Genomic DNA, 133141 nt, shown 5'->3' with positions numbered 1-133141 from the left:
AAGTGAAGCTGCGGTAGCGTGGAAAGCAGAATCTGGATGACAACATCAAATTGTTCATCAAGAGGGTTCTCCTCAAATTATGGAATGTCAAGCTGTAACTCTTGCTTTTCAGTTATTTTCTATTCGGTCTTTAAATGTTATTACTGATTCTGCATATGTTGTTAATTTATTACAGCAACTCTATCAGGTGGTGTTGCATTGTCCATCTCCAGGTCTTATTTTTCAAGTTTTGTTCGAGCTCTAGAGAACTCTTTTGCAGAGGCCTGTTCCTTATTTTGTGCTACATGTTTGTAGTCATACCTCTTTCCGAGGTTTCTTCACAGAGGGTAATGCCCGGGCAGATGCTTTTGTTTTTGCTGTCACTTTGAGACTCGTTCCTAACATTCACCAGCAAGCTGTCTTGTCTCATTAGTTTTTTGTTATTATCAAGGTGCAGAAGCTTTCAGACGTCAATTCGGCTTGACTCATTCTATTGCTCGCTTAATTGTTGCCTCCTGTCCAGACTGTCATGATGCCTATACTCTTGTCCAGATTGTCGTAATGCCTATACTCCTGTCCAGACTGTCATGATGCCTGTACTCTTGTCCAGATTGTCGTAATGCCTATACTCCTGTCCAGATTGTCATGATGCCTATACTCTTGTCCAGAGTGTCATAATGCCTATACTCTGTCTATTTTGGTACTAACCCTTAAGGCCTTAAGGCCTTACAGATGTGGCAATCGGATGACACTCATGTCAATAAATTTGGTAATTTAAAGCATGTCCATGTGTCCACTGACATGTTTTCCCATGTGGTGGTTGCTAATGCACATACTAGACAAAAAAGCCATGGTGTCATTCAACACTTCGGTTGTGCTTTTCCTACATCTGGAGCACCCGCTCAAGTGCGGATGAACAATAAGCTGTCCTATGTCTGTAAATCTGTCCAAATTTTCTTTGCTTTGTAGAGGGTCACTCATGTTACAGCTATTTCACATTCTTCTACAGGACACGTTATTGTGAAAAGAGTGTATGGTGCCCTGAAGCATTTGCTTCAAAACAGAGAGGGGGAATGAGGGGATAACCCCCTCAGTCTCTAGGCTAGACAAAGCTCTGTATGTCTCAAACCTTTTGACCTTCTTTGGCGATTGTCTTTATTTACCTTCTTTTAGAGTTTCAGGAAAAATGTGCTGTGCTTGACAAAAAGCCTCCTCCAAACTGATAATCTTGTGATCCCTGTGAGAGCTGAGGACAGAGCACAGCATGCAGATGCAGAACTTGTCTCTGGTCAATGGTCTGATCCACATGACTTGATAACTTGGGGAAAGGGATATGTTTGTCTCTACAGATAATAGTCCTTGCTGAATACCTGCGCGGTATGTACGTCCTGCTGTTGGTCCTGGAAGTCGTCAGTGCAGTTCCTGACCTGTCAAAGTTCACTCCATGGCATAGTCGGAACATCTGGGTGACTCTAATGAAAGAACTGAATCACACGACCTTTTGTGCATCACTGGCGTATCCAGAGCAGCCATTTCACACCTGTCTTGTTGGTGTTCCTCTGGGTGACATGGAAGCATCTCTCCTGGTGCAGGATGTCATCCGACAGCGTGACTTATTGAAACGGGACTGTCATACCATGCACGGGTGTCGTGATCGTGTTGATAGCTGGGATGATGTGTTGTCTGTTAACACTCCACTCAAAAGTTAGGTATTTTAGAGTCACTGTTTGTAAAAGACTGTGTGTATTTTAATCATCGTGTAGGTTATGACATAGAACGAGCATGTGGTGAGTCTATGGTATGGGATGTGTTCCCTGAACTGTCTTTCTATAGAAATAGTTCCTTCTGGTGTCGGTAAAGTCCGACTTGGATTCTCTACTCCAGCAGTGAATGCACCTTGTCGACTCCCTATGGGAGTGTTTCTTCTGTGTGAAGATAGAATCTAGCCAGGAATCCCTGCACAGCCATTAGGGGGACCTTGTACATCTAAAAAGTTGGTGGTTGTGGTTGTGTTGTTGATGCTGCCTTGTTTAGTGTCGCTCCTGCAAAGGGCCCTGCAGGATACGATACGGGCAGTCTTTGTGGCACAATTACAGACAGGGGGAATTGTGGGGTGAAGTCACAGCCCCACAAATTAAGTTTGAAGGATTTGGAGTGTTGCAGAGTGTGGGCCATTTCCCGTGAGAGCAGTGGAGCTATTAGATAGTTCCCATGGACACAGCCTTGAGCTGTGTGGCTGAGTGCAGGTGCTGCATTCCTGGATCTTGTTGTAAGAATATTTTTGTGTTGTGTATGGGAAAGTAGAGGTGGGAGAACTGAATAAAAAAGCTGCCTGCTGTGCTGAGCAGGCAGACATCTCTTTGTCTCACCATCCTCGTGTGTGTTCTGTGTCTTCTTCCCCCCATTGACCGGGACCCCTTTGACGGATACCCAGCGACAAAAAGGTTACTTTAATATCTAATATGAACCTTGCCAACGCAATTTAAAGCCATTTCCTCTCTTCCTGTCACTATAGCCTTGGCAGAAGAGACCAACCCCCACCCCACTAAAAACCTCCTCTCAGGTCACTGCAGAGAGCAATGAGGTCCCCCCTGAGCCTCCCCTTCTCCAGACTCAACAAGCCCAGTTCCCTCAGCCGTCCCTCAGCAGACATGTTTTCCAGAGCCTTCCACAGCTCCGTTCCCTTCTCTGGACACGCTCCAGCCCCTCAAGGGCCTTTTGGCACTGAGGGGCCACAACTGGACACAGCACTCCAGGTGGGGCCTCCCCAGTGCCCAGCACAGAGGGGCAATCAGTTCTCTGCTCCTGCTGGCCACACTCTTCTCCACAAAGGCCACGATGCCCTTGGCCTTCTTGCCCCCTGGGCACACTCTGCCTCATATCCAGTCTCTGTCAAGCAGCACCCCCAAGTCCCTTCCTGCTGAGCAGCTCTCCAGCCCCTCTGCCCCCAGCCTGGAGCATTCCAGGGGGTTGTTGGGAGCCAAGGGCAGGCCCTGACACTTGACCTTATTGATCCAGCCTGTCCAGATCCCAGAGCTGGAGGCAGCTCTGCAGATGGGGCAGCATTACAACCATGGATGTTCCAGCAAGGACCTGGTGGAACCTCATGGAATTAAGGGCCATTGTGACACTGCAGGGCCTTCTGGAGCCAAAGGAGCCTTGGGACACTATGGAATCTCATGGAATCAAGGGAGCACTGTCACCCTGGGAAAACTCAGGGAATTCAGGGCCCATTGTGACACTGCAGGTCCACATGGAAAAAAAGGAACTCTGAGACGCTGCAGAAACTCATGGAACCAAGGGACCATTGTGACATTGATGGAATCAGGAGGCCATTGGGACAATCCAGGGCCTCATCAAATCAAAGGAATTCTGGGACACTGTCGAGCCTCCTGGAACCAAGGGTTCCTGCTGACATGTGTGTCCTCCTGGAACCAAGGGAGCCCTGAGATATTTCTGAACCTCCCAGAATCCAGGGGCCATTGGGACCCTGCAGAACCTCCTGCATTCAAGTGCTCCTTGTGAAACTGCAGGCTCTCCTGGAACCCAAGGATTCCTGGAACACTGCAGAGCTCACGGAACCAAGGGGCCACTGTCCCACTGCAGCTCCTTCTGAAGCACAAGGGACCCTGGGACAATGGGAAATCTCCGAGAATCCAAAGGGCATTTGGGGACTGCAGGGCTTCATGGACCTAAAGGAACCTTTGGAGACTGGGGAAGCTCATGGAATCCAGGGGCATTGGGACATGTGGGGCCTCCTGGAAGCAAAGGAACCCTGAGAATTTTTATGGGAACAAGTTAAGGCAGGAGCTGCAACTCTCAGTTAATCAGGATGCAAAAGGAGTGTTTTGGCCTTGACTGTGTTTTCCATCCAGAGAGTGCTGTTTGCCGAAGTGGAAACCACTTGGAACGTGGTTGGCATGGTAGCCTGAGTTTTTCTCTGGTGGCTGAACACAGGCAGCACATGAGGGGAGGGGAATGTGTGGGATCAGGGCACTGCTTTGGGGCCATGCTGGGAATTCTGGTGGACTAAAAGACAAAGCCCAGGCGCTGTTTCCAAAGGAACCCCAATGAAAGGGGGACGCCGGAAAGATGGGAGGACAAGTCCCGCAATGGAACTCTGTGTGTGCAGCCTCATTTTCTCCTTCAGTGCCCACAGGAGAGGGGGCAAAAAGTATTGGTTGGGACCCCAAAACTGTTTTGGGGGAAAATTGGAGATTGAGGGGACAATGGGAAAGTGGGAGGAACAGGGAAAAGGGTGGAAAAGGAGGGATAGACTGGCAGGTCCCACAGTCCCATGGGGGTCTTTGGGCACAAGGGGGCTAGGAAATGGGGGGGCAGGCCTTGAGCTTTCAACTTCCTGTGGGGTGCTGGGGGCTGCTGGATCCAATCCAGCCTTGGATCATGCCAACAGTTTCAGTTTAGAGGAATTACAGAGGTGTAACTGAATCACTTTGGTCCCCCAGGTTTTAATGATGGCAAATCAGATTTATTGCTAGAAGTGAATTTATTTAGAGATACAAATGATCAGACAAAAAATCTTCATCAAAATTAGTGCATAATAGAAACACTAAAACTACCAGGAGTACAGGATAAGATAGGACAGTGCTCTACACTAAAGCAATTGTTGAAGCAATTCTACTCAAGCTGGCACAAAAGCAATAATTCTTAATTAGAGATGGATGGAACTCCCCCAGACCAATGCTCATGGGGAGATCTCTGCTCTCAACCTCCAGGAGTGACCTTGGGGGGTCCCCAGCCAAAGCAGGAATCTGCACACACACCCCTCCAAGAAGGGTTCTGTTGGAAGAAGCTGCCCCTGGGAAAGGGGACTGGCCCATTCTGGTCCAAATGAATGGACTGACAGTCACTGTACTCCAGGGGTTGCCTCAACATCAGGGGGTTCATTCGGGGTGGAAGCAGTGGCCGAAGCTCTTCCCGCAGTCAGGGCACTGGTAGGGCTTCCCTTACTGGTGCGTCTGTTGGTGTGAGGTCAAGGTAGAGCTGCGGGTGAAGCTCTTCCCACACTCCCCACACTTGTAGGGCCGTTCCCCAGTGTGGATGCGCTGGTGTTGGTTTAAGGTGGAGCTCTGGCTGAAGCTCTTCCCACACTCCCCACACTTGTAGGGCCGTTCCCCAGTGTGGATGTGCTGGTGCGTGAGGAGGTGGGAGCTACACCTGAAGCTCTTCCCACATTGCCCACACATGTAGGGCCGTTCCCCAGTGTGCATGTGCTGGTGGGTGAGGAGGTTGGAGCTCTTCCTGAAGCTCTTCCCACACTGCCCACACATGTAGGGACGTTCCCCGGTGTGGATGTGCCGGTGGGTGACAAGGTTGAAGTTCCGCTTGAATCCCTTCCCGCAGTCGGTGCAGCGGAAGGGCCTCTCATCCGTGTGTGTCTGCTCATGCCTGAGGAGACATGAGCTGGTATTAAACCTCTTCCCACATTTCAAGCACTTGAAGGGCCGTTCTCCAGTGTGGATGTACCAGTGGATGCGGAGGCTGGAGCTGTCACTGAAGCTCTTCCCACATTCCCTACACATGTAGGGACGTTCACCACTGTGGATGTGCTGGTGTCTGAGCAGGTTGAAGCTGCCCCTGAAGCTCTTCCCACATTCCAAGCACCTGAAGGGCTTCTCCCTGCTGGGAGGTTGCTCAGGGACCACCAGCTCAGAGCTCCCCCTCAAGCTCTGGCCACCTTCCTGGCACAGGCTGGCTCTTTCCTCCTCAGAGCACCCTGGGATGGCTTTGGAGCCCCTCCTGCGGGGGGATCTCCGGCCCTTTTCCTCCCCGCTGCCTTCCTGCGCCGGGGAGCCCTTCAAAACGGCCTCTCCCACCAGGGTCTCACGGGGGGATTTGTCCTCCGGGCTCTCCGTCCTCAGCTCGGGGCCTGGGGCAGGAAGCAAGAAGGACAGGCAGGGGATTTGCCTCCGGCCCACAGGGAAGGCCAAGGACATCCCCCCAACTCCGGCCCCGGCAGGACGGCGGCGCCAGCGGGGTTGTCCTGCAGCCGGGGCCATGCTCGGCTGACAGAGCCAGCACAACACCCGCCCAAAGGGACACTGACTGCCTCCTCACCTGCCTGGGGGGCCCAAGGCATCTTCCTCTTCCTCGCAGCCTCCTCCTCCATCCGCCCAAGCTTTGGGAAGGACAAATCCTGATGGGGGGAAAAACAAGGCCTGAGCGCGTTGGCTTGGGGGTTCCCCCTGCCCAAGTCCATTTCTAGAACTCACCGGGCATCCTGTGTCCATAAAAACCTCCAAAACACCAAGATTCAGCTCAGAAAAACCCAAACCATCGAGATTCAGGCAAAAAACCTTCAGAAATAGGAAGAAGACCCTTAGTCCCTCAAACTGCAAAAAGCTGAAATTCAGCTAAAAATACTCCAAAATATGAAGATTACCCCAAAAAATTCTCCCAGAAGTTCCCCCTCTCTGGTCTCTCCCTTCTAAGGTTTGGAGGGTCTCCCCTGTCTGGGACGCTGGGGGTCCCACTTAGGGATGCTGGGAGTGTTGGAGGTACAAAGGGCTCCTTCTCCTGTGACTCTCGTCTTCAGGATGCTTCATTCACAGACATTCCCCCTCTCCAGGTTCTCCAGTCTGTTGTTCCAGGGATCCCAGGGGTCCCCACTGTCCAGGCTTCTCCTTCTCCGTGTCCCCCATTTCAGGCTCCTGGGGGTCCCGGGGCTCCTCTCTCTCCATGCTCCTCCCTCCAGGCTGCCGGGGGTCCCCCAGCTCTGACATCTCCCCGCTCCGCTCTCCACACTCGGCAGCTCCCGGGCTCCACACCCACCCCCGGCACTCCCGGGGGGCCCCAAACCCGCTGTGTCCCCCCCGCCGGCACCGGGCTGACAATGGAGCCGGCGGGGCCTGACCCAGCAACACCAACCCCCACCGTGGGGGGGGAACCCGCATCCCCCCACCCACCGCTGGGGCTCTGCCCCCAACCCAGCCTGGCACCCCCAAAAAACACCTCCTGCCCACCCCAAAGAAACCCCAGGGGTGGAGCAAGAACAGGAACAGCAGGAGAACAATTGCCACCCATCCCATGGGTGCCCGGGAATGGGAAACTTGTACCAGATATCCTGGGGGGAGCATGGCGGGTTGGGACATACTCAGACTGCCAACACAGATTTCCCTGCAAAGTCTGCAGTGGGTCAAGCTCTGGAGAGGAGATTGTGCCCCATGCATGGGATTGCAGAGGCTCCCTCAGGTCCCCAGCAGGAATCACCAACCAGGAATAGACACAAAAGGCCCCCCCAAAGATTTGGGGGGAGTGTCCTGTAGGGAGGGGACAGTGTCACCCCACCAAGGCAGGGGTGGCAAGTGGGAGGCTGCTCCAGGGGTCTGCAAGAGGCCTCGTGCTCTGCTCGGCCCCAGCACTGGCTGGTACCAACACCCCCGGCTGCCCCCGGCCCTGGGCAGCTCTGCTGCCACAGGCTGTGCCCTCACCGTGGCCCTGCAATGGCCCTGCCTGTCCCTCACCCATGGCCCTGCCCGTGGCCCTGTCCCTTGGCTCTCTCTCTGCCAGCTCAGTGTGGGGCACACGGGCTGGGGGTCCCTCCCAAGCCCCCCGGGCAGCCGGCGTTGGCTGGGGGGATGTGAGGGCTGGGCCTGCTCAGCACAGCCCCGGCCTCGTGCCCAGCGCCTCTTTCCTGACCCACACAAGAGCTTCCCGGCCCCCCCAGGGCTCCCCTGATGCTGCCTCTGCTCCTGGCCCTGCCTTTGCTGCTCCCTTGGCTGGGGCAGCGGCTGCAGGGGGGGGATGGCAGCAGCTTCAGCTCCACGGCACTTCCTGGGGGGAGCTCAGCCCGGGGGGGACGGGCAGGGACCTGATGGGGATGGACAGGGGCCCAGCAGGGACAGACAGGGCCTGCAGGGGAAGGCACAGGGACAACCTGGCCCCCCACACTGCCACGGCTCTCTCTGCTCCTCCTTGCAGGCTCCGTGGCCAGGCACAGTTTGTGTTCCACCATCTCAGCACTTGGAGACGCTCAAATCAGCGCCTGCAGCTCTGCAGCAAAGCCCCAGCTCACCTGGCACACGGGGGATGGACACAGCACCTGCTCGGGGATGGGCACAATTTTTCCTCTTCTCCACCACGGGGCTCTCCTTCCTCAGCAGCACCTCTGCCTTGCACTTATTCTCAGCCTCACCTCAGGGACAGCTCTGGGCTCACCTCCGCGCCACTTCTCAGCCTCACCTCAGGGCCTGGGCTCAAGGACAGGAACCTGCAGGGAGGGGACATCAGGTGCAAGCTGAGGGCTGCCTGCTTGCACTGGCCTCTGGGCTTCTTTCTCCTTCTACAATCAGCCTACAACTCAGCCTGCTTTTCTAACACCACACATTTACAGACTAACCTTGGAGATAGATATGGACAGACATCTCTATCACCCTGGAGATAGAGCCTCAAGCAATGGGAATCAGAGAATGCCACAGGAATGGGAATCAGAGAATCACAGAATCAGCTGGGTTGGAAAAGACCTCTGAGATCATCAAGTCCAACCCTGGATCCAACCCCGCCGTGCTTCCCAGACCATGGCACTGAGGCCACATCCACTCTCACCTTCAACACCTCCAGGGACGCTGACTCCACCCCCTCCCTGCCCAGACCATTCCAAGGCCTGATTACTCTCTCTGCAAAAAATTGCTTCCTAATATCCAACCTAAACCTCCCCTGGCACAGCTCAAGACCCAGCCCTCTTGTCCTACTGCTGCTTCCTGGCAGAACAGCCCCACCCCCACCTGGCTCCAACCTCCTGGCAGGGACTTGCAGACAGTCAGGAGGTCTCCCCTGAGCCTCGTCTTCTCCAGCCTCAACACCCCCAGCTCCCTCAGCCTCTCCTCACACCACTTGTGCTCCACTCCCTTCCCCAGCCTCGCTGCTCTTCTCTGCACCTGCTCCAGCCCCTCCAGGGCCTTCCTCAACTCAGGGGCCCAGAGCTGGACACAGCACTCCAGGGGTGGCCTCACCAGCGCTCACTCCAGCCCAACAGTCACTTCCCTGCTCCTGCTGACACACTCTTCCTCAGCCAGGTCCCTCTGCAGAGCCCTCCTGCCTTCCAGCACATCAATACACCCCCAGCTTGGTGTCACCTGCACATTTGCTGATGAAATGCCTGGTTCTGCAGGAGCTGTAGATGCTCAAGGGGCAGCAGGACCAAGTCAGGGGCCTGGGGGGGCCTGGGGGGCTTTGAGGTTCAGGAGGGTCTTGGGGGAGCTGGGGAGGGGCTTTGGGGCTTGGGGGTACAAACCAAGACAGACCAGTACAGACCAAGACAGACCAGTACCTCCTCACTGCTCCCCAGATCTCTCCTGGAGCTGGGCCACGTTGCCCTGGGACACCTGAGCCCCCCCCAGTGCCCTCCCAGTACAGCCCAGTGCCCCCAGTACAGCCCACTGTGTTCCTCTCCCAGGGTGCCAGGTGATCCCTCTTTGGTGAGGGCTGGAAGGGATTTGAGGGGAAGCTAGGGGAGATTTGAGGGGGTGGTTGGATAGGAATTTGGGGGGGTTTGGGGTGCTTTGGGTGCATTTAGAGGAGTTAAAAGGGGTCTTGGAGGTCAAAGGATCTGTAGGGGGAGGGGATTAAAAGGAAAAGGGGGGTTAGGAGACATTTGGGAGGGGTTAATGATGTCTAGGGGGAAAGAGGAGGGGCTGCACCATGAGCAGGTGAGTCCTGATACCCCCTTGGGGTTCCCAAGACCTTCTTGGTGTCCCTAATTCCCACCTTAACACCCCATGACCGCCCTGGTGTCTCTAATGTCCCCAGGGCCTCCCCATGGCCATAATTCCCCCCAATTCCACTGTCCCCACACCCCTCCTCATTGTCCCCACTGTCCCCAAACCCCATCCCTGATGTCCCCAATCCTCCATCTCCCTCCAGGAGCCCCCCCTGGACCCTCTGACCACAAAAATGCTCCCACCCCCACAGTAACAGAAAGGCCAAGGGCATCTGGGGACACGTTGGGGACAGTTGGGGGGCTTGGGGGGGGCACTGGGAGGGACTGGGGGGTTAATGGGGGATTACCAGGACACACGGGAGGACACTGGCAGGTTACTGGGCCATACTGGGGGTTACTGGGTGCTCACTGGAGGATCACTGAGCCATACTGGGGGGCAGTGGGAGGTCACTGGGACACACTGGCTGGTCACTGAGGGGGTCACTGGGCCATACTGAGGGCCAGTAGGAGGTCATTGGGATATACTGGGGGCACTGGGATCCCCTTAGTCGGTTCTGCTACATCTTCCCCCTGGACTTTTGGGGGCACTCGCAGGACCCCTCCCCTGGGGTCTGGGAGATCCTCTGAACCCCACTGCTGGGCTTTACAGGACCCCCGGGCCCCCCTTTCTTTGGGGCCTCTGCGTGCTGAGTTTTGGGGGTCTCTGGGGGTCGAGGGGAGAATTGGGATCCCCTTTCCTTGGGGTTGGTCCGCTGGGCTGGCAGAGGTGCTGTGGTGGGATGGGAAATGGCATCATAGGAGTTTTATTTGGCCGTGGCCAGACAGGACTGACACGGAGACGCCCCAAAATCTTCTCAAACCCCCTGAAATCCCCTTCAGAAATCCACCCCTGGACCCACCGAAACCTCATCAAAGACACTCAAAATCCCCTCAAAGACATCATCTCCCCCCCCCAGGACCCCCTAAACCCCCTCAGTAACCTGCCAAACCCACCTGGGACCCCCCAAGCCCTTTCAAGGACCTCAAAAACTCCCTCAGAGACCCTCAAAACCGTCTGGGACTCCCGAAATCCCCCTAGAAACCTCCAAAATTGCTTCAAAGACTCTCCCCCCAAAGGCCCCCAGGACCTCCCAATTCCCTCGGAGACTCCAAAACTCCCTCAGGGATTCCCAAACCCCTTCAGGGACCTTCAACCTCCCCCCTAAGTCCCCTCAGGACACCAAACACCTTCAGAGACCCCCTAAAACCTCCTCAGGGACCCCTTAAAGCCCCCAAGGGACCACAAAACCACAGAACAGCAGAAGAGCTTTCTGTAAAGGAAGGGAGCAGAGAATCTGAGAAGGAGGAGACCAAGGAAAAACTGAAGCAAAGCAATAAAATCATCCTGGCCCCTGCAGTTTTTCCTTCACCTTTTTCTCACTTTTCCTTTTTTTAGGGTTCTTTTTTTCGTTGGGTGGTTTTGAATTTTTTTCTCCGAGGGACTTTTTCGGCAATCGAATCGAACATCCGGGTTCTTGGGAGGCCTCCGGGCCCCGAGGCCCCCGAGAGAGTCCTCCGAACCTCCGAACTCTCCGCGCTAAACCCTCCCGAGCCCTCCAGCCTTTCCACCCTCACCCGCGCTCCCCGCAGCCCCCGAGGGGATCCCCAGACCCCGCTCTCCCGCACCCCCCGCCTGCACTCAGAGCTCACCGACCGACCCGCCGCCATCACCGATTCCCGGCAGCCAACGCGGCAGGGGCGGGGGCGGGGCTGCGGGGGCGTGGCCGCGCGCTGATTGGCTGCGGCGGCGTTCTCTGAACGCGGTGCGCGCGCAGCCGGGACTCGGTGATGGCGGCGGGGCCTGCGGTTCGCTCTGAGTGCTGTGAGTCCCCCCGGGGGGGCTCGGGAGGGTTTAGCGGGGGGGTTCGGGGATAACCGAGGAGGTTTTGAGGGGTCCCTGAGGGAGTTGGGTGTCCTGAGGGGACTCAGGGGGTGGTTGAAGGTTCCTGAAGGGGTTTGGGGGTCTCTGAGGGGGTTTTGGTTTCTGAGGAGATTTGGGGGGTGCCAGGTGGGGTTTGGGGCTCTCTGAGGAAGTTTGGGGGTCCTGGCGGGACCTTTTAGGTTGTTTTGGGGTCTCTAGGGGGTTTACGGGGTCTTAGACGGTTTTGAGGGTCTCTGAGGGGGATTAGGGGGTCCCTAAAGGGGACTGGGGGGTCCCAGGTGGGTTTTGCGGGTCACTGAGAAGGTTTGGAGGGTGCTGGGTAGGGATGAGGTCTCTGAGGGCATTTGAGGGGACCTCGAGAAGGTTTTGATGTGTCGAGGGGGGGCTTTCAGGGGTTTTGAGGGCATTTTGGGGGGTCGCCTAAAGCCCAGCAGTGGGTCCAGGGGGTCCCCCAGCCCCAAAGGGGGGGGGTCCTAGGGATGGCCCCCAAAATCCGGGGTGGGAAATGTGCCACATCCGGGTAAGGGGATCCCTAGACCCCAGTATATGCCAGTGACTTTCCAGTGACCCCTTCAGTGACCACCCAGTGTGTCCCAGTGACCTCCCACTGCCCCCCAGGATGGCCCAGTGATCCTGCAGTGAGCACCCAGTAACCCCCAGTATGGCCCAGTAACCTCCCAGTGTCTCCCTGTGTGTTCTGGTAATCCCCCAGTAACTCCCCAGTCCCTCCCAGTGTCCCTCGGTTCCCCCCAGTGTGTCCCAGTATCCCCCAGTAATCACCCAGGGCCCTGCAAAGCCCCTCAACTCTCCCCAATGTTTCCCCAGATGCCCTTGGTCTTTCTGTTAGTGTGTGTGTGGGGTGTTTTTGTGGTCAGAGGGTCCAGGGGGGGCTCCTGGGGTGAGATGGAGGGTTGGGGACATCAGGGTTGGGTTTGGGGACAGTGGGGTGGGGTTTCTGGACAGTGGAATTGGGGGTGCCTAGGGGGGAATTAGGGCTATGGGAAGTCCCTGGGAACATTGGAGACACCAGAGGGGCCTCAGGGTGTCAAGAGAGGAACTGGGGACCCCAAGAGGGTCTTGGGGACACCAGGGGGGGTCTCAAGACTCACCTGCTCTTGGTGCAGCCCCTCCTCTGCCCGCCCAGGCCTCATTAACCTCCCCAAATGTCTCCTAACCTCCATTTACCCTTTAATCCCCTCCCCCCATAGTTACCTCTGACCCCCCAATGTCCCCAAGACCTCTTTTAATTTCCCTAAAGGCACTCAAAACCCCCAAATCCCCATCCAAACCCCCAGATCCCCCCAAATCTTCCCCAGTCCCCCCTCAAATCACTTCCAACCCTCCCCAAAGAGGGATCACCCAGCACCCTGGGACAGGAACACACTGGGCTGTACTGGGGGCACTGGGCTGTACTGGGAGGGCACTGGGGGGGCTCAGGTGTCCCACAACAAGGTGGCCCAGCTCCAGGAGAGATCTGGGAAGCAGTGAGGAGGTACTGGTCTGTCCTGGTCTGTCCTGGTCTTTACCCCCAATCCCCAAAGTCCCTCCCCAGCTCCCCCAAGACACTCCCACACCACAAAGCCCCCCATGCCCCCCTATGCCCCTGACTTGGTCCTGCTGCCTCTTGAGCATCTGCAGCTGCTGCAGAACCAGGCATTTCTTTGCTCCCCACAGGGTCCTTCCCACACCCAGAATGGAATCTGGAGGCAGCAGGATGTGCACAGGGCTCCCATTTCCTACAGTGCAAAGGGGCTGCAGGGAATGATTCCCCTGCTCTTGCAAATCTGCCAAAACCTGCAGGGCACAGAAGTGGGAGCTTCAGGAATTTGCTGGCCTTGGGAGTGGAGCTCACAGGGTATTGAGAGGAACATATCCCTCAAATACAATCTCTCTGCATACACAATATCTGTCTGGACAGGCAGATAAAGCAATAATCAGATATATTCTGTGTCATATATATGGCACATATTCTATAGAATCCATCCTTAGGTGTTGTATGATAGATCTATAAGATATTACAAATAATAAGCAATAACAAGGCAAGTGTCCTCCTTAGGGACACACACTTCAGAAGGGAACTTGCACTTGACCCCCTCCCTCTTCAGCTTCGAGCCACCCGGTGCCACAGAGGGGGACAGAGCTCCTGTGGAACATTCTATTCCACTGACACAGAGCAAGGAATAAACCCAAACTATTGCCTGGGTTTGTCGCCTGGGGGTCTCTGCAGCAGCAAGCACAGCCCCACACTGACTGCTCTGGGCTGTACAGGCATTTGTGCTTCTACCTGTCTCACACACACACAAAAGTCTGGTGTAGTGCTGCCCTCAGGAAACCCCCCACCCTTGGTCCAGCTAAAGCCGTGGAATTTGTCTTTGTTTCCCTTGGGTTCAGGGTCAGGCTGTGCCTGTGTCCAGCCCAGAGGCTCAGAAAAGCATTTCTCCTCTCCCACTGCAATCTGCTGCTGCAGACAGGACCCAGGCACTGGTGGCACTGGGAGTGAACAGCAGAGTGTTTCCAGGGGCTCTCTGAAGGAACACAAGTGTCCAAAGAAACCAGCACAAGTGTCCACAGAAGTCCCAGTCCTTCATCCCTGAATGAGCTCATGCAGCCCAGGAAAAACTGTCTAAGTTTTATTTCCATGGATCGAACTTTTTCCCACTTTAACACCAGTTTAGTTCCAAACTGTTTTTTTCATTTCCTCCTCCCACTTTCCCTGAAGGACACTGACAGGGGCCATGGACACTGACAGGGATCACAGAGTTTGTCCCTTGACCATACAGCTCCTGCTGTTTGGCAGCACAGGAGAGGTTAATTAGAGCCCAGGCTCCAATCCCAGGGCACCCATTGGATCAGCACTTGTGGATACAAACTGACCTTGGGCTCAGGATGCAGCTGCGAGCAGAGATTCCCTGCAAAGTCTACAGTAAGTCAAGTTCTGGAGAGGAGATTGTGTCCCATGGATGGGATTGCAGAGGGTCCCTCAGGTCCCCAACATGAATCATCACTCTCTGCAAGTCCCTGCCAGGAGGTTGGAGCCAGGTGGGGGTGGGGCTGTTCTGCCAGGAAGCAGCAGTAGGACAAGAGGGCTGGTTCTTGAGCTGTGCCAGGGGAGGTTTAGGTTGGATATTAGGAAGGAATTTTTTGCTGAGAGAGTCATCAGGCCTTGGAATGGTCTGGGCAGGGAGGGGGTGGAGTCAGCGTCCCTGGAGGTGTTGAAGGTGAGAGTGGATGTGGCCTCAGTGCCATGATCTGGGAAGCACGGCGGGGTTGGATCAAGGGTTGGACTTGATGATCTCGGAGGTCTTTTCCAACCCAACGGATTCTGTGATTGCCATTCCTATGGCAGCACATGCTTGAGGCTCTATCCCCAGGGTGATAGAGATGTCTGTCCATATCTATCTCCAAGGTTAGTCTGTAAATGTGTGGTGTTAGAAAAGCAGACTCAGTTCTGGGCTGGTTGTCGAAGGAGAAAGAAGCCCAGAGACCAGTGCAAGCAGGCAGCCCTCAGCTTGCACCTGATGTCCCCTCCCTGCAGGTTCCTGTCCTTGAGCCCAGGCCCTGAGGTGAGGCTGAGAAGTGGCGCGGAGGTGAGCCCAGAGCTGTCCCTGAGGTGAGGCTGAGAATAAGTGCAAGGCAGAGGTGCTGCTGAGGAAGGAGAGCCCAGTGGTAAGGAGGAGGCAAAGGTGCCAATCCCGAGCAGGTACTGTGTCCATCCCCTGTGTGCCAGGTGAGCTGGGGCTTTGCTGCAGAGCTGCGGGCGCTGATTTGAGCGTCTCCAAGTGCTGAGATGGTGGGCACCCAGGAACACAAACTGTGCCTGGCCACGGAGCCTGCAAGGAGGAACAGCAAAGAGACAGCCCTGGCAGTGTGTGGGGCCAGGTTGTCCATGTGCCTTCCCCTGCAGGCCCTGTCTGTCCCTGCTGGGCCCCTGTCCATCCCCATCAGGTCCCTGCCCGTCCCCCCCGGGCTGAGCTCCCCCCAGGAAGTGCCGTGGAGCTGAAGCTGCTGCCATCCCCCCCCTGCAGCCGCTGCCCCAGCCAAGGGAGCAGCAAAGGCAGGGCCAGGAGCAGAGGCAGCAGCAGGGGAGCCCTGGGGGGGCCGGGAAGCTCTTGTGTGGGTCAGGAAAGAGGCGCTGGGCACGAGGCCGGGGCTGTGCTGAGCAGGCCCAGCCCTCACATCCCCCCAGCCAACGCCGGCTGCCCGGGGGGCTTGGGAGGGACCCCCAGCCCATGTGCCCCACACTGAGCTGGCAGAGAGAGAGCCAAGGGACAGGGTATTCTATCCTCCATTTTGTTTCAGTCTCTACCTTCTGCCCTTCCTGCCGCTGTTGGGTGAGCGGAGCGGCCACGATGGGAAAGGGGCGAGAGAAGCGAAAAAAGCAGGTGGGACCCCCAAAGGGAGCGTGAGTCACCCAAAGGGTGATGAGTCACCCCCAAAGGGAGCTGGGTGGAGCCGGGGATTGGGGGGCCGATGGGAAAAGGCTGGGAGAGGGGGGCTAATGAGAGGGGGGAGAGCAGGAGCGGGGTTTCCATGGGGGAGCAGCGGTGTCCCTATGCCTTGAGCCCTGGAAAGCGGGGGAGGCTGGAGAGAGGGGGGAGCTGCAAGAGCTCCAAGAGCCTGGAGAGGGGGGAGCTCGGGCCCCCTGTGCCGAGCCAGCGTTCGGGGCCGTGCTGTTGTTCCAAATTGCCCCTGGTCAGGCTGAACCCAGAGCCCGCCCACGTGTCAGGGGGCCCGATCCACTCCCTGCTCTCGTTGCCCTGGGGCAACCTCTGGTGTCCTGTGACCTATGGGGCTGTTTGGTTGTCTTGGGCACAGCCGGCCCTTGTGCAGGGCTGTGCCATTGGTGGCTCTTGGGGGTGGGCAGGAGGTGTTTTTGGGCTTGCTGGGCTGGGTTGGTGGCAGAGCCCCGGCGGTGGGTGGGGGGATGCAGGTCCCCCCCACAGTGGGGGTTGGTGTTGCTGGGTCAGGCCCCGCCGGCTCCATTGTCAGCCCGGTGCTGGCGGGGGGGACACAGCGGGTTTGGGGCCCCCTGGGAGTGCCGGGGGTGGGTGTGGAGCCCGGGAGCTGCCGAGTGTGGAGAGTGGAGCGGGGAGATGTCAGAGCTGGGGGACCCCCGGCAGCCTGGAGGGGGGAGCACGGAGAAGGGGAAACCTGGACAGTGGGGACCCCTGGGATCCCTGGGACAACAGACTGGAAACCCTGGAGAGGGGGAATGTCTGTGAATGCAGCACCCTGAAGGCGAGAGTCAGAGGAGAAGGAACCCTTGGGCCCCCCAGCACTCCCAGCATCCCTAAGTGGGACCCTCAGCATCCCAGACAGGGGAGACCCTCTGAACCCCAGAGGTGAGAGACCAGAGAGGGGGAACTTCTGAGAGAGATTTTTTTAGGGTAACCTTCATATTTTTAAGTCTTTTTTAGCTAAATCTCAACTTTTTGCAGTTTGGTGGGGGTTCATCTTACTGTTTCTTGGGGGTTTTTGCCTGAATGTCAGTGGTTTGGGTTTTTCTGGGCTGAATCTTGGTGTTTTGGAGGTTTTTATGGACACAGGATGCCCAGTGAGTTCTAGAGATGGACTTGGGCAGGAGGAACCCCCAAACCAACGCACTCAGCCCTTGTTTTCCCCCCATCAGGATTTGTCCTTCCCAAAGCTTGGTCGGATGGAGGAGGAGGCTGCGATGAAGAGGAAGATGCCTTGGGCCCCCCAGGCAGGTGAGGAGGAAGTCAGTGTCCCTTTGGGCGGGTGTTGTGCTGGCTCTGTCAGCCGAGCATGGCCCCAGCTGCAGGACAACCCCGCTGGCGCCGCCGTCCTGCCGGGGCCGGAGTTGGGGGGATGTCCTTGGCCTTCCCTGTGGGCCGGAGGCAAATCCCCTGCCTGTCCTTCTTGCTTCCTGCCCCAGGCCCCGAGCTGAGGACGGAGAGCCCGGAGGACAAATCCCCCCGTGAGACCCTGGTGGGAGAGGCCATTTTGAAGGGCTCCCCGGCGCAGGAAGGCAGCGGGGAGGAAAAGGGCCGGAGATCCCCCCGCAGGAGGGGCTCCAAAGCCATCCCAGGGTGCTCTGAGGAGGAAAGAGCCAGCCTGTGCCAGGAAGGTGGCCGGGGCTTGAGGTGGACCTCTGAGGTGGTTGTCCCTGATCAGCCTCTCATCAGGGAGAAGGCCTTCAAGTGCTTGGAATGTGGGAAAAGCTTCAGGAAGAGCACCCACCTCCTCACCCACCAGCACATCCACACTGGGGAACGGCCCTACCCATGTAGGGAATGTGGGAAGAGCTTCAGGAGCAACTCCAACCTGATCCAACACCAGCATATCCACACTGGGGAACAGCCCTACACATGTGGGGAATGCGGGAAGAGCTTCAACCAAAGCTCCAACCTGATCCGACACCAGGCCATCCACACTGGGAAACGGCCCTACACGTGTGGGCAATGTGGGAAGAGCTTCAGTGACAGGTCCAGCCTCCGGATCCACCAGCGCATCCACACCGGGGAACGGCCCTACAAGTGCTTGGAATGTGGGAAGAGGTTTCAGACCAGCTCACATCTCCTCATGCACCAGCGGACGCACACGGATGAGAGGCCCTTCCGCTGCACCGACTGCGGGAAGGGCTTCAAGCAGAAATCCCACCTCGTCACCCACCGGCGCATCCACACAGGGTAAAGGCCCTACACTTGTAGGGAGTGTGGGAAGAGCTTTGCCCAGAGCTCTACTTTGACCTCACACCAACAGACCCACGAGTAAGGGAAGCCCTTCCAGTGCCCCGACTGTGGGAAGAGCTTCGGCCACTGCTTCCACCTCGAATGAAGCCCCTGATGGTGAGGCAACCCCTGGAGTCCAGTGACTGTCAGTCCATCCCTTTCGACCACAAAGGGCCAGTCCCCTTTCACAGAGGCAGCTTCATCCAACAGAAAGAATCCTTTTTGGGGGTGTGTGTGGAGATTCCTGCCTTGGCTGGGGACCCTCCAAGGTCACTGCTGGAGGTTGAGAGCAGAGATCTCCCCCCGAGCATTGGTTTGGGGGAGTTCCATCCATCTCTAATTGAGAATTATTGCTTTTCTGCCAACTTGAGTAGAATTGCTTCAACAATTGCTTTAGTGTAGAGCACTGTCCTGTCTTATCCTGTACTCTGGTAGTTTTAGTGTTTCTATTGTGCAGTAAATAATTCTGATGAAGTCTTTTGTCTGATCATTTGTAACCCTAAATAAATTTCTTTCTATGAATCGATCTGATTTGCCATCATTAAACCTGGAGGACAAAAATGATTCAATCACACCTCTGTAATTCCTCTGAACTGAAAATGTTGTCATTAATTCAAGGCTGAGATTGGATCCAGCAGCCCCCGACACCCCACAGTCAGTTGGGAGCTTGGGGGGCCAGCACCTTTTGCCAACTTGTCTGTGCCCAAAGACCCCCCATGGGACCGTCAGACCCACCAGACCACCACCTCTTTTCTACCCTTCTCCCTGTTTCTCCCATTTTCCCATTGTCCCCTTAATCCTCATTTTCCCCCCTGAACAGTTTTTGGGTCCAAATCACCACTTTTTGCCCTCTCTCCTGTGGGCACTGAAGGAGAAAATGAGGCTGCACACACAGAGTTCCATTCCGGGACTTGTCCCCCCATCTTTCCAGCGTCCCCCTTTCATTGGGGTTCCTTTGGAAACAGCGCCTGGGCTTTGTCTTTTAGTCCACTGGAATTCCCAGCATGGCCCCAAAGCAGTGCCCTGATCCCACACATTCCCCTCCCCTCATGTGCTGGCTGTGTTCAGCCACCAGAGAAAAACACAAGCTGCCATGCAGAGCGTTCCAAGTGGTTTCCACTTTGGCAAACAGCACTCTCTGGATGGAAAACACCAGTCAAGGCCAAAACTCTCCTTGTTGATCCTGATTAACTGAATGCAGCTGCTGCTGCCTTAACTTGTTCCCACAGAAATTCTCAGGGTTCCTTTGCTTCCAGGAGGCCCCACATGTCACAATGGCCCCTTGATTCCATGAACTTCCAGAGTCTCCAAAGGTTCCTTTAGTTCCATGAGGCCCTGCAGTCCCCAAATGCCCTTTGGATTCTCGGGGATTTCCCACTGTCCCAGGGTCCCTTGTGCTTCAGAAGGAGCTGCAGTGGGACAGTGGCCCCTTGGTTCCGTGAGCTCTGCAGTGTTCCAGGAATCCTTGGGTTCCAGGAGAGCCTGCAGTTTCACAAGGAGCACTTGAATGCAGGAGGTTCTGCAGGGTCCCAATGGCCCCTGGATTCTGGGAGGTTCAGAAATATCTCTGGGCTCCCTTGGTTCCAGGAGGACACACATGTCAGCAGGAACCTTTGATGGCAGGAGATTCAACAGTGTCCAAGAATTCCTTTTATTTCATGAGGCTCTGGGTTGTCCCAATGGCCTCCTGATTCCATCAGCCCCCTCAATGTCACAATGGTCCCTTGGTTCCAAGAGTTTCCGCAGCGTCCCAGGGTTCCTTTTACTCCATGGGGAGCTGCAGTGTCACAATGGGCCCTGAATTCCAGGAGTTTTCCCAGGGTGACAGTGCTGCCTTGATTCCATGAGATTGCCCAGTGTCCCAGAGCTCCTTTGGCTCCAGAAGGCCCTGCAGTTTCACAATGGTCCTTGGTTCCAGGAGGTTACTTAATGCTTTATTTGCCTCAGTCTTTAACACCCAAAGCAGTTGTCCTCAGGATCTCCAGCTCCCAGGGCTGGAAGTTGGTGATGGGGAGCTGAGTGAAGCCCCCACAATGCAGGAGGAAACAGTCAGTGACCTGCTCTGCCAGTGAGACCCCCCCAAGTGCCTGGGCCCACATGGGATGCAGCCAAGAGTCCTGAGGGAGCTGGAGAAAGAGCTGGCCAAGCCACTCTCACTCATTCCCCAGCAGTGCTGCACAACTGCACAAGTCCCAGCTGACTGGCAACAAGCAAATGGGATGCCCATGCACAGGAAGGGCCAAAAGGAGCATCTGGGGAACTCCTGGCCTGTCCCATTGACCTGAGGACCAGGGAAGTCCATGCAGCAGATCCTCCTCAGTGCCATCCCATGGCACGGGCAGGACAACCAGGGGATCAGGCCCAGCCAGTGTGGGGTTGGGAAAGGCAGGTCCTGCCTGACCAACCTCATCTCCTTCTCTGACAAAGGACCTTCTCAGCAGCTGAGGGAAAGGCTGGGATGTGTCTCTGTGGAATTCCAGAAAGCCTTTGGCACCATCTCCCCCAGCATCTCCTGCACAAACTGGCTGCTCATGGCTTGCCCGGGGAACTGTTTGCTGGGTGACAAAGTGTCTGATGGCCCAGGGAGTGGTGGGGAATGGAAGGAAATCCAGGTGGGGTCAATCACTAGTGGGGTTCCCAAGGGCTCAGGGTTGGGGCTGCTCCTGTTTAACATCGTTGTGGGTGACCTGGGCCAGGGGATCGAGTGCCCCCTCAGGAAAGTCATGGACAACACCACGTTGGGTGTGAGTGTGGATGTGCTGGAGGGCAGGAAGGCTCTGCAGAGGGATCTGGACAGGCTGGATCAAGAAGGCCAAGTGTCAGGGACTGCCCTTGGCTCCCAACAACCCCCTGGAATGCTCCAGGCTGGGAGCAGAGGGGCTGGAGAGCTGCTCAGCAGGAAGGGACTTGGGGGTGCTACTTGACAGGGGCTGGATATGAGGCAGAGTGTGCCCAGGGGGGCAAGAAGGCCAAGGGCATCGTGGCCTTTGTGGAGAAGAGTGTGGCCAGCAGGAGCAGAGAACTGATTGCCCCTCTGTGCTGGGCACTGAGGAGGTCCCACCTGGAGTGCTGTGTCCAGTTCTGGCCCCTCAGTGCCAAAAGGCCCTTGAGGGGCTGGAGCGTGTCCAGAGAAGGGAACGGAGCTGGGGAAGGCTCTGGAAAACATGTCTGCTGAGGGATGGCTGAGGGAACTGGGCTTGTTGAGTGTGGAGAAGGGGAGGCTCAGGGGGGACCTCATTGCTCTCTGCAATGACCTGAAAGGAGGTTTTTAGTGGAGTTGGGGTTGATCTCTTCTGCCAAGGCTATAATGAAAGACTGTGAGGGAATGGCCTTTAATTGTGTTGAGCAAGGTTCATACTAAATATTAAAGAACCCTTTTTCCACTGAGAGAGTGTTCAGGCATTGGAACAAGTAGCCCAGGGAGGTGGTGCAGTCTCTGGAAGTGCTCAGGTGTGTGGTGGGTTGACTTTGGCTGGACACCAGGTGCCCTCCCAGCCACTCTATCACTCCCCTTCCCAGCAGGACAGGGGAGAGGGTAAGGTGGGAAAAAAAACAACTGGTGGGTTGAGATAAGGCAGTTTATTTAAAGCCAAAGACAGCAGGGTTTGTTTTCTGCCTCCCATGAGCAGCCATGGTCGGCCACTCCCGAGGAGCAGGGCTTGGGTCCGCGGGACGGTTCCTCAGCAGGCAGCCATCAGACAATGAATGCCCCCCTCCTGCTCCCTGCCTCAGCTTTTAGAGCTGAGCTGACCTCCCATGGTCTGCAATGTCCCTTGGGTCAGTTGGGCTCAGCTGGCCTACTTGGGTCCCCTGCCAGGCTCTTGCCCTCAGCTAAGGAAGGAATGTCCCAGTGTTGGTGCTGTGCTCAGCAGTGGCCAAAACACTGGGGTGTTCTCAACCCCCTTCCAGCTGCCAATGCCAAGCCCAGCCCTGGGAGGGCTGCTGTGGGGAACTGAACTGCAGCTCAACCAGACCCAACACACCTGGGCTGCACTTTTGGCCCCTGTCACAGATGGTGCCACATTGGTTTGTCTTCACTCCCAGGAGACCTCTACCAATTCCAGGGCCTTTTCAAAGGGACATTCCAAAGAAGTATTGCTCCTCCCCTGGAGCTTCACTACCACTGCTCTGCCTGTTAAATGGTAGATTGAGTTTCCCTCACCTCTCATATCTTCACACGTGTCCTGACACAAGGACCATCTCTACACTCATCTTCTCACACAGACTGTCCAGACAAAAGCCCTTCCCAGTTTTCTCCTCTCCTCCCTCTTTCTCCATTCACATCCCTCTCGCCTGTGCATGTGATAAGGGAGGGAAAAGCTTGTTTGTCTTCAGGAGTCTGATTATCTCCTTAGCAAGCTCCTGAATTATGTTTCTATCAATCTTTTTGTATCAACCTGTGAAAAACCTCTCTGCTAACACTGTCTCTGATAGAAATGTGACATCATTAGGGGGAGCTTGTACTGAGCATGTGGTTACAGGTGTTTTGATGTTTAGGGAGGTTGTTCATGCTTTACATTTCTTTTCTCATAAATAGGACAACTTTTTCTGGGCCTGTGTGCAAGCAGATCTCTAAGAGGAGCAGGTGGGAGATGGTGCCATGGGGCTGGAACATCCAGCTGCAGAGCTGAGAGGTAAAGTCTAATGCAAGAAGGGTGATGTCAGTCCAAGATGGGCCATGTCAGAACTGGTGAGGCTGGGGGCTGAGGAGAAAGGTTGATAATGCAGGGTCAGTGTGGATCTCCTGAGGAGACACTCAGCATCAAGATCACTTGGAGAACACCTCTATCACCTCTTCTTTGAACTAAAAAATATCCATCATTGAATTAAAACAAAAAAAGTACAAACTTCAAAGACTTGTTTTGAAATTGCCTTGAAGACAATTAAAGGAAAACAAAGAGATCCTGAGGGATTTCTGCATTTTAATGAGCCCACGGTGTGTTTGCAGCCCAGCCCATGATCCTGAGGTACTGAGAGAAGATTGAAGCAGCTGCTGAAGAAGCCAGAAGCCAAACTCCAAGTCCCTTGAAGCATTGCTGGGCCCCACTGAGGGCAGGCACTGACAAAGCCTCCCCAGGGACTCCTTGGAGCAGCTCCTTGGAGGCCAGGAGTGCAGGCAGACAAAGGCTCTGGGCAGGCCCCTGCAATGCTGAGCAAAGCCTGCCTTGGTTTTGTGGAGCACAAAGGCCAAGGCCTGAGCCCCAGGCCCTGGCCCAGCAGATCCTGTCCCTCCCGGCTGGCTCAGGGCTGTTTGGGGGGCACTGGGATGGGAGGGGGAGGAACAACCAAGGCCAAAACTGGGCAACCCCTGCCAGGCTCCTGAGGGAGGGGCGAGGCAGAAACCAAGGGCAGAACCTGCCAGGAAAGTTGGTTGTGGTGGCCTGAGTGGCAGAGGCAGCTGCCAGAGGCAAGGGGACAAAGGCCTGGGTGCCTTTGGGCCTTGCAGCCCTGCCAGAGCCCTTGGCCATCTCTCCTGCAGGCTGTCCTGCCCTGGCCCTGCTGCTGCTCTGGCCTTGCAGGCTGCACACACCCCTCCTGCTTTCCCACCCCCTCCCAGCAGCATTTCTAGACCCTCCCTGATGTCTCTGCACCAGCTCTGGCTGTTCCCTGGAACACAAAGCCATGGGCTGATCACCCTCTTAGTGATGTCTGGCACCATAAGGTTCCCCTTTGAGTAACATTCCTTTTTCCCCACCTTCAATCTGAACCTTCCAAGCTGCACTTTGCAGGTTTCTTTCTCTTTCCAGCACCAAGAAAAGCTCCATCCTGTCAGATCTGCTCTAGACCCTCTCCTGTTCTTCCTCATTCCTCCAGAATGGGGAACCTCACAGACAGACAGACCAGTCCCGATGTGGTGACCCCAGGGCTGAGTCCAGGGGGTGACAACTCCCTTGTCTGGGTGCCCACACTCCCCCTAAGGCAGCCCCATGTGCAGTTGGCCTTAAATCAAGGGGTCATTCTGATTCTTTGTAACATCACGGAATCAAGTGGCACCGTGACACTGCAGGGCCTCATGGAACCAAAGGAATGCAGGGACACTGTGGAATCCCATGGAATCAAGGGATGATTATGAAGTGTGGGGTCTCTTTGGAACAAAAGGAACCCTGAGACATCTCAGAACCTCCTGGAACCAAGGGGCCACTGTGCCTCCCCAGAACTCCATGGAATCAAGCAGAGCCGCTGCCTCCCCCCCGCCGCCGCACGGACCGGAGTCGCCGGCTCTGCCCCGCTTGGACACCTCTGGAGTCAGCGTGTTCTTGGGCAGCACAACTGATCTCAGACCAGAGAGTTTCCCACATTTTACTTTAACCCCTCTCTCCTCTGGTTTAATTTTTGTTCTTTGTTCATTCAGGGGGAAAAGGGGAAAGGGAGGCACGTGTTGATCCCTGTTTGTATCTGTTTACAAAAGGGAGTTGGGGCAGGGGAGAGAGGAGGCAATTTCTCTCTCTGCTGTTGCTTTGGACTGTTCTGTTGGTATTGCTGGTTTTGCTGCTGTATTTCTTGTCAGTAAACTTATTTTTTCACTTATACCTGCTTGTATTTTGTCTCTCTCTATTTGTGGGGAATAAAAGTGGAGTGAGTTCATTTGATTGGAGTTCCTGCCCCAAAATATGTCTTTAAACCAGGAATGGTTGCTCAAGGGCTCCCTGAAATTTGGCATCATCCACAAAGGACTTGAAAATACATTTTGTCCCATTGTACAGAGAGATAATAAAGATGTTCTCTAGTGGTGTTCAAGGGCTGACCACTGAGGGATTTCACCAGGAAGTTGCTGCCAAGAGGACTTTGTACCATGGATTTTATTTGACACTCTTCATTCAGCCAACTTCCCACCCACCACATCTTCCACTTCTTCAGTCCAGCTCTCACCAGTCTGGCCATAAGGAGATGACAGGAGACCATGCTAGGGGCTTTGATGAAGTCTGGGCCCACAACATCCTCTATTCCCTCCCACAGGGGTTCTGCAATCCCTGCCTTGTCCTTCCAATGCCTGGGAATGGCTGCAGGAGGACTTGCCCTATCCCCTTCCCTGCTGAGCCTGAGCAGTCTGGAGCAGTCTCCCAACCCTCCTTGCTGCCCTGTTTGCAGACTGGTTCCATGTCTGCCTTTGCCAAGGCCCCAGGAAGCTCTGGGATGGCTCTGGCCTTTCCAAGGGTTTGGGAGAGGTCTCCCATTGACACTGCCCAGCCTTCTCAATATCCCTGACTCTAAAACTTTTTCCATATCTGACACTTCCAGAGGAGCGCCCAGGACACAACACAGGTTGTCCTGGTGGTTCTGGAGAATGAGAAGGGATTTCTTCCTAGAGACCAACCCCTCCAATTGGATTTGAGTGCAGCTGAAAGGTTTCCTCAGCATTTTGCCCGGTGCCTCCCTGCCCTGAAGGTTTCTGGCCATCAGGCTGGAGCTGAGGGGGTTGGGCAGGTGCCTGAGGAGGGGGTAGAACAAGGGCTGTGTCCAACTGTGCCAGGAGGGCTGTGCTGGGCAAGGAGGAGGAGGTTGCAGAAAACAGTGGCACTGGGGAGGGGAGAGGAGCAGGTGGAGAGACCTTGTGCCTGCCCACGCTGGGCAGGAGCTGCCCCAGGATGGCAGCTCTGAAGCACTCCCAGGATGTCCCTGTGAACAGGAGGGGAAGACTGGATCTGAAAATGGAACCTGGAAAGCAGAGAGCAGGAGTGTCATGGTGTCACTGCAGGAGAGTTCCAGCCCTGGAGCAAGGTCACAGAAGAAGTGACCCAGTCCATGCAGTGCCCTCAGAAGATCCCACAGCATCCTGGAGATGCTGGAAGGGAGCCCAGCTCTGCTTCGCAAGTTTCCAGGGCCTGTCCCTGCCTGTGCTCCAAGGGCTTCCAGCCCACAGGACTGTGCTCAGAGAGCACTGAGGCCTCACAGCGAGAAAGGGGCTCAGGAGGACAGTGTGGAAGTGGCAAGAGAGCAGCTCTGCAAAGACCAAGCCCTGCTGCTCCCTGGCAGTGCTGCTGGGCTGGGATTATTGTCCCCTTCCCGTTTGCAAATACACCCTGTCCTGCAGTGTGCTGTCCTTTGGGAACAGCTAAGAAGAAGGGTCTTGGACAAAGAAGGCACTGCAGGGTCTTTTATTTTGTTTAAATAGTCAGAGAGCACAATTCATCATTTTTACATCTCTGGGTCAAATTCAATGGGTAGACACTAAATTCAAAGGCAGATGCATAATAATATTTCATTGCACAGAAAATTATTGCAAGAAGAACCCGATGACCTCCATGAAAAACCTGAGCAGGAAGGCTGGGCCATTAAGGAGTCCCATTCTGAATGCTAGCCACCAGAAAACAGGCACTTTATTGCTCCTGAAAAGCATCCAGTCATCATTTTCCTCAGAGCGTCCCTGAGCTCCTGATTCCTGAGGCTGTAGATGAGAGGGTTCAGTGCTGGAGGAACCACAGAGTACAGAACTGACACAATCAGATCCAGGGATGGGGAGGAGATGGAGGGAGGCTTCAGGTAGGCAAATATGGCACTGCTGACAAACAGGGAGAGCACAGCCAGGTGAGGGAGGCACGTGGAAAAGGCTTTGTGCCGTCCCTGCTGAGAGGGGATCCTCAGCACAGCCCTGAAGATCTGCACATAGGAGAAAACAATGAAAATTAAACAACTAAATCCTAAACAGACACTAACCCCAATGAGCCCAATTTCCCTGAGGTAGCCTGAGTGTGGGCAGGAGAGCTTGAGGATGTGTGGGATTTCACAGAAGAACTGGCCCAGGGCATTGCCCTGGCACAGGGGCAGGGAAAATGTATTGGCTGTGTGCAGCAGAGAATAGAGAAACCCAGTGGCCCAGGCAGCTGCTGCCATGTGGGCACAAGCTCTGCTGCCCAGGAGGGTCCCGTAGTGCAGGGGTTTGCAGATGGCAACGTAGCGGTCGTAGCACATGATGGTGAGGAGGAAATATTCTGCTGAGATGAAGAAATAAAAGAAAAAGAGCTGTGCAGCACATCCTGTGTAGGAGATGGTTGTGGTGTCCCAGAGGGAGTTGTCCATGGCTTTGGGGACAGTGGTGCAGATGCAGCCCAGGTCTGTGAGGGAGAGGTTGAGCAGGAAGAAGCCCATGGGGGTGTGCAGGTGGTGGTCACAGGCTACGGCGCTGAGGATGAGGCCGTTGGCCAGGAGGGCAGCCAGGGAGATGGCCAGGAAGAGCCAGAAGTGCAGGAGCTGCAGCTCCCGCCTGTCTGCCAATGCCAGGAGGAGGAACTGGGTGAGGGAGCTGCTGTTGGGCATTTGCTGTTCTTTAGCACAGGATCTGTTCAGAAAAGGAAAGCACAGGGAACAATTAAGACAGCCCCCTCTCAGCAAAGCTGGTGCAGTTTTCAGGGAAATCCCCTCCAAGTCAAGGCATTTCTTTTCTCTGTTTTGTGCTCACTGAGAGTGCTGTGAGGAGCAGCAGCTCTGCCCATGTGCTGCCAAGGACTCAGCTTTGCTCTGCTGCAGTGCAGACATGGAGTTGGTTTGGGACAGCTCTCATGATCACAGGGGATGTCACATGGAACCCAGCTTTGATGGAAAAGTTCAATTCCTGTACTGTTGTCTTGGAGCAATTTGGGCTGCAGGAGAGAGGCACCGAGTATCCTTAAAATAATTTTGACTGGATTTTTTGGTTACAGTTATAACACCTGGGGTGTGTTTTTTTAGGGGCAATTTTTTCTGACAAATCTGAAGTGCTGAGACAGGACAGGCAGAAGGGCTGAGCTCTCAGTTGCTTATTGCAGAGCCAGGAGAGCTGCAATGCCTCTCAGCCTGTTTCCCATCTGCCCTGCACTTTCCCTTGGGCTGCCTTGAAGATGACTTCACACACAGATTCCTCTTTAAAAACCCCACCAAGATCTGTGCTGAGAGCAGGGCAGAGCTGCTTGAAAGGGCAGCTCTGTGAAGTGTCCCCTGTGCCAGCCCAGAGGTGCAGCTGTGCTGGACAGAGCAGGACAGGAGCCCTCCTGCAGAGAAGCCAAGGGCTGGGACAGGAGAGTGCCCACCCCCAAGAGAAGGCTCAGCACTGCCCAGGATCCTGTGCTCATCTCTGATCCTGCCTGAAAGATTCATCTCTGAGAGTAAAAGAGTTGGAATTTCAGTGCAGCCTCCTGAACTGAGAGAACAATGTCTCTGCTACAAGGCCTAAGCAGGAAACACACCTCAGGACTAATTCCTTTCCTGTAGCCCCTGTCTTTTGTGAGCTTTGCAAAAACGTCTCCATTCAATATGGTGTAGTGATCTGGAGCTGTGAGCAGGTCTGACCCTGCAACAGCAAGACATGGAAAAGATCCTCCCTCAGCTGCCAGGTTTCCTCCTTGGCCACAGCCCTTCTGCCCCAGCCCTGGCAGCAGCTCCCCGGGCCGGCTGAGAGCTGCCCCTGGCAGGCAGCAGAGTCCCTGCCCAGCACAGCGCCCTGGGCTGCAGGACCCTGCTCTGCCCCACAGCCCTGGGCACCCCTGGCTGCACCCCCGGCTGCACCCCCGGCTTCACAGCTCTTCCAAAGTGCCCCAAAACAGCCCCTGCTCACCCATCCCATCAGCTGGGGCTGAGCCAGCTTTAGGAGATGCCTCGAGGAGCTGCCCCTGCACTGCCCTGCAGCCACAGACTGCCCGTGTGCAGCCCTGCCAAGATTCCTCCTGCAGGGAGCTCTCAACCCTCCTGCCAGTGCTCAGCCCCTTGAAGCTCTGTCTGTGCCCTGCTGGTGTCCCTGAGCTGCCCTGGCAGTGCCCTCAGCCCTGCTGGGCTGTGCAGAGGAGCTGCTCACCAGCAGAGCTGTCTCTTTGAAGCTCTTCTTGCTTGCCAGGAGCTCCCTGTGTGCCAGGAGCCCAGCCCAGCTCAGCAGCACAGCAACAGCCCCAGGCATTTCATGACCCTCCAGGGGGATTGATGTTGTTTACATGAGACTCAGTCCCTGAGAGGAACTTCAAACAACTTCTCAAGAAGTCAAAATGAGATTGAAACACTGAAGTTTCTTGTAGTGCTAATGAGTCTCACTGAGGGACACAACTGAGAACTTCTCCCTGGGTTCTAGTTAGAGCAGAAATCTGCAGACAGTGATGACAAGGATGGACAAGCAAGGGAAAGGTGGCTTTGATGCTGAATAAACCTTGACTTGTTTCCTTAATGCAGAGGACCAAGCCCTGACCCCCAGCCCCTGGGAAGGCAGATCCTGTCCCTGCCTCATTCCTCAGGGCTCTTCCTGGGGCACTGGGATGTGGGATGTGCAATGCCAAGGGCAGGACCATGGGGTGGCACCTGCCAGGCTGCTGAGCAGGGACAAGGAGGCCATGAGGCCCCAGGGCTGCAAGGGGCACTCCCCTCCTCCTGGCCTCAGGGGCACAGACAGCAGCCATGGCCAAAGGCCTGCAGAAGGTGGCTGTGTCAGGGCCTTTCAGCTTCTCCCCATCCCTGTCTCCTCTCCAGCCCAGGCTGTCCTACGGTGTCCATGCCCTGCCCCTTTCCCTGCAGGCTGTCGTCATCCCCCCGGCTGCCCCACCTGGCTGGCACCTTCCTGCACTGACATCTCTGCGTCCTCCCTGGCTCTTCCTGCACACACAAAGCCTTGGGCTCATCCAGACTCCTCCTGGGTGACGTGTTCCAGCCCAGTGTTTTCCATGGAGTGAAATTCCTTTTTCCTCACGTCCACTCGGGACCTCCCCAGCTGCACTTGGCATTAATTCTTTCTTTCTCATGCTCTTTTCTGCTCTGACAAAAGGATCCACCATCTCTAAATCCTCCCTTGAAGCCCTCTCAGGGCTATCCTGTGCTGTCCTCAGTCTCCACACCATTGAGGCCACAGCTCCTTAGCCCCTCTTTAGTGCTCATGTGCTTGAGACCTTTAAAGCCCATCTTGGGAGATCTCTGGGCACTCATTGATGTTTTTGCAGATGAAAATATCATGCTCAAAGCCTAAGTAAATCACAGTTGCCATGACAACCAGCATGCATTCCCACTGCTATGGTCAGTTACCATGGCAAATAGAATACATTCCCATTGCCACAGTCAGTTACCATGGCAGCCATAATACATTGTCATTGCTATGGTCGGTTACCATGGCAACCATAATTGCTACAGTCATTTACTGTGGCAAAGAGCATACTTCTCACTGCTATGGTCAGTTACCATGGCAAACAGCATATATTCTCATTGCCACGGTCAGTTACCAGAGCAACCATCACACATTCCCATTCCTACAGTCAGTTACCGTGGCAATGATCATACATTCCCACTGGTATGGTTGGTTACCATGGGAACCAGCTTACAGTCTCATTGCCATGGTCAGTTACCACGGCAACCATCATACACTACCATTGGTACAGTCAGTTACCTTGGCAACTATCATACATTCCCGTTTCTATGGTCAGTTACTACAGCAACCATCATACTTCACACTGGTACAATTGATTACCATGGCAACCGTCACACATTCCCGTTCCTGCAGTCAGTTACCATGGCAAACATCACACATTCTTGTTTGTATGGTCAGTTACCATAACAAATATCATACATTCCCATTGCTACACACAGGTACCATGGCAACCATCACACATTCCTATTCCTATGCTCGGTTACCATGGTAACCATCATACATTCTCGTTGCTATGGTCAGTTACCATAGCAAACATCATACATTGCCATTTCTATGGTCAGTTACCCTGGCACCCATCATACAGTCCCACTGCTACTGTCATTTACCATGGCAACCATCATACAGTCGCGTTGCTACAGTCGGTCACTATGGCAACCAGCATACAATCAAATTGCTACAGTCGGTTACCATGGAAACCATCATACATTCCCATTCCTACAGTCAGTTACCAAGGCAATCATTGTAAAGTCCCATTGCTATGGTCAGTTACAAAGGCAATCATCAAACATTCCTGTTGCTACGGTCAGTTACCACGGAAAGCACCATACATTCCCACTGTTATGGTCAGTTATTGTGGCAACCATCACACATCCCCATTGCTGTGGTTGGTTACCATGGCAACCATCATACAGTCCACTGCTACAATCAGTTACCATGGCAACCATCATACAGCAGCATTGCTACGATCAGTTAGCATGGCAACCATCTGAATTCCAGGTTCTGTGGTCAGTTACCATGGCAACCATCATACATTCCCATTCCCATGGTCAGTTACTATAAGAACCACCATACATTCCCATTGCTACAGCAGGTTACCATGGCAACCATCATACATTGTCATTGCTATGTTTAGTTACCATGGCAACCATCATACAGTCACTTTGCTATGGTTGGTTACCATGGCAACTAACATACATTCTCGTTGCTACGGTCAGTTCCCACGGAAAACACCATACGTTCCCTTTGCTACAGTCAGTTACCATGGCAACCAACATGCTTTCCACTAGTACAGTCCGTTACCATGGCAACCAGCATTGTCGTTTCTATGGTCAGTTACCATGGCAACCATCATTCATTCCCGTTGCTACAGTCAGTTACCATGGCAACCATCATACTGCCCACTGCTACGGTCAGATACCATGGCAAACAGCATACATTCCCATTGCCATCGTTGGTTACCATGGCAACACTCTTACATTCCCATTGCTATGGTCTGTTACCATGGCAACCATCATTCATTCCAGTTGCTACAGTGAGTTACCATGGCAATCATCATAGTTCCCACTGCTGCGGTCAGTTACTATAAGAACCTCCATACATTCCCATTGCTACAGCAGGTTACCATGCCAATCATCATACATTAGCATTGCTATGGTCGGTTACCATGGCAACTAACAAACATTCTCTTTGCTATGGTCAGTTCCCATGGAAAACACCATACATTCCCATTGCTACAGTCAGTTACCATGGCAATCCACATACTTTCCACTGGTACAGTCCGTTACCATGGCAAGCAGCATACATTGTCGTTTCTATGGTCAGTTACCGTGGCAACCATCATACTTCCCACTGCTATGGTAAGATACCATGGCAAACAGAATACATTCCCATTGCCATAGTTGGTTACCATGGCAACCATCATTCATTCCAGTTGCTAGGGTCAGTTAGCATGGCAAACATCACACATTCCCCTTGCTACAGTCAGTTACCATGGCAACCATCACACATTTCCATTGCTTTGGTCTGTTACCATGGCAACCATCGCACATTCCAGTTGCTAGGGTCAGTTACCATGGCAACCATCATACATTCTTATTGCTACAGTTGGTTACCATGGCAACCAGCATACATTTCCATTGCTACGGTCAGTTACCACAGGAACCATAATACTTCCCGCTGGTACAGTCAGTTACCATGGCAACCATCATACACTCCCATTGCTATGGTCAGTTACCATGGCAACGAGCATACATTTTTCTTTCTACAGTCACTTACCATGGCAACCATCATGCATTCTTACTGCTATGGTCGGTTACCATGGCAACCAGCATACATTCCCGTTTCTACAGTCAGTTACCACGGTAACCATCATACTTCCCACTGCTACGGTCGTTTACCATTGTAACCATCATACATTCCGGCTTCTATGGTCGGTTACTATGATAACCATCATACATTCAAGTTGCTATGGTCAGTTACCATGGCAACCATCATATTTTCCTTTGGTACAGTCTGTTACCATGGCAACCAGCATACATTGTCATTGCCATGGTCAGTTACCATGGCAACCATGACACATTCCCATTGCTATAGTTGGTTACCATGGCAACCATGACACATTCCCATTGCTACGGTCGGTTACCATGGCAACCATGACACATTCCCATTGCTATAGTTGGTTACCATGGCAACCATGACACATTCCCATTGCTACGGTCGGTTACCATGGCAACCATGACACATTCCCATTGCTACGGTTGGTTACCATGGCAACCATGACACATTCCCATTGCTACGGTCGGTTACCATGGCAACCATGACACATTCCGATTGCTACGGTTGGTTACCATGGCAAGCATCAATCATTCCCGTTGCTACAATCACCATGGCAACCATCACACATTTCCATTGTTACGGTTTGTTACCATGGCAACCATCATAGATTCGCATTGCTATGCTCGGTTACCATGGCAACCATCATAAAGTTACATTCCTATGGTTGGCTACCGTGGTAACAAGGATACATTCCTGTTGCTACAGTCAGTTACCATGGAAGCCAGCATACATTCCCGTTGCTACAGTCAGTTACCACAGGAACCATCATACTTCCCACTGGTACAGTCAGTTACCATGGCAACCATCATACATTCTCATTGATACTATCGGTTACCGTGGGAACCATCATACCTCTCACTGGTACAGTCAAATACCATGGCAACCATCATACATTCCTGTTCCCATGGTCAGTTACCATGGCAAACATCACACATTACCATTGCTATGGTCAGTTACCATGGCAACCATCAGACATTTCCATTGCTATGGGCAGTTACTATGGTAACCTCTTGATTCCTCTTGGACAGAAGCAGATGCAGATGAGCCTCCCTGTCTTCCACCAACCTGCCAGCTGTGCTCTAAAGGCCTGTGTCCCAAGGGCTGTCTTCACCAAGACTCTGCAGAAACCTCTGGGACTCTTTCCATCCTGTCGTGCTGCCTTTCCAGTGAATTCCAGGGTTATCAAAGACAACTTGAATGGGCTCTTTGTCTCACTCCACAAGGTCACCCAAACCAGTCTCTCCTTTGACCCTCACCCACAAAAGTTCACCCAGTTTGTTCATCCCCTAGAGCAGCTCCACAGGTCCCAGAAGCTCCTTCCCACTGAGGACACCTCTCTCCTGCTCTTTCTCTCCTGTGTCTCCTTGGCCTTCTCTCCCAACCCATCACAGCACCAAAACCTGGGAACTGTCTCAGCAGGCCTGGGCTGTTCTTGCCTGCAAGTGGAATGAAGAGAGACTTGGGGCTGCAGCTCCTCCTGCCTGTGCCCCACACACAGGGCATTGGGGCCTGTCTGGCTGCAGCCCCTCAGCGGGGGCACCGGGGTAAGAACAGACTTGCAGTGGGGAAAGCTGCTCTGAAAGCCCCGAGAGCTGGGCTGTGCAGAGGCTTTGCTGACAATGGCCTTGGGGGTGGACGTGCTGGGACTCAGGCCCAGGGGGAAAATCCCAGGCCTGATCCCTGAGGAGATCAGCACATGCTGCTGAAATGCTGGGGGAGAGAAGAGCCAGCAGAGGGAGGAAACAAGTGTGGACAGCCTGGGCTGATGTGCCCTGGACTCGTGCCTGGCCCGGCCTTGGCTGGGCAGAGAAGGGACAGCCTTTGTGTCCCTGCAGGGCTGGGATTCACTCCCTGCCCCAAAGGCACCCAATGTGTCTGAGAAGCCCTGGGTGGTGCCTGTCCCACAACTGCTGGGAATGGGGACGGGGTTCCTGCACAGGCCCTGTGCTGTCCAGGGCAGCTGCTGCACTTGTGCTGCAGAGCCCTGGCACCTCCCCTGGCACTACAGGCCCCTCTTTGGCTGTTCAATCCAGGCTCAGCTGCCCTCAATTAGGTTCAGCAGTGAAGGGATGTCCAGGAGACAACTGCCATTGTACTCTGAGCACATGTAGAAAATACCCTGCTAAAGAACAGGAGAGAGACCTTTCTCCCTGTGCCACCTGACTCCATTTGGTCACCTGAACACCTCTAGGGGCTGCCCTGGACAGAAGGAACAGTGACAGGTTCCCTTGTCCTACATGTGGGCCCATTCTGCCACTGAAATTGGCCAAAGCAATGTCCCAGCAGCCTCCAAGAAGATCCCACAGCTGCTGCCCTGTCCCTAGGAACTGCTCCACTGGAGCCTGCAGTTCCCAGCAGGAATCTCGGTCACCTCTGGCCCCCCAGAAGGAACAAGGTCTTTGTGTCCCAGCAGGTCACTCCTGGCTTTGGTCTTCCTTCATTGCCATGGGAGCTGGGACAAGGAGTCACCTGCAGGGGCCTGTTTTGGGCCCACTGAAGTGGGGCAGGAGGAATCCCAGCCCATGGAGGTTGTGGAGGGAGCTCAGTGTCCTTCTGGCCCCGGGTCTGCAGAGCCACAAGGAGACACCTCTGTTGACTCAGCTGAGTCCCTTCCCTCAGTGCAGGTGAAGGAGATCCCTCCTGGGCACTGTCTGGCTTTCCTGTCTAATGATGGGACATGAAAAGGGGACTCTTGAAGTTACCTCTGTGTCTGTTTGGAGAAATGACAGTGCTGAAAGAAGTGTCTGTGCCCAGCTGAGAGAAGGAACATCATTATTTCCTTCAGCTGTGTGCCAGCAGGTTCCCCTGGAGCCCCAGGGACAGCTGGAGGGAGCCCAGAGGGGCAGAGCAAGGGCTGCCTGGGGCTGTTGCTGTGCTGCTGAGCTGGGCCGGGCTCCTGGCACACAGGGAGCTCCTGGCAAGCAAGAAGAGCTTCAAAGAGACAGCTCTGCTGGTGAGCAGCTCCTCTGCACAGCCCAGCAGGGCTGAGGGCACTGCCTGCAGCACCCAGGGCACAGGAGAGAAGGCAGAGAGATGAGAGGCAGCCTGGGCTGGGAGGTGACTGAGCTCTCACCACGGGAGAAACCTTCCCAGGATTTGAAGCAAGAATTCTCTGCCTGTAGGAAAGTTCAACTTGCCTGGCTGTAGGAAAGTTCAACAAGTTGGCACATCCCACAGCTTCCAGGATCTTTCAGGAGGACTCTCCCAGTTGCTGCAGTGCAGGGGAAGTGGCCATATGGCAGAGCAGGGCAGGAGCTGCAGGCAGCAAGGGCAGAGAGGAGAAGGGAGCAGGAGGTTCAAGAGATCCTGGGGTGGGAGGACAGAGCAGAGCTGCTCAGGGCAGGAACCTTGCCAGCCCTTTGCCACGGTCAGGCTGTGGCTGCAGAGCAGTGCAGGTGAGTTCCTGCAAGTGCCTCTCCCAGCTGCCAAATGGCAGCAGTGGCAGGAGCTGTCAGGATGGCTCTGCTGGATTTGCTGGGGTGCAGCAGGAGAAGCTGCTGCAGAGCAGGACTTGCTGCTGCCCCATCAGAGGCCCAGGGCCAGAAGGTTCCCTGTGCCAGGGCTGGCTGTGGGGTGGGAAGGTGGGGGTGCAGCCAGGGGTGCCCAGGGCTGTGGTGCAGAGCAGGGTCCTGCCCCCAGGGCTCTGTGTGCTGGGGCAGGGACTCTGCTGCCTGCCAGGGGCAGCTCTCAGCCCGGCCAAGGAGCTGCCACGGCCCTGCAGGGAGAAGGGGTGGGTGGAAGGAGTGACCCCTCAGGGCAGGGCAGGGCTGGGCAGGGCCCTTCAGCTGCAGGGTCAGGGCTCCTCACAGCTTCAGCTCCACCTCCTCCATTTCCAGGGGCCCTTCTCAGGAAGCACATCCCCCCAGAACACCTCCCCCTTCCCAGCCACCGCAGGCTGTCTGGGATCTGCTCTGCAGCCCCTGCCCAGGCAGAGCTGCCCCTGGGCACTGGGCTGGGGATGGCTCTGGCAGCACTGGCAGGGAGCTGAGCTGGGCACAGGCAGGGGCTGCTGGCAGGAACAGCTCCTCACCCAGAGACAGGCAGGCAGGGACAGGCAGCTGCTGCCACAAGGGCTGGGCAGGGGGATGTGGGCCCCTCCCTGCTGTCCCTGTGGCACAGACCCCTTCCCTGAGCAGCTCCTGCCTGGGCTCCTTTCCCAGCCTAAGCAGAGCCTGTGCCCTCAGGCCCACGGGGGCTGGGCTGTGCATTGCCCTGCAGCAGCCAGAGCCCAGGCAAGGACAGGGCCCTGATTTCCAGCTGTCTCTCTGTGTCCCTCCTCCCTTGGCAGCAGCATTGTGGCATTTCACTGCCATCCCCTGCTGCCTGGGCTCTCCTTGTTCTCACCAGTGAGTTTTCTGAGCCAGTGTGGGGTTTGGGGGGGGCAGATTCCTGTCCAGACACAACCCCTTTGGGTGCTGCTGTGGGGGTGTGTCTGTGGGACCCCTCCAGGCACCTTCAGGGGCTTCAGCTGTTTGCCTGGGTGTCCTGCAGGGCTGCAGGTGCCCTCCAGAAGGGCACAGCTCTGCCATAGGATCTCTGTGCTGCACAGGAGCCCCATGGAGAAAACTCCTCAGTGCTAAATCCATGCAAATGCTCTGGGCTGCTGTACTTGGGAGCTGCAATGGTCCCTCTGTGTGGCAGTCTGGGAGGAGAAAAGAAGATCCTAATCAGGCATCCTGAGTAAAGGCAAGGATTCTCTCAATCTCCTTTTTGAACTGGGATTCCTCTGCTCCCAGAAGTGCCTTGTTTCTTTTTTAAGGGAATTCTTAAGGGTGATCTCCCTTCAGCTCCAAGCTGCCAGCCAGGGGCAGCTGTGAACAGGAAAGATGTTCAGCTCTTGTCTCTGCACCAAGAGACCATCCCTTTGCCTCTCAAGATTCATAGAATGGAACTTGGAGCACACTAGAAATGTCAGAGATTTCAACCAGCCAAACTCACTCCTGGCAAGAGGAACTGGAACAAAATCAAGTTCCCCAAATCCCCTCCCTCTGTTCTGCCCTTGGCCAAACTGTGACCAGCAGTTCTGGAAACACTTTGATACATCACAAGTGCATTTAATTGGAGCTCACCCTGTGCTCCAAGTTGCCTCTCACTGCACAGCAAGAAGGATTCCTCGGGAGCCCATTCCAGGGTCCCTGCTCTCAGTGCCCCCTTCAGCCAGCAAAACCCAGAGCTCGGGGAGAGGGATGCTGACAGATCTTCCTGAAAAGAGGCCCTGAATTTGAATTGCTATGAGACATGCAAGATGTTTTGCTGATTGAGTCTGGCCTAATTCAGTTCTGCCTTTTTTCTCCTCAACAGAAAACAATAACCTGAGGCAGCAAATGTCCAACAGCAGCTCCCTCACCCAGTTCCTCCTCCTGGCATTCGCAGACAGGCGGGAGCTGCAGCTCCTGCACTTCTGGCTCTTCCTGGCCATCTCCCTGGCTGCCCTCCTGGCCAATGGCCTCATCCTCAGCGCCATAGCCTGTGACCACCACCTGCACACCCCCAGGTACTTCTTCCTGCTCAACCTCTCCCTCACAGACCTGGGCTGCATCTGCACCACTGTCCCCAAAGCCATGCACAATTCCCTCTGGGACACCACAACCATCTCCTACATGGGATGTGCTGCACAGCTCTTTTTCTTTGCCTTCTTCATCTCAGCAGAGTTTTCCCTCCTCACCATCATGTGCTACGACCGCTACGTTGCCATCTGCAAACCCCTGCACTACGGGACCCTCCTGGGCAGCAGAGCTTGTGCCCACATGGCAGCAGCTGCCTGGGCCTCTGGGTTTCTCACTGCTCTGCTGCACACAGCCAATACATTTTCCCTGCCCCTGTGCCAGGGCAATGCCCTGGGCCAGTTCTTCTGTGAAATCCCACACATCCTCAAGCTCTCCTGCTCACACTCAGGCTACCTCAGGGAAATTGGGCTTATTGTGGTTAGTATCTGTCTAATATTTGGTGGTTTTGTTTTCTTTGTTTTCTCCTATGTGCAGATCTTCAGGGCTGTGCTGAGGATCCCCTCTCAGCAGGGACGGCACAAAGCCTTTTCCACGTGCCTCCCTCACCTGGCCGTGGTCTCCCTGTTTATCAGCACTTTATTCTTTGCCCACCTGAAGCCCCCTTCCATCTCCTCCCCATCCCTAGATCTTATTGTGTCACTCATGTATTCAGTGGTGTCTCCAACACTGAACCCCCTCATCTACAGCCTGAGGAACCAGGAGCTCAAGGATGCCATGAGGAAACTGATAACTGGGTGTTTTTCAGAAGCAATAAACTCTCCTTCTTCTGCATGTTATGTTCCTCATTAAAGGCCAGTCCTGTTATGGACTTCATTTAAGGCTCACCATATCTTCTTTGATTTTTTTGCTCCTGATAGGAGTGTTATTTTTGTGAGAATTTGTTCACATCAAAAATTCTTTATATCTATAAATATATCTATAAGGATATATGTTTCTGTCTTTATATATATAAACACCATTTTCAATTCAGTGTTTGCCTTTCTAGCCTGGCCCAGAGGTTGTACAAATTGGGAATTGTACTCACTGCGTGCTTAAACCAAATAAAGAACTCTGCATTGACTTGTTTACCTGACATCTTTCTTCTCTGACTTCTCTGCAGCTGCAGGGTCGGAGCCTCTGTGCAGAGCTGGGCCAGAAAAGAGTCCCAGCAGAGCAGCACTGCCAGGGAGCAGCAGCCCTTCTCCTGCCTGGCCTCCTCTCCCTTCCCTTCCACACTGTCCTGCAGAGCCCTGTGTTGTTGGAGGCCTCAGTGCTCTGGCAGTGGGTCCCAGTCCTGCTGCAGGACTGTCCAGGGACTGCAGGCAGGGACAGCCACGGGCACTGCTGGCACAGAGCTGACCTCTGCAGCAGCACTGCCATCCTGCAGGGGCATCTCCTCAGGCCAGGGCCTCAAAGCTTCAATCTGCTTTCCACTTTGCTCTCCAGGATGTGCCCAACACAACGCCCTGCAGAGGAAAACAGCAGTGACCAGCACAAGGGTGGGAGTGCTCAGGGTGGGGGCACCCAGCAGTGCCCTGGCACAGCCAGCGCCGCTCCCAGCACTGGCCTCTCACCCCAGGCCATTGGGCTTGTTCTTCCCTCCAAGGAGGGACATCAAATGACCAGCTCAGGAGCCCATGTTTGCACTGCATGGACAAGACATGCCCCTGTGTCACGGCTTGGGGCTGGGGGGGTGGAAGGCTTAGACAAAGTTGATGGCAGAAGCTACAAAGTTGATGGTTGAGCTACAAGGTTCAGAAAGGACCCCCTTGCTTTCTAAATTCCTTCTCAGAGAGGAGCCTGGCTGTGGCTGGATCCAATCCTAAACTCAGAGTTTTGTTTCAATAGAAGGAATTCTAGAGGTGTGATTCAATCACTTTGTCCTGCAGGGTTTAGTGATGGCAAATCAGAAATATTTCTAGAAAATGAATTATTTATTATGACAAATGAACAGACAATTGATCACACAATTGAATAGATGAAAGACCTTAAAAAGAATTATTTCCTGCACAGCATAAAAGCCAAAACCTCCTAGTACTATAGTGTACACTAGACAGTGCAGTCTATCAAAGTCATTCTATTAAAGCAATTGGATCAAAGCCAGCAAAAAGAAACAATCCTGAAGCAGAGATTGAGGTAACTCACCCCACAGCGACAAGGGGTAGTTCCCTCTCTTTCACTTAACCCCTGGGCAGTGACCATGAGGAGCTCTCCCTGCTTCATGGCAAAAGCTCCACACACTTCAAGGAAATCTGTGGAAGAATCTGCCACAGGAAAGTTGGACGAGGCTTTTATAGTTATCAAGGGTTTGACTGCCAGACATATTTGCAGGCCAGGGAGCAGCTTCTCTGTCAAATCCTGCTTCAGAAAGCAGGATGTGTGTTTGAAGTTTCATGAAGCATTTTGGGTTTAGCATAATTCAAAATTAAAAACAGCACCTTGGCACCAGCAGTAACTCATCACAGAGAGTGTGCATTGTTTGCATTCTCTGACCATTGTTTAGGTATTATCAGAACAGAGCATCCTGCCAGAAATGGCCCCTTGATTCCATGACATTGCAGAAACTCTGAGAGCTCCTTTGGTTCCATGAGGTGCTGCAGCATCACAATGGCTCCTTGATTCCAGGATGTTCCAAAACATCCCAGGGTTCCCTTGGCTCCAAGAGGCTCCCCAGTGTCCCAGCAGCCCTGTTGATTCCAGGAGGCCCTGCAGTGTCCCAATGGCCACTCGGTTCCAGGAGCCACAGCGGCTGCCGCCGGCGTCTGTGCCCGGAGCTGCCGCTCCCACGGGGCTGCCGCACTCACCGCCGGGGTTGCCGCTCGCGCAGCCGCCGCTCTGCCCCGGCTGCACCGGGACCCGGCACCGCCTCGGGCCTGCGCTGCCGCCTCAGCGGCCACAGGGACACAGGGATGGGGGACCTTTGCTCTGACACTGAGGGGGCCTGGCTTTGTTCTGCTGCGGTCTGGGCTTTAGGAAAATTGCTGTTCATTTTCGTGCTCCACTGGAACACCTCCTGAATTCCAAAGGTTTCCTAATCCAGGGGGAGGGGTTTCTATGGCATCGGAGGTGCCGCCCCTCGGGACACATTGTCAATAAACCATCCAGCTGACTGGGATGGGTGTGAGAACTGGGGAACACAGGATAATGAGTCATCCCCTGAAAACCTTGGAATATTCCCTGCCTGAATCATAACCAAAATGGAACTGTTTGGATGGAATTTCCAAATACTGTGGAAACTCCAGTCATTCCTGACACCAGGATGGAAATTCAGCAGATAACTAAAGCCAGTCCCCTTGGGAGACCACAACCAGCAGTGCTGAGGGAGACCCTGGCAGCTCCCCAGCACCTCCCTCTCAGTGGGACACCTCTGGCAGCCTCTCCCAGCTCGGGAACCCTCCAGTTTGCAACACTCCAAAGACCCTCACTGATGCCCAGGACAATTCTGATCCCCCTCAACAAACATTCCTCCAGTTGTGACCCTGGTCTGGTGGGAAACACAAAGGGATTTGGGGGAGTGTTTCCCTGACAACAAGGACACTTTTGGAGAGGGACCTTTCCACAGCCAGCTATTGCTGTGTCCACACAACTCTGCCTGGGTGTGGGTGTGAATTGACTGTGGTGGGAATGTTGTTCTTGTGAATCTATAATTCAGTCACTGTTAAAATTGTAGGGAATGCTACTGAACCACTTGATAACTGTTCAATTGGTCAATGATTAAGTGCTACTAATCTCTTTTGCCCCCTTATCTTTGGATTCAAATCCTTCGCACCCTGACCTGCTTGCATCCCAAGGCTCTGTGTAAATCATTCCTTTTCATCAAAAAAATTATTTTTCGTGACTTCCACTTTAAAATCTTCCTCCTTAGCTAAACTACAAAACAACTCTAATTAGTTGCTGATGTCTTGGAGACTTGAAGACAAATAAATAAAGAAAAATAATTTGTTTTTCAATGTTTTAATGGGTCCCACAGTGTGTTTGGAGTTGCATCAGCTGTCAGTCAAAGATGGGCCATGTCAGAACTGGTGAGGTTGGGAGGTGAGGAGCAATGTTGATCATCCAGGGTCAGTGTGGATCTCCTGAGGAGATACTCAGCATCAAGATCACTTGGAGAACACCTCTATCACCTCTTCAATGAACTAAAAAATGTCCATCTTTAAATTAAAAAAAAAAAAGACAAACTTTGAAGACTTGTTTTGAAATTGCCTTGAAGACAATTAAAGGAAAACAAAGAGATCCTGAGGGATTTCTGGAATTTAATGAGCCCCACGGTGTGTTTGCAGCAAGAAGTCAGAAGCCAAACTCCAAGTCCCTTGAAGAATTCCTGGACCCCACTGAGGGCAGGCACTGCCAAAGCCTCCCCAGGGACTCCTTGGAGCAGCTCCTTGGAGGCCAGGAGTGCAGGCAGACAAAGGCTCTGGGCAGGCCCCTGCAATGCTGAGCAAAGCCTGCCTTGGTTTTGTGGAGCACAAAGGCCAAGGCCTGAGCCCCAGGCCCTGGCCCAGCAGATCCTGTCCCTCCCGGCTGGCTCAGGGCTGTTTGGGGGCACTGGGATGGGAGGGGGAGGAACAACAAAGGCCCAAAACTGGGCAACCCCTGCCAGGCTCCTGAGGGAGGGGTGAGGCAGAAACCAAGTGCAGAACCTGCCAGGCAAGTTGTTTGTGGTGGCCTGAGTGGCAGAGGCAGCTGCCAGAGGCAAGGGGACAAAGGCCTGGGTGCCTTTGGGCCTTGCAGCCCTGCCAGAGCCCTTGGCCATCTCTCCTGCAGGCTGTCCTGCCCTGGCCCTGCTGCTGCTCTGGCCTTGCAGGCTGCACACACCCCTCCTGCTTTCCCACCCCCTCCCAGCAGCATTTCTAGACCCTCCCTGATGTCTCTGCACCAGCTCTGGCTGTTTCCATGTGCACTTGGCCTTATTAACTTGGATCCTGAGCCCCTGTGCCACAGGACATCCCTCCCAGAGCCCAGGCCCTTCTCCTGGGGGTCACTGCAGAGCTCCTCAGGGCCCTGCCCTCATCTCGGGGTCATTCTGCTGCCAGGGAAGGGCTGGCCTCTTTGCCTTCTAAAACTCTAGGAGGTTGGTGTTGTCAGACCCCAGAGCTCCTCAGGGCCCCTGAGGGTGACTCTCAGCTGGGGCAGCTCTCAGGGCTGTGCACAGACGGCTCCCCTGACTTTTGGTGCCCAAGGCTGCTGCTGCCTGGCAGGGCTGGGACAGAGGTGACCTGGCAGCCCCTTGCCAGCCCTGGGCCCCCTTGGGATCCTGAGGCACCACTGACTCCTGTCAGCATTGCCAGCCCTCTGCTCCTTGTGTGCCACGGGCTGAGCAGGGACAGGGCACCTCCCGTTCCTCTGCCAACCCCCCGCGCCTGCTCGGGGCCTTCTGGGGCCTTCCAGGTCCTTGCCCTGCTCCCAGGGGCTGTGGGGGTGCTTAATGGTCAGGGCTTGGGGTTTAGAGCTCAGGGTGGGGACTAGGCAGAAGCTGAGGGGGGTTTGTTGTTCTGCTGGCAGTGTCTGGTTCATGATTAGGAGAAGAGGGTTTTGGGCTGGGTCAAGATTAAAGCTTGGATTTTCACACTGAGAGTGCAGGTTTGGATAGAGGTGGGCATTGGAGTACAAATAAGAATCTGGACTTCTGGGTTTGAGCTTTGCCTTCAAGGTCAGGTTGAGGCTCGGAGTAGAGCAGTGGATTCCTTCCAATGGGAGGGGCAGCACTTTTAGGTAGTTTTGGGGCTTGAGGTTACAAAAAGGGGAAAGGCCCATCAGGAATGTTTGCACAGGCGGTGCTGCAGCACCCTCAGCCTTAACTGCACCTGGTTTTACCTCATGAAATCTTTGATTTCTGTTGGCCAAGGCTTTCCTTCCTTCCCCAATTGTCTTATCCCTTTTGTGCAGGTTCCTCCTGACCTCCCCAAATCTTTCATCTGGATGGGCTCAGCTCTGTGATGACCCTCAGGACCCCTGAGCATCTGCCTGCCCTCCTTGGCCAGTCAGTTCCTGGGAACAGCCCTGGCAGCCCAGCCCCCAAGGGCACACGATGTGCTGTGGGCTGGAGAGGACCCTCCTCAGCCTGGGCAGCAGGGCTGCAGGGGGGGGATTCCCTGACCCTCCCCAGCTGGGCCCTTCCTGCCCACCAGCTCCTGCTCCAAAGGGCTCCCACACACCCTGGACCACTTGTCACACTTGGGCACTGGAGCTGCCCCAGGGCATCTCTGGGCAGTGGCCAGCTCTGGGACTGCTCTGGGAAATCATGGCCTGAAGCCACGAGTGTGGATTTTAGGAGAGAGTGGAAACCTCTGCAGAAATTGCTCAGGGCTTCCAGTCCAACATTTAAAGGGTTATTTTTTTTTCTTAATTTGTATAAATTTTTATAATTTTTTCATAGTTTTTTTCACTGAAAAACCAAATCCATATTCTGTGACCTGATTCACTCACTGTATGAACAGGTTTGTACAGCTACTTATCAAAATAAATTTCCTACCAATGATTCAAATGAAGAAATATTGTTCAGAGGAGCGGCTGAATTTTTTGAACACATTTCGTATCTCTAATTTTGCCTCTTTTGTTCTTCATCTCCCTATTTTTGCTGTCAAAGGTCTCTCCAAGGTATGTGTCCCTGGCAGTGTTGTCATACCAGCGAGCTGTGCCCTGTGCCATGGGAAAAGGGACAAATGTTCTGGAGAACAGCACCAGTCCTGGTCCCAGAACCCCTCTGAGTGCCCAGGTGAGATGGTGCCCAGGCTGCTTTGCTGGTGTGGAATGAAAGGGCCAGGGCAGAAAGGCAGAGGAGGGTGATGGAGGAGACAGGGCCATTTGCAGGGGATGTGTGCAAGGCTGGGGAGATGAATGTCCCTGGGCCAGTGAAGGCTGTTCCTGGAGTCACCCCAGAAGTGTCAGGGCTCTGAGAGGGCTCCGGAGCTGAGCTGGGCTCCTGCCCTGCTCACACCCCCAGGGCTGTGCAGAGACAGGAGTCCTTCCCTTGCACACACACACAGAGTTCCTGGCAGTAGGGGCAGTGTCTCGCTGGCTCCTGCTGCCACTGCCAGGGGCTGGAGGCACCTCAGCCCTGGGGGATGCCACCTGCTCTGCCCTGTCTGAGATGCCCCATGGCCTGAGGGATACACAAGGCAATTGTGATTGTTCTTGGCTGCTCTGGGACCACTGTCCTGGGAGAGCTTTCCCAGGGTGTCCAGCACATGGAACAGACCAGATCCTGCTCTGCTGCTCCTTCACATCCCTCCCAGGAGGGCTGGTTCTGTGAGGACACTGCAGAGTCCCCACCCTGCACACTCACACCCTTCAGCTCAACATTGGGGTTTTCCCTCCCTGGCACTGCCCAGTCCAGCCCCTCCCTGGTCCCCCCATCTCCCTGCCCCTGCCCCAGCCCAGCAGAGCAGCACACTCAGGTCTGGCCCTGCAGCAGGACATGGAGGCCATGGAGCTCAGGGACAGGCCCTCTGGGTCTGCAGTGCTCAGCACATCAGCAGCTCAGGCAGCTCCTGCAGCCCCAGGGCCAGCCCCGCTCCCCAGCACAGCAGCAGAGAATCGGCCCCGGGCTCCTCAGGCAGCTCCTGCTGCTCCAGGGCCAGGGCAACCTCTTTCCATGGCCCCTCTGCTCCCTGGCAGTGCTGCTGTGCTGGGACATTTTTCCTTCCCTATAACTTCATACTGTTCTCAAGAGTTAGGATCCTAGATAAACAAGGCACTGAATGGTAGTTTATTTTGTTTAAAACACAGAAATAGATGAATATACAGTTCATCATTTGCAGAGTTTCTAGATCAAATTCAAGAGGTAAGCAGTGAATGAGGTGGGGGATGAATAATAAAATTTCTTTGAGCACAAAATTATGAGAAGAGGAACCCAGTGACCACCACTAAAAAGCTGAGAAGGCATGCTGGGACTCTCATGAGTTGCATTTTAAATGCTGGACAGAAGAAAGCACAGAGCTTATTGTTGCTGAAAAACATCCACTCATTATTGTCCTCAGGCCATCCTTTAGCTCCTGGTTCCTGAGGCTGTAGATGAGAGGGTTCAGTGCTGGAGGCACCACTGAGTACAAAACTGACACCACAAGGTCCAGGGATGGGGAGGAAATGGAGGGGGGCTTCAGGTGAGAAAAAAACGAAGTGCTAACAAAGATTGAGACCACGGCCAGGTGAGGGAGGCAGGTGGAAAAGGCTTTGTGCCGTCCCTGCTCAGAAGGGATCCTCAGCACAGCCCTGAAGATCTGCACATAGGAGAAAACAATGAAAACAAAACAACCAAACACTAAACAGACACTAACCCCAATGAACCCAAGTTCCCTGAGGTAGCCTGAGTGTGAGCAGGAGAGCTTGAGGATGTGTGGGATTTCACAGAAGAACTGGCCCAGGGCATTGCCCTGGCACAGGGGAAGGGAAAATATACAGGCTGTGTGCAGCAGAGAATAGAGAAACCCAGTGACCCAGGCAGCTGCTGCCATGTGGGCACAAGCTCTGCTGCCCAGGAGGGTCCCGTAGTGCAGGGGTTTGCAGATGGCAACGTAGCGGTCGTAGCACATGATGGTGAGGAGGAAATACTCTGCTGTGATGAAGAAATAAAAGAAAAAGAGCTGTGCAGCACATCCTGTGTAGGAGATGGTTGTGGTGCCCCAGAGGGAATTATGCATGGCTTTGGGGACAGTGGTGCAGATGCAGCCCAGGTCTGTGAGGGAGAGGTTGAGCAGGAAGAAGCCCATGGGGGTGTGCAGGTGGTGGTCACAGGCTACGGCGCTGAGGATGAGGCCGTTGGCCAGGAGGGCAGCCAGGGAGATGGCCAGGAAGAGCCAGAAGTGCAGGAGCTGCAGCTCCCGCCTGTCTGCGAATGCCAGGAGGAGGAACTGGGACATGGAGCTGCTGTTGGGCATTTTCTGCTTCTTAGCACAGAGTCTGTTCAAAAAAGGAAAGGGCAGGGAACGGTTAAGACAGACCTCTGTGAAAGAGCAACTCCATTTTTAAAAGAAATTGATGTGTCAAATGTCACCAAATGCACTGCCACGAGTCAGTTTTGCTCTGCTGCAGTGGGACATGGAATTTTTTTGTAGAGCTCTCACACACACAAGGAATGTCAGTTGTAACACATCTTGAATACAAAAGTTCCCTCTCTACACCCATGATTCAGAAGAGCTGGAGCTACAGAGCAGAAGCTTAGTCTGTCCATAGAATATTGTACCTGTGTTTTCTATTTCTACCATCACACCTGGAAGGTTCTTTTCCACTACAGGAATCTTCATTTCTATGGCCCAGCACACAGTGTCCAGCAGAGCTGCAGGGAAGGCCCCCCAGAGCTGCCTGAACGCCCCCTCCCCCAGGCCTTGGGGGCTCTTGCCCCCCACTCCCTGCCCAGGGCTCTGCTGCCTGGAGCTGTCCCTGCCAGCAGCTGCTTCTCTGGGCACAGGGCTGGGCCCTGCCAGTGCTGCCAGAGCCCATCCCAGCCCTGGAGGCTCAGCTCTGCCCTGCAGAGCCCTCCCAGCAGCACAGGGCACTGCCCAGGGGCATCTCTGGCTGGGCAGGCTCTGATGGCAATGTCAGAGCAACCCTGAGGAGGCTGGAAAAGTGACAATGATGCGTCTATAAGACAGTCTTGATGTCTGATACTGTCAGGTTCAATCCCCTCTAATCTAACAGAGTTCAAGTTGCAGTGTCTCCTCCTGTGCTCAGAGATTAATTTCCTTGTCACAGTCAGCACCCAGACAACCCAGAGTATAACACTGAAAGAACTGGTTCATTCTCTTGAAGGTACCCCCTGTCTGTCTGTGCCTCTTGCAAATACCTTCTGGGAAATTTCCTGCTTTGATCTGGAGCTGTGACCAGCCCTCATCCCTGCAGCCCACTTTGGAGATCAGAAGGACTCTGCCCTGCTCTGCCCTCCCAGGAATTGTTCCTTCCCCACAGCCCTTCTCCCCCAGCCCCGTGGCAGCTCCTTGGCCGGGCTGAGAGCTGACCCTGGCAGGCAGCAGAGTCCCTGCCCCAGCACACAGAGCCCTGGGGGCAGGACCCTGCTCTGCACCACAGCCCTGGGCACCCCTGGCTGCACCCCCACCTTCCCACCCCACAGCCAGCCCTGCCACAGGGAACCTTCTGGCCCTGGGCCTCTGATGGGGCAGCAGCAAGTCCTGCTCTGCAGCAGCTTCTCCTGCTGCACCCCAGCAAATCCAGCAGAGCCATCCTGACAGCTCCTGCCACTGCTGCCATTTGGCAGCTGGCAGAGGCACTTGCAGGAACTCACCTGCACTGTTCTGCAGCCACAGCCTGACCATGGCAAAGGGCTGGCAAGGTTCCTGCCCTGAGCAGCTCTGCTCTGTCCTCCCACCCCATGATCCCTTGAACCTCCTGCTCCCTTCTCCTCTCTGCCCTTGCTGCCTGCAGCTCCTGCCCTGCTCTGCCATATGGCCACTTCCCCTGCACTGCAGCAACTGGGAGAGTCCTGCTGAAAGATCCTAGAAGCTGTGGGATGTGACAGCTTTAAGAGATCCCTCCAGGAAGGCAAGTTGGTCTTTCCTACAGCCAGAGAATTCTTCCTTCAAATCCTGGGAAGTTTTCTCCCATGGTGAGAGCTCAGCCACCTCCCAGCCCAGGCTGCCTCTCATCTCTCTGCCTTCTCTCCTATGCCCTGGGTGCTGCAGGCAGTGCCCTCAGCCCTGCTGGGCTGTGCAGAGGAGCTGCTCACCAGCAGAGCTGTCTCTTTGAAGCTCTTCTTGCTTGCCAGGAGCTCCCTGTGTGCCAGGAGCCTGGCCCAGGTCAGCAGCACAGCAACAGCCCCAGGCAGCCCTTTCTCTGCCCCTCTGGGCTCCCTCCAGCAGTCCCTGGGGCTCCAGGGGAACCTGCTGGCACACAGCTGAAGGAAATAATGATGTTCCTTCTCTCAGCTGGGCACAGACACTTCTTTCAGCACTGTCATTTCTCCAAACACACACAGAGTTAAGTCCAAGAGTCCCCTTTTCATGTCCCATCATTAGACAGGAAACCCAGACAGTGCCCAGGAGGGATCTCCTTCACCTGCACTGAGGGAAGGGACTCAGCTGAGTCAACAGAGGTGTCTCCTTGTGGCTCTGCAGACCTGGGGCCAGAAGGACACTCATCTCCCTCCACAACCCCCATGGGCTGGGATTCCTCCTGCCCCACTTCAGTGGGCCCAAAACAGGCCCCTGCAGGTGACTCCTTGTCCCAACTCCCATGAGAATGAATGAAGACCAAAGCCAGGAGTGACCTGCTGGGACACAAAGCCCTGGTTCCTTCTGAGGGGCCTGAGGTGACCGAGATTCCTGCTGGGAACTGCAGGCTCCAATGGAGCAGTTCCTAGGGACAGGGCAGCAGCTGTGGGATCTTCTTGGAGGCTGCTGGGACATTGCTTTGGCCAACTTCAGTGGCAGAAGGGCCCCACATGTAGGACAGGGGAACCTGTCACTGTTCCTTCTGTCCAGGGCAGCCCGTAGAGGTGCTCAGGTGACCAAATGGTGTCAGGTGGCACAGGGAGAGAGGTCTCTCTCCTGTTCTTTATCAAAGGTATTTTCTACATGTCCTCAGAGCACAATGGCAGTTGTCTCCTGGACATCCCTTCACTGCTGAAGATAATTCAGGGCAGCTGAGCCTGGATTGAACAGCCAAAGAGGGACCTGTAGTGCCAGGGGAGGTGCCAGGGCTCTGCAGCACAAGTGCAGCAGCTGCCCTGGACAGCACAGGGCCTGTGCAGGAAGCCCATCCCCATTCCCAGCAGTTGTGGGACAGGCACCACCCAGGGCTTCTCAGACACACTGGGTGCCTTTGGGGCAGGGAGTGAATCCCAGCCCTGCAGGGACACAAAGGCTGTCCCTTCTCTGCCCAGCCAAGGCCGGGCCAGGCACGAGTCCAAAGCACTTCAGCACAGGCTGTCCACACTTGTTTCCTCACTCTGCTGGCTCTTCTCTCCCCCAGCATTTCAGCAGCATGTGCTGATCTCCTCAGGGATCAGGTCTGTGATTTTCCCCCTGGGCCCGAGTCCCAGCATGTCCACCCCCAAGGCCATTGTCAGCAAAGCCTCTGCACAGCCCAGCTCTCGGGGCTTTCAGAGCAGCTTTCCCCACTGCAAGTCTGTTCTTACCCTGGTGCCCCCGCTGAGGGGCTGCAGCCAGACAGGCCCCAATGCCCTGCGTGTGGGGCACAGGCAGGAGGAGCTGCAGCCCCAAGTCTCTCTTCATTCCACTTGCAGGCAATAACAGCCCAGGCCTGCTGAGACAGTTCCCAGGTTGCAGGGCTGTGATGGGTTGGGAGAGAAGGCCAAGGAGACACAGGACAGAAAGAGCAGGAGAGAGGTGTCCTCAGTGGGAAGGAGCTTCTGGGACCTGTGGAGCTGCTCTAGGGGATGAACAACTTGGGTGAACTTTTGTAGGTGAGGTTCAGAGGAGAGACTGGTTTGGGTGCCCTTGTGGAGTGAGACAAAGAGCCCATTCCAGTTGTCTTTGATAACCCTGGAATTCACTGGAAAGGTCCCACAACAGGATGCAAAGAGTCCCAGAGGTTTGTGCAGGGTCTTGGTGAAGACACCCCTTGGGACACAGGCCTTTAGAGCACAGCTGCCAGGCTGGTGGACAAGAGGGAGGCTCATCTGCATCTGCTTCTGTCCAAGAGGAACCAAGGGGTTCCCAGAGAAACTGACCATAGCGATGGGAATGTGTGGTGGTTGCCATGGTAACTGAGTGTAGCAATGGAAATGCATGATGGTTGCCATGGTAACTAACTGTAGCAATGAGAATGTGTGATGGTTGCCATGGTAACCGAACTTAGCAATGGGAATGTATGAGGGTTGCCATGAAAACCGACCATAGCAATAGAAATGTGTGATGGTTGCCATGGTAATTGACAGTGGCAATGAGAATGTATGGTGTTTGCCATGGTAACTGACCGTACCAACGGAAATGTATGCTGGTTGCCACAGTAACTGACCGTAGTGACGAGAATGTATGGTGGTTGCCATGGTAACTGACCATAGCAACATGAATGTATGATGCTTGCCATGGTAACTGACTGTACCAACGGAAATGTATGATGGTTGCCATGGTAACCGACTGTACCAGTGGAAGTATGACGCTTGCCATGGTAACTGACCGTAGCAGTGGGGTGTATGATGTTTGCCATGGTTACTGACCGTAGCGACGAGAATGTATGATGGTTGCTATGGTAACTGACCAAAACAGTGGGAATGTATGCTGTTTGCCATGGTAACTGATGGTAGCAATGGAAATGTATGCTGGTTACCATGGTAACCGACCGTAGTAATACAATGTATGAGGTTTGCCATGGTAAATGTCCGTAGCAGTGGGAGGTATGATGGTTGCCATGTGTCCTTGTTAGGACAGCTGTGACCGATTCATCACTGGATGGGTGTAGCCCAAAACTGTGTATTCTATAGCCTTCCATGCCATTTTCACAGAAACTGTTGTCAGTAGAGGCCTGCGAGGTGGGAGGGGATGTTTCTGAGCACCCTCATACCCTTTTATGGACTGAGCAGCCTCATACCCTTTTATGGAATTCCCCGCTCTGAGGGGAGGACTGACCATTCCTGCCTGAACTGGAGAATATATAAACCTGGAGTTTCAGAACCTAACCACCACTCATGGGATCCAGAGGAGGACTGCAGCTCACCGCTCTCAACCAACCTGAGACCACCACCCTCAACTAGACTGCAATCACCACTTTTGACCAGACTGCAAGAGCTCTCCCACCAGCAGGTTTTTCCCCTCTCCCTTTACTTTGGACTCAAGGGGGGGCCCAAGGAACACCACTTTGTTCATGCCCCAGGGTACTGGGTTATACATTTGGGTTTCGTGGGTTAAAACCAATTGTTTGTTTGTATAATTGTACTTACTGTATTATTTTAATAAATTGTTATTCTGACTTATAATCTCTCCTTTGAGTTGAGTTCATTTCCCCTGCTGGTTAAATCTTAAACCAGCACAAGGGGCCAGTACTGGACACAGCACTCCAGGTGGGGCCTCCCCAGTGCCCAGCACAGAGGGGCAATCAGTTCTCTGCTCCTGCTGGCCACACTCTTCTCCACAAAGGCCACAATGCCCTTGGCCTTCTTGCCCCCCTGGGCACACTCTGCCTCATATCCAGCCCCTGTCAAGCAGCACCCCCAAGTCCCTTCCTGCTGAGCAGCTCTCCAGCCCCTCTGCCCCCAGCCTGGAACGTTCCAGGGGGTTGTTGGGACCCAAGAGCAGGCCCTGACACTTGGCCTTCTTGATCCAGCCTGTCCAGATCCCTCTGCAGAGCCTTCCTGCCCTCCAGCACATCCACACTCACACCCAACGTGGTGTTGTCCATGAATTTCCTGAGGGGGCACTCGATCCCCTGGCCCAGATCACCCAGAACGATGTTAAACAGGAGCAGCCCCAACCCTGAGCCCTTGGGAACCCCACGAGTGACTGGCCCCACCTGGATTTCCTTCCATTCCCCACCACTCCCTGGGCCATCAGACACTTTGTCACCCAGCAAACAGTTCCCCAGGCAAGCCATGAGCAGCCAGTTTGTGCAGGAGATGCTGGGGGAGATGGTGCCAAAGGCTTTCTGGAATTCAGAGAGACACATCCCCAGCCTTTCCCTCAGCTGCTGAGCGGGTCCTTTGTCAGAGAAGGAGATGAGGTTGGTCAGGCAGGACCTGCCTTTCCCAACCCCACACTGGCTGGGCCTGATCCCCTGGTTGTCCTGCCCCTGCCATGGGATGGCACTGAGGAGGATCTGCTGCATGGACTTCCCTGGTCCTCAGGTCAATGGGATAGGCCAGGAGTTGCCCAGATGCTCCTTTTGGCCCTTCCTGTGGATGGGCATCCCATGTGCTTGTTGCCAGTCAGCTGGGACTTGTGCAGTTGTGCAGCACTGCTAGGGAATGAGTGAGAGTGGCTTGGCCAGCTCTTTCTCCAGCTCCCTCAGGACTCTTGGCTGCATCCCATGTAGGCCCAGGCACTTGGGGGGGTCTCACTGGCAGAGCAGGTCACTGACCATTTCCTCCTGCATTGTGGGGGCTTCACTCAGCTCCCAGTCAGCAGCTTCCAGCCAAAGCCTGCCTGCCAGGTGTCCAAGGGCTCAGTTCTGCTGCCCCCTCCTTCCTTCCCCACAATGGAAAACTCCCTCATTTTGTGTCCTTGTGCCCCAGATGGCTCCAACCACCACCTCACCCACCAGTCCCACAATCATGGAATGCTTTGGCTTGGGAAGGGACTTAAAGAGCATCTCAGCACTCTCAGAGGAAAGAATTCCTTCCTACTATCTCCTCCAACCCTTCCCTCTCTCAGTGTGAAGCCACTGCCCCTTGGCCTGTCACTCCAGGCCCTTGTCCAAAGTCTCTCTCCATCTTTCTGGTTGGCTCCCTTCAGGCACTGGAAGGCCACAATTAGGTCACCCCAAAGCCTTCTCTTCTCCAGCCTCAACAATCCCAATTCTCTCAGCCTTTCCTCACAGCAGAGCTGCTCCATCCCTCTGATCCTCTTGCTGCTCCCCTCTGCACTCACTCCAGCAGGTCCATGTCCTTCCTGTGCTGGAGCCCAGAGCTGGAGGCAGCTCTGCAGGTGGGGCAGCATTACAGCCACACATGTTCCAGCAAGGACATGGTGGAACCTCATGGAGCCAAGGACCATTGTGACACTGCAGGGCCTTCTGGACCCAAAGGAGCCCTGGGACACTGTGGAATCTCATGGAATCAAGGCAGCACTGTCACCCTGGGAAAACTCCTGGAATTCAGGGCCCATTGTGACACTGCAGCTCCCCATGGAACAAAATGCAATCCTGGGACGCTGCAGAAACTCATGGAACCAAAGGACCATTGTGACATTGAGGGGGCTGATGGAATCAGGAGTCCATTGGGACAATCCAGGGCCTCATGAAATCAAAGGAATTCTGGGACACTGTCGAGCCTCCTGGAACCAAGGGTTCCTGCTGACATGCATGTCCTCCTGGAACCAAGGGAGCCCTGAGATATTTCTGAACCTCCCAGAATCCAGGGGCCATTGGGACCCTGCAGAACCTCCTGCATTCCAGTGGTCCTTGTGAAACTGCAGGCTCTCCTGGAACCCAAGGATTGCTGGAACACTGCAGAGCTCACAGAACCAAGGGGCCACTGTCCCACTGCAGCTCCTTCTGAAGCACAAGGGACCCCGGGACAATGGGAAATCTCTGAGAATCCAAAGGGCATTTGGGGACTGCAGGGCCTCGTGGAACTAAAGAAACCTTTGGAGACTGTGGAAGCTCATGGAATCCAGGGGCCATTGGGACATGTGGGGCCTCCTGGAAGCAAAGGAACCCTGAGAATTTTTGTGGGAACAAATTAAGGCAGCAACAGTTGCATTCAGTTAATCAGGATGCAAAAGGAGTGTTTTGGCCTTGACTGGTGTTTTCCATCCAGAGAGTGCTGTTTGCCAAAGTGGAAACCACCTGGAACGCTCTGCATGGCAGCCTGTGTTTTTGTCTGGTGGCTGAACACAGCCAGCACATGAGGGGAGGGGAATGTGTGGGATCAGGGCACTGCTTTGGGGCCATGCTGGGAATTCCAGTGGACTAAAAGACAAAGCCCAGGCGCTGTTTCCAGAGGAACCCCAATGAAAGGGGGACACCGGAAAGATGGGCGGACAAGTCCTGGAATGGAACTCTGTGTGTGCAGACTCATTTTCTCCTTCAGTGCCCACAGGAGAGGGGACAAAAAAGTGAGGGTTGGGACCCAAAAACAGTTTTGAGTGGAAAATGAGGATTAAGGGGACAATGGGAAAATGGGAGGAACAGGGAAAGGGTGGAACAGGGGAGGTGGTCTCGTCGGTCGAATGGTCTCGTGGGGGTCTTTGGGCACAAAGGGGTTGGGAAAGGGAGGTGGCCCCCCTGAGCTCCCAACATACTGTGGAGTGCTGGATCCCATCTCAACCTTGAATTATGCCAACACTTTCAGTTTAAAGGAATTACAGAGGTGTGACTGAATCACTTTTGTACTCCAGGTTAAATGATGGCAAATCAGATCTATTGATAGAAATGAATTTATTTAGGGTTACAAATGATCACACAAAGCATCTTCATCAGAATTATTTACTGCACAATACAAACACTAAAACTACCAGGAAAACAGGATAAGATAGGACAGGGCTCTACACTAAAGCAATTGTTGAAGCAATTCTACTCAAGCTGGCACAAAAGCAATAATTCTTAACTAGAGATGGATGGAACTCCCCCAGACCAACACTCGTGGGGAGATCTCTGCTCTCAACCTCCAGCAGTGACCTTGGGGGGTCCCCAGCCAAGGCAGGAATCTCCACACACCCCAGGAAGGGTTCTGTTGGAATAACCTGCCTCTGTGAAAGGGGACTGGCCCTTTGTGGTCGAAAGGGATGGACTGACAGTCACTGGACTCCAGGGGTTGCCTCCCCATCAGGGGCTTCATTCGGGGTGGAAGCAGTGGTTGAAGCTCTTCCCGCAGTCGGGGCACTGGTAGGGCTTTTCTTATTGGTGAGTCCGTTGGTGTCTGGTCAAGGCAAAGCTCTGGGTGAAGCTCTTCTCACACTCCCCACACTTGTAGGGCCGTTCCCCGGTGTGGATGCGCCGGTGCCTGACGAGGGTGGACTTTCGGTTGAAGCCCTTCCCGCAGTCGGTGCAGTGGAAGGGCCTCTCATCCGTGTGCGTCCGCTGGTGCTCAATGAGATGTGAGCTGGTCTGAAACCTCTTCCCACATTCTCCACACTTGTAGGGCCGTTCCCCGGTGTGGATACGCTGGTGTCTGCGAAGGGTGGAGCTGTCCCTGAAGCTCTTTCCACATTCCGCACACAAATAGGGCCGTTCCCCAGTGTGGATGAGCTGGTGGGTGCAGAGGTTGGAGCTACGGCTGAAGCTCTTCCCACATTCCCCACACATGTAAGGATGTGCCCCAGTGTGGATCTGCTGGTGTCGGAGCAGGTGGGAGCTGTACCTGAAGCTCTTCTCACATTCCAAGCACCTGAAGGGCTTCTCCTTGCTGGGAGGTTGCTCAGGGTCCACCAGGTCAGAGCTCCCCCTCAAGCTCTGGTCAGAGCTCCCCATCAAGCTCTGGTCGCCTTCCCAGCACAGGTTGGGTCCTTCTTCCTCAGAGCACCCTGTGCTGGCTTTGGAGCCCCTCCTGCACGGGGATCTCCGGCCCTTTTCCTCCCCGCTACCTTCCTGCACCGTGGAGCTGACAGAGCCAGCACAACACCCGCCCAAAGGGACACTGACTTCCTCCTCACCTGCCTGGGGGGCCCAAGGCATCTTCCTCTTCCTCGCAGCCTCCTCCTCCATCCGCCCAAGCTTTGGGAAGGACAAATCCTGATGGGGGAGAAAACAAGGGCTGAGTGCGTTGGCTTGGGGGTTCCTGCTGCCCAAGTCCATCTCTAGAACTCACTGGGCATCCTGTGACCATAAAAACCTCCCAAACACCAAGATTCAGCCCAGAAAAACCCAAAACAGAAAGATTCAGGCAAAAAAAACCCCTCAGAAATAGTGAGATGAACCCCCACAAACCGCAAAAATTTGAGATTCAGCTAAAAAATACTATAAAATATCAAGATTCAGCCAAATTACTCTCACAGGAGTTCCCCCTTCTCTGGTCTCTCCCCTCTGGGGTTCGGAGGGTCTCCCCTCTCTGCAATGCTGGGGGTCCCACTTAGGGATGCTGGGAGTGTTGAGGGTCCCACAGGTCCCTTCTCCTCTGACTGTCACCTTCAGGGTACTGCGTTCTCAGACATTCCCCCTCTCCAGGGTTTCCACTTTGTTGTCCCAGGGATCCCAGGGGTCCCCACTGTCCAGGCTTCCCCTTCTCTGCGCTTCCTCTCCAGGCTCTCGGGGCTCTCGCAGCTCCCCCCTCTCTCCAGGGATCAAGGCATGGGGACACCGAGGCTCCCCCATGGCAACCCTGCTCCTGCTCTCCCCCCTCCCCTTAGCGCCCTCTCCCACCCCTTTCCCATCGGCTCCCAAACCCCGGCTCCCCCCAGCTCCCTTTGGGGGTGACCCACCGTCCCTCACGCTCCCTTTGGGGGTCCCACCCGCTCTTTTCGCTTTACTCACCACTTTCCCATCGTGGCCGCTCCGCTCACCCGACAGTGGCAGGAAGGGCAGGGACAGGGACGGAGCAGCAACAGCAACAGCAACAGAACAATCATCCCCTCGATTCCGTGGGTGCTGAGGAAGGTGGAACCTGTCCCAAATATCCAGGGGCAGCGCAGAGGTTCGGGACATACTTGGGCTGCCAGCACAGATTTCCCTGCAAAGTCTGCAGTGAGTCAAGCTCTGGAGAGGAGATTGTGCCCCATGCATGGGATTGCAGAGGCTCCCTCAGCTCCCCAGCAGGAATCAGTAATCAAGAATATATACAAAAGGGCCCCCTGAAGATTTCGGGGAGAGTGTCCTGCAGGGAGAGGACAATGTCACCCCACCAGGGCAGGGCTGGCAAGTGGGAGGCTGTTCCAGGGCTCTACAATAGGCCTCGTGCTCTGCTCGGCCCCAGCACTGGCTGGTACCAACACCCCCGGCTGAAGACCCAGCCCTGGGCGGTTCCTGGCAGAACAGCCCCACCCCACCTGGCTCCAACCTCCTGGCAGGGACTTGCAGACAGTCAGGAGGTCTCCCCTGAGCCTCCTCTTCTCCAGCCTCAACACCCCCAGCTCCCTCAGCCTCTCCTCACACCACTTGTGCTCCACTCCCTTCCCCAGCCTCACTGTTCTTCTCTGGATCCTCTGACCCCAAAAATGCTCCCCCTCCCATAGAAAGGCCAAGGGCATCTGGGGACAGTTGGGGGGCTTTGTGGGGCACTAGGTGATTACTGGGGGATACTGGGACACACTGGGGGGAACCAGAGGGCATTGGGAGGACTGGGGGGTTTCTGAGGGACACTGGGAGGGCACTGGGACGGACTGGAGGTGAACTGGGGCACACTGGGGGGCACTGGCAGAGAACTTGGGAGTTACTGGGGGATTACCAGGACAACGGGGGGACACTGGGAGGTTACTGGGCCATACTGGGGGTTACTGGGTGCTCACTGCAGGATCACTGGGCCATCCTGGGGGGCAGTGGGAGGTCACTGGGACACACTGGCTGGTCACTGAGGGGGTTACTGGGCCATACTGAGGGTAACTGGGAGGTCACTGGGATATAATGGGGGCACTGGGATCCCCTTACCCAGATGTGGTACATCTCCCCCCCTGGATTTTGGAGGGCATCCCTAGGACCCCTCCCCTGGGGGCTGGGGGACCCCTTGAACCCACTGCTGGGCTTTAGGGGACCCCCTAAAATCCCCTCAACCCCCCTGAAATCCCCCCCTCGACCCATCGAAACCTCCTCAAGGGCCCCTCATCCCTCCCCAGCACCCCCTAAACCCTCTCAGTTACCCACAAAACCCACCTGAGACTCCCCAAGCCCATTCAGGGACCCCCAATCCCCCCCACGGGCCCTCCAAACCGTCTGGGACACCTTAAACCCCCTAGAGACCCCCAAACTGCCTCGAAGGTCCCCACAAAGCCTCCCAGGAACCCCAAACCTCCCCAGAGAGCCCAAAAGCCCACCTGGGACACCCCAAATCTTCTCAGAAAACGAAACCCCCATCAGAGCCCCCCAAAACCTTTAAGGGACCTTCAACCTCCCCCCTGAGTCCCTTCAGGGGCCCCTCAAAACGTCCCCGGGAACCCCCAAACCCCCCCGAAAAACCCTCCCGAGCCCTCCAGCCTTTCCACCCACACCCGCGCTCCCCGCAGCCCCCGGGGGGATCCCCAGACCCCGCTCTCGCCGCCCCCCGCCAACTCACCCAGCGAAGTGCAGCGGCCGCAGGCGAGTCCTCCTCACTCCCGACCACGAGGCCAAAATGGCGCTCGCTCCGCGCGCCCTCCGCCTTTACAGACCCGCCCCGCAGCCAATCAGCGCGCGGCCACGGCCCCTGCCCGCCCTTCGCCACGCCCCCACCTGCGCGGTGCATTGTGGGAGTTGTATTCCCTGCGGTGGGGGAGGACCGGACTTGTTGGGGTTTAGTTTTTCTGTCTTCTTTTATTTTCTCTTTTTTATTTCTTTCTTTTCTTTATTTTTTCTTTCTTCTTTCCTTTTTCTCTACTGTTTTGTTTTCTATTTCTTTTTTGGTTTTTTTCTCTGTTTTCTTTGTTTTTCTTTTTTTCCTATTTCTCCTGTATTTTTCTTTTTTTTCTCTTTTTTCTCCTTTTTTCTCTTTTTTCTTCATTTTCTTCTTTTTCCTTTTTTTTTCTTTTTTTATTTTTCTCTTTATTTTTTCATTGTTTTCTATCCATTGTATTTTAAAGGAAGATTTAAACACGTATCAAAACAATCTCTAGGTACATATCGTACAAGAACAGATAATCTGCCATTGTTCCAGGTTTGTGAGGATTCCCAAGATCACAAACACTGAGACACCAAGGGTGGAAGTGAAGCAACTTTATCCTGTCCCTCGCCACAGGCTTCAATCCACACCCAGCCCTGGATTTCTGGAAAGCCGCTGGGCAGGAGCAGGAGATGGAGCTGGTGCTCGGCGGGAGGGGCAGCAACAACAAACCTGTGTCTTTGGCACAGGGGAAGGAATTTAGTGCTTGAGGGGTTACATTCCACAGGCTCCCCTGGGGATCAGCTTATGCTTGGACAGTGAGAACAGCAAGAACATTCCTCATAAAAATGCCAGAGGGAAGGGAGCGGAGGGGGAGCAGGGGCAGGAAAAGGAAGCAGAGCGATGGAAGATGGGCTGGGGCGGTCGGGGCTGGGGGAAGGCAGGCTGGACAATGCCTTGTTTGGTCCAGCAGCTGGACCAGCTCCAGGGCAGATGTCGGGGGAGCCTCTGCCACAGGGACATGGACAAACAGACGCTACAAAAGCTCTCAGAGGGGTTGGGGGCTCTGGGCGGGGCTGCGCTCTCGCCTCAAGCCAGGATATCCCAGGGCAGTGGAACAGCAATTCCTGTCAGCTCCCAGCAAAGATTATTGGGGTTTGCACTGAGGAAATATTGATGCTCCAGCTTCTTCTTCTCTTTTTAGAACTTTGAGCTTGCAGTCGGGTAGAAGGGCTGGTGGGGGAGTGGGAAGAGACCCATTTTGAGGGACACATCTCACCCCTCAGTTAGATGGAGTTAAACCCCTGATCTTGCTTAGGAAGAGCTGCTGATGCTCAGTTGTCTTCTTTCCCTTTTGCTTTAGTGGGATATTACATTTCCCTGCAGTATTGGTGATAGAAGGGTTTGTCAGCTGGAATGGTTTGGTTCTTAAAGTATAAACACATTTTAAGGAAGGTATTTTTACATAGGTGAGGTCTCCAAAAAAACAAAACAAAAAAAAACCCCAAAGGTAATACAAGTGCAGAATAAAGTGAACTTTGGAGTTTTCTTTTTAATTCTTGGGTAGAAAAGCCATCCCAGTCAGGGACAGCAATTTATTGCATTGCTGAAAATAAAAACATCAACAAACAAAAAAAGAAATCTGAATTTCTTCTCCTTCAGATTTGCTTTTTACCATAATAATCCTTCTAGTGAAAAGGGCTAATTTACTCTTTCTAGAGGAATATTTTAAGTGTGATTATCACAATATCACAGCTGCTGACAAGGTCTAAAATAGGACATTGACCTTGAACGTGTTCCTGCGTTTAGAATGTGGTGCTTAACATTAAAGAAACGACAGAACTGCAACTCATTTATTAATGTATCATCTCAAAATGTTCACTCTTGGTGTGTAAAGACATGCCACAAGGACTGTAGAAAGCTTGCAGTACTCCATGAAGTCATGTGGTATTTTATCAGTCTAAATATGCATAAGATTTTCAAGATTTCTGCTGGCAATACTCCATAACTAAAGTAAATTTTCCCTTTGGTGCTGCACGAGTTTATGATTTAATTGTTACTGACATTCCACCAGTCACATTATTAGCTTCACCAAATGAAAGGGAAATAATCCTGTATTAATTAAAGAGAGCACCTGAATTCCCTCAGTCATCTTATCCTTGGCTGTCTGAGACAGGAATGCACTTCAGCTTCCCTATAGAAACTTCCACTAAAAAAGAGCTTGGGGTGATAGTGAGAGATCCATATTGAAGGCTGTGCCTGAATTATCTTTAGGGAGGAGACCTTTTTGGTTGGTTACAGACAATGTGCCTGTGGCTCCCTTTTTCTGTCTGGGTTTTTTTTTCCCTTTCTTTTTGTCAGAGGCTTTGGGAAAAGTGTTTTTTCAAGAGAATATTATTCATTGATAGCCATGTGAACGGTTTCTATGCTGTACCAGTGAAGGCAGTCATCTAAACACCCATTACCATACCCTTGAAAGTAAAACAAGGAGAAAATATGGAGTATTTGTTTGAGACCAGATACACTGAATGTAGTTCAGTAACACGGAAAGGCAATTGCTGTTATTTCACAGAGACATTTCTTTGTATGCTGGAACTGAAGGGAGCAGCAAAAGCTAAAAGCCTTGCTCTGTGTCTTTGTGAACACACCGTGGGGAAGTTCAAAGGAGCATTCAGAGATTGTGTTGTGTGAGCTTTTTTCCCTCAGATCAAAACAAGGAGTAATTAATGCTAAATCCAGCAGGTGGCTTTCAAGTAATAACTTGGTCCAGTTTGTCCAACTGTGTACAAACAGGTGAGGAACTTTAGAAGGGTTAGTTTCTGCCAGTGAGAAGCACAAGAGACCAGTAGACAGTGACAATATTGTTCTAATGTTAATGTCACTGGAGCACAGAGTGAGATCACATCTGAGTTATGTTTCTTTAATCAGTGATTGGGAATAAAGAGAAAATCACATAGTTGATGACACTTTAGGATTTATTTCACACTCTTAACACTAAGGTATTTTGCAGCTGGACTTTGAATAAGGTTCCATGGTATATTGCAAATTTCTATCTCAAGTTAATAGTCTACTTCTTCCCAAAGAAATTCTCAGCAGCTAACACCCTTTCATCATCTGGCTCTTTCACTGATGGCTTGAGCTTGTTGCTCCTTTGGGTAAATACCCATTTGACACAATGCACTGGGCAGCTTCTGCCAAGTGCCACTGAATCTCACTTCTTCCCTTGCCTTGAGGTCGTTGTGCTTTAAGAATCTGGCTGTTCAGATGCCCTGAAATGTCTCTAGTATTTCAGTGGGAAAAAGCTTCAAGATGTGCTGTTTGGCACACATGAAAAATGACCTGCCCAGAGCAACATGGGAATGTAGGTGCTGCTCAGTAATACCCCTGGACTGGGACAGGCACTGCTGACGATTTTTTCCTTCCCCTCTCTGATTCCATTTCCACTGTTTTGTACAGACTCCTTGTGGTCAGATTTTGCACTGTACAGTTTGATAAGTTAGTGCAGATGTGTGTTTGCAGGCATGTTCTTCTTCTGTATTCCCTGATTAAATTCAGTAAACTGATACCTGGCTTGAGCTTCTTTCCCCCCCCCCCCATAGTACTATTTTTATTTGTTTCTCCAGAACAGCTTGAGAAAATGAAGGTACAATTAGCCCCAGTTTACTTGCTGCTGTAATCTCTTGACCTTTTTTTCTTTTCCCCTCCCCCAAACTGATGTTTCCAAACCCAAGGTCAGGAATGTGGTTGGAATTCCAGGCCCCAGTCTGGGGGAGGTGACACTTTCAGTCCCCAGGGGAAGAAGCCACTGCTTTGTTTATGGACATGCAAAGGGCAGCACTGTGGGAAATAGGGCCTAGAAAAAAATGTACCTTTGTAGAGAATGGAGCGGCTCATTACAGGGGTGAGCTGCAACTCCTAAAACCGCCATTTCAACTCCTGTTTCAACTGCCACCGCCATTTCAACTGCCGTGACAGCTGGCAGCCAGTCAAATGCTGCAGTCACAAGTTTTACCTTATAAGGTATGATTATCTGTTGGTGTTGGGTTATAAAAGGAGGGCTTCGACTCCAATAAACTTGTCTCAGCTTCACCCCCCTGAGTCTGTGCCTCAATACACCACAAATGGCACCCCATGTTGGGGCATGAAAGAAACTAAGCTGTTTCTCTGGTGGTGTAGCTCAGCTGAACACAAGGAAGGAAAAAGCGCTGAAAGGAAGCGACAAGAGAGCTCTCAATTACCTTACGCTGGACGATAAGGGAAGCAGCTGAGAATGAAATGGGAACCCCTTTAACGAAAAAGCCTTTGCTGAAATCCTTAAAAAATATGAGAAAAGAGTACAGGAAGAAAATTTAGAATGTCTCCTTTTGTGGGCATCCAAAGCTAATCCCACATTAAACAGTGACTTAGTATATGACTGGAGAGTTTGGGATGATATCGGTGCCAGACTCTGGGACAGCACCACGCTGGACGATAAGATAGCAACCTTTTTATTAACAACATGGAGAGCAGTTCATGAAGCTTTGCAAGCTCACTCCAGCTCCACAGACAATCGTGTAGAAACAGCAACTGATTCTGAGCCACTATCACAGCAGGAGCTGAAATTTTGTGCGCAGACCCTGCCCCATGCCCTGCCCCGACCGCAGTCTCCCGCGTTGCCTTCCACGCCGCCAGAGCTGCCTTCATTGCCAGCATCACTGCGGCCACCTAACGCACAGCCCGCAGCGTGGCCAGAAACAAAGGCCTCCTCCTCCACGCCCCATTCGCGTGGACTTCGCTTCCGTGGTGCCGCTGCCACAGCACCAGTTTCTCGGTCAGATGACTCCGAGGAGGACCCAGAACTCACAGATAAGGAAAAAGATTTAACCTTTCACTCTCTTGACTTGCCTGACAAATGGGCGCCAGTGCGGGGGGGGGCGAGACTCGCAGGGGACACGGCAGTCTTAAAAGATTTCCCAGTCCTGGTCTTGCCTGACCAGGACCCTTACTGGGAGGGTCTGTCATATGCTCTTATTAAAGATGTTGGGCGAACAGTAACAGACCATGGTTTGGGGGCTTTGCACTCAGTCTGTCCCCTCGCAGCCTTCTGCCACCCACCCACTCCCAGATTCCCCTCAAGGCTTCCCTCTCCCTTGTCCCATCAGGGCCTCTGCAGCACCTCAGCCCTTCCTGGCCTCCCAGCGCCCCCTCCCCTGCGGGTCTCCCCCAGCCCTGCCAACCTGCCCGGCAGCGGCGCAGCCCTGAAGGAGCTCCAGAGGAGACGCTCCAGAGGCACTTGGGAGCCCGGAGCAATCCAGCCAGTAACACACTGGCAGGACACCGACGCTGTTTCCTGGCTGGGGAGGGCTTGTGGCCATCTCCAAGGACAAGGTGCTCAGGGATCCCCACAGCTCCAGCCTTTGGCCCTCCATTTCTGGAAATGTTGAGGCTCCAGCAGAACCACCAAAAGCCAAGGGGCTTCTGCTTGCTTTTGCTGGCACGCTGCACAGCGGGGCAAGTGTTGCTGAGCACAAGGAGCCTTTTTCCCCTCTTCCCCAAGACCCTGTGCACACTGGGCACCACAAAAAACTCCTGGGCTTCTGTATGTGATAACATGGATGTAATATTCCCATGCTGGGCTCAAAGGAGGTGCTTGCAGGGAAGAGGCATCTTCCCCACAGGCTCAGGTGGCCCCAGGAGATGGAGCTTCCTGCATCAGTTCTCCACAGAGCTGCAGCAGCACAGGACACTGCCCTGCGGAAAAGGTCGGGTCTTCCACGCCCTGCACAGCCAGTCTTGGAGCTGCTGGAATCTGCAGTAGGGAGCCATCTGGACAGCTCTTGGCACGTAGCAGTGTTGAATTGCCAGGCCTGCCATGGCGAGTCTGATGTCTTCTGTCATGCCTCTACGGGCTGGAAGAGGCAGCAACGGAGACTACCAGAATGGGAAGAATGAAGTTCTCCGTACAGCTCTGATGATGTGGAGCGTTTCCTGGGCCAGGTTTGAGACGGCAGGGCTGTCATCAGTGATGTCTTGAAGGGCTGAAAGAGAAAGGAAGAGAGCCAAGGTGAGAGGCCAGGGGTGTGGGGACGTGAGGAGCCCCTCCTGCCAGGGCCATCCCAGCCAGCTCTTGCCATGGCCAGGAGGGAGCAGGGCCCAAGGGGATCAGCTGGAAGGTGCCCTCACTCACCTTGGCAGATGAGCTGCAGCTCTGGCTGCTCCTGCTTCATGGACCTGGCGGCGATCCCTGGGAACACAGAGCCTGTCAGGCCCCAGAGGCACAGGTCCCCCGCAGCGGCGCTGCCAGCCCGGCCACACGGCCTCCTGCCCTGGCAGGGCTGAGCCCGGGGCCTTCCCGCATGGGGACGCCCCAGGGCTGGGCTGGCACAGGGCGGCAGCAGGCGCTCGGGGCCACTCGGGGCTCCACATGCCCTGGGCCGCATCCTGCTGCCGCTGCAGCAGCCGGGGCTGGGGCCGAGCTGCAGCGGGGTGGGGAGGGACCCCGGCCTTGTGGCTCACCCAGAAACTTGATGGCCAGCTTTCGCAGGGGCTCCTCTGGGCTCTCCAGGAACGGCAGGGCCTGGCGCACGTACTGGCCCACTCGGCTCCTGTCCTTTTCCAGCTGCAAAGAGCGCCAGGGCATGGAGGGAAGGCTCGGCTCAGGCTCTGCCCCTTGGCCGGGCACTCCCTGCCCCCAGCACGGGGCTCCCCTGCCCACAGAGCCCTGAGGCCTGGCCAGCAGCTGCTGGGGCCGGGCTTTGGGGGGAGCAGAGGGCTGGGTGCTCCTGGGGAGCCGTGGGGCGGCCCTGCCCCACAGCCCAGCTGGGCCGAGGCTCCATGGCAGCCTGGCTGCGGGGGCAAGGGAGCCTGGAAAAGAGCCCGCACGCCCCAGGGAAGGGAGCAGTGTGTGGGGCACAGGCTGGTGTCTGTGGGTGCAGCAGTGGACACAGGCACCCTGCCAGCCCCACACATTGGGCATCAGGGGCTGGGGCTTTGGGGCCGTCCTTACCAGGCACTCGGGAAACCTCCATGGCTCCTCCATGGTCACCAAGTCCTCGAGATCCCACCACTTCAGGAACCTGGCTGCACCAAACAGTGCTCTCCAAGAGGCCTGCACAGCAACAGAGAGCGGGCCATGGCACCGCAGCCCAGGGCACAGCACCCGCATCCCTGCACCAAGGCCAGGAGGAGGCTGCAGGCGACCATGGGCCAGGGCAGGAGGCACAGCAGCCTCCTGCCATGGGGACACCAGAGCCCACGAGTCCTCACCTCTGCCACACGCTTGTTCTCATTGTGCCAGTTGAAGTAGAATGGCACCAGACTCAGGTACACGTGTGGCTTTAGGCTCCTGCTCCTCTCTGTCGCCTCCATCAGCTCCTGGAAGAGGAGCATGGAGAGCTGCTGCAGCTGGCTGTGCTCCTGGTGCAAAGGAAGAGGAAAAGACCTCAGCACTGGCTTCTCCAGGCCCATCGGGGCACAGGCCTGAAAAGACACTGGGCCCAAAGTTTCCTGGCAGCACTCAGTGCCCACGATGAGGGGCACAGAGCCTTACGTTGTCAAAGAGTGGCCGCAGAGCCTCAAGCAACTTCAGGGCTATTGGGCTGGATATTTTGACCATTTGGAAGCGCAGAATGTTGATGAACGCGGAGAGGGTCATCTGAACTGCGTCCGTGTCTGCATCCTGCAGTAGCTCCAGGAGGCTTTCACTCAGGCTCCGCATGCTCATAGCCTGTGTGGAACACAATGCTGTGGTGCAGCCCCACGCTGCTGCCGCGGGGCCCAGAGGCCAAAGGTGCGTCCCAAAGGAGTCGGGCAGCTGAACGGGGAGGAGGAGAGCTGGGAGCAGCTGCCACAGCTGCCAAAGGCCAGCCAAGGCCAAGCTACTGCCTTGCACAGCCGCACGCTGCCGGCCCGGCTTCAGCCCCTGCCCCCTGCTCACCATTGTGGGATCCCTGCTGAGCACCACCAGGCCTCGGAGCGCCAGGCGACGCCTCTCCGGGCACTGACTGCGCAGGTGCCTGGAAATAATCTGCAGGACGCTGGGCCCATATTGTCTGGGGTTCAGGCAGTGCAGGACCTGAAAGGCAGGGAGCAGTGACAGGGTGCCCGGCCAGCAGGAGCCCAGACCCGCCCGGGGCTGGGCCCAGGCAGCAGCACAGGGTGCAGGCACCGTCCCGGGCAGCTGCAGCTGTGAGAGGGCAGAGAGGGGGAGGCAGCTGGGCCAGGCAGCGCTCGCCATCAGGCTCACCTCCACCAGGAACGCCAGGGCAGGCAGTTCCCACAGGGGGTCTCCCCTGCTGAGCCGCGGGAGCAGGCTGACGGCGATGCTGCGACCGAAGGAGCAGGAGACACGGCACAGCTCCCTGCAAGGGGGAATAAAGGTGCCAGAGACCCTGAGCCAGGTGGGCAAAGCTCTCCTGGGACTGACTCACACAGGCCTGGTCTTTGACTACCAGCCCAGGAGAGGACATGGGCACTTTGGGAGGTGGCTCCTCCTGTGCAGCCGCCTCTCTCCACCTTTTCCACTCTGCTCAGCCATCCCTGGCTGCCAAGGCCCTCTGGCCCAGCAGCACGGGCACTGTGAGGGGTGGCCTGTGCACAGGGCAGAAATGACCTGTGGGGGTGTGGGGCAGTGGGGAGAAAGGGCTCTCACCTGGCCAGCAGACCCACTGCATAGTGGTGGCTGTCAGCCTTGAGGAGCATGTCCCAGCCACACTTGCGACCGATCGCCATCAACACGTCCTCATCCAGCAGCTGGCGCAGCAGGGCTTTAACAGTCTGCACTGCAAACCTGTGTGCAGAGCACAGCCCAGGTCAGGCACAGAGCCCTGGCCCCAGCCCCAAGGGCGTGGCAGGGAGAGGGGACTGGGATGGAGCACCTGTTGGGGTTGGGGGGAAGGCTGCGCTGCTCCCGGCATCGCCTCCAGAAGGTCTCGACCTCCTCTGACATCTCCTCTGTGCTGATGAAAACTTGGAAGAGCAGAGTCAGAAGGAGGCGCGGGAAATTGTCCTTCACTGCACTTGGGCACCAGGAGTGGGACAGCTGGATGATCTCCCAGAGTGCCACAGTTGCCTGCCAAAGACAAAGCACCCAGAGACAGCTCTCAGGGCCCAGAGGTCCATGTGGCAGGGCCCAAGCGTGGCAGGGACAGGCCAGAGGAGACACAGGGGGATCCCCCAGCTTGGTGTCCCTGAACCTGCCCCTAAGGCAGGCTTGCAGCCCAGTGCCTGGGGCAGGGAGAAGCAGTGGTGAGGGAGGATGGAAAGGCATCCCAGAGGCAACCTGGGGGCGAGCAGAGGCCAGCTCAAGAAACTCACAGCCAGGGCAAAGACATCTCTCTCATCCCCATCAGAGGTGCGTCTCCTGTGCGCTGGCCAGTATTCCAGCACACAGAAGAGGATCTGCAGCACCGGCTCCTTAGTCCATCTGGAGGAGATGAGCGTCTTCCACATGGTGCGAGCAGCTCTGTGGAGTCACAACTCTGGCTCAGGGGGGTCTGGGACACAGCTCTGTGGCCTGGGCAGCTGCGGGGCCCAGGTGACAGAGCCACGGTGCCTTGTGGGGCAGGGAGGCAGGCTGGTCTCAGGATTGGAGGCTGACATGCCAAAGCTGGCAAAGAGAGGAGCTGGAGTGTCCTGGAAGTCTCCATGTCTCTGGCACCCCATTTGGGACAGGCTGTCCAGGGGGATGGGGTCTAAAGGCAGGTGAGCCCTCAAGGCAGGTGGGCCCCATACCTGTCACAGGCTGGGGCAGAGCGCAGCAGGGTCACTGCAACATCCATGGGGTGTGCCTTGGTCAGCAGGACCAGAGTCTTTTCCAGCCTGTGCTCATCAGACACATTGGATGTGAGCCACTGATGGATGCACCTGACTATGGCCGGCACCTGGAGGGGACATGGGGGACAGTTGGAGAGCTGCCAGAGCCAGTAACTTGCCCAGTTTCCCCCAAGAAGTGCTCCCCTTGCCACCACACTCTGCTGGTCTCAAAGGCTGAGGGGACCCAGAGCAGCCGACGTGAGGGGCCACAGCATCCCTGGGGGACTGGAGCCCTGGCCACAGGCTGCTTACTTGCTTTGCTTTGTAGACACCGTTCTCCACAAGCAAATCCAGCAGGGCAGCGCTGGTCTGGGCATTGAAGAAGTCCGAGTTTGCCGTGTCCCAAGTGGCCATGAAAGTGGCCTCTTCATGCCAAATGCACCTGATGAATCTGCAAACCAGCTACAGGAGAAAGGCAAGGAAGAGAGAGGGATGTCCCCTGGAGGGCTGCGACAGCGGTGCTGGGCTGAGCAGTGAGAGCAGGCCCAGCCCAGGCGGGGATGGCTGCAGGTACCTGTGCTGCCCTGCGGAAGCGGCCACGGGCACGGAGCTGCTCTTCTGTCCGCTCCTGGCCTGCATCTGGCAAAGAGCGAGCGTGCTCAGAGCTGAGGGTGTGCGGGAGAGGCCGGAGAACACAGCCCAGGCCTGGGCTCCAGGAGCAGGCAGGGCCAGCCCCGGGATGCCCAGTGGATGGAGCACGGCTGCCAGGAGATCAGCCCCGGCCCCTCTGCCCCCCTCACTTTCCCTGGGCATGTCCAGAGGGGATGGGCAGGATGAGGCCAAGGGGGCTGCAGCCACCAGCCCTGTGGCCCAGCTCCAGCACTCACCCTCCTGCGGGGGCTGCACCTGCTGCACCTCTTCAGGCTGCTGTGCTGGAGCAGCCCTAGGGCTTTCCTCCTTCTCCTCCTTCTTCACCCAGGCCAGCTTGGGCACCGTAGGGGGTCTCTGCTGCATGTCTCCGTCTGGTGTTACGGCTACCTGCAGCAGAGATGCCATTAAAAAAGCTTTGGCTTTCCAAGTCCTGCAGTCGTGCCTTGAAGGCAGCTGCAAGAGAGAAGCCTGGGAAATGCCTCGCCTTATCCAGTCCCACTGTCTGGCCTCAAGGGCACCTGCCCCAGGGACTGGAGATGCCTTGAGCAGCCCCAGGTCCCCAGGTCCCACAGTCTGGCCTGGAGGATGCACAGGGGAGAAGTGGAGAGCTGCCAGAGTGAGCAACTTGCCCAGCTTCCCCCGAGAAATGCTTCCCTTCCCAGCACACTGTGCCAGCCTCAAAGGCTGAGGGGGCCCAGCGCACCCAGCTTGGGGGGCCACAGGCTGCTTACTTCAGCAGAGACAGCTCTCTCCTCAAGAAACTCCAGGCTGGGGGTATCGGCCAGGCGCTGAACAGGCGCGGCGTCAGTGCTCGCCACGTCCTCCGTTGTTGTGGCGTCGGCCTCCTCCGTGAGACCAGGCAGCACAGAGTCACAGTTTGACTCATCATCGGTGGATGTGGTGTCCCAGTGGGTTGTGTGATCAGTGGTTGTGGTGTCACACTTTGCTGGGACAGCAGTCGACGCGGTGCTGACATCAGGATTTGTCAGCTGGGTCGGGATGGTGTCAGGCTGGGCCTGGACATCAGCTGGTGTGATCCTGGCCTTTCTACGCCGACTGCCCATGAATTTCATAAATGTCTGCAGGAGAAAGAAGGGCAGGGAAGGGAGGGATGTCCCCTGGAGGGCCGCGACAGCGGTGCTGGGCTGAGCAGTGAGAGCAGGCCCAGCCCAGGCGGGGATGGCTGCAGGTACCTGTGCTGCCCTGCGGAAGCGGCCACGGGCACGGAGCTGCTCTTCTGTCCGCTCCTGGCCTGCATCTGGCAAAGAGCGAGCGTGCTCAGAGCTGAGGGTGTGCGGGAGAGGCCGGAGAACACAGCCCAGGCCTGGGCTCCAGGAGCAGGCAGGGCCAGCCCCGGGATGCCCAGTGGATGGAGCACGGCTGCCAGGAGATCAGCCCCTCTGCCCCCCTCCCTTTCCCTGGGCATGTCCAGAGGGGATGGGACAGGATGAGGTCAAGGGGACTGCAGCCACCAGCCCTGTGGCCCAGCTCCAGCACTCACCCTCCTGCGGGGGCTGCACCTGCTGCACCTCTTCAGGCTGCTGTGCTGGAGCAGCCCCAGGGCTTTCCTCCTCCTTCTTCCTCCGGAACAGCCTGAGCAGGCTGAAGCGTCTCCCTGCCATGCCACAGTCTGGTGTCCAGGGCACCTGCAAGAGAGAAAGAGAACCTCGGAGAAACTCCGGGCCCTAAGTCCTGCAGAATGGCCTTGAGGCCACCTGCCGCAGGGATTGGAGACACCTCGGAGAAACTCCGGGTCTCCAAGTCCTGCAAAAGGGTCTTAAGAGCACCTGCCACAGGGCTTAGAGACACCTCGGAGAAACTCCGGGTCTCCAAGTCCTGCAAAAGGGTCTCAAGGGCACCTGCCACAGGAATTAGAGACACCTCGGAGAAACTCCGGGTCTCCAAATCCTGTGGAAATGCCTCGAGGTCACCTGGAAATGAGAAAATCCTCCAAAACGCTCCGGGTCAGCAAGGCACGAGTTGGCTGCGCGGGGGCTCCGCACAGCACCGCTCTGTCCCGTCCTGTCCCGTCGCCTGCTCCGAGGAGCACTGTTGACACTGGGGCCGTGTCACCAGCAGCACCTCTGTCACCGCGGGTCATAAAGGGCCCTTGGACACCCTGCCCCCTTCCATCCCACCGGCCGTACCCAGCGTGTCACAAAGGGCCCTGGGACACAGTGCCACGTGGCCTGGGGCCTCCCCCAGCCCCGCCAACCTGCCCCACCTTGGAGGGAATCCACTCTCTAAAGTATCTAATCTGGCTGGACCTGAACTGTAGGAACGGCTCAAGAAATGAGCAAACACTCCCCTCCTGTGCCTGCTCACGGCAGCACAAGGAGCCCCCTCGGCCGCCGACTCAGTCGCAGCAGGAAGGGTACGGGGCCTTCCACACAAGCTGGCACGGCCTCCTTGGGAGAAGTGCTGGCTGGTGGCCATCCTAAACAGGGGGGTTGACACCGAGAAGGAAGGTGTGGGCAAGGGCACCAATGCTGTTGGGAGCCCTTTGGCAAGGGTTGCACCCAAATCAGCAGTTGTGGCAAGTCCTGGCCCAAGGAGACCTGCCACTGCCCCGAGTCCTGGCAAGGCTGCTGCCCGTCTCCTGCCCCAAAGAGCTGTGCCCCCATGTATTAGTTCATTTGAATACATGCCCGGAATAAAACAAGTGCAACAGACATTCCAACACTACAAAAAATCTTTTATTGCAGTGAGAATAAAAACTAGCAAAGAGAATCAAAAGCTAAAAAAGAATACAAAAAACCTGCTTTATCAGTTGGCATTCATACAATACTATGAACGGCTTTTATTATAGTATTAACTAGTAATAAGGGAATTAAAGGAACATTTAAAGGATATTAAAACAATACTACGAGTGGCTTTTAACACAGTATTAACTAGTAAAAAGGGAATTACAAGGATATTAAAAAAGGATATAAAACAGTGGCTTTCTCAGTTGCTTCCTGTCAATAAACTGTGCTTACCCACACAGACAGGCCAGGGCTGCCAGGATCTGCAGCAGCTGGTCGGTGCCCGTGCTTAGCGGGCGTCCCGGTGGAACAACACAGTCTCCATAGCAGGATGAGGATCGCTCACCCCAGCAGTCCTGACACCCCATTTTATCATCTCTACATTACACCACGTAGGGCCAGTACGCAGTATAAGGTGATGCCTGAGTGGCAGCCAAACCCCGCCTGTTCATCACCTGATGGCAACAGTCTGTGCCTGCCCTGCTGGAGGGCAAGGGGCCAGCGACCCCTGCCCACAGAATCTTCCTCCCATCATCATCTTTTCACCCCTATGTATGACCTCTACCACTGTGTTTCAAGGGTAGATGTATCTATCTTGCAATATGTAGCACAACCAAGGAAGAACTCAGCTCTGATAATAGGGGATATCAAGCTGACTTGCTAAAAAGCACAATGGACCTTACAATTCGCTTGTGCCATGAAGTTACATTGTACCATACTCTGGCTGGTTTCACATCCTAATATGATTCCTTTCTCACGCCTCTATGCTCCATTGATCATCTAATTCAAAAGTACCCCCCTTACAGACATGAAACAGTTTAAAGTCCTGTAGATGTAGAGATGAAAAAGTCATATCTAAAATGTAGTGCTAGCTTGTTCCTCAGCATTTCCAAAATTCCTTCCCAGCAGGTGCCAGGATGGGTGGGCAGGAGGTGACTTGCTTTATTCAGACCATTCTTGTACGTGTGACTGCTGCTCTTTCACCCCTCTCCCCCTATTTCTGGGTTGGTTTCTAGAGCTGTTTTTGAAAGAAACACTTTTTTCAATCTCACACGTGAATAGTTTCAAAGAAATACAAGACACGAAAATCTAGTAAAACCAATATTTAACAAAATGGTGAAATCACACTCCTTTATGTACTCTGAGCACTCTGCTACTGACAGTTTGTGTAGTTCTCCATATACCGGAAATGTAACTAAGGATCAAGAAATTTTCTGTGTATTCTTTATTTCAAATTTTTTTTCTGTCGTCAAATTGGCTGCAGGATTTGGTCCTGTCTTTGTGGAGGATGAATGCCACTGTCTTTTTATGTTTGATATTTTATTGCTTAGGGGGACTGCCAGTGGGAGGGGGTGGTGGGAAGGAGCCTCCACTCAGGGGCTGGAGCTTCAGCTTCTAAAGAAGCTGTACTTAATCAAAGAGCTGCAACTCAGGATTTCTCCAGTGTTCCAGAACTTTTCATTTAGCCAGCTGAGAGTGCCCAGGGCACAGCCAGGTTAATGTTTAACTCTTCCAACACTGGGCTCATCCCGAGGATATCCTGTCATCCTGAGAAGAAGGAATGGAGATGCTGTGCCTATTCCCTAGGGCTGGGCAGGAAGCAAAATCTCCAAAGCTGTGGCCCTTCTGAAGGAGTTGATCTTGTGTTATTCCTCAGTAGTCAGCACTGAAAATTCTGTATCCGAGACACTGAATGAAAAGGAGAGTTGCTGAGAGGCTTGTTTGGGGGAGAGTGTTTTTTAGTTTGTTTTTGTGGGGGTCTTTTAGTGCCAAATGAAGGTTGGATCATGAAAATCAGTCTTGTTACAGACAAAAACTGTAAAGGCATTTAAACGCTTTCAGTCACTGTGACCATTTCCTTCTTTCACTTTCTCACCCCTTGCAAATCAGAGACAGTTCCTAGAGGACAGGAGAATAAAATAAACAAAAAAAGAAATTATTTTTTCTACTCTTGAGGCCTGTGTCAGGTCTGTTTTGGATGCATTTGAATCCTACTGTTTCCATGCTCTTTTTCAAGTAGCACCAGATAAATACCTATGAACTGCTGAGATGAGAGTGATCATTCTTCCTTCACAAAATGTTTCTCTTTTTTTTTTCCTATCCTGTGTCGCTTTTTTGTTTTGTGCTATGGAGTGACTATATTTTTGTTCTAAGCTAATTCACTGCTGCTGTTTTGGGTACAACTAATGTCAAGCAGCAAATCTGTAACATGCCAGAAACAGGCTACAGTGTGTTGAAGACACAGCTTATGTTTGATGGTGTGTAAATACAGAGAGTTAGTTGGGTTTATCTGATAGCCTGGCAGAAGGAGAGAGGAGCAGGACAAACTGTTTTCAGTAACTGTGCTGTTCAGACACCTGATAAGATGGAGAGTGCTTTAGAACTACTGATGTGCTTTGAATAAGAAAAGAATAATCAGGTCCATTGGCACTGGCTTATCAGGAAGGAAGTAAAATGCCAGCACTTTTACATGAGCAAAAGGAAATGTTTTAGACACTTTGGGCCATTTTTGCATTGAAATTAAATAGCAGGGTGCTTTTGAGTGTGCTGTGATGAGTGGAAGGATTTATTACCTTGACAGAATGACAGGTGAATGTGTTCAGAGAGGAGTCCTCAGCAACAAGAACAGCTCTTTGGATAAGTGGCCACATCTATTCCTGCTTTTGGTAGAGATTCAGTAACTCTCTCCTTTCTTTCTCCCTGAAGTGCAGTGGCTCACTTACAATGTGCAGTTTTTCAGAGAGTAACACACTTGTGCATTTTGTAATATCCTGGCAGCATGTTTGATATTGGGTGTGTAACAGGCTGTGCATAAAATAATGCTGGATCATTGACTGGTGTGTCCTCTGCCTTCAGTCCCTGGGTATTTTCATGTTCCAAAAAGAATATATCTCAGCCTGTGCTGGGAAGGGAAGGTGTGATTCACCATTAACTTACCCCAGCAGGCATGAAAAATGCTCAGATTCACTATTATCTTCTCAAAGTTGACTGATTTTTATTTCTGTACCTTTTCAAAATTTATTTCTAGGTTCTTTCACATGCTTACAATTAATTTGGGGATATTCAAATTCAATGAATGATAGTGCACAAACATATTTGATTGATTTTGGATTCTAATTGATTCCTGTCAATGAGATCCCCGTGACACTCTGAAATCAATGATATGTGATTCAACCAAGGCACCACTGTTCTGTACATTAGGTAGCAGTTGGGAATTTAGGAACTAAATGTTCACAAGCTATAAATTGACAAAATGTTTAGATTTCAATAGCCCTTTGTTTGGCATTTATTCACCCAAATATGTTTCTTGGGAAAGTTAGTTTACCAAAGGGCAGGCTTTCAGTAAAGAAAGGTCATTGATTTAAGGTCTATTAAATTTTAGCTAAAAACAACAGACTCCATTTGGATGTAAAATAATTTAAGTATTTACTGCAGGCAACCTTCATGCTTCAGAGCTGTTGCTCAAAGGATTCATTCTTCTATGAAGATGTCAAGTGTAAATATAAAAATGCCTCCCTGAAAATGTAATGGTTCAAAGATTCTAACTGAAATAAAAATTCCTGCCTGGGGAAAGCACTATAATCAAAATAAAGTGGTCTTCACTTTTTTTCTCCTGTGGAGGTTGCATTTGAAAAGAGTGCTTCAAGGCAGCAGGGTTGGTAGGGAATGCCAATTTTTATTTATTTATTTATCTACTCTTCCCCACAGATGATGACAGTCCAGCTTTGGAATCAGCAACACACTTCAGCCACTAATACAAGGCAATATGTGAGCAGCTGCTGCTTCCAAAATGCAGTATCCTGGTATTTCAGACGACTTTATAATCTGGCAAAAACCCACTTGGCAATCTTAAAATCTAGCTTCTGAAGCACTTTTGTTTCTGAAAGCTTTTGATTTCTTTTTATATCTCTTTAGCATATATTAAATTTCTTGGGAGCAGTGGCCAGGATGTACACTGGATGGATGACTGGGTTGGGGAGTTTCCCCCTAGGCCCTTGTTTGGTTTTTTTTCCCTCCCCTTTAATTTTAAAAAGAGGTGTGACAATTGTGCATTAGGTAATGCTGGAACATGAATCCTGCAGATGCAGCTGTTTGACAACATTAACATGGGGGGTTTGTACCATTGTTAGGTAAGTTAGCAGAGATTTTCCAAGCTAAGAAGGACAGCCTGCTGCCAAGCTCTGGCATCTCTCTTAAGAAACCTTTTGCTTCAAGGATGCCCTGAGGGAAATGATGACTGGATGCTTTTCTGAAGGCACAAATGGCCTGTTTTCTCTTCCATAGCATTCAGAATGGGACTCCTTGTTCCAGCCTGCCTGCTCAGGGTTTTGTGGTGCTGGGTTAGGGTTTTCATGTAGGTTTTCTCCTGGGATAAAGTTGTGTACAGTGAATATTGATTATTCATCCCATGTCTGGGTCACTGTCTACATCTTGAATTTAACTCAGAGCCTGTGTAAATGAGGAATGCATTGAAACAAAGTCAGAGATCCTTCAGTGACTTGTTTTCTCTGAGTTCAACCTTCTGAGACCTCTGATGAGTCTGGCAGGGCAGTGCCTGTGTGCAGAGGGGCAGGGAAAGAGAGTCCCAGCACAGCAGCAGTGCCAGGGAGCAGCAGCATTTGGCCTGTTGAGAGCTGCTCTTTTTCTCCTGCCCCCCTCCCCTTCTGGGCCTCGGCTGAGGCCTCAGTGCTCTGGGCCTTGGTCCCTGGGCTGGGCTGGGTCAGTCCTGTGGCCATGGCACTGCTGGCATGAGCTGGGCTCCACTGCACTCTTTCCACCACACAAGGGGCTCCATTTGCTCCGGGCACAGCCTGAAGCCTCAGCTCTTCTTCTCCAGGGCTCTCAAGAAGAAGGCCAAGGAGCAGACTCTCCAGAGGGTCCTTGCCTTGCTGGTTTCTCCCTGGAGTCCGTGTGCTGCCCTCAGGGTCCCACTGTGGGGGTTGAGGGGCTGAGGCTGCTCCAGCTGGTGCTGGTGGTGGCCAGTGCCCCTGGAGATGGCAAATGGGGCCTGAGGAGCCCGGGGCCGATTCTCTGCTGCTGTGCTGGGGAGCGGGGCTGGCCCTGGGGCTGCAGGAGCTGCCTGAGCTGATGATGTGCTGAGCATTGCAGACCCAGAGGGCCTGTCCCTGAGCTCCATGGCCTCCATGTCCTGCTGCAGGGCCAGACCTGAGTGTGCTGCTCTGCTGGGCTGGGGCAGGGGCAGGGAGATGGGGGGACCAGGGAGGGGCTGGACTGGGCAGTGCCAGGGAGGGGAAAACCCCAATGTTGAGCTGAAGTGTGTGAGTGGGCAGGGTGGGGGCTCTGCAGGGCTGGGGCACCTCTGGAGTCAGCGTTTCCTTTGGCAGCACAACTTATCTCAGACCAAATAGTTTTCCAGAGTTGGTTTTTCTCTCTCTTTGTCATGGTTTTCTTTTTTGTTTTCAGTTCCCCTGTCGGGAAAAGGGGGAAGGGAAGCACATGTTGATCCCTTCTTTTATCTGTATACAAAAGGGAGTTGGGGCGGGGGAGACAAAGCGATTTCTCTCTCTATTCTCTCTCTTTTATCCCATTCCCGTCTCCCTCGCCACACCCCGGGCGACTGTTTCACCGCCGCCCCTCCTCGCCCGTCCCGCGGGGCAGCTCTTTTAGCTCCGGGGCGGCGGAGACTCCCCCGGCGCGGCCCTTTGGTTTTCCTTGGTTTATTCTCCGGAGCTGATTCCGTTCCGAGCTCGCCCCCCCTCTCTGGCGACCCCCGCCAGGGCCCGTCCCGGGGCGGCTCCTTCAGTGCCACGGGCGGCGGGGACCCCTCGGGGCGGCTCCCCCAGGGCCCCGCCCGCCGCCGCCGCTCCCCGGGGCCCTCCCCGCTTCCTGCCGGGATCGGACACCGCCGGCGGCCCCGGCCCTGCCGGGCTCCATCAGCCTGAGCAATTGCTGCCAAGGAGGGGCCGGGGGCTTCCTCTTGGCCTTCGTCTCCCTGGCGCTGGGGCTCGGCTTCTACCTGCGCCAGAAGGTGAGGGGGGTCCCAGGGGGTCGTGTGTCCCCCCAGAGCGTCTGTGCCCCCCCGGGGACCCCCCACCCCGCTGTCACCCCCTTTTCTCTCCCCACAGAGCTCCTGAGCCGGCGGCGGCCGCAGCCCCTCCCCGGGGCCTCGGGTCCAGCCTGGACCCCCCCTGTCCCTGTGAGGATTTTGGGGGGGTCGTGTGTCCCCCCCTCCCCTGCTGCCACTCCTGATCCCAGGAAAGCTTCCCAGTTCTCCCCAGTCCCGGTTATTGCGGGGCAGTGGGGAAGGGGCTTGGGGGAATCCCAAGGGGTGGAGCCGAGTTTGGGGGGGGCAGAACCGGCCCCGGGATGGATCGGGAATGGGGACCCCCCTGTGTTCCCCCCTGTCAGCCCACTCTGGGGGGCTCTGGGAGGGAACTAACCCTTCAATAAGGCACCCAGCACACTTAGAAAGGCGCTGGGAACCCCCTAAACCTCCAGACAGGCTCTGCAGGACTGCCTAAACATACTCAGAGCCCACCCAGAACCCCACCCAACCCCTTCTCTGGGGGGACTTCTCTGGGCACTGGTGGTGCTGGGAGCCCCCCCGGCTGCGGGCGAGGAGCTCTCAGGTGAGCGGGGGGTGGGAAGGGGGCGGTCAGTGGGAAAAGGGGGGTCAGAGGGGACAGAAGGGGTGGTGGGACCCCAAACTGAGTGGGAGGGGAGTGGGACCCCCCAAAAGTGGAGGGAGGAGGGGCACTGAGGATGCCCTCTGGAGCCCTGTCAGAGCCCTGACACTTCTGGGGTGACTCCAGGAACAGCCTTCACTGGCCCAGGGACATTCATCTCCCCAGCCTCGCACACATCCCCTGCAAATGGCCCTGTCTCCTCCATCACCCTCCTCTGCCTTTCTGCCCTGGCCCTTTCATTCCACACCAGCAAAGCAGCCTGGGCACCATCTCACCTGGGCACTCAGAGGGCTTCTGTGAGCAGCAGTGGCAGATTTCTCTGGAAGGTGCATTTGTCCCCTGTCCCATGGCACAGGGCACAGCTCAGAGGATGAATATACTCCCAGGCACACACATCCTGGAGAGCTTTTTGAAGACAAAAATAGGGAGAGGAAGAACAAAAGAGGCCAAATTAGAGAGATGAAAGGTGCCCAAAAATCAGGAGCTTCCTCTGAGCCAGGTTTCCATTACTGAATCACTGATGGGATATTTACTTTGATAAGTAGCTGCACAAAACTATTCATGTAGACAATGAAACAATCAGCTTAATAGAATATATAGAAGGTGTTGTCAATGGAAACAAATGGAGAAAAATTGTTGAGATTAAAAAAAAAAAAAAATCAAAGGTCTGGCAATGCTGGCCAGGAAGCCTTCAGCAATTATCAAGAGTTCTGTTCTGCAGAGGTTTCAAGTGTCTCCTAAATTCCACACTCGTGGCTTCAGGCCATGACTTGCCAGAGCAGTCCCAGAGCTGGCCACTGCCCAGAGATGCCCTGGGGCAGCTCCAGTGCCCAAGTGGGACAAGTGGCCCAGGGTGTGTGGGAGCCCTTTGGAGCAGGAGCTGTTGGGCAGGAAGGGCCCATCTGGGGAGGGTCAGGGAATCCCCCCCTGCAGCCCTGCTGCCCAGGCTGAGGAGGGTCCTGTCCAGCCCACAGCCCATCGTGTGCCCTTGGGGGCTGCGCTGCCGGGGCTGTTCCCGGGCACTGACTGGGGAATCTCCCGGGGTGCCCCGCGCGAGGCGGGGGCGGGGCGGAGGGCGGGCAGGGGGCGTGGCCGCGCGCTGATTGGCTGCGGCGGGGGTGTCTCCATCCGCAGCGCGCGAAGGGCGCCATCTTTGGCGCGGGGGGATTCGGGGGCGGCCCCGGGAAAAGCTGCGCTTGGGTGTGTGAGCTGGGGGGGTCTGCGGGGGGAGCGGGGTCTGGGGATCCCTTCGGGGGCTGCGGGGAGCGCGGCTGGGGGTGGGAAGGCTGGAGGGCTCGGGAGGGCTTAGGGGGGGAGTTCGGAGGTTCCCGAGGAGATTTTGAGGGGTCCCTGAGGGGGTTCGGTGTCCTGAGGGGCCCCGGGGGGGGGAGGTTGAAGGTCCCTGAAGGGGTTTGGGAGTCTCTCAGGGAGTTTGGGTTACTGAGGAGATTGGGGGCTCACAGGTGGGCTTGGGGGATCTCTGAGGGGGTTTGGGGGTCCTGGGTGGGTTTTGCGGTGACGTTTGCAGCAGTTTTTGTGGTCTCTAGGGGGTTCCAGACGGCTTTGAGGCTCCCTTAGAGGGACTGGGGGGATCCCTGAATGGGCTTGGGGGGGTCCCAGGTGTGTTTTGTGGGTCACTGAGAGAGTTTAGGGGGTCCGGGGGGGTGGGTGAGGTCTCTTAGGGGAGTTGGGGGGTCCTTGAGGAGATTTCGATGGGTCCTGGAATGGATTTCTGAGGGAATTTCGGGGGTTTTGAGGGGACTTTTTGGAGTCCCTTAAAGCCCAGCAGTGTGTTTAGGGGGTCCCCCAGCCCCCAGGGAGGGGGTCCTAGGGATGCTCCCCAAAATCAGAGGGGGTAGATATACTGAATCCGGGTAAGGGGATCCCAGTGCCCCCTGTATATCCCAATAACCTCCCAGTGACCCTCAGGATGGCCCAGTAACCCCCCAGTGACCACCCAATGTATCCCAGGGAGCACTCAGTTCCCCCCAGTATGGCCTGGTAACCTCCCAGTGTCCCCCCGTGTGTCCTGGTATCCCCCAGTAACTCCCCAGTTCTCTGCCAGTGACCCCCAGTGTGCCCCAGTTCCCTCCAGTCCCTCCCAGTGCCCTCCCAGTGTCCTCAGTAATGCCCCAGTCCTCCCAGTGCCCCCTGGTCCTCCCCAATGTGTCCCAGTATCCCCCAGTAATCCCCCAGGGCCCCCCAAAGCCCCCCGACTGTCCCCAGTGTGACCTCAAATGCCCTTGGCCTTTCTGTGAGCGGGGGGAGGGGGAAGATTTTGGTGTCAGAGGGTCCAGGGGAGGCTCCTGGGGTGAGATGGAAGGCTGGGGACATCAGAGCTGGGGTTTGGGGACAGTGGGGTGGGGTATGGGGACAGTGGAATTAGGAGGAATTATGGCCATGGAGAGGCCCTGGGGACACTGGAGACACCAGGGGGGTCTCAGGGTGTTAAGGGGAGATTTAGGGACACCGAGAAGGTCTTGGGAACACCAGGGGGGTATCAGGACTCACATGCTCTTGGTGCTGCCCCTCCTCTTTCCCCCTAGACATCATTAACCCCTCCCAAATGTCTCCCAACCCCCATTTTACTTTTAATCTCCTCCCCCTACAGATCCCTCTGCCCTCCCAAGACCCCTTTTAACTCCCCTAAATGCACCCAAAGCACCCCAAAACCCCCCTACTTCCTATCCAACCTCCCCACCAAATCTCCCCCAGCCTACTCTCAAATCCCTTCCAGCCCCTCCCAAAGAAGGGGTCACCCGGCACCCTGGGACAGGAACACAGTGGGCTGTACTGGGGGCACTGGGCTGTACTGGGAGGGCACTGGGGGGGCTCAGGTGTCAGACGACAACGTGGCCCAGCTCCAGGAGAGATGTGGGGAGCAGTGAGGAGGTACTGGTCTGTCCTGGTCTGTCCTGGTCTGTACCCCCAATCCCCAAAGCCCGCCTCAGCTCCTCCAGGACCCTCCTAGACCCCAAAGCCCCCCAGACCCCCCCAGGCCCCTGACTTGGTCCTGCTGCCCCTTGAGCATCTGCAGCTGCTGCAGAACCAGGCATTTCATCAGCAAATGTGCAGGTGACACCAAGCTGGGGGTGTGTTGATGTGCTGGAAGGCAGGAGGGCTCTGCAGAGGGACCTGGCCCAGCTGGATCCATGGGCTGATTGCAAGGGGATGAGGTTCAAGCAGGCCAAGGGCCGGGTCCTGCCCTTTGGCCACAAGAAGCCCCGTCAGCCCCCCGGACTGGGGCCAGAGTGTCTGGAGAGCAGGCAGGCAGAAAGGGAGCTGGGAGTGTGGATGGACAGGAAGCAGAAGAGGACGCAGATTGTACCCAGTGTGATGTTAGAAAAGCAGAATAGGTTCTGGGCTGGTTGTGGAAGGAGACAGAAGCCCAGAGGGCAGTTCAAGCAGGCAGCCCTGAGCTTGCACCTGATGTCCCCTCCCTGCAGGTTCCTGTCCTTGAGCCCAGGCCCTGAGGTGAGGCTGAGAAGTGGCGCGGAGGTGAGCCCAGAGCTGTCCCTGAGGTGAGGCTGAGAATAAGTGCAAGGCAGAGGTGCTGCTGAGGAAGGAGAGCCCCGTGGTGGGGAAGAGACGAAGGTGCCCATCCCCGAGCAGGTGCTGTGTCCATCCCCTGTGTGCCAGGTGAGCTGGGGCTTTGCTGCAGAGCTGCAGGCGCTGATTTGAGGGTCTCCAAGTGCTGAGATGGTGGGCACCCAGGAACACAAACTGTGCCTGGCCACGGAGCCTGCAAGGAGGAGCAGAGACAGCCCTGGCAGTGTGTGGGTCCAGGTTGTCCCTGTGCCTTCCCCTGCAGGCCCTGTCCGTCCCTGCTGGGCCCCTGTCCATCCCCATCAGGTCCCTGCCCGTCCCCCCCGGGCTGAGCTCCCCCCAGGAAGTGCCGTGGAGCTGAAGCTGCTGCCATCCCCCCCCTGCAGCCGCTGCCCCAGCCAAGGGAGCAGCAAAGGCAGGGCCAGGAGCAGAGGCAGCAGCAGGGGAGCCCTGGGGGGCCGGGAAGCTCTTGTGTGGGTCAGGAAAGAGGCGCTGGGCACGAGGCCGGGGCTGTGCTGAGCAGGCCCAGCCCTCACATCCCCCCAGCCAACGCCGGCTGCCCGGGGGGCTTGGGAGGGACCCCCAGCCCGTGTGCCCCACACTGAGCTGGCAGAGAGAGAGCCAAGGGACAGGGCCACGGGCAGGGCCACGGGTGAGGGACAGGCAGGGCCATTGCAGGGCCACGGTGAGGGCACAGCCTGTGGCAGCAGAGCTGCCCAGGGCCGGGGGCAGCCGGGGGTGTTGGTACCAGGCAGTGCTGGGGCTGAGCAGAGCACGAGGCCTCTTGCAGACCCCTGGAGCAGCCTCCCTCTTGCCAGCCCTGCCCTGGTCGGGTGACACTGTCCCCTCCCTACAGGACACTCCCCCCTAAATCTTCGTAGGGGCCTTTTTTTGTGTCTATTCCTGGTTGCTAATTGATTCTGGGGACCTGAGGGAGCCTCTGCAATCCCATCCATGGGGCACAATCTCCTCTCCAGAGCTTGACTCCCTGCAGTCTTTGCAGGGAAATCTGTGCTGGTAGCCCAGTATGTCCCGACCCCCACGCTTTCTCCAGGATATTCAGGATAAGTTCCCCTGTCCCAGGCACCCGCGGGCTGGCAGGGGGTGGTTGTTCTGCTGTTGCTGTTGCTGCTCCGCCCCTGTCCCTGCCCTTCCTGCTGCTGTCGGGTGAGCGGAGCGGCCACGATGGGAAAGGGGCGAGAGAAGCGAAAAGAGCGGGTGGGACCCCCAAAGGGAGCTGGTGGGAGTCAGGGTTTGGGAGGCTGATTGGAAATGGGTGGGAGAGGGGTGCTAAGGAGAGGGGGGAGATTGGGAGTGGGGTTGCTGTGGGGGTGCCTTTGTGTCCCCATGCCTTGATCCCTGGAGAGCGGGGGAGGCTGGAGAGAGGGGGGAGCTGCGAGAGCCCGGAGAGCCTGGAGAGGGGGGAGCTCGGGCCCCCTGTGCTGAGCCAGCGGTCAGGGCCGTGCTGTTGGTGCCAAATTGTGCCTTCTCAGGCTGAACCCAGAACCCGCCCACGTGTCAGGGGGCTCCATCTGCTCCCTGCTCTCATTGCCCCACAGCAGCCTCTGGTGTTCCCCCACCTGTGGGGCTGTTTGGTTTCCTTGAGCACAGCCACCCTTGTGCAGGGCTGTGCCCTTGGGGGCTCTTGGGGGTGGGCAGGAGGTGTTTTCTGGGGGTGCCAGGCTGGGTTGGGGGCAGAGTCCCAGCGGTGGGCGGGGGGTTGCAGGTCCCCCCCACGGTGGGGGTTGGTGTTGCTGGGTCAGGCCCCGCCGGCTCCATTGTCAGCCCGGTGTCGGCGGGGGGGACACAGCGGGTTTGGGGCCCCCCTGGGAGTGCCGGGGGTGGGTGTGGAGCCCGGGAGCTGCCGAGTGTGGAGGGTGGAGCGGGGAGATGCCGGAGCTGGGGGATCCCTGGGACAACAGAGTGGAGAACCTGGAGAGCGGGAATGTCTGGGAACTTGGCATCCCGAAGGCGAGAGTCAGAGGAGAAGGGACCCTTTGGACCCCCAGCGCTCCCAGCATCCCTGAGTGGGACCTGCAGCATCGCAGAGAGGGAAGCTGTTCCCAACCCCGGAGGGGACAGACCAGAGAGGTGTAACTCCTGGGAGAATTTCTTTGGCTTAACCTTCATATTTTCTGGTATTTTCTGGTAGAATCTCAAGTTTTTGCAGTTTGGGCAAAAATGTTTTGAGAGGGTTTTTGCCTGAATCTCAGAGGTTTGGGTTTTTCTGGGCTGAATCTTGGTGTTTTGGAGCTTTTTATGGACATAGGATGCCCAATGAGCTCTAGAGATGGACTTGGGCAGGAGGAACCCCCGAGGCAACGCGCTCAGCCCTTGTTTTCCCCCCCATCAGGATTTGTCCTTCCCAAAGCTTGGGCGGATGGAGGAGGAGGCTGCGAGGAAGAGGAAGATGCCTTGGTCCCCCCAGGCAGGTGAGGAGGAAGTCAGTGTCCCTTTGGGCGGGTGTTGTGCTGGCTCTGTCAGCCGAGCATGGCCCCGGCTGCAGGACAACCCCGCTGGCGCCGCCGTCCTGCCGGGGCCGGAGTTGGGGGGATGTCCTTGGCCTTCCCTGTGGGCCGGAGGCAAATCCCCTCCCTGTCCTTCTTGCTTCCTGCCCCAGACCCCGAGCTGAGGACGGAGAGCCCGGAGGACAAATCCCCCCGTGAGACCCTGGTGGGAGAGGCCGTTTTGAAGGGCTCCCCGGCGCAGGAAGGCAGCGGGGAGGGAAAGGGCCGGAGATCCCCCCTCAGGAGGGGCTCCAAAGCCATCCCAGGGTGCTCTGAGGAGGAAAGACCCAGCCTGTGCCGGGAAGGCGGACGGAGCTTGAACCAGAGCTCTGAACTGGTGGTCCCTGAGCAGGCTCCCAGCATGGAGAAGCCCTTCAAGTGCTTGGAATGTGGGAAGAGCTTCAGTTGGAGCTCTCACCTCCTCACCCACCAGCACATCCACACTGGGGAACGGCCTTACCCGTGTGGGGAATGTGGGAAGAGCTTCAGGACCAGCTCCAGCCTGATCCGACACAAGCGCATCCACACTGGGGAACAGCCCTACACATGTAGAGAATGTGGGAAGAGCTTCAGCCGGAGGTACTACCTCTTCACCCACCAGCACATCCACACTGGGGAACGGCCCTACACGTGTGGGGAATGTGGGAAGGGGTTTCAGACCAGCTCAGATCTCCTGAAGCACAAGGCAACACACACAGCGGAGTGGGCCTTCCACTGCACCTACTGCGGGAAGGGCTTCAACCGGAACTCCACCCTTGTCACCCACCGACACATCCACACTGGAGAGAGGCCCTACAAGTGTGGGGAGTGTGGGAAGAGATTTCAGACCAGCTCAACTCTCCTCAGGCATGAGCGGACGCACACGGATGAGAGGCCCTTCCACTGCACCTACTGCGGGAAGGGCTTCAACCAGAACTCCCACCTTGTCAGGCACCGGCGCATCCACAGCGGGGAGAGGCCCTACAAGTGTGGGGAGTGTGGGAAGAGCTTCACCCAGAGCTCTGCCTTGACCCAACACCAACGGACCCACCAGTAAGGGAAGCCCCGACTGTGGGAAGAACTTCGGTCGCTGCTTCCACCCTGAATGAACCCCCTGATGGTTGAGGCAACCCCTGGAGTCCACTGACTGTCAGTCCATCCCTTTTGACCAGAAAGGGCCAGTCCCCTTTCCCAGGGGCAGGTTATTCCAATAGAACTTTTCTTGGGGGGTGTGTGTGCAGATTCCTGCCTTGGCTGGGGGCCCCCCAAGGTCACTCCTCGAGACTGGGAGCAGAGATCTTCCCCCGAGTGTTGGTCTGGGGGAGTTCCATCCATCTCTAATTAAGAATTATTGCTTTTGTGCCAGCTTGAGTAGAATTGCTTCAACAATTGCTTTAGTGTAGAGCACTGTCCTGTCTTATCCTGTACTTCTGGTAGTTTCCGTATGTATATTGTGCAGTAAATAATTCTGATGAAGATCTTTTGTCTGATCATTTGTAACCCTAAATAATTCATTTCTATCAATAAATCTGATTTTCCATCATTAAAACTTGGGAAACAAAAGTTGTTCAGTCACAGCTCTGTAATTCCTGTAAACTGAAACTGTTGACATAAAGCAAGGCTGAGATTGGATCCATCAGCCCCCAGCACCCCACAGTAAGTTGGGAGGTCAGGAGGACTAGCCTCCTTTGCCAGCCCCCCTTTGCCCAAAGACCCCCATGGGACTGTCAGACCCACCAGACCACCCCCCCTTTTCCACCCTTCTCCCTGTTCCTTCCACCTTTTCATGGTCCCCTCATCTCCAGCCCCCCCACCGATCAGTTTAGGGGTCCTAACCCCTACTTTTTCCCCCCTCTCTCACCAATTCTGTATCATCTTTCCAGTCCCCAGCCCTCTCATGCTCAGTTTGGGGTTCCACCACCCCTTTATCCCCTCTGACCCCCACTTTTCCCACCGACCTCCCCCTTCTCCCCCCCTTTTCACCCGAGAACTCCTCGCCCACAGCCGGGGGGGCTCCCAGCACCACCAGTGCCCAGAGAAGTCCCCCCAGAAAAGGGGTTGGGAGGGGTCATGGGTGGGCTTTGAGTGGGTTTGAGGGTCCTTGGGGTGCTATCTGGAGGTTCTTGGGAGTTCCCAGCACCTTTTGGGGTGAGCTGGATGCTTTATTGAGGGGCAGGTTGACACAGGGGGAACACAGGGGGATTCCCCATTCCAGATCCATCCCGGGGCCAGTTCTGCCCCCCCCAAACTCGGCTCCACCCCTTGGGATTCCTCAAGCCCCTCCCACACTGCCCCCCAATAACCGGGACTGGGGAGAACTGGGAAGCTTTACTGGGATCACTGGGAGCAGCCGGGTGCAGGCAGGGTGACAGCAGGGGAGGGGGCACACACGACCCCCCCAAAATCCTCACAGGGACAGGAGGGGTCCAGGCTGGGCCCGAGGCCCCGGGGAGGGGCTGCGGCCGCCGCCGGCTCAGGAGCTCTGTGGGGAGAGAAAAGGGGGTGACAGCGGGGTGGGGGGTCCCCGGGGGGGCACAGACGCTCTGGGGGGACACACGACCCCCTGGGACCCCCCTCACCTTCTGGCGCAGGTAGAAGCCGAGCCCCAGCGCCAGGGAGACGAAGGCCAAGAGGAAGCCCCCGGCCCCTCCTTGGCAGCAATTGCTCAGGCTGATGGAGCCCGGCAGGGCCGGGGCCGCCGGCGGTGTCCGATCCCGGCAGGAAGCGGGGAGGGCCCGGCAGTGTCTGATAGAAATAAATCAAAGTAGATCTCTCTTTTTCTTTTACCCCCTGGGCAGTGACCATCAAGAGGCGTCCCTGCTTCACAGCAGAAGCTGCACACACTTCAACAAAGTCTGTGGAAGAATCTGCTCCATGAAAGTTGGCCCTGGGCTTTTATGCTTATCCAGTGATGGATGGCCAGTCACATATTCCCAGGCCAGTGAGCAGCTGATCTGTCAAACTCTGCTTCCAAAAGCAGCATGTGTGTTGGAAGGTTGGGGAACCAGGCTGGGTTTGGCACAATTCAACACTAAACCAACCCCTTGGCACCAGCAGTAACTCACACAGAGAGTTTGCAGTGCTTGCATTCTCCCATCAGATTCTTTTCCAGGCCGAACATCCTGCTACAAGGGGTCTGTTACCACCCACCCCAGAAAGGGGGGGGTAACCCAGGTTCTTATTAATAAATCCCTTGGGGTGGATTAGAGTGAAAAGAGACCGAATAATTGGTGTTTGAAAACATATAAGTAGGGCTTATTTCAGAACAGTTTTGTTTCAAAGGTAAACAGGTATGTTGCCATTTTGGGTGTTATCAGCTCTATCTCTCATCTACAGCAATGTGGCATAAAGAGAACCTTTAGGGAAAATGCATAAGGGAGAGAAAGGAAAGGCAGGATAAGGGTGAGGGAGAGTAAGGGAAAGCAAAGCTCAGAGTGGAAAGATGTCTACAGTCACCGCCCACGGGGTCCAGCGATGGAACTTGGCAGTTGCAGCTCCAATGTCTGTCAGTTGAAGTGGTGGCCTTGATCCGTTGGGGGTGGGGGAGGGAAGCCCCCACACTCCAAGAAGTTATGAGTTATTATATCCATAGATGGTGTCCCGGGCCATGCCACGAACCCCCAACATCTCCTGGGCCTGCACAGAGTTCCCGTGAGGGGCCTGGGAAAAGGGTTTTTCCTGCCTTTCAGGATTGGCAGAGGGGGGATGGGCTTTGATGGGCCATCAGAGGTCTAAAGCAAAAGTCCTGCAGAAGCCTGCAAGAGTCCCTTGGCAATCCTGGAATGCACAAATCATGGACTGTTTCAGTCTCTGACACCACCCCGTGATTTATGCATTTAATAATTTCTCTTCTTTGGTCGTTCACTGTGAATCTTCTTTCTGGGCAGTGCCTTTTGTGTAGTGGACAGAAAGAGAGAAGAGTAAAGAAAAGGAAGAGAGAGCACAAATCTTTTCCCAATGCGATGCAATTCCCTCCAAAAAAACCAAACCTTACAGTAAAATAGTAAGCATATGGGACATAACAGGATCTCAATAGCTACAATCAAATTTCCTAACATTAACAAAGTTACAAACATCAGGATTTAATACTGACACAAATCTAATTTTCATTAGCCACTCTCTCCACCCCGTGAGTAACCAGGGTATCTTTTAATGTGTGTTGGGTGTGAGGGATTCCATAATAATGTGCCTGTTAGAGGGGCCAATGTGTCTTGAAATTAGACCTGACATTACACATCAGTTTTTATGCAAATACATTGAGTTACTTGGGAGTTGGTACAAGGCTTTCTTATATTCTCTTCAGGTAACACTTTCTTTTCTTTTGTCTGGATTTAGTTTAATTTGTTAATATTTTGAGAAATTTAGCTATATGTAAAATTTGATGCCTTCCAAGGTTAATGCATCTAATGCACATTTGTATGATTCCATATTTTGGAATGTATGATAATATTTTGAGAAATTTAGCCCGGGAGCTCATGAATATGCAGCAGGGCGGGACATTTGCATCCCCCAGGACGGCCCATTGGTGGGGTGGCAGCCAATCAGGCGCCAGGGGCGTGGAGGCGGCAGGCAGAGGGTGGGGGCAGGGCAGCAGCCTTGGAACAAAGCCTTGGAAATCTTTTATCTATACACAGGATGACTGGAACCATCACTTACAGCAGGGTTATCTCTACGTGCTGTCTTTATGCCGTCTGACATTTAAGGCATGGTTTTTAAAACAATAGATTAAAGGGGTTGCACTTTTTAAAGGTGCAAGGAACACTCAATTCAACCCTCACAGTTGAATAATAACACTCCAATAAATACCCACATCAGAAAAGCATCTCTTTTAAGTCCTGAAAACCAGAAAAGGGACTTTCCACATGGGTGTCCTGTCATCCAGAACTAGAAGGGAAGAATTCAATAGAATAAAGAAGTCTATAAGTGTTCTGTCCAAGATCAAGGTGAGATTCTCTGTCCTCTAACAATTCACTGACCTAGGAAGCAAGAATTTGTCACAGAATTAATACCGGAGAAAAATGAGATCAGTGAAAGATCCTGAGCTCAGGAGAACCTGACTGTGCTGGGGAATCAGAGCTTTCACCCTGGGAAATGAACTGCTCTGAAAGAGTGGGAAGAAACCAGGAACAAAGGCTGAGTTCAAATGCACAAGAGTAAACAACTCCTTCCTCACCAAAAGGTCTGAGCTACCCTTAACTCATCTCTAGACATCCCTGGAAATAAAAGAGCCTGACCTTGAACCCAAGGGAAACAAAGAGAAATTCCATGGCTTTAGCTGGAGCAAGGTTGGGAGCCTTGACATCACATGATCCCCGTGACATCACAGTTCCCATGTGACATCACAACCATCACATGACATCACATCTCCCCTATGACATCACACCTCCCCTGTGACACCAGAGCTGACATCTGATCCATCATATGACATCACATCTCTCCTGTGATATCATATCATTCCTGTGACATCCCATCCTCCCCGTGACATCATATCTCCCCTATGATGTCACCTCCTCCCCTGTGACATCACATCCTTCCTGTGACATCATATCTCTCCTGTAATATCATATCAACCCTGCCCTGTGATATCACATCCTCCCTGTGACATCACAGCTCCCCTGTGACATCACATCATCTCAGTGACATCACATCCTTCCTGTGACATCACATCTCCCCTATGACATCACATCCTTCCTGTGACATCACAGCTCCCCTGTGGCATCACATCTCCCATATGACATCACATCCATCATATAACATCACACCTCTCCTGTGATCTCATATCATCCCTGTGACGTCAAGTCCTCCCCGTGACATCACAGTTCCCTCTGACATCACCCCTCCACTGTGACATCACATCTGCCCTATGGTGTCACATCCATCATATGACATCACACCTCTCCCGTGATATCACATCATCCCTGTGTCGTCCTGTCCTCCTGTGACATCCCATTGTCCCTGTGGCATCACATCTCCCCTATGACATCACACCTCCCTGTGGGAAACGACTGGATGGTAGGCCTTGAATTTGAGCAGTTGCAGCTCTGAAGTTGCAGAGGAATGTAAACAACTCTAAGGAAATATTTACTGCAATGCCGGATGGAACAAATGTAATGCAGCCGAGACCAAAGGTCACCAATCCAAATGTGTGTAGTGTCACCAATGAAAGTATGTACAGTGTCTTCTGTGTCACCAGTGAAAGTATGTACAGTGTTTTATGTTTGAGACTTTTAACCAATTATGTTGTAGCACGATAGTATACAAAGAGTATAAAAGAAACATTTGAGAGCAATAAAGTAGCCGTGTGCCTTTCCCTGCTATCTGAGTGCATTCTTGGCTGTCGTCAATTGGTGAACCCTGATGTGATTTATTGTGTAGAAGATTTACTGCAAGGAGAATTCCTTGGATAAGACTGCAGACCTTAGAGTGGTGATAGAGAAGATTTATTGCAGAAGATTTGTCGCAGACCTTAGAGCGGTAGGGAGGGGATTTATCGCCGTGGACCTGAGAGCAGTGACTGTGGACCTCAGAGCAGTGAGGATGGAACCCCAATGTAGCATTTGTTGGTGGACCTCAGAGCCGAAAAATAAGTCAGGACCTACAGACACCTGGAAAGAAGGTGAGCCATTGGGGAATAAATAATGGAAGCACAGATATCCGTGGAGGAGGAATCTGTTGGCATAGTGCTAACAGAGATACTAGAGAAGCACAGTGTGCGATATCAGAAATGTGCGCTCTGCACCTTATATAGTTGGTGTAAAAGAAATGGGGTAGATGCTCAGTCAGCATTTGGTACAGACTTTTGGGACTCTGCAGGGAGAGTGCTTTTTAATGCAGCCACTGAGGCTCTTAAGCAGGCTGCCAGCATCCTGAAACTGTGGCGAACTGTCTTTAAAACTTCAAAAGATCATGCTTCTAAAAAATCACCACCCTTCAAGCCAGAAAATAAAGAAAAACCTAGCAAATCACCCTCAGAGACAGTAAAAAGAGAAAGGCCACCCCTCCTCGCCGCTGATAGGAGACTTTTCGGCCATGCAGTCGCCCTGCTGGAAGGGGTAGCACATCGCTGCCCAGCGTGCACTGCACCGATCGAACAGTGCGAGTTCCAATCGTGGCCGCTGCCACCCCGCGCGGAGTTGTGGCGCAGACGAACACCAGAGAGCCACTCCGGCTGCTGGAGAATCCTAAGGGCGTGGCGGAGCAGAGCTGGCAGCGCCGCACGGGTAGGGCCGGAGTGCCCGGGAGCCGGCGAGAGGACAGCCCGGCAGCAGCAATGCAAGAAAAACCAGGAACGGAGCAGCCCCAGAGGGAAACAAGAACAGAGCAACCCCGAAAAAGTGCCACTTCTCGCTGACAGGAGAGGCAGGCTAGAGAACTGCCTTCCCGTATCTCTGTTAACTCTCCTGTTAATTGCGTTGTGTGTCCAATGTCGCCGTGAGCTCACAGTGTTGCTGACGGTACCGTGCTGGCGTGTGTGTGTGTTGGGGGCTGTGTGTGTGTGGAGAAGCGACCATAAGTTTGTTAGTCACTGTTAAACCCCAGAGATGAGAGTCCGGGAGACTCTCCTCCCGTTAGAAGGGCAGGAGAGGCTGCAGTCAGAAAGAGAAACAAAAGAGTCTTCTTTCCCTTTTCTGTTACTCTTGAGGAATAAGTATTTAAAACAAACAAGTACACACCTTTCCATAGTTCTTGTTTCCGTCTTTAACTCCTGCCATTTGGAAATTAGGGAGAGACCGGGGATTTGCCCTGCAGAAACCAAGCATGTAAGTGGTTGAGAAAAGAAAGCAAAATCTCTCTCTTTAGTCCTTCTAATCACTTGGAGATAACTTAAAACCAAAGAATTGCGTTTAACTGCAAGCTAGTATGCAGACAGTTTTAGGGAGTTTTTCTGGGAAATGAGGCTTTGTACAAAAGTTTTAGTGAAACGCCTTCTTGATTGTATTGTACCCCTATAAAAACCTTCTGCCAAAACTTTGTATTCAGAAAAAAACCCAAACAAACAGGGTTTTGACAAAAAGGATAAAAAGCCCTCTTGCAAAATTTGGCCTTTGCCTTAGCAGAGAAAGAGATAAGGTGTTAGTAGCTCACACAATAGAGATAGTTCGTTGCCTAGGAACCGAGTGGGAAGCTTAAACCTCCTCTGGCCGAACTCAAAAAAGTTTAAATTACCAGTTGCTCGGGGCTGGGGATGGGGTGTAGAACCCCCCTGCTTTCTAAAAACTACAACTTTGCAAATAAGATAAATGGAAAGCCAGCAGGCTGAGGATTTCCTTAACTCTTAGATAAAACATCTTTCTATCTCCCTGTTATAAACTGAGAAGTGACCGTGACAGTGGAGTGACCCTGTCAGGTTCTGTGTGTACTTTGCTCAGGGTTTCTCTAGACCCTCAGTCTGCAGGAGTGGGGGAACTGTCTTCTTGAAGCACCCCCACAGCTGGTGCTGTGAATACAAGTGGTTAAAGCCAGAGGCCTTACCCTGGGTTGGCATTATGCTGATCACATCTTTAGAATTGTGTTTAAAAAGTTTACTCAGCTGATTTTTACATGATCTTACAACTAGTTATTTGCTCTCCTTTGTGCTGCTTATGTTGTGAACTTTGTTCTCTTACCAGAATTTCATAGACAAAAAAACCCTAAGAATACAAGCAGATAATATAGATCACATCTAAAGAACCAGCTGCAAGCTGGAATCTGGCCTTCTCCATCCTTGATTGTAATTTTGGAAAAAGAGAGAAAACAAAACTAAATCTTTAATTTGATCCCAAGTGCAAAAAATGTATAGTCTGTATTGAAAAGACCTGAGATGCACCCGATGTTGTAATTAATATGACTAACAATACCTTTAATATGCCTTCAAGTGATCCTTATTCGTTTAGTTATATCACAAATCAAAAAGTATTCACTCTCAATCTATCATTAGTAATTCTCATGAATAAGAGGAACCAGTCTGTGGCTCTGGTGAGCCAAGCCCGAGACTGAGAAGATGATGCAGAACACAGTAAATGACAGAAACTGTTCTAATTGCTTTTGTCATCTTTGTATTAATCAGAACAATAACTACAGCCATGCATTAGCCATTGAATGCAGGCCATGCATCTTGAAGAACAAAATGCATTGTTTTTTTCTTTCTTATATAGCAGGCCTCTTGCCCTAACAGATCCCTGAATCTACTATTCCAGAGTTAAGAAAGTCTCTGTCACCAACAATGTGTTTTAACTTATTCTTTCTGTATGTGGTGTTGTATTGCTGGTGGGCGAGGATCAGAGTTAGAGTCAAAACTTGCATTTTTCTCCAGTATAGAGGGTTATAATATAATTGAATTTGTATTATGAATTTAGCTAAAATTTGAAAAACAAACTCAAAATTCTGTATCATATCCAGACTGGAAAGGCTTTGAAAGGGTGGATTGCTTGTATAGTTTGAATACTGCTGTCAGGTTGCCAGGCAATACTATAGTTATTGATATTATGTTTAATTGTCTTTCATGAAGATGGGTGTTGTTTATATATGTTTTGTCCCAGTGGTTTTATAGCAAGTGGCAAGGATTGTTTTGAATCTCTCTCTCTCCTCTCTAACTACTGCAACATATGAAGGAAACCTCTTAGTTTACGAGTCCACACAAGATTATAAATAACAGTGCATGGGGTGCTGGGCCTCATGGAAGAAGGGCCCTGTGCTGAAAAGCAAAGAAAGTGTCTAGTCCCCCCATAGGCCCCAGCTCACATCATGCCTGCAATCTTCTAATAGACTGCTAACTTCATAGCATGGTGGTTGGTTTAAGCTGTTTGAATGTTTTGTCTAACTTGTGCATTGCTTTACTGAATGCCTTCGTTGAGTGAATTTTGATCATGCCCTGGATATTTTTCTTCATGCTCTTCATGCTCTTGGGTTCTTCACAGCACACAAGCCTTGACCATTTAACACAAGCAGTGACAGTGCCTGGTGCCTGATTGTATTGCACTACCTGCTTTGTCCTACGTGATTCTCTACAGCCTTTTATTAGTAACTGACAGCCAACCACTTTGTGCTATAGAACCTAAATTCCTCTCATACAGCCAAGTTACAAAAATTCTGAAATTTGAAATTCTTTTGTGAAAATTGTTTAATAGTCCAGGCTCTACTTTGCAGAAATTCTATAGGTTCATTCTGTGCTCCGGACCCGTGAGATTGAGCACTCCTATTCATCTGTTCCAACTTGGAGACTAAGTCTACGTTCAAAAGCAGGATGCTGACCCCCTGTATGCTGACTGCAAAGAGATTATGATTACTTACAGCCACAGCATAGCATGCAAGTGACCCTGGCTGACCCAGTGATGCAGGAACAGCTGGAACCTATTCCGATCTCTTCACTAAAGATGGATATGATTACAAAGAGATTATTGTCTACGCTTTTACTATTAGTCCTTTGTTGTGGATATTTTATGTTGTTTTCCTTGTTTTTCATCAATATGCTGCTTAACTTGTTCAACAATGGCATGGTCCAACCACAGACCATGCGGGGGGAATGTATTTGTGCTTAACTGGATGATGCAAGCGCTGATAGACGGGAACTTTGTCCCTGACACAATCATCTTGTATAACTTGAGATTAATTGGTATTTTGGATCTAGTTGACAACCCTCCAAAAACATTTGACAGAAACAGTGAAAAAGAAGATGATGTTAAGACAGACCCCTGAGATACAGCACGCCACAGGCAACTTATATAAAAACCTGTCCTTACACAGGACACTAAGCTCAAAGTCAACAAAGCAAGGCTTTTTATTCATGTAACAACTAACCTAACAGTTTAATTTCAGTACAAAAAAAAAAAAAAAAAAAAAAGAAAGGGGAGGGAGTGAAGAAACACAGGTTCATTGAGATGGTCCTACTAACTGTTTTTCGAAGTTGTTTATGTAAACAGCCAAAATTGTTTTAAGGTGCATACATGAAAGTGGTGGAGAAGTAGAGCTTTTGAAGTTTTTGTAGTAACTGCTGACAAGTTCTCTTTGAAGTCCAAAAGCCCATTTGCATAGAAAAGTGTGTGTTTTGCTTTAAAAATAGAAGGAGTATATATTTATCTTTAAACTATAAGAATGTTTGTGTGTATTTGGGTTTTGAATTGAACGTGAAGTAGAAATATGTTTATGTTTTCCAAGTTATACTTTCATAAAAACAGGAAATACATAATTAGATCTTACTCACCTGAGGGCAAAACACAAGAATGATAATTTTTCAGCTCACAACCAGAAAACACAGTAAAATACAACTCAAAAGTATGTTTGTGTGAGAGCATGAAGTGATGGCCATCACGCATGAAAGTTGTGTGAATGTATGCATGTGAATGTGTGAATATATGATTATTAATATATTCTGGTTTTGCTCACAAATGCATAAACTATATTACCTCACATATGCATAAGCACCTTTAGATAAAAAATAAGAGACACATAACCCTGAGTTAAACGAAGTTTCGTTTGCAGAAGAAGTTTTGTGTATTTTATTATGTGTCCCCTGTTTGATACCTTGTGTTCAACGAGTGATTGGTCAGAATTTCTCCCAAGCATTATTTTTCAATTGAAAAACAAAAAGGAGGAATTGTGGGAAACAACTGGATGGTAGGCCTTGAATTTGAGCAGTTGCAGCTCTGAAGTTGCAGAGGAATGTAAACAACTCTAAGGAAATATTCACTGCAATGGGGGATGGAACAAACGTAATGCAGCTGAGACCCAATCTGAGTGCATTCTTGGCCGTTGTTACCTCCCCATGACATCACAGCTGCCCTGTGACATCACATCCTTCCTGTGACATCACATCTCTCCTGTGATCTTATATCAGCCCTGTAACATCCCGTGCTCGACTGTGACATCACAGCTGCCCTGTGACTTCACATCTCCCCTATGGTGACACATCCATCATATGACATCATACCATTTCTGTGACATCACACTTCCCATGTGACATCACAGCTCACCTGTGACATCACATCTTTGTTGAGACATGAAGGATTCTCTAAGACATCACATCCATCATATGACATCACATCATATCATCCCTGTGAAATCACATCCTCCCCATGACATCACAGCTCTCCTGCGACATCACAGCTCCCCGGTGACATCACATCTTTCCTGTGTCATCACATCTCCCTCATGACGTCACAGTCATCACATGACATCACATCTCTCCTGTGATATCATATAATCCCTGTGATGTCACATCCTCCCCTGTGACATCACAGCTCTCATGTGACATCACATCTTCCCCGTGACATCACAGCTCCCCTCTGACATCACACCTCCACAGTGACATCACATCTCCCCTATGACGTCACAACCATCATATGACATCAAACCTCTTCTGTGAAATCATAACATCTCTGTGACATCACATCCTCCCCTCTGACATCACATCCTTCCTGTGACATCACATCATCCCTATGATGTCACATCATTCTATGACGTCACATCCTTTCTGTGACATCACATCTCTATGACTTCACATCCATCATATGACATCACACCTCTCCTGTGATTCACATCCTCCCCTGTGACATCACACCGTCCCTGTGACATCACACCTCCCCATGATATCACAGCTCCCCTGTGACATCACAGCCAGTCACATCCAGATCCATCCCAAGGCTGGGGGTGTGTGAGACAGGCAGAAGCACAAATGCCTGCACAGCCCAGAGCAGTCAGTGTGGGGCTGTGCTTGCTGCTGCAGAGACCCCCAGGGAACAAACACAGGCAGTAGGTTGGGGGGCTGTGTGTGTGTCCCTAAGGAGGACACTTGCCTTATTATTGCTTATTATTTGTAATATCTTACAGATCTATCACACAACACCTAAGGATGGATTCTATAGAATATGTGCCATAGATATTTGGGTTGGGTCTGGCTAAGCTGCAGTTCAGTTCCCCACAGCAGCCCTCCCAGGGCTGGGCTTGGCATTGGCAGCTGGAAGGGGGTTGAGAACACCCCAGTGTTTCGGCCACTGCTGAGCACAGCACCAACACTGGGACATTCCTTCCTTAGCTGAGGGCAAGAGCCTGGCAGGGGACCCAAGTAGGCCAGCTGAGCCCAACTGACCCAAGGGACATTGCAGACCATGGGAGGTCAGCTCAGCTCTAAAAGCTGAGGCAGGGAGCAGGAGGGGGGCATTCATTGTCTGATGGCTGCCTGCTGAGGAACCGTCCCGCGGACCCAAGCCCTGCTCCTGGGGAGTGGCCGACCATGGCTGCTCTGCAGAGAACAAACCCTGCTTTCTTTTGATTCTGTGTGTTCAAGCATTGCTTTACTTTTTGCTTTAAATAAACTGCCTTATCTCAACCCACAAGTTGGGTTTTTTTCCCACCTTACTCTCTCCCCTGTCCTGCTGGGAAGGGGAGTGATAGAGCAGCTGGGAGGGCACCTGGTGTCCAGCCAAAGTCAACCCACGACACACCTGAACCCTTCCAGAGACTCCACCACCTCCCCGGGCTACTCGTTCCAATGCCTGAACACTCCCTCAGTGGAAAAAGGTTTCTTTAATATCTAATATGAACTTGCCCAATGCAATTTAAGGCTATTATAGAATCATAGAATAGATTAGGTTGGAAAAGACCTCCAAGATCATCAAGTCCAACCCCTGATCCAACTCCAGTTTCTATATCATGGCACTAAGGGCCACGTCCAATCTCTTTTTAAAAACCTCCAGGGATGGTGAATCCACCACCTCTCTGGGTAGGCCGTTCCAATGCCTGATAACCCTCTCTGTAAAGAATTTCTTCCTAACATCCAACCTAAACCTCCCCTGGCAGAGCTTGAGCCCATGTCCCCTTGTCCTATTGTTGGTTGCCTGGGAGAAGAGACCAACCCCCGCCTGGCTATAACCTCCCTTCAGGTAGTTGAAGAGAGTGATGAGGTCGCCTCTAAGCCTTCTCTTCTCCAGACTAAACAACCCCAGCTCCCTCAGCCTCTCCTCATAGGACTTGTGCTCAAGTCCCTTCACCAGCCTCGTTGCTCTTCTCTGGACCCGCTCCAGCACCTCAATATCCTTCCTGAACTGAGGGATTTTCCTGCTTTGACAGCGTTTTGAGACAGTTCACTGTGCCCTTCAAGTCCTTCCATGTGCACACACACACCCCACTCTCACCAGTGTCAGGCCCTCCAAAGAACACAAGCCCTGAGGATTTGTAGCTCCCACTCCAGTGGTTGGCACTTGGACCTCCCTCCATACCCAGAGCTCAGAGTTCCCTTGTGCCAGAAAGTTTAAAGAGATTGCCAAGACAACCCTTGGAAAAAGGTGTCCCTCTGTGTTTCCTGGGATAAGAGCACTCTACTGTCATCTTCCAAAACCTTGGAGAGGTCCCAGAGATCTCCCAGGAAGGAATTTGGGGCCTCAAGCACATGACCCATATATAGAGGCTGAGGACTCAGGGGTCAGTGGTGTGAAGATTGAGGACAGTAGAGGAGTAGCCTGAGAGGTCTGGAAGGGGGGTGTCAGAGCTGGTGGAGCTTTTCTTCCTGTCAGAAAACAGCCTAAGAAAGATCTAGTGCCACCAAGGGCAGCTGGGGTGGCCTAGACTGGTGACAAGAAGTCAGAAATTTCCCTCCAAGGTCAGTGTTGTGGTGCAATATGTCACAAAGAAGGAGTCTGGATGAGCCCAAGGCTTTGTGTGTGCAGGAAGAGCCAGGGAGGACGCAGAGATGTCAGTGCAGGAAGGTGCCAGCCAGGTGGGGCAGCCGGGGGGATGACGACAGCCTGCAGGGAAAGGGGCAGGGCATGGACACCGTAGGACAGCCTGGGCTGGAGAGGAGACAGGGAGGGGGAGAAGCTGAAAGGCCCTGACACAGCCACCTTCTGCAGGCCTTTGGCCAGGGCTGCTGTCTGTGCCCCTGATGCCAGGAGGAGGGGAGTGCCCCTTGCAGCCCTGGGGCCTCGGGGCCTCCTTGTCCCTGCTCAGCAGCCTGGCAGGTGCCACCCCATGGTCCTGCCCTTGGCACTGCACATCCCACATCCCAGTGCCCCAGGAAGAGCCCTGAGGAATGGGGCAGGGACAGGATCTGCCTTCCCAGGGGCTGGGGGTCAGGGCTTGGCCCTTTGGATTAAAGAAACAAGTCAAGGTTTATTCAGCATCAGAGCCACCTTTCCCTTGCTTGTCCATCCTTGTCATCACTGTCTGCAGTTTTCTGCTCTAACTGGAATCTGGGGACACTTTCACAGTCATGTCCCTCAGTGGGACCCATTAACAGTACAAGAAACTTCAGTATTTCAATCTCATTTTGACTTCTTGAGAACTTGTTTGAACTTCCTCTCAGGGACTGAGTCTCATGTAAACAACATCAATCCCCCTGAGGGTCATGAAATGCCTGGGGCTGTTGCTGTGCTGCTGAGCTGGGCCAGGCTCCTGGCACACAGGGAGCACCTGGCAATCAAGAAGAGCTTCAAAGAGACAGCTCTGCTGGTGAGCAGCTCCTCTGCACAGCCCAGCAGGGCTGAGGGCACTGCCTGCAGCACCCAGGGCACAAAAGCAAGGCAGAGAGAGGTTACACACAGCCTGGGCTGTGAGGGAAGTCGAGAGGAAGATGCACTGGAGGACGAATCTTTCCAGGCTTCCTCAGGGTAAGTCAGCATGAAGGGCAATGTGTCTGCAGCTGGTGCAAAGATCTCCTAGTGCTGGCACATCCCACTCCCTGCTGCACCATCCCAGGCACATCCCAGCAGGGTTCCCTTCTCCCAGGGATGGCTGAGGGGTTGTGAAGCTGGGCTGTGCCACCCAGGCTGCCCCAAGCTGTCCTGCAGAGCAGGGTCCTGCAGCCCAGGGCCGTGCCGGGGCAGGAGCTCTGCCACTGCCAGGGGCAGGAGCTCTGTCACTGCCAGGGGCAGGAGCTCTGCCACTGCCAGGGGCAGCTCTCAGCCAGGCTGGGGAGCTCCCTCAGGGCTGGGCAGAGGCTGGGGTGGAAAGAGCAAAGCCTGGCAGGGCAGGGCAGGTTTCTTCTTCTATCAAGTGAGAGTTTCATGGGGCAGGGCTGCTCACAGAACCAGAGCACCCCAGGATATTTTCCAGGGGATACTTCAAGGGGAAGGTCCAAGGAGGGATTTCTCTCAAGCTCTCAAGTCACATGCCTGGTGGTTTGAGTTCCAGAGGGAACTCTGAGGAGTTGTCCAGGGCTGAGAACAACTTGCTGGCACTGCTGGTGTCTGGGAGGTGGCACAACTGGCTCAGGGTGAGGCTGCCCTGAGTGCCCAGTGGGCTCTGCCCTGGCCTCTCCCAGCTGGACCCTCCCTATGCATTTCCTTGGTTCTCAGCTTGCCCCTGGTCCTGAGGTTGTTCCCTCCTTCTCTCAGTCAGGCTCACTGGGAGGGGAGTTCAAGCTACACAGTCCAACACTGATCCTGGCATTCCCCCCAGGCAGGTGTGTCCCTGGGAATGAGACATTCCCATTGTCCTCTGCCCTGTGGGATGTGGGCAGTGAAGTCTGTGTGCCTGGGTAAGGAGCTCTTTTTCCCTCAATCAGACCCCGCCATTAGGACACTTGGCTCTTTTCTGAGGTGTCCTTCCAAGCTGGGAGCTGCCCTGGAGAATGCAAATCATCCTCACAGCACAGCTCCCTTTTGCACTGGGAGCAGTTTCATCTGACACAGCTGCACACCAGGACGGGCCCCTGTGCCCACCATGCCCATGACCCCACCAGTGCAGAGCAGGACTGACCCCTCACAGCAAGTGTGCAGAGGGTCTGCTCCTCATGGAAGATGAAGTGAGCCCCAACCAAGGCTCCAGCCCTGGATCTGAAGGAGAGACTCCTAGAAAAGGAAAACAGGTGAGGGAGTGTAGCAGGGAGGGGGGTAGTGGGAAATGGCTTTTGTTTTTTTCGTCAGAAAGTTCTCTGCTAACATATCACTGATATTTCCTCTTCGAGTAATGCCCCACGTCTAGAGGCAGCAAATGTCCAACAGCAGCTCCCTCACCCAGTTCCTCCTCCTGGCATTCGCAGACAGGCGGGAGCTGCAGCTCCTGCACTTCTGGCTCTTCCTGGCCATCTCCCTGGCTGCCCTCCTGGCCAACGGCCTCATCCTCAGCGCCGTAGCCTGTGACCACCACCTGCACACCCCCATGGGCTTCTTCCTGCTCAACCTCTCCCTCACAGACCTGGGCTGCATCTGCACCACTGTCCCCAAAGCCATGCACAATTCCCTCTGGAACACCGGAACCATCTCCTACACAGGATGTGCTGCACAGCTCTTTTTCTTTTTCTTCTTCATATCGGCAGAGTATTATCTCCTCACCATCATGTGCTACGACCGCTACGTTGCCATCTGCAAACCCCTGCACTACGGGACCCTCCTGGGCAGCAGAGCTTGTGCCCACATGGCAGCAGCTGCCTGGGCCACTGCGTTTCTCAATTCTCTGCTGCACACAGCCAATACATTTTCCCTGCCCCTGTGCCAGGGCAATGCCCTGGGCCAGTTCTTCTGTGAAATCCCACACATCCTCAAGCTCTCCTGCTCACACTCCAACATCAGGGAAGTTTGGCTTCTTGTGGTTAGTGCCTGTTTAGCATTTGGTTGTTTCATTTTCATTGTTTTCTCCTATGTGCAGATTTTCAGGGCTGTGCTGAGGATCCCCTCTCAGCAGGGACGGCACAAAGCCTTTTCCACCTGCCTCCCTCACCTGGCCGTGGTCTCTATTGTTATCACCACTGCAGCATTTGCCTACCTGAAGCCCCCCTTCATCTCCTCCCCATCTCTGGATTTGGCACTATCAGTTTTGTACTCGGTGGTGCCTCCAGCACTGAACCCCTTCATCTACAGCCTCAGAAATCAGGAGATCAATGATGCCCTGAGAAAAATGATGACTGGATGCTTTTCAGGAGCAATAAAGTGCCTGTTTTCTGGTGCATAGCATTCAGAATGGGACTCCTTAATGGCCCAACCTTCCTACTCGGGTTGTTCATAGAGGTCCTCAGGTTCTTCTTGCAATAATTTCCTGTGCAATTAAATATTATTATGCATCTGCATTCTAATTTAGTGTCTAGCCATTGAATTTGACCCAGACATGTATAAAGGATGAATTGTGCTCTCTGAGCATTTAAACAAAATAAAAGACCCTGCAGTGCCTTCTTTGTCCAAGACTCTTCTTCTTAGATGTTCCCAAAGGACAGAACACTGCAGGACAGGGGGTATTTGCAAATGGGAAGAGGACAATAATCCCAGCCCAGCAGCACTGCCAGGGAGCAGCAGTGCTTGGTCTTTGCAGAGCTGCTCTCTTGCCACTTCCACACTGTCCTCCTGAGCCCCTTTCTCGCTGTAAGGCCTGAGTGCTCTCTGAGCACAGTCCTGGGGGCTGGAAGCCCTTGGAGCACAGGCAGGGACAGGCCCTGAAGCCGAGCTGGGTTCCCTTCCAGCATCTTCAGGATGCTGTGGGATCTTCTGAGGCCACTGCATGTACTGGGTCACTTCTTCTGTCACCTTGCTCCAGGGCTGGAACTCTCCTGCAGTGTCCCCATGACACTCCTGCTCTCTGCTTTCCAGGTTTCATTTTCACATCCAGTCTTCCCCTCCTGTTCCCAGGGACATCCTGGGAGTGCTTCAGAGCTGCCATCCTGGGGCAGCTCCTGCCCAGCGTGGGCAGGCACAAGGTCTCTCCACCTGCTCCTCTCACCTCCCCAGTGCCGCTGTTTTCTGCAGCCTCCTCATCCTTGCCCAGCACAGCCCTCCTGGCACAGTTGGACACAGCCCTTGTTCTACCCCCTCCTCAGGCACCTGCCCAACCCCCTCAGCTCCAGCCTGACGGCCAGAAACCTTCAGGGCAGGGAGGCACCGGCCAAAATGCTGAGGAAACCTTTCAGCTGCACTCAAATCCAATTGGAGGGGTTGGTCTTGAGGAAGAAATCCCTTCTCATTCTCCAGAGCCACCAGGACAACCTGTGTTGTGTCCTGGGCACTCCTCTGGCAGTGTGGGATACTGCAAAGATTTTGTTGTCAGGGATATTGAGAAGGCTGGGCAGTGTCACTGGGAGACCTCTCTCAAACACTTGCAAAGGCCAGAGCCATCCCAGAGCTTCCCAGGGCCTTGGCAAAGGCAGACATGGAACCAGTCTGCAAACAGGGCAGCAAGGAGGCTTGGGAGACTTCCAGACTGCTCAGGCTCAGCAGGGAAGGGGATAGGGCAAGTCCTCCTGCAGCCATTCCCAGGCACTGGAAGGACAAGTCAGGGATTGCAGAACCCCTGTGGGAGGGAAAAGAAGGGAATGTTTTGTGCCCAGACTTTATCAAGGCCCTTGACATGGTGCCCTGACCTTATGGCCAGACTGGTGAGAGCTGGACTGAAGAAGTGGAAGATGTGGTGGATGGGAAGTTGGCTGCATGAGGAGTGTCAAATAAAATCCATGGTACAAAGTCCTTTTGGCAGCAACTTCATGGTGAAATCCCTCAGTGATCAGCCCTTGAACACCAGTGCTCTATATAATGGGACAAAATGCATTTTCTAGTCCTTTGTGAATGATTGCAAATTACAGGAAGCCCCTGAGCAACCTTTCCTGGTTTAAAGACACATATTGGGGTGGGAACTCCAATAAAATGAACTCACTCCTCTTTTATTCCCTACCACTACAGGGAGACAAAATACAGGGAGGTATAAGTGAAAAAAATAAGAGTTGACTGACAAGAAATATAGAAGCAAAAACACCAATAATAACAGAACAGATCAAAGCTACAACAGAGAGAGAAATTGCCTCCTCTCTACCCCCCTGGCCCAACTCCCTTCTGTAAACAGATAAAAACAGGGATCAACACATGCCTCCCTTCCCCCTTTTCCTCCTGAATGAACAAAGAACAAAAAACAAATCCACGGGAAAGAGGGGGAAAGCAAAATGTGGGAAACTCTCTGGTCTGAGATCAGTTGTGCTGCCCAAGAACACGCTGACTCCAGAGGTGTCCAAGCGGGGCAGAGCCGGCGACTCCGGTCCGTGCGGCAGCAGGGGGGAGGCAGCGGCTCTGCTTGATTCCATGGAGTTCTGGGCAGGCACAGTGGCCCCTTGGTTCCAGGAGGTTCTGAGATGTCCCAGGATTCCTTTCGTTCCAAAGAGACCCTGCATGTCACAGTGGTTCCTTGGTTCCATGAGATTCCACAGTGTCCCTGCATTCCTTTGGTTCCATGAGGCCCTGCAGTGTCACGGTGCCACTTGATTCTGTGATGTTACAAAGAATCAGAATGGCCTCTTGATTTAAGGCCAACTGCACATGGGGCTGCCTTGGGGGGAGTGTGGGCACCCAGACAAGGGAGTTGTCACCCCCCTGGACTCAGCCCTGGGGTCACAACATCTGGACTGGTCTGTCTGTCTGTGAGGTTCCCCATTCTGGAGGAATGAGGAAGAACTGGAGAGGGTCTAGAGGAGATCTGACAGGATGGAGCTTTTGTCCATATTGGAAATAGAATGAAATCACCACAAAGAGCAGCATTGAAGGTTCAGACTGAAGGTGAGGAAAAAGGTATGTCACTCAATGGGGACTCTTGTGCTGCAAGAGGCCACCCAGAGGGAGTCAGGATCAGCCCATGGCTTTGTGTTCCAGGGAACAGCCAGAGCTGGTGCAGAGACATCAGGGAGGGTCTAGAAATGCTGCTGGGAGGGGGTGGGAAAGCAGGAGGGGTGTGTGCAGCCTGCAAGGCCAGAGCAGCAGCAGGGCCAGGGCAGGACAGCCTGCAGGAGAGATGGCCAAGGGCTCTGGCAGGGCTGCAAGGCCCAAAGGCACCCAGGCCTTTGTCCCCTTGCCTCTGGCAGCTGCCTCTGCCACTCAGGCCACCACAACCAACTTTCCTGGCAGATTCTGCCCTTGGTTTCTGCCTCGCCCCTCCCTCAGGAGCCTGGCAGGGGTTGCCCAGTTTTGGGCCTTTGTTGTTCCTCCCCCTCCCATCCCAGTGCCCCCCAAACAGCCCTGAGCCAGCCGGGAGGGACAGGATCTGCTGGGCCAGGGCCTGGGGCTCAGCCCTTGGCCTTTGTGCTCCACAAAACCAAGGCAGGCTTTGCTCAGCATTGCAGGGGCCTGCCCAGAGCCTTTGTCTGCCTGCACTCCTGGCCTCCAAGGAGCTGCTCCAAGGAGTCCCTGGGGAGGCTTTGGCAGTGCCTGCCCTCAGTGGGGCCCAGCAATGCTTCAAGGCACTTGGACTTTGGCTTCTGACTTCTTGAGCAGCTGCTTCAATCTTCTCTCAGTACCTCAGGTTCTTGGGCTGGGCTGCAAACACACTGTGGGGCTCATTAAATTCCAGAAATCCCTCAGGATCTCTTTGTATTCCTTTAATTGTCTCTATGGCAATTTCAAAACAAGTCTTCAAAATCTGTACTTCTTTTTTTGTTTTAATTCAATTATGGATATTTTTTAGTTTTGAGAAGAGGTGATAGAGGTGTTCTCCAAGTGATCTTGATGCTGAGTGTCTCCTCAGGAGATCCACACTGACCCTGGATGATCAGCCTTGCTCCTCACCCCCCAACCTCACCAGTTCTGACATGGCCCATCTTGGACTGACAGCTGATGCAACTCCAAACACACTGTGGGACCCATTAAAACATTGAAGAACAAATTATTTTTCTTTCTTTAATTGTTTTCAAGTCTTCAAGACATCAACAATTAATTAGAGTTGTTATGTAGTTTAGCTAAGGAGGAAGATTTTAAAGTGGAAGTCACGAAAATTATATTTTTTGATGAAAGGGAATGATTTACACAAAGCCTTGGGATGCAAGAGGGTCAGAGCACAAAGGATTTGGATCCAAAGACAAGGGGGCAAAAGACATTAGTAGCACTTAATCATTGACCAATTGAACAGTTATCAAGTGATTCAATAGCATGTGCTATAAATTTAACAGTGACTGAATTATAGATTCACAATAACAACCTTCACACCACAGTCAATTCACACCCACACCCAGGCAGAGATGTGTGGACACATCAAGAGCTGGGGGTGGAAAGGTCCCTCTCCCAAATTCTCCTTGTTGTCAGGGAAACACTCCCCCAAATCCCTTTGTGTTTGCCAACAGACAAGGGTCACAGCTGGAGGAGTGTTTGTTGAGGGGGATCAGAATTGTCCTGGACATCAGCAACGGTCTTTGGAATGTTGCAAACTGGAGGGTTCCCGAGCTGGGAGAGGCTGCCAGAGGTGTCCCACTGAGAGGGAGGTGCTGGGGAGCTGCCAGGGCCTCCCTCAGCCCCGCTGGTTGTGGGCTCCCAAGGGGACTGGCTTTAGTTATCTGCTGAATTTCCATCCTGGTATCAGGAATGACTGGAGTTTCCAAACTATTTGGGAATTGGATCCAAACTGTTCCATTTGGGTTATGATTCAGGTAGGGAAGATTCCAAGGTTTTCATGGGATGACTGATTATCCTGTGTTCCCCAGCTCTTACACCCATCCAAATCAGCTGGATGGTTTATTGACAATGTGTCCCGAGGGGCGGCACCTCCGATGCCATAGAAACCCCTCCCCCTGGATTAGGAAACCTTTGGAATTCAGGAGGTGTTCCAGTGGAGCATGAAAATGAACAGCAATTTTCCTAAAGCCCAGACCCCAGCAGAACAAAGCCAGGCCCCCTCAGTGTCAGAGCAAAGGTCCCCCATCCCTGTGTCCCTGTGGCCGCTGAGGCGGCAGCGCAGGCCCGAGGCGGTGCCGGGTCCCGGTGCAGCCGGGGCAGAGCGGCGGCTGCGCGAGCGGCAACCCCGGCGGTGAGTGCGGCAGCCCCGTGGGAGCGGCGGCTCCGGGCACAGACGCCGGCGGCAGCCGCTGTGGCTCCTGGAACCGAGTGGCCACTGGGACACTGCAGGGCCTCCTGGAATCCAGGGGCCAGTGGGACACGGGGGAGCCTCCTGGAGCCAAGGGAACCCTGGGATGTTTTGGAACATCCTGGAATCAAGGAGCCATTGTGACACTGCAGGGCATCATGGAACCAAAGGAATTCCTGGAGAGACAGTGGAAACTCATGAAATCATCAGGGCCATTGTGACACCCCAGAACCTCATGGAACCAAAGGTCCGTTGTGACACTGAAGGACCTCATGGAACAAAAGGAACCCTGAGAGTTTTTGGAACCTCATGGAAATCAAGGGGCCGTTTCTGGCAGGATGCTCTGCTCTGACAATACCTAAAAATTGGTCAGAGAATGCAAATAATGCAAGCTCTCTGTGGTGAGTTACTGCTGGAGTCAAGGTGCTATTTTTATATTGAATTATGCTAAACCCAAAATGCTTCATGAATGTTCAAGCACACATCCTGCTTTCTGAAGCAGGATTTGACAGATAAGCTGCTCCCTGGCCTTGAAATACATCTGGCAGTCAAACCCTTGATAACTATAAAAGCCCCGTCCAACTGTCATGGGGCAGATTCTTCCACAGACTTCCTTGAAGTGTGTTGAGCTTCTGCCATGAAGCAGGGACAGCTCTTCATGGTCACTCTCCAGGGGTTAAGTGAAAGAGATAGAACTACTCCCTATCGTTGTGGGGTGAGTTACCTCAATCTCTACTTCAGGATTGTTTCTTTTTGCTGGCTTTGATCCAACTGCTTTAATAGAATGACTTTGATAGACTACAATATCCTATCTTAAACTATACTGCTAGGAGTTTTTTGGCTTTTATACTGGGCAGTAAATAATTCTGATTGAGGTCTTTTGTCTGCTCACTTGTCTGGTAAATTTTCTGTTCATTTGACATAATAAATAATTCATTTTAAAGAAATATTTCTGATTTGCCATCACTAAAACCTGCAGGACAAAGTGATTGAATCACACCTCTATAATTCCTTCAATTGAAACCAAAATCTGAGCCTGAGATTGGATCCAGCCACCCCCAGGCTCCTCTCTGAGAAGGAATTTAGAAAGCAAGGGGGTCCTTTCTGCCCCTCGTAGCTCAACGAGACGGCTTCTGCCATCAACTTTGTCTAAGCCTTCCACCCCCCCAGCCCCAAGCCGTGACATATGGGCATGTCTTGTGCATGCAGTGCAAACATGGACTCCTGAGCTGGTCATTTGCTGTCCCTCCTTGGAGGGAAGAACAAGCCCAATGGCCTGGGGTGAGAGGCCAGTGCTGAGAGCGGCGCTGGCTGTGCCAGGGCACTGCTGGGTGCCCCCACCCTGAGCACTCCCACCCTTGTGCTGGTCACTGCTGGTTTCCTCTGCAGGGCGTTGTGTTGGGCACATCCTGGAGAGCAAAGTGGAAAGCAGATGGAAGCTTTGAGGCCCTGGTCTGAGGAGATGCCCCTGCAGGATGGCAGTGCTGCTGCAGAGGTCAGCTCTGTGCCAGCAGTGCCCGTGGCTGTCCCTGCCTGCAGTCCCTGGACAGTCCTGCAGCAGGACTGGGACCGACTGCCAGAGCACTGAGGCCTCCAACAACACAGGGCTCTGCAGGACAGTGTGGAAGGGAAGGGAGAGGAGGCCAGGCAGGAGAAGGGCTGCTGCTCCCTGGCAGTGCTGCTCTGCTGGGACTCTTTTCTGGCCCAGCTCTGCACAGAGGCACCGACCCTGCAGCTGCAGAGAAGTCAGAGAGGAAAGATGTCAGGCAAACAAGTCAATGCAGAGTTCTTTATTTGGTTGAAGCACACAGCAAGTACAATTCCCAATTTGTATAGCATGTGGGCCAGGCTAGAAAGGCAAACACTGAAATGAAAATGGTGTTTACATATATATAAGTATATATATATATACTTTTATATATATATATATCTTTATATATCTATATTTCTATACATAAAGATTTTTTGGTGTGAACAAATTCTCAGAAAAATAGCGCCCCTACCAGGAGCAAAAAATAGAGAAGGTATGGTGGGCCGTTAATGAAGTCCATAACAGAACTGGACTTTAATGAGATGGATAACATGCAGAAGAAGGAGAGTTTATTGCTTCTGAAAAACACCCACTTATCAGTTTCCTCAGGGCATCCTTGAGCTCCTGGTTCCTCAGGCTGTAGATGAGGGGGTTCAGTAATGGAGGAACCACTGAGTACAGAACTGACACAATCAGATCCAGGGATGGGGAGGAGATGGAGGGGGGCTTCATGTAGGCAAATGTGCCAGTGCTGACAAACAGGGAGACCACGGCCAGGTGAGGGAGGCACGTGGAAAAGGCTTTGTGCCGTCCCTGCTGAGAGGGGATCCTCAGCACAGCCCTGAAGATCTGCACATAGGAGAAAACAATGAAAATGAAACACCCAAAACAAAAAGTAGCACTAACCCCAACAAGCCCCAGTTCCCTGATGTTGGAGTGTGAGCAGGAGAGCTTGAGGATGTGTGGGATTTCACAGAAGAACTGGCCCAGGGCATTGCCCTGGCACAGGGGCAGGGAAAATGTATTGGTTGTGTGCAGCAGAGAATAGAGAAACCAAGTGGCCCAGGCAGCTGCTGCCATGTGGGCACAAGCTCTGCTGCCCAGGAGGGTCCCGTAGTGCAGGGGTTTGCAGATGGCAACGTAGCGGTCGTAGCACATGATGGTGAGGAGGGAAAACTCTGTTCCAAGAAAGAAGACAAGCAGAAAGACCTGTGCAGCACATCCTGTATAGGAGATGGTTGTGGTGTTATGGAGGGAATTGTGCATGGCTTTGGGGACAGTGGTGCAGATGCAGCCCAGGTCTGTGAGGGAGAGGTTGAGCAGGAAGAAGCCCATGGGGGTGTGCAGGTGGTGGTCACAGGCTACAGCGCTGAGGATGAGGCCGTTGGCCAGGAGGGCAGCCAGGGAGATGGCCAGGAAGAGCCAGAAGTGCAGGAGCTGCAGCTCCCGCCTGTCTGCAAATGCCAGGAGGAGGAATTGGGTGATGGAGCTGCTGTTGGACATTTGCTGTTCATTAGGACAGGTCTGTTCAGAAAAGGAAAACACAGGGAACAATTAAGACAGCCCCCTCTCAGCAAAGCCAGGGCAGTTTTCAGGGAAATCCCCTCCAAGTCAAGGCATTTCTTTTCTCTGGTTTGTGCTCTCTGAGGGTGCTGTGAGGAGCAGGAGCTCTGGCCATGTGCTGCCAAGGACTCATCTTTGCTCTGCTGCAGTGCAGACATGGAGCTGGTTTGGGACAGCTCTCATGATCACAGGGGATGTCACATGGAACCCAGCTTTTCCTGTACTGTTGTCTTGGAGCAATTTGGGCTGCAGGAAAGCGGCACAGTGTACCCTTAAAATATTTTTTACTGAGTTTTTTATTTACAATCATAAAACCTGAGGGGTGTTTTCTTAGGGCAAATTTTTCTGATGACAAATCTGACGAGTGTTGAGCCAGGACAGGCAGAAGGGCTGAGCTCTCCGTTGCTTATTGCAGAACCAGGAGAGCTGCAGTGCCTCTCAATCTGTTTCCCATCTGCCCTGCACTTTCCCTTGGGCTGCCTTGAAGATGACTTCACACACAGATTCATCTTTAAAAACCCCACCAAGATCTGTGCTGAGAGCAGGGCAGCGCTGCTTGAAAGGTCAGCTCTGTGAAGTGTCCCCTGTGCCAGCCCAGAGGTGCAGCTGTGTTGGACAGAGCAGGACAGGAGCCCTCCCTCAGAGAAGCCAAGGGCTGGGACAGGAGAGTGCCCACCCCCAAGGGAAGGCTCAGCACTGCCCAGGATCCTGTGCTCATTTCTGACACTGCCTGAAATATTCACCTCTGAGAGTAAAAGAGTTTGAATTTCAGTGCAGCCTCCTGAACTGAGAGAACAATGTCTCTGCTACAATGCCTAAGTAGGAAACACACCTCAGGACTAATTCCTTTCCTGTAGCCCCTGTCTTTTCTGAGCTTTCAAGAAATTCTCCATTCAATATGGTGTACTGATCTGGAGCTGTGAGTTGGTCTGACCCTGCAACAGGGAGACATGGAAAAGATCCTCCCTCCCCTGCCAGGTTTGCTCCTTGCCCACAGCCCTTCTGCCCCAGCCCTGGCAGCAGCTCCCCGGGCCGGCTGAGAGCTGCCCCTGGCAGGCAGCAGAGTCCCTGCCCAGCACAGCACCCTGGGCTGCAGGACCCTGCTCTGTCCCACAGCCCTGGGCACCCCTGCCTGCACCCCCGGCTTCACAGCTCTTCCAAAGTGCCCCATAACAGCCCCCTGCTCACCCATCCCATCAGCTGGGGCTGGGCCAGCTTCAGGAGATGCCTCCAGGAGCTGCCCCTGCACTGCCCTGCAGCCACAGACTCACCATGTGCAGCCCTGCCAAGATTCCTCCTGCAGGAAGCTCTCAGCCCTCCTGCCAGTGCTGAGCCCCTTGAAGCTCTGTGTGTGCCCTGCTGGTGTCCCTGAGCTGCCCTGGCAGTGCCCTCAGCCCTGCTGGGCTGTGCAGAGGAGCTGCTCACCAGCAGAGCTGTCTCTTTGAAGCTCTTCTTGCTTGCCAGGAGCTCCCTGTGTGCCAGGAGCCCGGCCCAGCTCAGCAGCACAGCAACAGCCCCAGGCATTTCATGACCCTCAGGGGGTTTGACGTTGTTTACATGAGACTCAGTCTCTGAGAGGAAGTTCAAACAACTTTTCAAGAAGTCAAAATGAGAGAGAAACAGTAAAGTTTCTTGTAGTGCTAATGAGTCTCACTGAGGGACACACATGAGAACGTGTCCCCAGGTTCCAGTTAGAGCAGAAAAGTGCAGACAGTGATGACAAGGATGGACAAGCAAGGGAAAGGTGGCTCTGATGCTGAGGAAAACTGGACTTGTTTCCTTAATCCACCAGGCCAAGCCCTGACCCCCAGCCCCTGGGAAGGCAGATCCTGTCCCTGCCTCATTCCTCAGGGCTCTTCCTGGGGCACTGGGATGTGAGATGTGCAATGCCAAGGGCAGGACCATGGGGTGGCACCTGCCAGGCTGCTGAGCAGGGACAAGGAGGCCATGAGGCCCCAGGGCTGCAAGGGCCACTCGTCTCCTCCTGGCATCAGGGGCACAGACAGCAGCCATGGCCAAAGGCCTGCAGAAGGTGGCTCTGTCAGGGCCTTTCAGCTTCTCCCCCTCCCTGTCTCCTCTCCAGCCCAGGCTGTCCTACGGTGTCCATGCCCTGCCCCTTTCCCTGCAGGCTGTCGTCATCCCCCCGGCTGCCCCACCTGGCTGGCACCTTCCTGCACTGACATCTCTGTGTCCTCCCTGGCTCTTCCTGCACACACAAAACCTTGGGCTCATCCAGACTCCTCCTGGGTGATGTGTTGCAGCACAGCGTTTTCCATGGAGTGAAATTCCTTTTTCCTCACGTCCACTCGGGACCTCCCCAGCTGCACTTGGCATTAATTCTTTCTTTCTCATGCTCTTTTCTGCTCTGACAAAAGGATCCACCATCTCTAAATCCTCCCTTCAAGCCCTCTCAGGGCTGTCCTGTGCTGTCCTCAGTCTCCACACCATTGAGGCCACAGCTCCTTAGCCACTCTCTAGTGCTCATGTGCTTGAGACCTTTAAAGCCCATCTTGGGAGATCTCTGGGCACTCATTGATGTTTTTGCAGATGAAAATATCATGCTCAAAGCCTAAGTAAATCACAGTTGCCATGACAACCAGCATGCATTCCCACTGCTATGGTCAGTTACCATGGCAAATAGAATACATTCCCATTGCCACAGTCAGTTATCATGGAAACCATAATACATTGTCATTGCTATGGTCGGTTACCATGGCAACCATAATTGCTACAGCCATTTACTGTGGCAAAGAGCATACTTCTCACTGCTATGGTCAGTTACCATGGCAAACAGCATATATTCTCATTGCCACGGTCAGTTACCAGAGCAACCATCACACATTCCCATTCCTACAGTCAGTTACCGTGGTAATGATTATACATTCCCACTGGTATGGTTGGTTACCATGGGAACCAGCTTACAGTCTCATTGCCATGGTCAGTTACCATGGCAATCATCATACACTGCCATTGGTACAGTCAGTTACCTTGGCAACTATCATACATTCCCGTTTCTCTGGTCAGTTACTACAGCAACCATCATACTTCACACTGGTACAATTGATTACCATGGCAACCGTCACACATTCCCATTCCTGCAGTCAGTTACCATGGCAAACATCACACATTCTTGTTTGTATGGTCAGTTACCATAACAAATATCATACATTCCCATTGCTACACACAGGTACCATGGCAACCATCACACATTCCTATTGCTATGTTCGGTTACCATGGTAACCATCATACATTCTCGTTGCTATGGTCAGTTACCATGGCAACCATCATACATTCCCATTCCTACTGTCAGTTACCATAGCAAACATCATACATTGCCATTTCTATGGTCAGTTACCCTGGCACCCATCATACAGTCCCACTGCTACTGTCATTTACCATGGCAACCATCATACAGTCGCGTTGCTACAGTCGGTCACTATGGCAACCAGCATACAATCAAATTGCTACGGTCGGTTACCATGGAAACCATCATACATTCCCATTCCTACAGTCAGTTACCAAGGCAATCATTGTAAAGTCCCATTGCTATGGTCAGTTACCAAGGCAATCATCAAACATTCCTGTTGCTACGGTCAGTTACCACGGAAACCACCATACATTCCCACTGTTACGGTCGGTTACTGTGGCAACCATCACACATCCCCATTGTTGTGGTTGCTTACCATGGCAACCATCATACAGTCCACTGCTACAATCAGTTACCATGGCAACCATCATACAGCAGCATTGCTACGATCAGTTAGCATGGCAACCATCTGAATTCCAGGTTCTATGGTCAGTTACCATGGCAACCATCATACATTCCCATTCCCATGGTCAGTTACTATAAGAACCACCATACATTCCCATTGCTACACACAGGTTACCATGGCAACCATCATACATTGTCATTGCTATGTTTAGTTACCATGGCAACCATCATACAGTCACTTTGCTATGGTTGGTTACCATGGCAACTAACATACATTCTCGTTGCTACGGTCAGTTCCCACGGAAAACACCATATGTTCCCTTTGCTACAGTCAGTTACCATGGCAACCAACATGCTTTCCACTAGTACAGTCCGTTACCATGGCAACCAGCATTGTCGTTTCTATGGTCAGTTACCATGGCAACCATCATTCATTCCCGTTGCTACAGTCAGTTACCATGGCAACCATCATACTGCCCACTGCTACGGTCAGATACCATGGCAAACAGCATACATTCCCATTGCCATAGTTGGTTACCATGGCAACACTCCTACATTCCCATTGCTATGGTCTGTTACCATGGCAACCATCATTCATTCCAGTTGCTACAGTCAGTTACCATGGCAATCATCATAGTTCCCACTGCTGCGGTCAGTTACTATAAGAACCACCATACATTCCCATTGCTACAGCAGGTTACCATGGCAACCATCATACATTAGCATTGCTATGGTCGGTTACCATGGCAACTAACATACATTCTCTTTGCTATGGTCAGTTCCCATGGAAAACACCATACATTCCCATTGCTACAGTCAGTTACCATGGCAATCAACATACTTTCCACTGGTACAGTCCGTTACCATGGCAACCAGCATACATTGTCGTTTCTATGGTCAGTTACCGTGGCAACCATCATACTTCCCACTGCTATGGTAAGATACCATGGCAAACAGAATACATTCCCATTGCCATAGTTGGTTACCATGGCAACCATCATTCATTCCAGTTGCTAGGGTCAGTTACCATGGCAAACATCACACATTCCCCTTGCTACAGTCAGTTACCATGGCAACCATCACACATTTCCATTGCTTTGGTCTGTTACCATGGCAACCATCGCACATTCCAGTTGCTAGGGTCAGTTACCATGGCAACCATCATACATTCTTATTGCTATGGTTTGTTACCATGGCAACCAGCATACATTTCCATTGCTACGGTCAGTTACCACAGGAACCATAATACTTCCCGCTGGTACAGTCAGTTACCATGGCAACCATCATATAGTCTTATTGCTATGGTCAGTTACCATGGCACGCATCACATATTTCCCACTGCAAAGGTCAGTTACTATGGAAACCATCATACAGTCCCATTGCTATGGTCAGTTACTATGGCAACCAGCATACATTCCTGTTTCTACAGTCAGTTACCATGGTAACCATCATACTTCCCACTGCTACGGTCGTTTACCATTGTAACCATCATTCATTCCGGCTTCTATGGTCGGTTACTATGATAACCATCATACATTCAAATTGCTACGGTCAGTTACCATGGCAACCATCATATTTACTTTGGTGCAGTCTGTTACCATGGCAACCATCATATATTGTCATTGCCATGGTCAGTTACCATGGCAACCATGACACATTCCCATTGCTACGGTTGGTTACCATGGCAAGCATCAATCATTCCCGTTGCTACAATCACCATGGCAACCATCACACATTTCCATTGTTACGGTTTGTTACCATGGCAACCATCATAGATTCGCATTGCTATGCTCGGTTACCATGGCAACCATCATAAAGTCACATTCCTATGGTTGGCTACCGTGGTAACAAGGATACATTCCCGTTGCTACAGTCAGTTACCACAGGAACCATCATACTTCCCACTGGTACAGTCAGTTACCATGGCAACCATCATACATTCTCATTGATACTATCAGTTACCGTGGGAACCATCATAACTCTCACTGGTACAGTCAAATACCATGGCAACCATCATACATTGCTGTTCCCATGGTCAGTTACCATGGCAACCATCATTCATTCCCATTACTATGGTCGGTTACCATTGCAACCAGCATACATTTCTGTTGTTACACTCAGTTACCATGGTAACCATCAGACATTTCCATTGCTATGGGCAGTTACTATGGTAACCTCTTGATTCCTCTTGGACAGAAGCAGATGCAGATGAGCCTCCCTGTCTTCCACCAACCTGGCAGCTGTGCTATAAAGGCCTGTGTCCCAAGGGGTGTCTTCACCAAGACCCTGCACAAACCTCTGGGACTCTTTCCATCCTGTCGTGGTGCCTTTCCAGTGAATTCCAGGGTTATCAAAGACAACTGGAATGGGCTCTTTGTCTCACTCCACAAGGTCACCCAAACCACTCTCTCCTCAGACCCTCACCCACAAAAGTTCACCCAATTTCTTCATCTCCTACACCATCTTCACAGGTCCAAGAAGCTCCTTCCCACTGAGGACACCTCTCTCCTGCTCTTTCTCTCCTGTGTCTCCTTGACCTTCTCTCCCAACCCATCACAGCCCTGCAACCTGGGAACTGTCTCAGCAGGCCTGGGCTGTTATTGCCTGCAAGTGGAATGAAGAGAGACTTGGGGCTGCAGCTCCTCCTGCCTGTGCCCCACACGCAGGGCATTGGGGCCTGTCTGGCTGCAGCCCCTCAGTGGGGGCACCGGGATAAGAACAGACTTGCAGTGGGGAAAGCTGCTCTGAAAGCCCCGAGAGCTGGGCTGTGCAGAGGCTTTGCTGACAATGGCCTTGGGGGTGGATGTGCTGGGACTCAGACCCAGGGGGAAAATCCCAGGCCTGATCCCTGAGGAGATCAGCACATGCTGCTGAAATGCTGGGGGAGAGAAGAGCCAGCAGAGGGAGGAAACAAGTGTGGACAGCCTGGGCTGATGTGCTCTGGACTCGTGCCTGGCCCGGCCTTGGCTGGGCAGAGAAGGGACAGCCTTTGTGTCCCTGCAGGGCTGGGATTCACTCCCTGCCCCAAAGGCCCCCAATGTGTCTGAGGAGCCCTGGGTGGTGCCTGTCCCACAACTGCTGGGAATGGGGACGGGGTTCCTGCACAGGCCCTGTGCTGTCCATGGCAGCTGCTGCACTTGTGCTGCAGAGCCCTGGCACCTCCCCTGGCACTACAGGCCCCTCTTTGGCTGTTCAATCCAGGCTCAGCTGCCCTGAATTAGGTTCAGCATTGAAGGGATGTCCATGAGACAACGGCTATTGTACTCCAAGGACATATAGAAAATACCCTGCTAAAGAACAGGAGAGAGACCTTTCTCCCTGTGCCACCTGACTCCATTTGGTCACCTGAACACCTCTAGGGGCTGCCCTGGACAGAAGGAACAGTGACAGGTTCCCCTGTCCTACATGTGGGCACCTTCTGCCACTGAAGTTGGCCAAAGCAATGTCCCAGCAGCCTCCAAGAAGATCCCACAGCTGCTGCCCTGGCTCTAGGAACTGCTCCATTGGAGCCTGCAGTTCCCAGCAGGAATCTCAGTCACCTCTGGCCCCTCAGAAGGAACCAGGGCTTTGTGTCCCAGCAGGTCACTCCTGGCTTTGGTCTTCCTTCATTGCCATGGGAGCTGGGACAAGGAGTCACCTGCAGGGGCCTGTTTTTTGCCCACTGAAGTGGGGCAGGAGGAATCCCAGCCCATGGGGGTTGTGGAGGGAGCTGAGTGTCCTTCTGGCCCCGGGTCTGCAGAGCCACAAGGAGACACCTCTGTTGACTCAGCTGAGTCACTTCCCTCAGTGCAGGTGAAGGAGATCCCTCCTGGGCTCTGTCTGGGTTTCCTGTCTAATGATGGGACATGAAAAGGGGCCTTTTGGACTTAACTCTGTGTCTGTTTGGAGAAATGACAGTGCTGAAAGAAGTGTCTGTGCCCAGGTGAGAGAAGGCACATCATTATTTCCTTCAGCTGTGTGCCAGCAGGTTCCCCTGGAGCCCCAGGGACAGCTGGAGGGAGCCCAGAGGGGCAGAGCAAGGGCTGCCTGGGGCTGTTGCTGTGCTGCTGAGCTGGGCCAGGCTCCTGGCACACAGGGAACTCCTGGCAACCAAGAAGAGCTTCAAAGAGACAGCTCTGCTGCTGAGCAGCTCCTCTGCACAGCCCAGCAGGGCTGAGGGCACTGCCTGCAGAACCCAGGGCACAGGAGAGAAGGCAGAGAGATGAGAGGCAGCCTGGGCTGGGAGGTGACTGAACTCTCACTACAGGAGAAACCTTCCCAGCATTTGAAGGAAGAATTCTCTGGCTGTAGGAAAGTTCAGCTTCCCTTCCTGGAGGCATCTCCTAAAGCTGGCACATCCCACAGCTTCTAGGATCTTTCAGCACAATTCTCCCAGTTGCTGCAGTGCAAGGGAAGTGGCCATATGGCAGAGCAGGGCAGGAGCTGCAGGCAGCAAGGGCAGAGAGGAGAAGGGAGCAGGAGGTTCAAGGGATCCTGGGGTGGGAGAACAGGGCAGAGCTGCTCAGGGCAGGAACCTTGCCAGCCCTTTGCCACGGTCAGGCTCTGGCTGCAGAGCAGTGCAGGTGAGTTCCTGCAAGTGCCTCTCCCAGCTGCCAAATGGCAGCAGTGGCAGGAGCTGTCAGGATGGCTCTGCTGGATTTGCTGGGGTGCAGCAGGAGAAGCTGCTGCAGAGCAGGACTTGCTGCTGCCCCATCAGAGGCCCAGGGCCAGAAGGTTCCCTGTGCCAGGGCTGGCTGTGGGGTGGGAAGGTGGGAGTGCAGCCAGGGGTGCCCAGGGCTGTGGTGCAGAGCAGGGTCCTGCCCCCAGGGCTCTGTGTGCTGGGGCAGGGACTCTGCTGCCTGCCAGGGTCAGCTCTCAGCCCGGCCAAGGAGCTGCCACGGCCCTGCAGGGAGAAGGGGTGGGTGGAAGGAGTGACCCCTCAGGGCAGGGCAAGGATGGGCAGGGCCCTTCAGCTGCAGGCTCAGGGCTCCTCACAGCTTCAGCTCCACCTCCTCCATTTCCAGGGGCCCTTCTCAGGAAGCACATCCCCCCAGAACACCTCCCCCTTCCCAGCCACCGCAGGCTGTCTGGGATCTGCTCTGCAGCCCCTGCCCAGGCAGAGCTGCCCCTGGGCACTGGGCTGGGGATGGCTCTGGCAGCACTGGCAGGGAGCTGAGCTGGGCACAGGCAGGGGCTGCTGGCAGGAACAGCTCCTCACCCACAGACAGGCAGGCAGGGACAGGCAGCTGCTGCCACAAGGGCTGGGCAGGGGGATGGGGGCCCCTCCCTGCTGTCCCTGTGGCACAGACCCCTTCCCTGAGCAGCTCCTGCCTGGGCTCCTTTCCCAGCCTAAGCAGAGCCTGTGCCCTCAGGCCCACGGGGGCTGGGCTGTGCATTGGCCTGCAGCAGCCAGAGCCCAGGCAAGGACAGGGCCCTGATTTCCAGCTGTCTCTCTCTGTCCCTCCTCCCTTGGCAGCAGCACTGTGGCATTTCCCTGCCATCCCCTGCTGCCTGGGCTCTCCTTGTTCTCACCAGTGGTTTTTCTGAGCCAGTGTGGGGTTTGGGGGGGAGCAGATTCCTGTCCAGACACAACCCCTTTGGGTGCTGCTGTTGGGATGTGTCTGTGGGAGCCAAGTGCCCAAGTGCCCTCCAGGCACCTTCAGGGTCTTCAGCTGTTTGCCTGGGTGTCCTGCAGGGCTGCAGGTGCCCTCCAGAAGGGCACAGCTCTGCCATAGGATCTCTGTGCTGCACAGGATCCCCATGGAGAAAACTCCTCAGTGTTAAATCCATGGAAATGCTCTGGGCAGCTGCAATGAGTGTTTTGTGTCTCACTCTGGGAGAGGAGAGATGAAAAGGTGAGGAATGTGTCAATCTGTTCTTTGGACATGGATTCCTGGGTATCTGTGCAGTTTCTTTGGAGGGGAACAGTTGAGTGTGATGCTCCTCTAGCTCCAAGCTGCCAGCACAGGGCAGCTGAGCCCAGGACTGATGGGCAGAGCAGCTTTTTTCTCTGCACTAAGGGACTGTCCCTGTGCCCCTCAGAACCCACAAGACTTGACCTGCAGTGCAATAGAAATGTCAGGGATTTCAAACCTCCACAACCACTCATAAGAGTGGCAGGTGCAAGTGGTGAACAAATACAAAGAATTCCCTCAGCTCAGTCCTTCATTTGGGCAAATTGCAAAGAGCAAAGCTGAGAAGCTCTTGGATGTATCACGAGTACCTTTAATTTGAGATCACCCTGCATTTCAAGTTCCCTCTCCCAGCAGAGCAAGAAGGAGTCTTTGGGAGCCCATCATAGAGTTACTGATTCCAGTGGTCCCCTCAGCCAGCAAACGCCAGAGCTCAGGGGAGGGAGCTGCAGGGAGATCTGAGTGAAGAGAGAAAGCCTGAGAGTGGGGTGGCTGTGAGATGTGTAATGTTAGGCTGCAGAAGCCTGGTGTAACTCAGCAGTGACTTTTCCTCCTCAACAGATCAAAATACCCTGGGGAAGGAGAAAATGTCCAACAGAAGCTCCCCCACCCAGTTCCTCCTCCTGGCAGTCGCAGAAAAGAGGGAGCTGCAGCTCCTGCACTTCTGGCTCTTCCTGGCCATCTCCCTGGCTGCCCTCCTGGCCAACGGTCTCATCCTCAGCGCTGTAGCCTGTGACCACCACCTGCACACCCCCATGGGCTTCTTCCTGCTCAACCTCTCCCTCACAGACCTGGGCTGCATCTGCACCACTGTCCCCAAAGCCATGGACAACTCCTTCCGTAACACCACAACCATTTCCTACATGGGATGTGCTGCACAGGCCTTTTTCTTTCTGTTTTTCATCTCAGCAGAGTTTTCCCTCCTCACCATCATGTGCTACGACCGCTACGTTGCCATCTGCAAACCCCTGCACTACGGGACCCTCCTGGGCAGCAGAGCTTGTGCCCACATGGCAGCAGCTGCCTGGGCCACTGGCTTTCTCACTGCTCTGCTGCACACAGCCAATACATTTTCTCTGCCCCTGTGCCAGGGTAATGCCCTGGACCAGTTCTTCTGTGAAATCCCTGCCATCCTCAAGCTCTCCTGCTCACACTCAGGCTACCGCAAGGAAATTGACCTTCTTCTGGCTACTGCCAGTTCATCACTTGGCTGTTTTGTTTTCATTGTGTTCTCCTATGTGCAGATCTTCAGGGCTGTGCTGAGGATCCCCTCTCAGCAGGGACGGCACAAAGCCTTTTCCACCTGCCTCCCTCACCTGACCGTGGTCTCCCTGTTCCTCAGCACTGGCATATTTTCTCACCTGAAACCCCCCTCCATCTCCTCCCCATCCTTGGATCTGGCACTATCAGTTCTGTACTCGGTGGTGCCTCCAGCACTGAACCCCCTCATCTACAGCCTAAGGAACCAGGAGCTCAAGGATGCCCTGAGGAAAATGATGACTGGATGCTTTTCAGGAGCAATAACCTGCCTGTTTTCTGGTGTGTAGCATTCAGAATGAGACTCTTTAGTAGCCCAGCCTTCCGACTCAGGTTTTTCGTGGAGGTCATTGGGTTCTTTTTGCAATAATTTTCTGTGCAATGAAATATTATTATGCATCTGCCTTCTAATTTAGTGTCTACCCATTCAATTTGACCCCGACATGTATAAATGATGAACTGTGCTGTCTGAGTATTTAAACAAAATAAAGAACCCTTCACAGTTCTTCTGTGACCTTGCTCCAGGGCTGGAACTCTCCTGCAGTGTCCCCATGACACTCCTGCTCTCTGCTTTCCAGGTTCCGTTTTCAGATCCAGTCTTCCCCTCCTGTTCACAGGGACATCCTGGGAGTGCTTCAGAGCTGCCATCCTGGGGCAGCTCCTGCCCAGCGTGGGCAGGCACAAGGTCTCTCCTCCTGCTCCTCTCACCTCCCCAGTGCCACTGTTTTCTGCAGCCTCCTCATCCTTGCCCAGCACAGCCCTCCTGGCACAGTTGGACACAGCCCTTGTTCTACCCCCTCCTCAGGCACCTGCCCAACCCCCTCAGCTCCAGCCTGATGGCCAGAAACCTTCAGGGCAGGGAGGCACTGGGGGAAATGCTGAGGAAAACTTTCAGCTGCACTCAAATCCAATTGGAGGGGTTGGCCTCGAGGAAGAAATCCCTTCTTATTCTCCAGAACCACCAGGACAACTTGTGTTGTGTCCTGGGCACTCCTCTCAAAGTGTGGGCTATGGAAAATGTTTTGGTGTCAGGGATATTGAGAAGGCTGGGCAATGTCACTGGGAGACCTCTCCCAAACCCTTGGAAAGGCCAGAGCCATCCCAGAGCTTCCTGGGGCCTTGGCAAAGGCAGACATGGAACCAGTCTGCAAACAGGGCAGCAAGGAGGGTTGGCAGAGTTCCAGACTGCTCAGGCTCAGCAGGGAAGGGGATATGGCAAGTCCTCCTGCAGCCATTGCCAGGCATGGGAAGGACAAGGCAGGGATTGCAGAACCCCTGTGGGAGGGAATAGAGGACGTTGTGTGCCCAGACTTTATCAAGGCCCTTGACATGGTCTCCTGTAGTCTCCTTAGAGCCAGACTGGTGAGAGCAGGACTGAAGAAGTGGTAGATGTGGTGGGTGGGAAGTTGGCTGAATGAAGAGTGTCCAATAAAATCCATGGTACAAAGTCCTCTTGGCAGCAACTTCCTGATGAAATCTCTCAGTGATCAGCCCTTGAACACCACTACAGAATATCTTTATTATCTCCCTGTACATTGGAACAAAATGTATTTTCAAGTCCTTTGTGGATGATGCCAAATTTCAGGGAGTTCTTGAGCAACCACTGGTATAAAGACACATACTGGGGCGAGAACGCCAATAAAATGAACTCAATCCCTTTTTATTCCCTACCAATACAGGGAGACAAAATCCAAGGAGTATAAATGAAAAAATAAGAGTTTACTGATAAGAAATACAGCAGCAAAAACAGCAATACCAACAGAACAGTTCAAAGCAACAGCAGAGAGAGAAATTGCCTCCTCTCTCCCCCCCCGCCCCAACTCCCTTTTGTAAACAGATAAAAACAGGGATAAACACGCATCTCCCTTCCCCATTTTCCCCCTGAATGAACAAAGAACAAAAATTAAACCACAGGAGAGAGGGGGCAAAGCAAAATCTGGGAAACTCTCTGGTCTGAGATCAGTTGTGCTGCCCAAGAACACGCTGACTCCAGAGGTGTCCAAGCGGGGCAGAGCCGGCGACTCCGGTCCGTGCGGCGGCGGGGGGGAGGCAGCGGCTCTGCTTGATTCCATGGAGTTCTGGGGAGGCACAGTGGCCCCTTGGTACCAGGAGGTTCTGAGATATCTCAGGGTTCTTTTTGTTCCAAAGAGACCCCGCATGTCACAATGGTCTCTTGGTTCCATGGGATTCCACAGTGTCCCTGCATTCCTTTGGTTCCATGAGGCCCTGCAGTGTCACGGTGCCACTTGATTCCGTGACGTTACAAAGAATCAGAATGGCCCCTTGATTTAAGGCCAACTGCACATGGGGCTGCCTTAGGGGGAGTGTGGGCACCCAGGCAAGGGAGTTGTCACCCCCCTGGACTCAGCCCTGGAGTCACCACATCTGGACTGGTCTGTCTGTCTGTGAGGTTCCCCATTCTGGAGGAATGAAGAAGAACAGGAGAGGGTCTAGAGGAGATCTGACAGGATGGAGCTTTTCTCCAATTGGAAATAGAATGAAATCTCCACAAAGAGTAGCACTGAAAGTTCAGACTGAAGGTGAGGAAAAAGAAATGTCACTCAACGGGGACCCTTGTGGTGCAAGAGCTCACCCAGATGGAGTCAGGATCAGCCCATGGCTTTGTGTTCCAGGGAACAGCCAGAGCTGGTGCAGAGACATCAGGGAGGGTCTAGAAATGCTGCTGGGAGGGGGTGGGAAAGCAGGAGGGGTGTGTGCAGCCTACAAGGCCAGAGCAGCAGCAGGGCCAGGGCAGGACAGCCTGCAGGAGAGATGGCCAAGGGCTCTGGCAGGGCTGCAAGGCCCAAAGGCACCCAGGCCTTTGTCCCCTTGCCTCTGGCAGCTGCCTCTGCCACTCAGGCCACCACAAGCAACTTTCCTGGCAGGTTCTGCCCTTGGTTTCTGCCTCGCCCCTCCCTCAGGAGCCTGGCAGGGGTTGCCCAGTTTTTGGCCTTTGTTGTTCCTCCCCCTCCCATCCCAGTGCCCCCCAAACAGCCCTGAGCCAGCCGGGAGGGACAGGATCTGCTGGGCCAGGGCCTGGGGCTCAGGCCTTGGCCTTTGTGCTCCACAAAACCAAGGCAGGCTTTGCTCAGCATTGCAGGGGCCTGCCCAGAGCCTTTGTCTGCCTGCACTCCTGGCCTCCAAGGAGCTGCTCCAAGGAGTCCCTGGGGAGGCTTTGTCAGGGCCTGCCCTCAGTGGGGCCCAGCAATGCTTCAAGGCACTTGGAGTTTGGCTTCTGACTTCTTCAGCAGCTGCTTCAATCTTCTCTCAGTACCTCAGGATCATGGGCTGGGCTGCAAATACACCATGGGGCTCATTAAAATGCAGAAATCCCTCAGGATCTCTTTGTCTTCCTTTAATTGTCTTCAAGGCAATTTCAAAACAAGTCTTCAAAGTTTGTATTTTTGTTTTAATTCAATTATGGATATTTTTAAGTTCAGAGAAGAGGTGATAGAGATGTTCTCCAAGTGATCTTGATGCTGAGTGTCTCCTCAGGAGATCCACACTGACCCTGTATGATCAACCTTGCTCCTCACCCCCCAGCCTCACCAGTTCTGACACGGCCCATCTTGGACTGACAGCTGATGCAACTGCAAACACACTGTGGGACCCATTAAAACACTGAAAAACAAATTATTTTCATTCCTTTAATTGTCCTCAAGTCTTCAAGACTTCTACAGCTAATTGGAGTTGTTTTGTAGTTTAGCTAAGGAGGAAGATTTTAAAGTGGAAGTCATGAAAAATATATATTTTTTGATGAAAGGGAATGATTTCCACAGATCCTTGGGATGCAAGAGGGTCAGGGCAGGAAGGATTTGGATCCAAAGATAAGGGGACAAAAGACATTACTAGCACTTAATCATTGACCAATTGAACAGTTTATTAGGTGATTCAATAGCATGTGCTACAATTTTAACAGTGACTGAATTATAGATTCACAAGAACAACATTCACACCACAGTCAATTCACACCCACACCCAGGCAGAGATGTGTGGACACATCAAGAGCTGGGGGTGGAAAGGTCCCTCTCCCAAATTCTCCTTGTTGTCAGGGAAACACTCCCCCAAATGCCTTTGTGTTTCCCAACAGACAAGGGTCACAGCTGGAGGAGTGTTTGTTGAGGGGCATCAGAATTGTCCTGGGCATCAGTGAGGGTCTTTGGAGTGTTGCAAACTGGAGGGTTCCCGAGCTGGGAGAGGCTGCCAGAGGTGTCCCACTGAGAGGGAGGTGCTGGGGAGCTGCCAGGGCCTCCCTCAGCCCCGCTGGTTGTGGGCTCCCAAGGGGACTGGCTTTAGTGATCTGCTGAATTTCCATCCTGGTGTCAGGAATGACTGGAGTTTCCAAAATATTTGGGAATTGTATCCAAACTGTTCCATTTGGGTTATGGGTCAGGTAGGGAATTTTCCAAGGGTTTTAGGGGATGACTCCTTATCTTGTCTTCCCCATCTCTTATACCCATGCAAATCAGCTGGATGGTTTATTGACAATGTGTCCCGAGGGGCAGCACCTCCGATGCCATAGAAACCCCTCCCCCTGGATTAGGAAACCTTTGGAATTCAGGAGGTGTTCCAGCGGAGCATGAAAATGAACAGTAACTTTCCTAAAGCCCAGACCGCAGCAGAACAAAGCCAGGCCCCCTCAGTGTCAGAGCAAAGGTCCCCCATCCCTGTGTCCCTGTGGCCGCTGAGGCGGCAGCGCAGGCCCGAGGCGGTGCCGGGTCCCGGTGCAGCCGGGGCAGAGCGGCGGCTGCGCGAGCGGCAACCCCGGCGGTGAGTGCGGCAGCCCCGTGGGAGCGGCGGCTCCGGGCACAGACGCCGGCGGCAGCCGCTGTGGCTCCTGGAACCGAGTGGCCATTGGGACACTGCAGGGCCTCCTGGAATCCAGGGGCCGGTGGGACACGGGGGAGCCTCTTGGAGCCAAGGGAACCCTGGGATATTTTGGAACATCGTGGAACCAACGGTCCATTGTGACAGTGAGGGGGCTCATGGAACCAAAGGAACCCTGAGAGTTTTTGCTATCTCTTGGAAACAAGGGGCCATTTCTGGCAGGATGCTCTGCTCTGACAATACCTAAAATATGGTCAGAGAACGCAAATAATGCAAGCTCTCTCTGTGGTGAGTTACTGCTGCTGTCAAGGTGCTATTTTTATATTGAATTATGCTAAACCCAAAATGCTTCATGAAACTTCAAACACACATCCTGCTTTCTGAAGCAGGATTTGACAGAGAAGCTGCTCCCTGGTCTGCAAATATGTCTGGCAGTCAAACCCTTGATAACTATAAAAGCCTCGTCCAACTTTCCTGTGGCAGATTCTTCCACAGACTTCCTTGAAGTGTGTGGAGCTTCTGCCATGAAGCAGGGACAGCTCTTCATGGTCACTGCCCAGGGGTTAAGTGAAAGAGAGAGAACTACCCCCTGTCATTGTGGGGTGAGTTACCCCAATCTCTACTTCAGGATTGTTTCTTTTTGCTGGCTTTGATCCAATTGCTTTATAGAATGACTTTGATAGACTGCACTGTCCTATCTTACACTATACTGCTAGGAGGTTTTTGCTTTTATACTGTGCAGTAAATAATTCTCTTTAAGGTCTTTTGTCTGTTCATTTGTCTGATCAATTGTCTGTTCATTTGTCATAATAAATCATTCATTTTATAGAAATATTTCTGATTTACCATCACTAAAACCTGCAGGACAAAGTGATTACATCACACCTCTAAAATTCCTTCAGTCTAAATCAAAATATGAGCCTGAGATTGGATCCAGCCACCCCCAGGCTCATCTCTGAGAAGGAATTTAGAAAGCAAGGGGGTCCTTTGTGCACCTCGTAGCTCAACGAGACGGCTTCTGCCATCAACTTTGTCTAAGCCTTCCACCCCCCCAGCCCCAAGCCGTGACACATGGGCATGTCTTGTGCATGCAGTGCAAACATGGACTCCTGAGCTGGTCATTTGCTGTCCCTCCTTGGAGGGAAGAACAAGCCCAATGGCCTGGGGTGAGAGGCCAGTGCTGGGAGCGGCGCTGGCTGTGCCAGGGCACTGCTGGGTGCCCCCACCCTGAGCACTCCCACCCTTGTGCTGGTCACTGCTGTTTTCCTCTGCAGGGCGTTGTGTTGGGCACATCCTGGAGAGCAAAGTGGAAAGCAGATGGAAGCTTTGAGGCCCTGGCCTGAGGAGATGCCCCTGCAGGATGGCAGTGCTGCTGCAGAGGTCAGCTCTGTGCCAGCAGTGCCCGTGGCTGTCCCTGCCTGCAGTCCCTGGACAGTCCTGCAGCAGGACTGGGACCGACTGCCAGAGCACTGAGGCCTCCAACAACACAGGGCTCTGCAGGACAGTGTGGAAGGGAAGGGAGAGGAGGCCACGCAGGAGAAGGGATGCTGCTCCCTGGCAGTGCTGCTCTGCTGGGACTCTTTTCTGGCCCAGCTCTGCACAGAGGCACCGACCCTGCAGCTGCAGAGAAGTCAGAGAGGAAAGATGTCAGGCAAACAAGTCAATGCAGAGTTCTTTATTTGGTTTAAGCACACAGCAAGTACAATTCCCAATTTGTACAGCCTCTGGGCTAGGCTAGAAAGGCAAACACTGAATTGAAAATGGTGTTTATATATAAAATGATATTTATATATATCCTTATAGATATAATTATAGATATACAGATTTTTTGATGTGAACAAATTCTCACAAAAATAACACTCCTATCAGAAGTAAAAAATAGAGAAGGTATGGTGGGCCGTTAATGAAGTCCATAACAGGATTGGCCTTTAATGAGGTACATAACATGCAGAAGAAGGAGAGTTTATTGATTCTGAAAAGCAGCCAGTTATCAGTTTTCTCAGGGCATCCTTGAGCTCCTGGTTCCTCAGGCTGTAGATGAAGGGGTTCAATGCTGGAGGAACCACTGAGTACAGAACTGACAGGGTCAGATCCAGGGATGGGGAGGAGATGGAGGGGGGCTTCAGGTAGGCAATGAATAACGTGCTGACAAAAAGGAAGACCACGGCCAGGTGAGGGAGGCACGTGGAAAAGGCTTTGTGCCGTCCCTGCTGAGAGGGGATCCTCAGAACAGCCCTGAAGATCCGCACATAGGAGAAAACAATGAAAACAAAACAACTAAACATTAAACAGGCAATAACCACAGTGAGCCCACGTTCCCTGAGGTAGCCTGAGTGTGAGCAGGAGAGCTTGAGGATGTGTGGGATTTCACAGAAGAACTGGCCCAGGGCATTGCCCTGGCACAGGGGCAGGGAAAATGTATTGGCTGTGTGCAGCAGAGCAATGAGAAAGCCAGTGGCCCAGGCAGCTGCTGCCATGTGGGCACAAGCTCTGCTGCCCAGGAGGGTCCCGTAGTGCAGGGGTTTGCAGATGGCAACGTAGCGGTCGTAGCACATGATGGTGAGGAGGAAATACTCTGCTCCAAGAAAGAAGACAAGCAGAAAGGCCTGTGCAGCACATCCCATGTAGGAGATGGTTGTGGTGTTCTGGAGGGAATTGTGCATGGCTTTGGGGACAGTGGTGCAGATGCAGCCCAGGTCTGTGAGGGAGAGGTTGAGCAGGAAGAAGCCCATGGGGGTGTGCAGGTGGTGGTCACAGGCTACGGCGCTGAGGATGAGGCCGTTGGCCAGGAGGGCAGCCAGGGAGATGGCCAGGAAGAGCCAGAAGTGCAGGAGCTGCAGCTCCCGCCTGTCTGCGAATGCCAGGAGGAGGAACTGGGTGAGGGAGCTGCTGTTGGACATTTGCTGCTTCTTAGCACAGGGTCTGTTCAAAAAAGGAAAGGACAGGGAACAGTTAAGACAGCCCTCTGTGAAAGAGCAACTCCATTGCTACAAGAAATCAATGTGTCAAATGTCACCAAATGCACTGCCAAGCAGTCAGTTTTGCTCTGCTCCAAGGGGGAAATGGAATTTTTTGGTAGAGCTCTCACACACACAAGGAATGTCAGATGTAAGAGACCTTGAATACAAAAGTTCCACCTCTACACCCATGACTCAGAAGAGCTGGGGCTGCAGAGCAGAAGCTTAGTCTGAAGTTAGAATAATTGTACCTATGTTTTCTATTTTTACCATCACATCTGGTGAAGGTTCTTTTCCACTGCAGGAATCCTCATTTCTATGGCCCAGCACACAGTGCCCAGCAGAGCTGCAGAGAAGGGCCCCCAGAGCTGCCTGAACGCCCCCTCCCCCAGGCCTTGGGGGCACTTGCCCCCCACTCCCTGCCCAGGGCTCTGCTGCCTGGAGCTGTCCCTGCCAGCAGCTGCTTCCCTGGGCCCAGGGCTGGGCCCTGGCAGTGCTGCCAGAGCCCATCCCAGCCCTGGGGGCTCAGCTCTGCCCTGCAGAACCCTCCCAGCAGCACAGGGCACTGCACAGGGGCATCTCTGCCTGGGCAGGCTCTGATGGCAATGTCAGAGCAACCCTGAGGAGGCTGGAAAAGTGACACTGATGCGTCTATAAGACAGTTTTGATGTCTGATACTCTCAGGTTCAATCCCCTCTAATCTAACAGAGTTCAAATTTCAGTGTCTCCTTCTGTGCTCTGAGATTGATTTCTCTATCGCAGTCAGCACCCAGACAATCCAGAGTATAACACTGAAAGAACTGGTTCATTCTCTTTAAGGTACCCCCTGTCTGTCTGTGCCTCTTGCAAATACCTTCTGGGAAATTTCCTGCTTTGATCTGGAGCTGTGACCAGCCCTCATCCCTGCAGCCCACTTTGGAGATCAGAAGGACTCTGCCCTGCTCTGCCCTCCCAGGAGTTGTTCCTTCCCCACAGCCCTTCTCCCCCAGCCCCGTGGCAGCTCCTTGGCCGGGCTGAGAGCTGACCCTGGCAGGCAGCAGAGTCCCTGCCCCAGCACACAGAGCCCTGGGGGCAGGACCCTGCTCTGCACCACAGCCCTGGGCACCCCTGGCTGCACCCCCACCTTCCCACCCCAAAGCCAGCCCTGGCACAGGGAACCTTCTGGCCCTGGGCCTCTGATGGGGCAGCAGCAAGTCCTGCTCTGCAGCAGCTTCTCCTGCTGCACCCCAGCAAATCCAGCAGAGCCATCCTGACAGCTCCTGCCACTGCTGCCATTTGGCAGCTGGGAGAGGCACTTGCAGGAACTCACCTGCACTGCTCTGCAGCCACAGCCTGACTGTGGCAAAGGGCTGGCAAGGTTCCTGCTCTGAGCAGCTCTGCCCTGTCCTCCCACCCCAGGATCCTTTGAACCTCCTGCTCCCTTCTCCTCTCTGCCCTTGCTGCCTGCAGCTCCTGCCCTGCTCTGCCATATGGCCACTTCCCCTGCACTGCAGCAACTGGGAGAGTCCTGCTGAAAGATCCTGGAAGCTGTGGGATGTGGCAGCTTTAGGAGATGCCTCCAGGAAGGCAAGGTGAACTTTCCTACAGTCAGAGAAATCTTCATTCAAATGCTGGGAAGGTTTCTCCCGTGGTGAGAGCTCAGTCACCTGCCAGCCCAGGCTGCCTCTCATCTCTCTGCCTTCTCTCCTGTGCCCTGGGTGCTGCAGGCAGTGCCCTCAGCCCTGCTGGGCTGTGCAGAGGAGCTGCTCACCAGCAGAGCTGTTTCTTTGAAGCTCTTCTTGCTTGCCAGGAGCTCCCTGTGTGCCAGGAGCCTGGCCCAGCTCAGCAGCACAGCAACAGCCCCAGGCAGCCCTTGCTCTGCCCCTCTGGGCTCCCTCCAGCTGTCCCTGGGGCTCCAGGGAAACCTGCTGGCACACAGCTGAAGGAAATAATGATGTGCCTTCTCTCACTTGGGCACAGACACTTCTTTTAGCAGGGTCATTTCTCCAAACACACACAGAGTTCAAGAGTCCCCTTTTCATGTCCCATCATTAGACAGGAAACCCAGACAGTGCCCAGGAGGGATCTCCTTCACCTGCACTGAGGGAAGTGACTCAGCTGAGTCAACAGAGGTGTCTCCTTGTGGCTCTGCAGACCTGGGGCCAGAAGGACACTCAGCTCCCTCCACAACCCCCATGGGCTGGGATTCCTCCTGCCCCACTTCAGTGGGCACAAAACAGGCACCTGCAGGTGACTTCTTGTCCCAGCTCCCATGGCAATGAATGAAGACCAAAGCCAGGAGTGACCTGCTGGGACACAAACCCCTGGTTCCTTCTGAGGGGCCAGAGGTGACCGCGATTCCTGCTGGGAACTGCAGGCTCCAATGGAGCAGTTCCTAGGGACAGGGCAGCAGCTGTGGGATCTTCTTGGAGGCTGCTGGGACATTGCTTTGGCCAACTTCAGTGGCAGAAGGGGCCCACATGTAGGACAGGGGAACCTGTCACTGTTCCTTCTGTCCAGGGCAGCCCCTAGAGGTGTTCAGATGACCAAATGCAGTCAGGTGGCACAGGGAGAGAGCTCTCTCTCCTGTTCTTTATCAGGGTATTTTCTACATGTGCTCGGAGTACAATGGCAGTTGTCTCCTGGACATCCCTTCACTGCTGAACCAAATTCAGGGCAGCTGAGCCTGGACTGAGTAGCCAAAGAGGGGCCTGTAGTGCCAGGGGAGGTGCCAGGGCTCTGCAGCACAAGTGCAGCAGCTGCCATGGACAGCACAGGGCCTGTGCAGGAACCCCGTCCCCATTCCCAGCAGTTGTGGGACAGGCATCACCCAGGGCTTCTCAGACACATTGGGTGCCTTTGGGGCAGGGAGTGAATCCCAGCCCTGCAGGGACACAAAGGCTGTCCCTTCTCTGCCCAGCCAAGGCCGGGTCAGGCACGAGTCCAAAGCACATCAGCCCAGGCTGTCCACACTTGTTTCCTCCCTCTGCTGGCTCTTCTCTCCCCCAGCATTTCAGCAGCATGTGCTGATCTCCTCAGGGATCAGGCCTGGGATTTTCCCCCTGGGCCTGAGTCCCAGCACATCCACCCCCAAGGCCATTGTCAGCAAAGCCTCTGCCCACCCCAGCTCTCGGGGCTTTAAGAGCAGCTTTCCCCACTGCAAGTCTGTTCTTACCCCGGTGCCCCCGCTGAGGGGCTGCAGCCAGACAGGCCCCAATGCCCTGCGTGTGGGGCACAGGCAGGAGGAGCTGCAGCCCCAAGTCTCTCTTCATTCCACTTGCAGGCAATAACAGCCCAGGCCTGCTGAGACAGTTCCCAGGTTGCAGGGCTGTGATGGGTTGGGAGAGAAGGCCAAGGAGACACAGGAGAGAAAGAGCAGGAGAGAGGTGTCCTCAGTGGGAAGGAGCTTCTTGGACCTGTGGAGCTGCTCTAGGGGATGAACAACTTGGGTGAACTTTTGTGGGTGAGGGTCAGAGGAGAGACTGGTTTGGGTGACCTTGTGGAGTGAGACAAAGAGCCCATTCAAGTTGGCTTTGATAACCCTGGAATTCACTGGAAAGGCACCACGACAGGATGGAAAGAGTCCCAGAGGTTTCTGCAGAGTCTTGGTGAAGACACCCCTTGGGACACAGGCCTTTAAAGCACAGCTGCCAGGCTGGTGGAAGACAGGGAGGCTCATCTGCATCTGCTTCTGTCCAAGAGGAATCAAGAGGTTACCATAGTAACTGCCCATAGCAATGGAAATGTCTGATGGTTGCCATGGTAACTGACTGTAACAATTGAAAGATATGCTGGTTGCCATGGTAACTGACCATAGCAATGGTAATGTGTGATGTTTGCCATGGTAACTGACCATGGGAACAAGAATGTATGATGGTTGCCATGGTATTTGACTATACCAGTGAGAGGTATGATGGTTCCCA

General features: G+C 53.7%; 4 protein-coding genes and 2 pseudogenes across 4 annotated transcripts; 3 read left to right on the top strand and 3 right to left on the bottom strand.

Annotated features, from left to right (window-relative positions):
- Window positions 1-4540: 4540 nt before the first annotated feature.
- Window positions 4541-6043, bottom strand: LOC135405364 (zinc finger protein 239-like). Its single transcript, XM_064640051.1, has one exon. The coding sequence runs from the start codon at window positions 5997-5999 to the stop codon at window positions 4947-4949; it is 1053 nt and encodes a 350-aa protein (XP_064496121.1). The 5' UTR covers window positions 6000-6043; the 3' UTR covers window positions 4541-4946.
- A 9885-nt stretch (window positions 6044-15928) lies between these two features.
- Window positions 15929-86309, top strand: LOC135404953 (zinc finger protein 418-like). The gene is made up of 3 exons (XM_064639678.1): window positions 15929-15961; window positions 17715-18218; window positions 85234-86309. Exons 1-3 carry the CDS (start codon window positions 15929-15931, stop codon window positions 85831-85833), a joined length of 1137 nt encoding a protein of 378 aa, XP_064495748.1. The 3' UTR covers window positions 85834-86309.
- LOC135404525 (olfactory receptor 14J1-like) lies at window positions 26567-27190 on the bottom strand (the record flags this gene model as incomplete). The annotated part of the gene is made up of 1 exon (XM_064639265.1): window positions 26567-27190. A coding segment is annotated over one exon (624 nt), but the record flags the coding sequence as incomplete, so codon positions are not given.
- LOC135406434 (olfactory receptor 14A16-like) lies at window positions 37962-39021 on the top strand (annotated as a pseudogene).
- Window positions 86310-101674: 15365 nt separating the features above from the next.
- LOC135404952 (olfactory receptor 14J1-like) lies at window positions 101675-102715 on the top strand (annotated as a pseudogene).
- A 6851-nt stretch (window positions 102716-109566) lies between these two features.
- On the bottom strand, window positions 109567-110535 carry LOC135404950 (olfactory receptor 14A16-like). Its single transcript, XM_064639677.1, has one exon. The coding sequence runs from the start codon at window positions 110533-110535 to the stop codon at window positions 109567-109569; it is 969 nt and encodes a 322-aa protein (XP_064495747.1).
- Window positions 110536-133141: the final 22606 nt, after the last annotated feature.

Source organism: Pseudopipra pipra, chromosome W, assembly GCF_036250125.1.
Source record: "Pseudopipra pipra isolate bDixPip1 chromosome W, bDixPip1.hap1, whole genome shotgun sequence".
Lineage (NCBI taxonomy): Eukaryota > Metazoa > Chordata > Aves > Passeriformes > Pipridae > Pseudopipra > Pseudopipra pipra.
The sequence above is the reverse complement of the archived record's forward strand: the minus strand, read 5'-3'. Positions and strand labels throughout refer to the sequence as shown.

Bases quoted from the DNA above. Each gene is read 5' to 3' on its own strand.
- LOC135404953 (XM_064639678.1), top strand. From the start codon at position 15,929: ATGGGAAAGGGGCGAGAGAAGCGAAAAAAGCAG. The intron at 15,962-17,714 runs GTGGGACCCCCA...GTCCCTGATCAG, and splicing joins GAGAGAAGCGAAAAAAGCAG to CCTCTCATCAGGGAGAAGGC. The intron at 18,219-85,233 runs ATCCACACAGGG...ACCCACCAGCAC, and splicing joins ACCTCGTCACCCACCGGCGC to ATCCACACTGGGGAACGGCC.
- LOC135405364 (XM_064640051.1), bottom strand. From the start codon at position 5,999: ATGGCCCCGGCTGCAGGACAACCCCGCTGGCGCCGCCGTCCTGCCGGG.
- LOC135404950 (XM_064639677.1), bottom strand. From the start codon at position 110,535: ATGTCCAACAGCAGCTCCATCACCCAATTCCTCCTCCTGGCATTTGCA.